The sequence below is a fragment of the Oryzias melastigma genome, linkage group LG13 (genome assembly GCF_002922805.2).
Source record: "Oryzias melastigma strain HK-1 linkage group LG13, ASM292280v2, whole genome shotgun sequence".
In the NCBI taxonomy this organism is placed as follows: Eukaryota; Metazoa; Chordata; class Actinopteri; order Beloniformes; family Adrianichthyidae; genus Oryzias; species Oryzias melastigma.
This window is the reverse complement of record NC_050524.1, coordinates 15,701,053-15,844,932: the sequence shown is the minus strand read 5'-3', so window position 1 is coordinate 15,844,932 and position 143,880 is coordinate 15,701,053. Positions and strand designations below refer to the sequence as shown.

The 143,880-nt window shown below is 38.4% G+C and overlaps 8 protein-coding genes across 12 annotated transcripts in view; 3 read left to right on the top strand and 5 right to left on the bottom strand.

Moving 5' to 3' along the window:
• The window catches only part of arhgap35a (Rho GTPase activating protein 35a), a 55,926-nt gene extending 49,093 nt beyond the window's left edge, over positions 1-6,833 (bottom strand). The window contains exon 1 of the mRNA XM_024276639.2: positions 6,168-6,833. The gene's annotated coding sequence lies outside the window, so the exon portion shown is untranslated. The remainder of the gene's footprint in view (positions 1-6,167) is intronic.
• A 6,010-nt stretch (positions 6,834-12,843) lies between these two features.
• On the top strand, positions 12,844-16,792 carry ap2s1 (adaptor related protein complex 2 subunit sigma 1). Its single transcript, XM_024277103.2, has 5 exons — positions 12,844-13,002; positions 13,440-13,589; positions 14,427-14,540; positions 15,218-15,277; positions 15,656-16,792. Exons 1-5 carry the CDS (start codon positions 13,000-13,002, stop codon positions 15,755-15,757), a joined length of 429 nt encoding a protein of 142 aa, XP_024132871.1. The 5' UTR covers positions 12,844-12,999; the 3' UTR covers positions 15,758-16,792.
• A 376-nt stretch (positions 16,793-17,168) lies between these two features.
• rab4b (RAB4B, member RAS oncogene family) lies at positions 17,169-24,858 on the bottom strand. Its single transcript, XM_024277102.2, has 8 exons — positions 24,649-24,858; positions 21,802-21,882; positions 21,505-21,619; positions 21,326-21,388; positions 20,258-20,412; positions 20,041-20,136; positions 18,927-19,102; positions 17,169-18,851 (listed from the first exon to the last, which is right to left on the bottom strand). The coding sequence occupies exons 1-7, from the start codon at positions 24,662-24,664 to the stop codon at positions 18,987-18,989; spliced, it is 642 nt and encodes a 213-aa protein (XP_024132870.1). The 5' UTR covers positions 24,665-24,858; the 3' UTR covers positions 17,169-18,851; positions 18,927-18,986.
• A 46,496-nt stretch (positions 24,859-71,354) lies between these two features.
• On the bottom strand, positions 71,355-76,818 carry rhoub (ras homolog family member Ub). Its single transcript, XM_024277771.2, has 3 exons — positions 76,410-76,818; positions 74,864-74,922; positions 71,355-73,040 (listed from the first exon to the last, which is right to left on the bottom strand). Exons 1-3 carry the CDS (start codon positions 76,624-76,626, stop codon positions 72,585-72,587), a joined length of 732 nt encoding a protein of 243 aa, XP_024133539.1. The 5' UTR covers positions 76,627-76,818; the 3' UTR covers positions 71,355-72,584.
• A 2,162-nt stretch (positions 76,819-78,980) lies between these two features.
• Positions 78,981-98,419, bottom strand: rtn2a (reticulon 2a). 4 transcript variants are annotated; one of them, XM_036215061.1, is made up of 11 exons: positions 98,280-98,419; positions 92,205-92,258; positions 91,522-92,055; positions 91,076-91,267; positions 85,855-86,062; positions 85,412-85,550; positions 83,408-83,477; positions 83,288-83,334; positions 83,158-83,216; positions 80,547-80,618; positions 78,981-80,469 (listed from the first exon to the last, which is right to left on the bottom strand). In XM_036215061.1, the coding sequence occupies exons 3-11, from the start codon at positions 92,033-92,035 to the stop codon at positions 80,421-80,423; spliced, it is 1,350 nt and encodes a 449-aa protein (XP_036070954.1). In that variant the 5' UTR covers positions 92,036-92,055; positions 92,205-92,258; positions 98,280-98,419; the 3' UTR covers positions 78,981-80,420. The 4 variants fall into 4 exon arrangements, with proteins under 4 accessions (XP_036070954.1, XP_036070953.1, XP_024132402.1 ...); XM_036215060.1 differs by lacking the exon at positions 98,280-98,419 and adding an exon at positions 92,763-93,105; XM_024276634.2 differs by lacking the exon at positions 98,280-98,419 and adding an exon at positions 92,763-93,105 and having other exon boundaries at positions 78,981-80,618.
• On the top strand, positions 98,399-102,486 carry ppm1na (protein phosphatase, Mg2+/Mn2+ dependent, 1Na (putative)). Its single transcript, XM_024276637.2, has 6 exons — positions 98,399-98,829; positions 98,948-99,519; positions 101,464-101,581; positions 101,674-101,788; positions 101,866-101,929; positions 102,269-102,486. The coding sequence occupies exons 1-6, from the start codon at positions 98,424-98,426 to the stop codon at positions 102,299-102,301; spliced, it is 1,308 nt and encodes a 435-aa protein (XP_024132405.1). The 5' UTR covers positions 98,399-98,423; the 3' UTR covers positions 102,302-102,486.
• Positions 102,487-106,029: 3,543 nt separating this feature from the next.
• LOC112149140 (4F2 cell-surface antigen heavy chain) lies at positions 106,030-112,495 on the top strand. The gene is made up of 9 exons (XM_024276633.2): positions 106,030-106,532; positions 108,002-108,148; positions 108,224-108,321; positions 108,749-108,826; positions 108,916-108,971; positions 109,062-109,257; positions 109,440-109,547; positions 111,833-111,892; positions 111,974-112,495. Exons 1-9 carry the CDS (start codon positions 106,163-106,165, stop codon positions 112,370-112,372), a joined length of 1,512 nt encoding a protein of 503 aa, XP_024132401.1. The 5' UTR covers positions 106,030-106,162; the 3' UTR covers positions 112,373-112,495.
• Positions 112,496-115,994: 3,499 nt separating this feature from the next.
• Positions 115,995-141,980, bottom strand: ptgir (prostaglandin I2 receptor). Of its 2 annotated transcripts, none has more exons than XM_024276638.2 (3): positions 141,819-141,980; positions 140,622-141,622; positions 115,995-117,264 (listed from the first exon to the last, which is right to left on the bottom strand). In XM_024276638.2, the coding sequence occupies exons 2-3, from the start codon at positions 141,438-141,440 to the stop codon at positions 117,019-117,021; spliced, it is 1,065 nt and encodes a 354-aa protein (XP_024132406.1). In that variant the 5' UTR covers positions 141,441-141,622; positions 141,819-141,980; the 3' UTR covers positions 115,995-117,018. The 2 variants fall into 2 exon arrangements, with proteins under 2 accessions (XP_024132406.1, XP_036070956.1); XM_036215063.1 differs by lacking the exon at positions 115,995-117,264 and adding an exon at positions 122,881-123,666.
• Positions 141,981-143,880: the final 1,900 nt, after the last annotated feature.

Genomic DNA, 143,880 nt, shown 5'->3' with positions numbered 1-143,880 from the left:
CTTGCTCATTTGGGAGACACCAAAGGCCATGTGAGTGGTGGCCAGATTCCCCTTAAGTGGCAGCTGAAGCAAACATCTAGTGACAAGGAGTTGTCCTTCCTTTGTCCTTAACTAGAACTAAAGCTAAAACTGCACCACTCAAGGCCAAACCCAGAAGAAGGATGGAGAGTGCCATGGGAAAATAAACGGATAAATGCTGTGTGACAATCAAAGGTTATGAAAGGGAAAGAAAGCATTGGAAGAGTTGTTGTGTTCCGTTTTGTGGGTTGATACAGTAAAACTGCATAGGAAGGGTTTAAAAAAAATGCCCAAATATAGAGTACTTTAAAAAATGTAAAGAATATGCTTCTAAGCAGTTACATATTAATTAACAAATGTCCAGAGGGTTCTTGACTGAGAACTCTGAAAGATAGAATCGGTAAGCATCGGGTTTTTCCCAATACTTTTTTTGTTGAAATAATGTGTACATTATTTTTTTTTCCTGTAACTTTATACAAATCAACGTATTCTTATTTTCATTATTGTGCTCAAGGATAAACATAGAAGATAAAATCACATCACAAAAGTTAGAGTGCGCTGGAGAAAAATCAGAAGTCAGATCACTTCTCTGGGGAGCCTCTGGTTGATTATCAATGATTTTTTTCTCCTTTCCTCTTTTCTGCTCTACTTCAGTCTCTCTTCCCTTTCCTCAGTTACATATCATTCTGTGATTAAAGTTGTCATCTTTAATTAGAACAGGTTTGAATCAGAACACATCTAAGACTCCCTTTCTCTGCACATCTCTTCAATGTATCTGAATAATGAAGGTGTATCAATAAAGTCACTTTCAATAAAGTTGTGATGGTCTTGGGTAGTAGTAGTGTGAAAAAGACACCACATAAATACACATAATGATAATGTAACAGAACATTATACACAAGCAATGCCAGCTTGTGTTTACACGAGTACTAACAGATACCTGCAGCATTTATAATGTGGAAGGACACAAATCTAAATTCAAACAGGGATCTTAACAGAAGGAGCCTATAGGCAACAGATCACATCATTTTCCCCACATGTTTTGCTTGCTGTAAAGTGTTTTGAACTCTGAAAAATGCCCTAATACCATTAAGAAAGTGTCCAGAGAAATTTCAAGGTTGATGGTTCTACAGTAATTAGTCTCAGTCCATTTCTGTCAACTCCAACACTTAAAGTTTTGAATAAAAATGGTCTAGTGTCTTTTTTACCAACATTTGTAAGGGCAAAACTTAAGACAATTGATACTGTCATCAATTGGTAAGTTCTAACAACAAGAAGTTTTTTACCCTCCTTTTAAAGGGCTCCATGTCAGATGTTTAGATTGATTACATTTGTTGAGATAGTGTCTGCAGTGTCATGTATTTACACCAAAAGGCCAGTAACCAAAGTCAAACATTATTTTCATTTGTTTAAGCCAATGAGAATAGCTTACACTCTAAAGGGCAATTAGATGGTTTCCCCTAAGGTTCACAAGTTTGTGTTGTCTTGCTTCTTCTGGCATCTGTAAGTTATGGTCTAAGCCTTAAGCATTGAACTTAAGCTTTTGAACTTTTGAAATAAACCTTTTCTGTCGTTTGTAAAATGGATGTCTGCAAATAAAAAAAGGTGTGCAACATTTTTATACATTAAGACACTTTAAAAAGAATCACAAATTACAGAATATAATGATTCAGAATTTCCATAGCTGGTCAAAAAAAAATCTCATGGATACATTAAAGCTGGTAACTTGAGATTCTTTTTTCTTGAATCGCACATTTAATGACACCACAGAGCAGCAACATTGCACTTATATGTTCATCCTTAAACATGTCTTAAAAATGTATTAGAAACAGTTTGCTACAGCAACAAAAAATATATTTTACAAGCTTGCATCAAAGTTCCCATTGTTTCAAGGTTTGCTCAAAAATTAGTACCAGGAATTCACCGTGAGGTAGAATACAAGAAATACTTGATAACACTTTGCTCTGCAGGGAAACCTTGATTTCCCACATTCTTGTGGATTTTACACCAGCAAACCAAATCCCACCTCCTGTCAAGCTGCCTCATCCAGCAGGTCATTAAGGCAGAACATGGCTGAGACCATGTTGTTGACTTTCAAACATCCCATATGGCTATTAGATTTGAGTATTTATGAGAAAGTTTGGATTAACACCATCTACAGAGCCTCAATCCAGAGAGAAACTACCAACACCCACCAACCCCTGAATAAAACACTGAAGAATACCACTAAAGTACAGATTCTATGACCTTAAGAATTAAACTTTTTCTGCCACAATATAGCCAAAAATAACATTTTACATATACGGTTAAGGTGACTCGTTAAAATTTGAAAGAAATGGGAGAGGTCCCATTTGGAATTCTGATATTTCATGTGGTACATTTGGACAGTAGTCACTTATGGTTATCAAAAGCTATCTACTCCTCAAAACTGGGCTACCAGAAGTCGATGCAATAAAATACTATGATTCATCTGGCACCAACACTTCCATTCACCTTTGACCCTGACCCTACCCTTCCCACTACTTGTGGCTCCAAATGTAACTATTGCAGAGGCGCTGTTTGAATGGGATAGGTGGACTTCCTTCCTGAAGGAAACGCAAGAGCACGATTAGGCAGAAGTTTCAGTAAAAAAATAACACACAGGAACTTCTCCTGTTTTGTCAAGCTGAAATAAGACAATGAAGCACAGGGACTGAAAACTGAAATAATGGGGAAAGTCGGTACGACATGTTAAGGCAAAAATGAAAACTCTCAGGTTAATGTGGGAAGGAGTGTGAATCTTTCTCCACAGATTAGAACCATTCTCAGGTTTATCCTTTAATATTTGTGTAGGCGGATTTTGTGGCAATCGCTCTTTGCTCCAGAGACTTGCGGCAGTTTTTTCATCATTTCAGTGTATTAAGTACCAGCAGCAGATACGACCACTTTTTCCAAAAACAATTAAGAGGCTATTACAGCCATAACACATAATGAAGCATGCCAAATCTGTTTTTTAGGGTTGCTCACTGCACAGCGAACAAGCTTTGGAGGAGATTTAAGGCTTTGCTGGAATCTAAGTGCATATTCGATTGAAACAAACTTTGTATTTGCAAATACAGCAGCAAAAATCCAACCTATTGAACTTTGAGCGGTGGCCTCGTTTCACTGGCAAAGACTCAATCATAACATCTTATCTACGGACATGCTGATTCATGGAATTCAGCTGTGGCCAATAGCCAGGCAGTGGGGTTACTTATGGCAGTCATTGATTGGTTGATCCCTGAGCACAGAGCTAAAAGGGCACATACCAGGAACACAGCCTGAAGCACAAACTGGCAGCAGTTTGCTCACGCTTTGCTTCACTCTCAGTCTACTAGCTGCTGTTTTCCCACTGACAATCGACTTTACTCAGTCTCCTCTGCTTCTTCTCCCCCCAGGATTTCAGTTTCTGTTCTCCTTCCACCAACACTAAATTCACTGGTCCTCGCTCTTCCGTTGCATAATTGTGTACTGAAAAGCAAAGCCAGGCTATGAGGTCCAAAGGTTACCATTCCACTGTGACTTACATCCTGGTTCTTCATCTCCATGGTCACTCAAATTCCAGTGTTTCAATCCATTTTTTTTTTTTTACACAGAAAAATGAAGTCCACTTTGCAGTCCCTCAGCAGAGCTTCTATGCTCATATTTGAGACATTAATCATACCCAAAGCACTCAATTTTCAGTAGAATGATCAATTAATAATGCATTTGTATTGAAAAAGCAATGCCATTATAAACGGGGTTGGAGTTACAGAGTGAAGGCAATCTTTGCTGCGTACTGATTGAATTCAGAATTATTTTCAAACCCTAAAGACAATTTGTTAGCTGAATGCAAAAGCCCAGAGCTTCACTCAAACTGTTTCTGTCTTGAACTTATCCTGGGTAAAAATATTGATGCTGATTTAGGGTCAGTTCACTCATACATAAAATTGGTCATCCAGCATTCAGGGTTGCACTGGCTCCAACAGAAAAGAGACACTACAGAGGCCTTTATGTCAGCCTGTACCCATCTGCGGTTCTATAATGAGCTAGGGAGCAGAACCACTACGGGAGTGAAGAGGACCTCAGTTCTGTTGAAGCAGACAAACGTTCTGATGGAAATTCAGATACAATCATCCCAGAATGCACTTTCACTGCTTAATAATCAGCCACTAGAACAAGGCGGCCATTGAGAGGAGAGCGACAGTAATCCGGTCCACCAAACTCAAAAGCCGCCCGCTATAATTAGCCCCTTTCTCAATCAAATACTGACTAACAAGCAAAATTCTGAAGTAACACGACAGAAGAGATTTAGTGACCGGCATAAATTCCCAAAATGGAAAATTTTGACATCCTTTTAATAGATATGACCATCACACTGACAGTCAAGTTTAAATTTAAAAAAGCAGGGGAGAGACACTTTCCTTGAAATAAAATGGCTAGTGACAATGATAACTTTACTCCACATTAAAGATGGATCAAGCCCATGGACTTACTAATAATAGGTCAGTGATCCTTATTTTCCACATAACATTAGCCAACTTAAAGAGAACCCCATATCTTGTGTTTTTACTCAATTTCTCGCACAGCATAATGCAAGAGATCCGTGTCTATTTGAGGCTTGCATCATTGTGAGTAAAGACAAACTCGTCTAATCTGATGAGCATGTACAAACTCAAGGCTTCACAATCCAATCAGCAACCCCAAGGCAAGCCAGAATTCAAGGAAAGAGGACTACGCTACCAGCTAGCATGTTGCCCGAGCAAATGGAAGAAAATGAGGCTTCCTGGAGAGGTGTGACTGCCTTGCAAAGGGCCCAATCAAGCACAGAGCAGAAGTGCTGACAGCTGTTCATACATTCATCTGAGAGCACCCAAGACCATCTTCACAGGAAGGTTTAGAGATTTGTTCACTTCCTTCCAAGCATCTTGCCCTTAAATAAAGTTATTACTATGCACAGAGAAGCTTCCCGAAAGCGTTCAGCCAGAACACAACCACCAATTCCACAGAACCAATACATACACATATCATGAAATGACAAAGTTCCTGTTTGGGGGACTTTTCCCTCGTATCTAGCAGTGACCAGTGACTATAAATAATGAGACAATGACACAGCATTAGCAGTGAACCACATTCCTGTCTTTACTGCAGTGTGATAAGGTGTTATCCCAGTCAACACATAACTCACACTGAAATCATTCAGACAGTATTAAAGCAGTATGTCAGAGTTATCTTTAAGGAGTGCACTAAGGTCCACTGGAAGGACACTGACAGAAAGGGAGTGGCTGCAAGAGAAATGTCCTATTCATATGAATTGGTGTCAAAGTGGTTCTGGCTTTAAAAACATAGGGGGTAGTGTTAATTGTCCTGTCACTCAGAGTTTTGCTTTTGGGGTATTAAATCGGTGCTGTTAACTTACAAGAATGCATCAATCTGCCAAGATCAAAAATATTATTTTTCATAGAAAAGGACTTCATGCAATGGCTTCAGACTGACAGAAAGAGTAGTTTGGTGAGAAGCACAAGTAAAACACAAAAATGAAAGAAAAAAACAACACTAACATAAGGGGAACACCAACTGACAAGCAAAAAAATGCTGGCGATCCAAATTTTTTCACTGAAAACGCACAGTCCATCTTTGGTCAAACCCCAACATGTTATTGCTTCAACAGTTTAGAGTGGTTGTCCCACCCCCTCACCCCACTTTTTTTTTTTCTTAAGCATGACATGGTGTGGAGTTTCCCCAGGCCTGACAAGACCAATGCATTCCAGGTGTTTGTTGTATAAACAATTTTAAGGTTTGGACAGAACCCGTTTTTTAAGGTTCTTTATTCTGTAAATGTAACATTGAAACGAGCTCAGGGTAACCCTGACATGCCCTACAAACGGCTTTCATTAAGTATAGACCCCAGCATCACGTTAAGTATTATAATTATTATCATTTTTAAAGGTACTTGGAGCCATAAAATCATGTCTGCCCTCAAGGGAAATGAGGTCGACTCCCAGTTTCTCGATTTTGCTTGGACTTTGGCGCAACTGGAGCAGCAGGGTAGACTTAAAAAATGTTCATGTTCTTCCTTTAAAAAAAAAGCGAATTTTCCCTTAAACTGTCTAAACGATAAATGAGAGTGAAAATGAGCAGTATCTACGTACCAAAATCATTCCGGTCTCGCGCTTCGGTTCTTCATCCGTGCTCCACAGCAGCCGGGAAAAGACTTCAAAAACAGACGAGGAAAAAAAAGCTTCCCAAAAACTCACATCGATTATTTTCAGTTGGTCTGGTAAACACGCTGTCTGCTCCCCACATGAAATGTGCCGGAAGTTTCTGGACAACTGAAGGATAGTCGTTTCTCTTCAACTATTAAGAGAGAAATAAACTAATATTTGCTAATTAGCAGCGAAGAAAAAAAATGCCCCGAAAACTCCTTTTTTAAACAACGACTGCAAACGTATTACGAAAAGGGGGAAAGGGGGAGGCGTAGCAGAGCGCTGTTTCGGTGTGTTTTCCCTTCTTGGCTCGCCACCACGTTGTTTTGACCGATTCTCATTCGCTTCTGTCGAGTCCCAAACAGTCGGCAGGAAAGTCGCTCCCAAACGTGTCCGTAATTCAGCGGAACGGTGCTTTCCGCGTGCGGAGGCTCGCGAGGAAGCCCCGAGATCTCCTTTCTGATGTCGAGCCGTTCGCAGGAGAAAATGTGTGACGCTGTGTCTATCCCTCTGCCCCTCACTCCCTTCGCTTTTTTTCCGGCTTCCCAATAATGGCGGACCTTGTGAATCCAGCATCTCCACTGCTGCTCACAGAAAGACTCTCGCCCAGTGGTTCATGGACACAATTACAACACGCACGCTGTCTCTGACAATACACAACAACACATGATGGAGGAAAATTGATTTTTCAATAAAAACATAGCACAGAGAGTGATGAAATTTGGTGTCTGGTATATAACTTTCTACTAAAGTGCATCTGTTGAAAGTGTTTGTATGATGGTCTTAACATTAGCCCTAAAAGGGCCTCTACACTTGCAAATGTAGCATAATTTAGAAGGGAAATAAAACAGTTTTGCTATTGTTACTGCTAAAAATTAATCCACCAAATCATTTTTCTTGGTCTTCACACATTTTTTTTCTTCAATTAAGGACAGATATATTCTTGGATTTTTTTAAAGTTCAAGAGAAAATGAACCTGTTGGAAATACCCATAGGCACAGGATGTGTACAATATTCATCTACTGTAGATGTCTATACAGGACATCTCTAACTCTTTTTTGTTACTCTATTACAGGGGTGTCAAACTCAACCACACAGGGGGCCAAATTCCAAAACACACTTAATGTCTTGGGTTGAACAGGGTAATTATTTTTTGAACACACTTAAACTCAAATTTTAAAACTTTAAAACGTGACTTTTTGACATAAATATGAATAAAAACAGGCAGGAATATTATTCCATAATAAACCAATTTACAACTTAAATAACTTTCAAAATTTTACCCTCCATAAAAATATACTTTGTTAAAATCATATAAGTTAGAAATAAGCACAAGATAACATTAAGCCATTAATAACAATAAAATAAAGTGATCTGGAGGTCCACCGCTGGGCCAGATCCGGCCCCCAGGTCTTGACTTTGACACATGTGCTCTATTAGACGTAGTGTTCTGAATCTGATACATCTACTTGAGAATCTAAAATTTGAATATTTTTTAACCCTCGTATGCACTGAGCGGTCTGGTACGGTACAGTTTGGTATTTTGAGCATTTCCATTGTCAAACTGACCCATTAAACAGTACTGATTGAAAGCGTTTCTTGTGTAATCCTGGCGACCAGTGTAATACTTGGTGAGCTAGCGGCACGCTAGCGGTCTACACCATGCAGGCGGCGTGAAAACAAACCGCTCAGTAGAAGTGAGGCTTAACTGCAGGAAAGCAGGAAAAAAATCCACACCTGTAGAGGGACACCATGCAAGCTGCATGCAGAAAGGTTCCAGCCGGGAATTTAACTAGAACTATGAACTACTACCAGTGGTTCAGGTGGTTGAGCAGGTCGGCCAATAATCGAAGGGTCGGCAATTCGATCCCTGCTGCCCCCATCTGACTGTCATTGTGTCTTTGGGCAAGACGCCTCACCCTCCTTGCCTCCAGTGTGGCCCCACTGGTGTGTGAATGCGTACGTCCCACAGAGGGGCAGTAGGCAGCCACGCCTCTGTCAGACTGCCCCAGTGCAGCTGTGGCTGCATCAGTAACTTACCGTCACCAAGTACAAATGAGGAGTGAATAAATAATGGACACATATTGTAAGCGCTTTGAGCGTCAGGAAAAGCACAGAAAAAATCCAATCCGTTAAAGGTCACAGAAACCTGCATCTAAACAACAATCCAAAATTTCTGTTCAGAAAATTTCTGACTTTTCATTTAACTGAAAAAAACGAAGGTAAAAGTTGCCAGAGTGGATTATTATTAAAATTACATTAAAACACATTTTATTTTCTTATGCAACACAACAGTAACTAGTTGCTGTTCAGATGCCAAGTTCTAAATCAGCGATGTCCAAAGGCAGTCCTTGAGGGCCGCCCTCCTGCTGGTTTTCCAGAAATCCTGTCTTATCTGCTGCTAATTACCTGGATCAGGTGTGTCTGGCCAGTAAGGAGCTTCAATGGCAGGTTGGTTGGAAAACATGCCGGACACCGGCCATTGAGGACTGCTTTTGAACACCCCTGTTCTAAATGTATAGCCTTGCATTCACATGCATAGTTTAGAAAAAAAGTGCATTCTACACCAGTGTTTAAAAAGTATAAGTATATGACCACAGTCAAACAAGGCACCATACATGAAAAGTTAAAAATTAAAATAAAAACATCAGGTAAAAGGTTAAAAAAGTAAAGATAAAAAGCATAAATAAGTGATATTAATAGGTAGAATCAAGGAGAAGAAGGATGACAGGACAGCAAAATCATCATGATAGAAACATGTTCGACTTGCCTTTTCTATTTTATATGTTGTAAATGTTTAAAAAAAGTACACCAATAGACACTGAAAAATATTAAAAATTCAGATGTCTGCAGGTAGATGTGCAGGAGACCTCTACATGCAGAACAGCATTGGTAGACATCTCATAGAGTAACAGAGTTGTCCTGTAGACATCTACAATAGATGTATTAGTTAAATAATAAATAAAATGGCATCTAATACATCTGTTGTAAATGTTAGATCAGTAATATACATACAGTACACAACTAATATGCATTTATTGCAGATACACATTAGATAACTATAGACATCATGTGTCCAATGGGAAGAAACAACCCAAATAGCTTGTTCACAATGAGCAAGGCATGGTGGGACCACGACGCAGTTAACTTTGGGAAAGAGATCTAAACCTCAATATTCAAAATACCTGTATGAATTTATGTCTTTCAGATGCAAAATGCATATCTATAGCTGTGAGCCATGAATGAAAATCACATTATTGGTGTTTTTCACATGTTCTTGTAGCATTTTTCTCAAGATGGAGGACATGTATAGAATAATTTAAGATTAAAACTGTTTCTGAGTATTTTTTTTTTCAAATTTTGTTGGATCAAGAGCAGATAAAAGCATTTTGATAGCTAATGTTGGCCAAAACATTAGCATTCACCTGAGTTTATGTCACTCTGTAACCACTAAGTACAAAATTACCATGGCTCTTAAAACCTTTTTTATTGAAAAAAATTTTAAAAAATCAATGGGCCTATGCCAAATCCTGTAAACAGATGCAGTAAATACACTTTATATTCAATTTTCATACATCTTAAATTTGAAAATATATCTAAAAACAATGTGTACAAATCATAAAATGTACAAAACATTAAAAAACAATAACATGAATGAATTCTTTCCAAATCAAAGCAAATACATTTTAAAACAAAAATTTTGAACTTGAAAGAAATAAACAGTAATGATTAAAAACTCATAAATATAAAGTTAAGCCCTGATAACTCATACAACTTCTCAGATTTACTGGGATATTAACCACAGTTGCAACAATATTATTTGTTCGATGCAAAAGGCTCCCATTTTCTGTTTGGACAAGAAGGGAAAAAAAAGCAAAATTAGATAAAGTAAAAATAAAACAAAGAGCAAAAAAAAACTCATGATGCTGCTTAACTGGCATAGCATCTCAAAGAGTTTAGGTTTAAGTTGAATTTTGAACTCCTCTCTTTGCTCCTATCTGAACTTCGAGGCTGTTGGAGGGTTGACTGACAGCTAGAAAAAGCCTTCTACCTCTGAGAATACGCGAATGACTGCTGGGGCTGGGATTTTATTATTATTTTTTTTTTTACAAATTTCTGAAAAGTAATTTGAAACTGCAAGGAAACAGAGAGCAGAGAGGAAAACGAAGCAGTCATAAATAACCGTAAATTATCCTTTAAGACACAAAGTGACTACATCAAGAAGCAAAGTGAAAGAGAATGGAAAAAACATGGTCACCAGAGAACGAAACACAAGCAAGGTTTGTAGCAGAAGCAAAGCTCATTTGGGGAAAAATGTAAAAAAAAATTACATTTTAATCATTTCAATAGGGTTTGAATGGTCATCTATGAGGTGAATCCTTTGCCATGAAGATGTTTGCATAGTGATTAGTTCAGCCAGTACACAATAAATAAGTTATTTCTCTAAGGAGGACAGTAGAACAACTAAGAATTGTCTACTTTGTTGTAAACACAACAAGCTGACTAAGAACTCAAACAGATGTTTAGTGTTTCTCAGTGGGACCTTGTTCGGAATTTATTCCCTTTGACTCTGTCCCTCCCCGAACTTCCTCGAACACCCCATTCCAGTCTTTTATTCAGAGTAAAAATGAAGGCATATATTTTAAAACCTAACAAATACTTAAAAATGCAATTAAAAGTGTAAGTCCAAAAGTATTAGTTAAAAATATTTGTAGGATTTTTGCAGCTTCTTAAAAATGTGTCATGTTTTTACCATTCTTTACCTGATTGAGTTTAAACAGACACTTCAATCTGTGACAACATTGTATTAAAGCTGAAGTTTTACCTTAAAATCACAGTAAATATTCAACTTTATTGCAGTTTTTAACCCCCCTGCAATGGAGAATAACAAGACAAACATAAAATTTAATGGCTGTTATCAGTGGGTAAGTTGGCTTGTTTTTTCATGGGATGAGAAGTTATAATAAAGTGGGTGTTTATATGTATTTTGAGAGAATTATGACACCAATAAATAGACGTTGAAGCTGGGTTAAAAGCTCACATTCGGTCTTGTGAACAAGTCTTTACACTCCTGTCCAATCACATCACTTAATGTTCTTGGCAATATTTGCATGACCCCAATCATGCAGAGAAAGATTAGCATGGGTCAAAGTTTTTGTTGAACAATCTGCTTCTGTTTCAAAACCATTTTCTATTATTTCAATGCAGACGAGGCACACTATAAACAATCTACTTTAACTATTACATTTCAATGCAGATATTTTATTCTTTAAAAAACATTAGCACAGAACTGATGTTTTTAAACCCTAAAGCACATAAAACATAGCTGGAAGAAATAATAAAAAAAATTCTGACAGTTGATGTTTGTTTTTTTTCCTTCTTTTTATTGAAGTTTACATGTAATAAACATGTTTTTTCTTATCTGACCTCAACCTCTTCAACATTTGCAGCTGAATTTTTCCTGAGTCCTTGGGGAAGCACATTCCTTCTGCTGCAGTTGTGCAATATCTGATAATCCCAGTCTCTGCAAGCTTTTAAATTAAATTAGGAAGTCCACATTTCTCCACTGCAGTTTTAGCAGAGAAAAACATGTTAAATCACACATTTAAAAGAAAAAAAAGCTAGGGTTTATTCTTCAGTTCTTCAGCTAACTCTTTATAAAACATTATTGGATACTATAACAAATAAAACATGTTATTTTTGTTTGTAATAATGTGTGCTGTAAGGACTGAAACAGTGGTGACATTCTCTCTTGGTCATACACATCACATAGCATTCCCCAAAAGATTTCTTCATTTTATCAGGGAAAACAAGATTTGCTGTTTTGATCTCTGTGTGAACAAACAGTGGTAAATTCAGACATTAAACACTGAAAATCAAAAAGTAAACCTAAAACGTTACAAAACGGAAAAAAAGATATTTAAATGTGTTTATTCCACACACTTGTGTTCAGGAGAAGTGACATTTGAAAGGTCTAGATTCACACCTTCTGATTCAGCCGACATTTGGGATTTTGAAGACACCTGCTGTGCGAAAGAGGAACTGGTTGGCTCATCCTCTTGGCTACTAACAGATACAGAGAGAGCTCCAAATGTTTTAGAAGTCCTCCTGATTGACATTGAATTTAGCATAATTATATACGCTATTCGATCTATCCATTTTTTGAAAAAGCCGAATTGCTTTCAGGAGGCTGCTGGAGCCTATCCCAGCTACTATTGGGCGAAGGCGGGGTCACAGTAGGGTGTAAATGAGATTCTCAGGGGGGAAAAAAGATTTGCTTATATTAATAAATGTACATGATTTCACACCATATTTAACATTATTTTTTATTTTACTTTTTGCATTACCCCTAATACAAAACATCTTGGGCGATTTCAGGCATAGTCCATGCCTGAAACCCATCAATGTATAGTGAAATAGTACAAAAAAGTGGCGAGCGCCAAACAAAAATTGAGCTTTTTGAAAATAACAACTGTAAAAATGCCTAAATAAATTATTCTTCTACAATTCATGTGATCTTTGGGGAACTGGACATGCCCTTGAATGGCGAACGCTGGTTTTTGTAGTTTGTTCAACATTCCTGGAGGTTCTTACTCATGTGAATAAAACACATTTCCCATGATGCACCGCAACTCACTGAAGCTTTCCTTTTCTTGTTAGCTAGTGCTGATAACCGACGAGCTCTCGCCAAAATACCCGCTTATTAATGAAAAACCACTAAACTGTTACTCAAGAACTCGATATTTTAGTCACCAAAGGTTCCGCTAAGGATACGAATATGGTAAAGTCGCCTTCATTATCCAATGTTTTGTATTTACGCCCATTACTAGTCTTTTAACATTGGTTTGCTAGCATCGAGTTGTACCGATTTAACGTTCAGTGAGTCACTGGACAGCATTTGGTTGATTTTGGAATAAGAAACACAAACACGAAATACTATTTATAAATGATTAATATTTTATGAATTCTGCAGAAATCGAATTGTTCTCGATTTGGGTCAAGTTACGGTTAAATGACGCTGTCAAACTAGATAAGCTAACATTAATGTCAGGCAGCCCTTGAAAACGCGTTGATGGTTCGTGGAATTGAATGAAACTGTACTATACTTTAAGGTTTTTGCTTTTTTGTCGTCTGTTAAATAATCTTTTTAACCTTTGTACTTGTTATAAATGTACGTTTATCTCATATATAAATTTTTTTCTTGTTTTAATTCCAAAGATCCGTTTCATCCTCATCCAGAACCGGGCAGGAAAAACCCGGTTGGCCAAATGGTACATGCAGTTTGATGATGACGAAAAGCAAAAGCTGATTGAGGAAGTGCATGCTGTGGTTACTGTCAGAGATGCCAAACACACCAACTTTGTGGAGGTAAGAAGTTTTCTATTCATATTTTTGACTGGCAATGCTTCATAACATTTGCATCAATTTTTGTTTAGCCCGATTTCTTTCATAAGTACTGCAATTGACTTTTTCATAGAAGAAAACGTGGCTTCAATTTGTCAACCTTCACTGATGCTTCAGTAGATTTGGTGCAAACTATTTTCCCACTGTATTTTACAATTTATGCATTCAAGCTAACAAATATTCAAACCCATAACAAATTTAAATAAACATTATTGAATCAGCAAGCTTCTAAAATTAAGAGTTTGAAAATATTTTTAAAATTCTATCAGGGGTTTGTATGGTTGTAGTTTTGTGGAGCATCTAGAGATAGATTTTAAGTCTAATTATTCAAAACGCTGATGTTATTTGCACGTATTTACATCTTACTAAGCATAAAAACCCATAGAAATTTATGTTGGCCACATGGTTAAGTGTTTCCAAGGCATTATGTTGTTGTCGTAGTAACCTAACCCTAACCCCTCCTCTGGGCTCGTGCCAGTAAGATTTCAGCACTGGCCACTCGTATTTAGAAAATAAAGTGTGAATTGTCACTTTCTATTCAAAAACAGCCTTCTTTGCCTTTTTTTTCCTCCACATAAAGTCACTTCATCTGCTTCAAAGCCTTTCTCACTTCAAATCCTCCAATTTCTTTCTTTCTTTTTTTTTGTTAATACAAGAATGTATTTCTTTATTGTAATAAACATAAAATTAACATGCTGTGTTTTGCCTTAAAGTCTGTCAGCCTATCCCCTAGTAAATCTTCTGTTGTCATAATATGAGAAACTCTATTATTAACAGACTTATTCCACTTTGTTCCCACAGTTCAGGAACTTCAAGATCATTTACCGGCGTTACGCTGGGCTGTATTTCTGCATTTGTGTGGACGTGACTGATAACAACCTGGCGTACCTGGAGGGAATTCACAACTTTGTAGAGGTAATTAAAACTCATGGTGCTCTGATTGTTTTGTTATTGAGTTCTAATATGTTTTATATGTCTGACTTTTTTTTTCTTTTCCTCCTGAAAAAAATCAGTTTATAGATGTAATTAATAAATTTATTGAAATAAGTTTGATTCAAAAAATTGTGTTTTATAACACAACCATACTCATAAAAGTCCATTTCTGTGGAGACAAATTTAGTTTTTGGGGGGGAAAGATACATTAATTAATAACATTTACTTGAGGCAAAGTTTTACCTATAATTTCAGGTTTAATCCAGCTATATAATTTGGTGTCCTCTTTTGACAACAGTGTTTTATTATTTAAAAAACAAGTGTGCAACATCTAGAATAAATAGCAATTATGTGTTTATCAGCAAACACATTAAGTAAACTCAAGGGAATTTCCAAACAAAGAGAATTAATGGTCAATAATTTGTTGGCTTTATTGTCACATTATAACAGTATTGTGCAAATTCCATTTATTTGGAAGCTTGAATAAAGAATCCCGTCACTTTAATGAGCTCACATTCAAAAGTCTCTTGTGATATTTTATTAATACTTTCAGCCATTGTAACAAAATGCTCTCGTCTCAACGAGCTGAAACCACCAATGAAGTGAGTCTTTCCTGATTCCTGAATTTAACTTTGGATTTTTCCTTTGTGTTCTGAAAGGTCCTGAATGAGTATTTTCACAATGTGTGCGAGTTGGACCTGGTGTTCAACTTCTACAAGGTAAGAAGATTTTCGTTTGTCCATTTGATTTTGTGTTATTTTATGAATGCCTTGTAGAGAAAAGAATGTTGAGGAGATTTTTTCTTTTTTGTCATATTTTTGAACTAAATTCAGTCTAGCTAACATTTCCAAACTCCCATTTTCCCCTTATCAGAATTCTGTCATGGTTAATTCACCTTTGAACATTTTAATGACAAAAAAGTAACGTTTTTAAGAAGAAATCTTTTATTTTGGAAATGAAACAATTTTTTTAAGACAAACAACTTTGCTCATGTTGTGTTTGTTATGAACAGTGTGCAGCCTGATTTACCATGACCCTCTTGGTTAGTATTTTGTTTTTTTTCTGACCTTCTCTGCTGTGTGTCTTTTCTCTCTAAGGTGTACACAGTAGTGGACGAGATGTTCCTGGCAGGAGAGATCAGGGAGACCAGTCAGACCAAGGTCCTTAAGCAGCTTCTCATGCTTCAGTCGCTGGAGTAAAAACAAAATCCTCGTTCCTTTCTGTCCACTTTTCTGCCCACCCAGCATCCGAAAAAATATATATAAATATATATATATATACTTTGTTGTGTAATGTCACTTAAAAGAAAAAATCCTTTAGTTTTTCAACATGCTGAGTTACAGCAGGCATGTGGAAGACGACTACACAACATTAACATTTAGACAACCTATTTTTTTTTTTTCCTCCTGCAGTTTTTATCTTAACCTCTGAATCATTTTTCACACTACATTTCAACATGTCAGCATTTCAAGTTTTAAAGAGGTTGGTTACCTTGAGATGGGTTATTCTTGATAGTTACCTTTTCGCTCGTGGCATTTATCTCCATGCTCAGTGGAAACAGTGACAACAACCTCTTCATTCCCACTTTAAACAAAGCCGTTCTTTAACAGCACTACGATTTCTAAAAAAGCACCATTAAAAACAGACCAGGCCCATATCTCATCAAAGTTCTTTAAATCTTCCAAAATAATGTCTTTGGGTGGCATTAATAGTTGTGTTAATGTGTAATGCCAACATGTGTAGATGTGTGTGAGTGATGACGGAGCCTGTAAGAGAATGAAGGATTACCAATCAAAACGGTGCTCTTTAGTTACTATTAACATTTAGAAATCGATAAAGATCCGGACATATAAAGGTGTGTTTATTGTCAAGCACTGCTTTGGAGTTTGCTTTGTGTGATCTGTATAAATATTGTGAAATGACTGGTCATGAAGATTACCTTCAAAAATATGTACTCGTTTGAGATCAATACATTCCTGCAGCATCGTATGATGTGCGTTTAAAATTCCAGAGTAACGTCTCTTTGGATTGCCATGTCTGGTGAAAATCCCATATTTTTGACCTTATTTAGTCCCGTGATATGTTAGACATTTTGTTTTTCACGAAGACAAGATTGAAACATGTACCCACCTCTCCTCGTCTGTGAGTTTAATGGAAGATGTTACTGTCTTAAATTCAGCTGCCTACATCAGCACGTCCCATTTTGTGTAAATAAACATTTATCATTCAGCTTTTCTCTGTTATTTCTTTGAAGTAACATTTACTGCTTTAAACTAAAAAAAAATGTCAGTACATGAAATATGTAAATTATTGGAGCACCATCTAGTGGTAAAACAGTAACAAATGTGGGGTCATCTGGAGTCTGTCTCAGGTCAATAAACCAGTCAATATATCCATTTCAGCTCCATTAAACCACTCTTACTCTTTCAACCTAAGAGCATAAATCTAATTAGAGACGGCCTGTATTTACTCTTCATTATATAAGCCTTCAGATATCCTAACAAACCTGGCAACCTTAAATAATGTCGAGCTAGAATCAGATTTCATGTCAAATTTGACATGTTCACACTGTAAATACTTCCTTTAAACACGGTCATCAAATAAACGGCATGAACTGAAAAACAAGCACTTTACTGGGAATTGCATAATCATTACAGTCAGCAACACTCCTAAATAGACAAATCTTATTTACAGGACGAAGTATCTGAGGTGTACAGTAGCATTTGAGTTTATTACATCACATCATTTACTGAGCGACTGAGTCAGATTCATCCAGGCTGGAACGAGTCAAAATAAATTATGAAAACATGGCGGCTTTAGTCCACAGACCTCCTTCCATACTCAACCGATGACCTGAAGTTCATGTAAAGGAATAGAAGTGATGAGAGTAGCTGCTGCCACTCCCCACAACTCAGTCTACACTAAATTACCCCAAACATTTCAACTGTAAGAATAAAAAAAACCCTCTACAATTAAAATCTTTATTACTTATACTCTTTAAAATAAAATGTACAATTCTTTAGATACAGTATATAAACAAAACAGACATTTTGAAAATAAAAGTGCACTTTCAGAGGAGAGAAACCCAAATTTTCTTTGACAGCAACACCTGCTAATTGACTACATTAGATTGTTCCATTCACCCTCCAGTGTGCTCACTCACTTTTCACATGCTGATGTTCACGCACGACGCTTCACTGGGTCATCATGACATGAAATCATTTTTTTAAGCTATTTTCCTCAAGGCCTGTTTAAAAAAAACAAACCTGAAGTGTGACGATGACTCAAGAGATAGAACGAGTCATCACTTCCTGTGCATGGCTTCCTATCAGCGATGTTTGGGCAACATCCGACCTTTATGGAGGCTGAACTACAAAAACAAACGACCATCCCTTGTGCTGCATGTGTTTACAACATTAGTCACAAGGGGAGATTGAAGAAAAAAAAAGTTCAACAGCAACAGCCAAAAGAAAAAACAGATTGAAACAGTTTTTAAATATAAATAAGTTAAATTTACAGACTTTGGGATCTTGAATGGAATAAAAATATTATTTTTGTGCTTCTTTAGCTACACAGTGGAGTGAGTAAACAAAATCCATTGAAAAGCTGGAATAATTTTAGGAATACTACACTATAAATTCACAAATTTTAAAACTCTGGATGGCCCAAATTTTAATTATATATATATATATATATATTCCTCCTATACTTTTACAGCTGACGCTCACCTTACATTCAATAGTTAGCAGGTTCAATGTTCAAGAAAACTTTGAAAAGGATAAAATGTGTAGTAGATTCTATATATTTTAAATTTCTTCAAGTATATATGTTTTAAAATACAAACTTTATCACAATCACATTTAGTTTTGGGCTTATCATCAATCATGTCAGGAGATGCTAAATAACAAGAGTGCTTTAACCAGTGACAGTAGGAAATTACAGAGAGAAATGTGCAAATGCAAAAAGCAAGGTTTCTAAAACCAGAATAAAAACAAAGAAACAAAAAAAGAAATCACAAAGTTGAACAACAGCAGCCCAGATGAACCACCATTGACTCGTCCTTGTCTGGTAAGCAAGTGATGGGGACATCGCTTCCTTATGGTCCCATCACGCTCACACTAAACGGGGATGCTTCATCCTAGATGCAGGGCTAAGATGGCACCCTCAGGTAAGGAGGCTTAGCGGGGGCTGTAGGGGTCTCCGTGACCTCACTCGTCAAGGTGATGTAAGGTGAGTGAGACTATAGGGTGAATGGTCACACACACCAAAAACACCTGGAGCTGAACTGAAGGACTGTACAAACAAAAACGAAAAGTCACATAAGGGATTTCTATGTTGGAAGAACTTCTGACAAGAACCATCACTGACCTGTAGGGGGCGTCCTGTCCACGTGGGCCTGCGGGCTCAGGTTAAGGCGTGGCCTGACCCCTAGCAGTTACACTGCTGCTTGTTCTGTGTTGTTGTGCCTCTGGGCTGTCGCAGCTGCCTTAGAGACGCATCTCCATACTGAATACCTGAACCCATCCTCTCCGGGTCCAGCTCTCCTGCAAATACCATGAGAGAGGAAGGGATAAAGAATGGGGAAAACATGCTACCAAAATGAAATGGGATAAAAAAAAATTAAAACAAAGAATTTTAAAGCGAAGAGCAACCTTTCTTCATGCTATCCTGAACAAGTTCAATTTTATTTCTTAAAAAAATCCTGCCATACTTTTATCCTGGAAACACACAATTTTACTAACTTTTAACTTTTGGAGCTCAATACCTATGAAAAAGTTTTTGTGAAAGTTTTTACAACTATAAAACCTAACTGAATTCTATAGCAATTTTTCTGAGAATTCTTATGAAATAGTGCTCTCCACGTGTTCTGGTGGCATTTTTCTGATTATGGAGACATATTTCAATGTAAATTAGGCTCAAAATGGAATTCCTGAGAATGTTTTACTCAAATTATTGCGATTTAGGAGCAGACAAAAAAAAAAAAAACGTATTTGTTGCATAGAAAAGATGGTGGTAGACGGCTAGAACCATGTAATCCATAACTCAAAGCTGCATGTCTGAATAGCTCAAATATTGCTCTCCATTTTTGTTGCACTGGTATTGTTAGGTCTGGAGTGTGAGAGGCTGTAAGCTAGAGGGAAAGTGCGTAAACTGAGAGCTCAGTTATGGGTGAGAGGAAGAGGGGGCGGGCTTACTAAGTAAGCAGCAACCCACAACTCAGAGACAAATTTCTTAAAGAAATACTGCCGCTCTGCAGAAACTACGTCCTAGAAAACGAACGGCATAATCATAATGAAAAGACAACCGGGAACACCTTTAAAATAATTCAAAATATGTTCCGAGTGGGACTTTAAGGTATTAAATCTTTTGTCAGAGAATACAGAAAATGTTTAAAATGTCAATTTGGTCATCTTAAAAATGTAAATTGATCAAATACTTGTGCCTATAAAGACAAGCCTCTTGAACAAAGACTAAAGTGTACCTGAGTCTATCTTGTTGAGGATAGTGCGGGCACACTTCAGGAAACCCTCCTCCACGTTTTCCCCTGTCAGTGCACTTGTTTCTAGAAACATCAGTTCTGTGTGGACAGAAAACAACCGCATGATGGTCAAAGGGGGAAATGAAGCATAAAATATGGTCAGCAAATAGACAAATATTTCTGGACTGATGTGATGCTAAATCTGTTCAAGATCAGTTACCATTTTCCTGAGCGAAGCGTGAGGCTTCCAGGAAGGTCACCTCTCTGTCTGCGTCCAGGTCTTTCTTGTTGCCACACAGAATGATGACGATGTTGGGGCTAGCGAGCGTCCGTGCATCAGTCAGCCAGTTGGACAAGGCGTTATATGTCTCTCGGCTGTAAAACAGAGACCAACACGACATGTGTTCACACTTCTGTGGTTGCAGAAGGAGTTCTCATGAGTTTTAAAGCCCAATGTGCTGACCAAACCCTGATTTCCATGGTAACATGAGGTCCGGAGAGTGGGACAGAAGGGTGGAGGCCTAGACTCTCGATGCTGAACAGCTGCTTTCAATAACTAGTAAATCTGACGCAATTCCGATGGCCCAACTCCAGCTCATGTTTCTCTCGCCTCTCTCCATTGTTTTCCTCCACTTCCTCTGCTGTCACTCTACCTGGGGGTTTTTGTTGATGGACTTCTGCCGTCCAACACAGAACGCTCCAGCATCGCTTTATAGCTGCCATCAAATCTGTGCTCCACCTCCGCCCTTTTGCAAAAGCTAATGCCTTCTTACAATTGCAAACTGTATTACATGTCTGTCGAGCTGCATTAGTGTATCTGCTCCATCTGGACTCCCCAACCCCCTCTATCATAACACAGTTTGAGAAATACAGGCCTGCTTCTGGCTTTTCCAACTGACTGCATGAATCTTCAGTAAATCCAAAGAGATAAATAAAGACGTACATGGATCTATTCGTCTGCAAGTGGATGCATCAGAATGGAGCAGGAATTCTGTGGCTCGCCCTAAAACCCAAATAGGCCCCTTTTCAAATTCAAGATTCACGGTTTGAATAAAGAAATACTCAGAAATGCATTTTAAATATACGTGTCCTTCATCATGAGAAAAATGTGATAAGGACATGCATCTGAGTGGGTCCAAAATGTGGCATTTTTGTGGTTTTGATGATATTTTGAAAACATTTCATCATCTACCGAAGCAGAAAGTTGGAGAATTTGTTGCAGGTTTCACCTGACTGCATAGCGTTTGTTCAAAGGTGTTGGGGTGAGTGGGAGCAGGGACAGCTGTACCTTGTAATATCGTAGACGAGAAGGGCTCCAGCTGCTCCTCTGTAGTAGCTGCGTGTCACTGAGCTGTGAAGAGAAAGCAGGCCCTCTGCTCAAAAGGGACGGCAACAGCACATCATGACAGGAAATGCAACTGAGGGGGTAAGGGGAAATAAAAAACAAAGAAAAGAAGAATGAAGTACCGAAATCGCTCTTGTCCAGCAGTATCCCAGATCTGCAGTTTGACCGTTTTCCCACCAACGTTGACGACCCTGGAACCAAACTCTACACCGATGGTGTGGTTGGAGTCCTGCTTGACTGAAGGAAAAAAACACGACAAATAAATACACAATTATGAGGACACAAGCAACACTTTCCAAGAACCACACAATTATACTTTTTGACCTACAACAAATGACATGCTTGTTTATAACCCACAAAGCTCTTATGAGCAAAGAGTTAATCATCTGGTAATTAAAAAATAAACAAATACTTCTTACATTTGTTCTCAATGAACTGGTGGAGAAGGCAGGATTTTCCCGTCCCAGCACTGCCGATCACCAGAAACTTGAACAGGAAATCTGAAAGTGGATGAAAGTCCAACACTGTCAGGAGATCTGGGAGCCTTTAAATCGAATCTTAGCCCTATAAAAAAAAAAAACACTACTCACATTAGAAATCACAATGTGATTTAGCAATGTGATCCTGTCTGCAGGCTTTCAGCAATGCTTCATTAACTCCAGTTAAAAATGCTCGTCTACAATCTGATAACTGAAAACGAGATGGATATTTATCCATCGTTTATCAGAGACTGAGCAGAAAGAGTGAGATGTTGTTGTTTTTAATAAAAAGAGGACCTTTGCTCATTAGACAACCACCCAACCCACACGTACGATGTGAAATGAGTCAGGCCAAAGACATTTGAAGCAATCCAAAGTGCAGACATTACTGTGTGTTTACAAAGGAACGGTGTAGTGCAGCAGCACACAGAAAAGTCCAACATTTTTTAAGCTTTTGAGTCACTGTCCACTAGAAAATGTATCTATTTTTACCTTTTAAATACTTTTTTTTTAATGAGTCTAACAAAAAAGGACCATGTGGAACTGAAAAAGATCCGTCTCTAATTCAGAGAGAACCGAGACTCCAAATAACACATTTCCTCCTTGAATGCAAAGACTGTGGTTTAGACTTTAATCTTAAACAAAGTGTGCAGAGAAGCAAGCAGGCAAATGATTAGTGACTTGTGTGAATGTTACATGTCATCATGGTAACAGCCCGAGAGTTTTCAGATGCTCACTAAGTCAACTAAAGCAGCAGCTTAAAAAAAAAGAGATTACATTGCTTTTCAGTTCCTGTGAGGTTTAAAGAGGTTTTTGGTGTTTCTAGAATCTCCTTCACACTCATGCAATTTAGTATTTAAACAGGCGTTTCCTTAAAGGCCAAGTCCAATGAAAACTGTTTTTTTAACATGATGGAGGACATATATAAAGGAAATTTTGAGATCAAAACTGTTAATTGTTTATTCAAATTGTGATGAATCAGGAGCAGATGAAAAATTGCTGCTGAAAAAGCTTTTAGTTGCTGGAAATCAGCAGGAGAGGCGCTTGCTTTCACACCAACAGTCCCGGAGTTTCTGATTAACTCCTGCCGCTCTGCACAAAATACATCCTAGAAAATGACACAGGTTTTTCTTGATTTTGGCTAAAAAAGACCACTGGGAACGCTTTTACAAAAGATCAAAATGCAATTGGAGTGGGACTTTAAGCAGCACAGGTAGAGGTCAAAACGATGACAGCAGGGAAGCGAAGTGACTTCCAGTTTCACTGCTTTACTGTGGTCACGCTTACAAATCAGCCACACATTCCCAGTGGCTGTGACAGCGGAACTGGCGGAATCAAAGGCGAACAGATTCCTTTCAAAAGCTTGCCTTGGCACTACACGCAGCCATCAAGCTGTCAAATATGTCAAAGCATTGGGGGAAAGCACTGCTTCTCCCCTAACAGCAGCCACTTGGGCAACTGTATTCTATTTGTTCAAATATTAAATAACCCCATGAGGTAAGAGAGTAACATGCACTCAAAGTGACACATGTATGATACTTCCGACATGTCTTCACATCTCCTGACAGACGACAGTTTGAATGTTAGTAGACTTTAAGCAAGAAAAATTTCAAACACAAAAAGAAACTTGAAAGCGAGCGGAATTGGTTGACTTTTCTAAGCTGCTTGAAATGATGGATACATTTAGAAAACATGCTAAGGAACCTCATATGCAACTGTTTAACCCTTAGGAGAAAATTGAGATTAATAAGCTATTACAGCAACTATTAGCCACTTTTTTTTTAATAAATGTTGCCTGTGTGGATAAAGTATCATGCAAGAAATATGAGGTAAAAACAGCATGGAAGAAGAAGCAGCAGCAGATGGCATATAAATGTGAGTGTAACATGAGACAACGAAGCCGGGCCTCTTTCAAAACCTTCCCATCTTTCTTATCTAATAGGCAGTGTCGATTTTATGGTTATACTGTAAACAAATATAATTATGATTTTTAGATATATATATATTTTTGTCAGAATTAACATATTTTCCGTTTAAACTTAATCCAAAAATCAACCCTTAGAGATTTTAGGATTAACTAAACACTTAAGCTGTGTAATAATGCATTTTCAACATTTACCTAAGCATTTTTTAATGCATATCACCAAGATAATAAAGTGCAAAATTGACTAAATAGATTAAAATTAAGTAAAGCTTCTACTATGTTGTATCCATTTAATATTTCGTTCCTTTTGTTTTAAATACACCACTTGTTTTGCAGTTTCCCTCTTGAGGTGAGATCAAAGCAGCTGTTTCTCCACAGGTAAACAACAAGCTCTGGCTTTCCTCACTTCCTCTAACAGAGGCCATGTTTTTATTTGCTCATCTGCAATTAAAACACACTAATCTAACATGTTTGCTCTCAAGATTATGATAGAGGCACAAGCTTCTGCAAACACCATATTCGTGTATCGACGTGTGATTTTTCTCATTAAGTGTAGTTAAGTCAACTTTTCCCTGCACCATCACCCCATCTCATCTGTGAGATTCCGTTACTAACCGGTTAGCGGAAGAAATCGAGCTCCCCCCTGTATAGTCAGGTAAACAGTAAATAAACTAAAATGAGATCATTTTAGTCTCAATTGAAGGTGATGAAACGGAAATAATGCTTCCCTGTTCATCATATAAGCTACAAACATGTTAGCAGCGTGCTAACGACTAGCAAGAATGCTAAAAAGCCAACTTGTTAAAACAGCAGTGAGGGCTAGCGAGCGTTCATTTAGACGCTACTTCCGCGCGAAGACGTACCGTATGTCTCAGACATGTCGACCCTCACTGTGGAAAGGAGGCCTTTAGGACTCTAATGCTATTGTGACGGTTGCGTGATGGCCGTGTAACACCTTTTCAGGGTGTTTATCTAACGATGCTAGAGATTTCCTTGATCCTTATCGAGCTTCGACCACAACCAAACACAGACGCTGCGTGCTACGTCACAGGCGTCCGTGCGGTGCTGCGTTCAGGTACTGTCGTTTATTTGAAATTTTCTGACAATAAAGCTCAAATTTAATATTAGAAAAAAAAGAATAATTGTTTAATTTTTCCCAGAATAAAATATGACCCACCCTAAAAAGGGGGAAAAGGATTAAAAGTTAAATGAAGTTGGCTATGGAGGTTTTTAGGTCATAATTCAAAGTATTATGAAATAATGTACTCAAAATAGACAGAATAATTTATTATTTTAAACAAATCGATTAAAATTGCAGCCAGCTTTTAGTATTATTCAATTAAACAGGAAAATGTATTTATGTTACAAAATAATAGATTAAAAAATTGAGCTTTTTCTAATTTTTCTAATATCTAAAAATACATTCATTTTTTTCCACAAACAGTATATTTGTTTGTCAGCATATTATTCTAAAATCTAAAAACACTTAAACAAAGTCAATACTTTTTTACAGAGTAAAAAGTAGTTTCTCATATCTTAAAAACCTAAAACAGATTTTTTTTCTTTCACAAAATATTAGATTAAAAATCGAGACAATTTTTAGTATTTGTCTATTATCGAACTCTAAAGCAAGAAAACTACCCCTTATATATATATATGGTTGGATAAGATTAAAAATACTCAAGTTGTAGTGTTATTATAACTCATAAAAAAATAGCAAAAAGCAAAAAATATTCATAAAAAATATCCCAACTTATTAGATTGAAGATAGAATCAGTTTCTAGTATTATTCAGACATAAAAAAGTACTAAAATAAGAAAAAAAAATATTTGCCCCCCAAAACTGTTGGATTAAGCTTCTACTTTGCTTTTAAAAGAAGAAAAAACACTTAAAATATGGAACAAAATAGTCTTTCATTTTCTGTTTCCTTTATATTGTGGTTTAAATCAGTCAGCACAAATTAGTTAAACTGTTTTCTAATTTAAAATAGAAAAAACATATGTAGGAGCTTCTGTAAGTCTGATTTAAGATGAAAATAATCTTTTGGAAATAGAATACCAATAGAAGTTGTTCAAAGTCTAGTACATTTAAACAACAGTTCTCTACCAAGCAGTAACTTAAAAAAATTCTGCTCAAGAATTAAATAAATATAACTAAATCCAATGGCTATAACATCCTGCTTACATTTTTGCTTTACCATAAAAGTTTCTGTTTTTTTTCCCTGTAGTTCATAAAAATGTAGTTTTTTAAACTTCTCACTTGTGACTACAACTCTTTTTTTCAAGTATAGATTTGTCATTTTGATCAAGAAATGGCAACTTTTCCTGCTCTGTAAAAAGTGCTGTAGCTCGCTATGTATCTATGGTAAAAAAAAAACAAAAAAAAAACACAAGTTTCTGCATTCTGAATTGATGTGCAAGGTTATGAAAAGTAGAGACAATTTCCATCAGCACATATGAATGGACTGTGGCTTTTATAGCTTTGAATTACTTTATTTATTACATTTCAAAGCATTTGAAGTAGAATGTTGTTCTGTCACGGATGTTTTTTCTAAAGATTTGTAAATATTGCTTTGTGGAAAATTGGACACATCCATTCTAGAAACCAGGGCAGGATCAGTTGCAGGGTTAACTGAATTGAAAATAATATTTGTAAAATTGTGGTCAGTATGTCCTAGATTAGGAAAATTAACATTTATATGCTGCTGTTTTACATGTATATGAAGCATTGACTGCATAATTTGTCTGACTCGTGAGCCCCCAGCTCAACTGCCAAGCGCTGGAGTTCACTCTGGTGGACGAGAGGGTCATGTCCCTCCACCTTCAGGTGAGGGACAGGTCTCTGACTGGTTTTGACTTATGGGCCGAACAGCAGTTTGGAGTACCCAGCCTTCTTGGTGTCTCGCGGAAGAGTCAGAGAAAGTGCCCTACATGGGTCTCAATTGTCCTCCAGGGGGACATCAGTGCGCACGTGAGCAACAACAGTGGCACCTGGAGTGGCGTGACTAGTCGGAAGAACTTCCCTGATCTGAACCCAAGTGGTGTTTTGTTATTAGACTTCTGTGATCATCATTGTTTGTCCATAGTGAACACCATGTTCGAGCACAAGGATGTCCATCGATACATGTGGCACCAGGACACCCTAGACAGGAGGTCGATTTTAAAGTCGTTTCATGTCACCTTCAGTCGTGTGTCTTGGACACTCAGGGAAAGAGAGGGGCAGAGCTGTCCACTGATCACTATGTGGTGGTACCTGGCCCGCCAGCGAATCCAAGTTGGATTCGTTGTCATCACAGTAAGAACGGAGTCCCAAACACAAAAACCCAATAGGAGCTTCCTCTGTAGGGTGACTGGGCGCTCCCTTAGAAATATGATGAGAAGCTCGACCACCCTGATGGAGGTCACAGTAGAGCTGCTGCTCCTCCCCTCGTTTGTGTTCCAACAAACAAGTGAACAAGCAATAATAACAAATAATTTCACATTTTAGTTTTATAAAATTCAGACCACTGTTGTTTTTAAGCAACAAAATAATACAAATGGATGATTATTAGAACATTACACTGCATTGTACGGTAACATATCTTTGCGAAATTCAAAGTGTTTCCACACATTGGACTCTAATGATGGATTGATCATTTTTGTTGCCATTACATGTGAGTTGTTATAGTAAAATAAACCTACCGTGTCTCAATCCAGATGTTTTTTTCCAATACTGATATAATCGATTTATTTAATTTTGAAATAATTTTAATCCATCTGGTTGAATTGTGGGAATTAAATCGATTAACTGATTAAGTTGATGGATCATTACACCCCTATCACATACAGTTTAGAATGATTAATTGTTTTTTGCAGTCATTGAGTAAATTGGTAGTTTCAGCATCTTTTTCAGTCTTTTAAAACTTTTCTTTCCTTTTCTTCATGTAGTATTTACAGAAAAAACAACATTTACACTCTATCACCATCAGTAATTCTTTTTAGATATTTTGAAGATGTATCCCCGCTTTTAGAGCAAACTGAATTTTACTTGAGAAAACAAACATAAGTGTGTGAACTTTGTATTTGCAGTGCCCCTTCAATCTGAATGCTTCAGTACAAAGAAAAGCCACAAGGTGGCAGAAAAGGAAAGCAAAAGGCAGACACCAGTGTGAGGACTTACTTATTTTGGACATTTTCAGCAAATCCTGCAATAGTATAACAATTTCTGTGGTGCATGATGAATTTTTTTACAACTTTTTTCAATTTCCAATACACCAATTGACCATTCATGCAATTTTGCTGAAAATGGATGTAGTGAGTAAGACTATGGTATTGCTCTTAAATCAATCTGATAGGCAGACATATGATTAAAGCAACAACATCACTTGTAGAAATAATTGTTCATAGATTATCTTTTAAGGATTTCTAGGAATGAGGAATATTTTTTCCCCCCTGATTCATTCATCACCTTATGCTGTCTTTATTTAGGTATACACACAAACTCACAAAGAGCCCAGAGCGGGAAACGCAGGGCTGCTCAAAGGCAACAGGTGATAAATTACAGAGTCTCCCTCCCTCCACTATCCCTCAGAGTTCCTCTCTGCCTTTGTTCCTCTTTGGCAGATCCACTCATCCTTCCCAGCCTTGTTAAAAGCTCTTTTCACTGAGATTAAAGGTAAAAGGAAACACAAGGCTCAGCATCGTGTGGGGGCACGGATGTTTTCCTAAGGTGGGCTTCAAAAAAAAAAAAATTCAGGAAGGCTTTTACTTCTGGTGTTTTCCTTTGTGTGAGCCTTCATGCACATTGTGTCTTTGTTTCCCCTTTGTCCTTGTCTTCCAGGTGTCGTCACCGGGGCAGGTATTTGTTTTGGCCACACCACAAACAGCGTGATTGTTTGTATGTTTAAGAGTCAAATGTTCTCTCCCAAGTATTTTAGAGGCCTACAGAGTTCAAAGACTGTCAGGGAGACTTGTCGAACATAAACACAAGAAAATTATTGCATTTAAGAAAAAAAAATCTTATGCTAAAGGTGGTTTCTGACCCAGGATCAAAGCTGAAGTCTTCCTGATGAACACATCTGGGAAGCCCCATGTAAACCCCTCATGATTTAAACTGTTTACACCAAACACTGAGTCATTTTCCGGAGTGAATCACCTCTTTGAGCAGGTAAACTCTGTGGTTTGCTGGTATCGCTGCAAACGCCAAAGGCTTTTGTCACATCACGAGAAACACCAGGAGATTCCCGATGACCTGCTGCTTTATGCACAGACCTGACTGCTTTGAAATAAGGGTCATTAAAACATGACACGTCGGGAACAGACGCAGCCTAATGGATTAATGAGCTGAAACATGACGAAGAACTTTAATAAGTCAGAAGCATGTATTTAGACTGAACCCTCGCTGCTTTTGCCAGATCTAAAACCCTCCAGTCAAACCTCCTCAGACAGACTGACGTGAGTCGACGTGGAAAACAAACCCCACCGGTCTGATTCTGTCAGGTGGGGGAGCCTACCCTGCACAGTAGTGTGTGTGGAACTCCTTGTTTGCACACCATGACATCCACTTCAGTTTCCACTCCACCTCCCATTGCTTAATTTTTGCACAAACATATAAGCAAAGCTCAGCAGGCTTTAAAGCATGGCAGGGAGAGCAACAGACAAGCAAATGGCATTTAACTAATGAAAAAATAACATAAGTACAAGCTTATGATAGCAGGTTATCAACTTTTGCACATGAAAAGCCAGAAAATAAGCAATTTTTATGACTTGCAAGAGAAATTCCAGCCAGGAAGGATAAATACAATGCACACCTTTGATATTTTAACACAGATTTGAACTGTACTGTGTGTACTTTATTTCTTTAATCCTCTCATTGTAGGTTCACACTAGGTGGTCATGAATGGGTGGGCTCTCAGAGTAGAAGAGAACACCAACAGTACTAGTGAGGTAAAACACTACAGATGAATTTTTACAAATTTTAATTCAGCCCTCTGGTAGGTTTGTGTGGTATAATAATAAAAAGATCATAAAAGGCTATGGAGGTGAGTGACACTGGATAGGGAGCCTTTAAAGATTTTTTTTTCACTTAATTTGCAAGGAAAAAAAAATCAAACCAAAAAAATCTAAAGTCATTGTAAATTTTGTAAAATTTAAAAAAGTGCCAAACAATCTTTTTCTATTTTTAAATTTCTGTCAAGTTAAAAGAAAGGTGTCATTGTGCTTTGTTGACTTGAGTTCATTTTCTTCTGAATATTGATTCCTTTTTATAACTTTTTGGTTGCTGATTTATTAATTGATGTCTCTTCTCATGGAAAGCTAACTCTCACATGAGTAGTATGATCTCTAACAAGACGAGATTTGTGTTATGAATCATGTGAGAAAGCTTCAATGTGCATTTCCAGCTGAAAAGTTGAAAGATAAAAGATTTTTATTTCTCTCAGCTGTTTCAACAGAGCAGTTTCACACCAAAATAGGAGACATGTGTGTTGGTCCACAATGCAGAAATTTCACAATAAAAGGTTTAAAGGGGCCATACCATGAAAATTCTACTTTTTGAGGTTTTTAGTGCATTATACTGTTTATTCCTCACTATAAGGAACCTCAAAGCGGTATTTTGATTCGATCATGCATTTAAGAGTAATCCTGTAGAAACCTGCGAGGTCTGCAGCAGTCCGTCGCTTACCCACGAAAACGAGTGGTTGGAAACGTGCTGATGTAAGCACGATGCCAACTGCTTCCTCCAGGAAGAGTCTGCTCTGACAGCTCCGCCCCCAGACTAACACAACCCTTGATTTCTCCACTGAGCTAACGGTGATCAGCAAAAAAAACGTTCAATTTAGAAGGAGTATAAGTATATCTTCCAGTTGTGTCTTGTCTTCAATAAATTCCAGCTCAGAGTTCTTCGTTACTTTAGATGCGGGCTCCTTTAAGACCCCCCCCAACCTGGTCCGGCACAGTCGTGCATAAGCTCGTGTATCTCTGTTATGAACCAGTTCAGCGATGGCCAGGGCTCCTAAAGGCAGATATATAGTACTACATCCATCTTTGGAGAATTTTGGATCATTTTCGTGGGAGAAATGCAGACGCACGGCTTTCTCTTGGATGACGTCATGAAACGGGCAGCAGCCACACGCAGCGCCAGGCGGAGCTTCAGGAATCGAATTGTTTTATTTCCGGGTTTGAATAAAATAACTAATATTTCATAATTATTTTTGTAGTGTTCCAAAGGTAATATATGATCATAAACATGGATATAGGCTGAAGAAAATTATAGTATGGCCCCTTTAAAGATTTTTTAAAACTCAAAAAATTAATATATATTTGTATCGTTTATGTAATTTATTTAGTTTTGTCAAGATGTTGGTGGATTTACTGTAGCTAAAAACCATTTGTTTTCTCATTTTCAGTTGTTTTTCACTTTATTTTTTTAAGAAACTGATTTGAGCCTAAAGCGTTTGTCCTAAAGCTGTTGAAAACTGATAATGCACAGTGACAAATGCTAAATATTTATTATGTCATAGGTTCCATGCTGTGTCAACCCACAGAACCAAAATTGGGATGTTGTTGAAGATATTAAATGCACATTAGGATTAAAAGAAGACACTTCACTCTAAAATACGATTCAGAGGGATTCTAAAGTCATTAACAACAACAGTAAATGTTGTGAGTCAGATTCTTGGTTGTTTGTGTGTTTCGTCACATTGATAATCCCTGTCCTTTAAACTTCCCCCGAGATCTCTGTGCTCCAGCGGGAAATTCAGAGCCGAACTGCCAGATATCAACTCCTTACATGTTCAGTAAGTGGAAAGAACACCAAATCTATTCCACATGAGCTGGATGGCTGAACTTAGGATTTATGATCCTTTTAAATGAGAATTAAGAAACGCTGCTGTAACTCAAAACATCAAGAGCATTATAAAAGCGTTCACAACTGTTATTGTGAAACACACTTCAGTCTGGCCGTGACTGAAAGTCTTGAGTTTTCAAGAGAGAGGTTTCCTGACAGCAAACAGCATGAGGTGTAGACGTGGACGTGAGAGATCAGAGGTCAGGATCTATTGTGGAAAAATCCAGCTGACCTCATCGATGGTAGATAATTATCCCGGCCCCAGCGGCATCCTCCATATATCTTCCACCAGCAGCAGGGCTCAAACGCAGTTCACTTCACCTCTGCATCACAAATTCTGCTCTCTTATCTCAATGTCAAACAGCAGCCCGGAGGGAGAGCAGGGGAGCCAAAGGTTGTTTGTCAGGTGTTTGCAGCAGGAAAAAAGAGTTGGATTCTGTTTGTTTTGGGGGTTGCAACATCTGCTGTTGTTTTTTTTCCCATGTTGGATTTGTTTTTTGAGCAACTGACAAAAATAATTAGATTATGGTTTCAACTTTTTTTTATGAAAAGGGATACAGATTAAAACAATAAAAACATACACATCAATAGATACAAAATTTGCCTGTCTTTTAGAGTGAAATAGACCATTTTCACACAACATCATGCAAAATGGCGAGTTTGCAAAGTGACTTCCTGTTTAAAGCTGTCAGGTGAACACTGTTTAAAGTCGTTTATGTAAATAATAGCTGAACTAACTGTACATTAAATTAGTTCATTTTATAAATGTCCTACCTGGTTGTATTTGTTTTTCCCCTCTTAGATCAAATGTCAGTAGTCCTGCCAGCAGAACGCTCCACAACTGCTTCCCCAAAATCATATTGATGATATTGAACGAGTGGTGGATTATTTCTGTCTGAGAACCTGATCATTGTTAGACGGTTACAGATACTGCATTGAAGGCTGCTTGTTTGATTATGAAGATAATTAAGATGTTCTTCGTCTAATTTATGCTAATGCTAACGCTAGCTTTCCATGATGGGGATGAGATGTAGAGCTGCAGTCAGAAGATCTATTCTGCCCAGTTAAAGTACATGTCTGTGCTCACAAAATCACTAAACAGAGCTAAAGTAAGACAATTTAAACATGTCTTACAATAACGAAAAACTAATAACTGTTGTGTCTTATCCCCGCGGGATAATAAAGGCAAACAAGGATAAAAAATAATTTTAAACCATCAAAAATATACATAAGGAAAGATTTATTCGGACGTCATTTTCAAAAAGCGTAGAGCTAAAATTTTTTCCTGGGCACTCTTATTTTGAAATCTGAAAATAGGTGGCTTCATAGTGGCACCTAACATAAAGAAAAGTAAAGATTCCTATTTCTTTACAATTTCCCCTAAAATACCCCCTAAAACAGCAAATACCTCTTATTACAACAACTAAATTCAGCCTTGGAAGCAGTTAAAACACGCACAGCCAACATGCAGAACTGTGCATCTTGGCTGCTCCTATTACATGTGGCCAACATGAATTTCCATCAGTTTTTTCCACTTAAAACATATGTGAATGACATCAAGCAAAATAGAACACTTTAGAATAATATCTGCTCAAATGAAAGGTCGGCATTTTTTAAATAGAACCTCAAATATTGTATGGTTATTCAAATTTGTATTTAGATTTGTGAACCATCTAAGACAGGAAATGAGATACAGTTCGACAGGACATTCATAAAATAAATATTGTACATTTTTCGGTTTAAATTGGTAAGCTTACCTTATGTTATGTGCATAAAATTGCTTTACACACCTGTCAGCCTTGTCGCTATTTTGTCTGATGTCACCGTTTTAGTCCTGTCTGTTCTTACATTTTTGCAAAAATGTCTCCACCAAAAAATATTGCTTTCCCACCTAACATTTGACAATTCTCTGGATTTGAAACAGTGGTCCTCCTTAAAACATGGTGTGTTGATTTGATCTCAAAAGTCAAATTTCTGCCTCAGGTGACCAGCACAGTTTCATCTTCTCTCAGAATTTTTAATTTTTTTTAGATTTTCTCCAGCAAACTCTTGAGCGGCCGGGATTTGTTGGGACCTTGCAGGTGCTGGAGGCGTTTTGCTTTGTGCTGTATTTTTTTGTTACCGTTTCATTTCTTGGCGACTTTGATTCCAGCTCCTTCAAAACGAACAAAAACCTTAACCTGATTCCTCTCTGTTTCTAATTAACCTGGTTTCTTAAATGTAAACCAGAACACTAGTAGATGAAGAGCTGTGTACATGCATCCAATAAAACTCCACAGAGTGACTTTATTTTTTTAAACCACACATTATATACAACATTAACATTTCATGTACATTTGTGGCTCATTTTTACTCACCTTTTTGACATGTTTCATTTGAATGGCCCTACTCTGTGCTGTAACTTCAACCTAACATTAAATTCATTAGCAAACCCTTACACTCCACCAGCTTAAATAAAATTGCAACACTTTTGTTTGGCAAGAAAAAGTCGACTGATGCAAGCTTTTGCTTTGAAAACATTCTTTTTCTCGGCTTATCTCAAATGTACCCTCACCAAGTTGTTATTTTCCCGTGTTTGATCTGTTAGTTGTGTCAAAGCTTGGAGTCAGATGCTGCAAAGTGTTGCTAAATCCCAAGAAGAAAGACATTTTCACATGATATTTCAATTAGTTGCATGCCCTGATGCTTCCCCTCCTTTTGGGGCCTGGTTGAGTCCATCAATCACAGTGTCAGAATGCACGCATACTGGATGTAACTTGCTGAAGAATCTAAGCATGATGTCATTTGCTGTATGTGGAATTCATAACGATCTGCTGTGAAGATGTTTTAGGTCCTCAGGGATTAAAAAAAAGTAAGAGGTAGTTCATCTAGCTTGACTGTTGCAGTTTTTTTTTAAAACATATTCATGTAGAGATTGTTCTGCTGATTTTGAATTTGTAAGCACAAAAATCAAAAGACTCCATCAGAAGACATTGTGGTTTACAAGAGCAGATGTTTGACGATTTGACGTCAGATCTTTGTCTCTCTTTAAAGCCTCAGTACCATCAACCTATCACTCCAAACAGCATTTATAGTACCTTTGGTGTAAGAGGGGATTGCATACTGATTATTATTTATACAGTCTTTCCATTTGATGTGTTTTTTTTTTCCTTTAACTGCTTTGTTTTCCACTTGCTCTCCGACATCAGAGCTCATCCGTGCAGTCTCCTTCACCTCCCGCAGGCACAAACATGAATCAAAATCCTCCTTTTTTCCCTTTTTGTTCTCACACCTGTGAAAAGGTTGAGAATGTATCATCTTCTCATAAATATGATCCTATCTAAGATATCTAAGCGAAGAAAAACTTCCATTACTGTACTTATGTTTTTCAGATAATTAAAATTACATTTTTGGCGAGAAATTATGATGGACATTATCTGACAATTAACAAATAATTGGATTTGTTGTAACAAAAAGCAACCAGAAATAGGTAAATATATATATATATATATATATATATATATATATATATATATATATACAGTGTATATATTATGCAGTCTTAGGCAGTTGTGTAAATCAATGTCACCTCCTGGTAATGAAGCTAAAAATATGATACATGAGCAAAAGATTTTCTTGCAAGTTCCTGCTGGTTTGTCCTGCAGCAAACGTTGGTGGGAGATAACAGTTGTCATGATGAAATGATGTCAGGGGTTGTGATAGATGACATCTCTGACCAAAACACCCAGAAACTCCAAAACAGAACCATGAGTGATCTGCTAAATTCTGTTATCAAAATAGCTTTAAAATATGTCATGATCTACTGTCCTAAACCGACAAAAAGGTCAAAAATAACAGACAAAACAGAGGAGGAAAAGTAAGCAGCTGCAGAAAAGTATTTTTAGTTCAAAGAACTTTGACGATAATAAGAACCTGCTAATGGGTTCTAATTCCACCCTCTCCTTATTTACAACAAGAGAGGGTCACTGACCTCTCAGGCAGGTTAATCTACGGCTTGTTGGGACTTCCAAAGGCCCAGGTGTGCAACACCTGTGTATTAGTAAGAGTGGCGGTGCAGGTGAGTGTGCGGATCACCTTCATCCAACCCCTCGGCTCTTCTTTAAGCCTCTGTCATTTTGTTCTCAGCTTACATGCACTTAAAAAGCTCCAAACGGTGCAACAGCGGCTCCTCTACTTCATCTAGTGGACTTTAGTGAGCATCTCTCTCTAATACTTTATTGGAGATGGAAAACTGTTCCGATCACGTGAATTAGTTCGGGATGAGTCGTTCTAAAATCTGTGTTTTTGCTGTTTGTAGTCACCTTCTTTTCCCTAACAGGATGTCACCAAAGCCTGGTGTTTTCAGAAAATGTCTTGGTTTATGCCTAACTCTGACATTTTTAGCCCTTTATGTCGATGCACAATAGTAGTTAAATGATTGTTGCCATAGAAATAGTTGAAATATTTCCACTGGTGTCAATCAAAGTTCTTCTGGATGTCACTTTTTGTCCAACCGCTCATTGAGAGGGTGTCTATCCCAGACACTTTGACTGTAAGACGGCCCTTGAGAATGACTTACCTTCATAGATCATCTTTACAGCTGTGGCAACAAAACACGTCATTGTGGGGACATGGTGGTGATGAGTTTGTCCTGTGAGTTTGAAGCACTCCAGCAGCTTCTTCCTTTCTTCATCCCTCTTGTCATTACTCCTAACCTCAAATCATGGGGTAGGTGCACACAAAAATGTGTCATTCCCAGCTGGAGTGTGCCTGTGTGCATACAGGGTGAAACGGTCTTTTCAACATCTCCTCATATCTGCGGGACTTGCCTTCTCTAAAGACCGGTCACCTTTGTTTAAACTGTCAGTACTCACAGTCACTTCATGATAGTCCATTCCCTTGAGAGGCCACATTGTAAATTAATAATCTCTGGTCTAGTGGACTTCCAGGAGCCAATGATTGGGTTAGAGGACTGTTCTGTTGAGTGGTACGCCTCCTGGATCTCGGATGGTGGCAGAACACAACACAGATAAAATATATCATAAAAACCAGACATGAGGCAGAAGATTACCTCACTTTTTACTGTACTTACAGATCATTCACAGTGTTATAAAACTGTATGTGGTCAAATAAATGTTCTTAAAGTCCGACTCTCATCTTTTGATCTATTGTGAAAGTGTTCCCAGTGGTCTTTTAATTATCATTATGTCATCTTAAGCCAAAAAAACCCCAAAAAAACCAAAGACGTAGATGGATCTATTAGTCTGCAATGGGACGCAGCAGAATGGAGTGTAACAGTGAGCTTGTGGTCTGTTGATTGTAGATTTTACATAAAAATGAAAAGATTTTACAAACATCATTTTGTTGTCTGCTCCACAATGATTTCAGTAAAAAAAAATCCTCAGAAATGCAGTTCTAATCTTAATTTTTTTACAGACACTATGTCCTCCATCATGAGAAAATTACTACTAGAATATGTTAAAAAATCACAAAAAACACAATTTTCATTAAAGTGGATATTTAACTCGAACTACATTCAATCAAACACTGAAAGACTTGCAACGACTTTAACTTATCAAAGTAATGTTGATGTAATGTAAAAACCAGATTTATCTAATCATTTTAAAAATTCAAAATCAGCCAAACTATCAAATAAAGGGCATGTGGAGCTCAATACAATTCCAAATAAAAGAGTTAAATTGAATTCTTAGATCTGAAAACAGAAGCTGGAAGATGTGAGAAGTCTTACAGTCTTCATGAATTGATGCAGACAGAGGAGGAAGTCCCCCTCATTACTGACTCAGAGCTACAGGTAGCTGCCGGCCACGATGAGCCGCCATAGTAACTCCACTTCTTTCATCTTCTTAACACGTCTGTATATGTCAGTCATATACAGTCACCCTCCACCTATAGACTCATGCACACCACAGCTTAGCTGGAAGATTGCATGAGCACCTGGGTATGTATGGGCGTGCTCGTGTGTGTTTGAAGCTCTTTCATTTCCTCTGTAATCTCTTAATCTTGAAGCCCACCTGAGGGCGGCTGCTTTTGTTTGCACAGCAGTCACTTTCCATGATGTCACTTTCCTGTCTCACAATCCCCAAGAAGAACACAACTCACACTAAATCTGTAAAATAATAAACAAATGTTTAAATTGAAGTGCTTTTTGTTGTCACACAACTGAGTCTGTAATTTGTCTTTTGCATTTGCATTCAGAGCAAACCGTTTGATGGTTCAACTCCCCCCCAATCTAACCCTTTTGCTGAGTGTCAATCAGGGAGCCATTGCTTCAAATCAAGCCCCCTCCTTTTGTTCGCATACAAATCAGAAAATATGAAATGTAGCAGTTCCTCAAAACAGCCACTAGGCTAGTACAATGATTGTATACAGAGAACTGGACTGAGTGACCTCTTCCCCCTTGTATTCCAAATAGGAAGTACCTGTTGGCTCCAAGAGGCCAAAATCACCATAGACTTCTATAGATTAATAAACAGTTATTACTCCATCATCATGATTGTCAGAATAACCATTCGTGCTTTAAGATAGTTTTCCTTTTTTTCTTGCTTCTTTTCTTCTAAGTTGTTTTTTTATTATATTTTTTCTTTATCACAAGTTATTGAAGTTACAAAATGACCAATTTGATGCTTCGGAAAAAGTGCATGCTGGCCCCCACCTTGAACGTTTGATTGACAGATTTTCACAAGTGGCATCAGAAGAAGGGGTGTGGATTTCAAATGAGTTTACTCCTGATTGATGTCAGTAGTTGTCTCAGACCGATCGGACCAATCAGTGTCATCTGGTTCCAAGATGGCGACATCTGTATCTTGAAAAAATGGCTACTGAATTTACTTTATTTCGCCAATTTAAAAAAAAAAAACTGCGTGAGTTATTATTGCAAGAAGTCAGTCATTCTACGCATCGTATGCAGGGAAAAAAGGGACTAGCAAGAAGTTTTCACCATGAAGCTGATACCGTTGGAAAAATGGCTACTGAATTGGTTTCATTTCACAGGAGCCAGAGGTACAAATACAGTCAATAGGCTGGTCAGATGGGTGTCATTTATGGTTAACTCTTAAAACAAAAAAAATCTAATTGAACACTAAAAATAAACACATGTATAATCTGGTGGGTTTTTTATGTTTATTGTTTTATCTTTCCATAATGTGTAAAGGAAAGGAGAGATGGAGGACAAAAGCAGACTTTGCTCACAAGACACATCCAAGGCAAAGACATGACACTGGAAGAAAGATGGAGGAAGATAGAAAGACATAATCAACATCAGATTTAATTACCATGATTGGCTGCATGGAACCTTAAACTCCTCCAGAAGATTGACTCTGTGTATGCATTTCTCTCAATTGTTTTGGCTTTGGGCCATACAAAATTATTTAGAACAAAATAAAAAAAAACTTCCATCTCTATTCCCTGTTGTAGACTTGCAGCCATATGTGCTTAAAGATCCACCCAAATAAAAACCATGTTTCTGGGGTTTTTGACATTTTCTTGTTTCTCATAATGGAGGACATTTACAAAATAATTTAAGATTAAGGCCGAATTTGAATTGTTCCCTACCCCTACAGCTTCTCCCTACCCAAAAGCTTATCCCTCCATGGAAAAATAATGTATTCAAAATCGGATGTCACTCCTACTTGATGACATCATCATTTTTTGCCGGTCAGCTACATTAGCGCGTAGCTTCCAGCGCTTGGAAAATACACAATAATAGTTTTATAACTTTAAAAAGTTGTGCAAAAATAAAAAGTCATTACTTACATGTAAACTTCTGTGCTTTAGAGCATACCCTCATGGAGGAATATGTTTCTCCTCCGTGGTACAGTGCAATGTGCAGCGGAGGACTCTGCAGCTTTAAGTCCCTACCCTTTCCCCTGAAAAACAATTTTAGACCCCACTAAAGTTCCAAATGACCCAACAATTGGGGAGAAGCTATGGGGGTAGATTAAGAATTCAGATTGGGCCTAAAACTGTGTTTCTACTGTTATGGGTGGGTCAAAGTCTCCTTTCTCTGCTACAATTCTGATGCATCCACTGGCAGACAAATAGATCCATTAATCTCTTCTTTTTCGTTGTCTGGTCTGGAATCTGGCTCAAAATTGTAGCTAACTCACTGTTTTTATTTATTTATTTTTTTTGGTTATGCTAACGTTAGCTTTGGCTTATGAGCTGCTCTAAGCTAGCGGGAGAGAGTGTAAACAAAGTGCGGATAGGAAATTAGCGGAGGCTAGCTTCCGCGTCACTCTCGCCCACAACTCAGAAGTGAATTTCTAATGAGCTCCTCCCGCTCTGGAGAAAATACGTCATAAAAAACACATGCTTTTTAAATGTAGCTAAAAATGTCATAATCTTTAAAAGACCACTTGTAATAATTTTACAATAGATATAAATATTGTTGGAGTTGGACTTTACGGTTTTGCTAGTTCTTCTAAAAATACATTTTCAAACAAAATGCGTTTGCAAAGAATCAGGAAAAACTTCCTAATGTCCTAGTAATTGCAAAACTTCTGCAGTATTATTATCCATGACTCACAACGGAAAATGTAGTATTCTGATCTTTTGGTAATCAGTCCCGCACTTACTTACAGAAAGATGATATTATTTATGAATGTTCCATTAGTATGCCCAGTCATGCAGAAAAAGAGTTTTGGTGCATTCGGTTCCTTCACGAGAAGCAAAACTTTCCAAGCACATGGTGCAGCTTTTATGTGAGCAGCGAACAGTTCGTGCACACTTGCACACACTTGTGTAGAGACACAATGTTCTGATGTTTCGTTTACTGCTGGAGGGGACTATTCTCACATACAAACACTACAGTGTGCTTGGATTTACAACAGCCACAGATCACGTTTTTATGGCGCAATTATTGACAAAAACATGCACAATGATGCTTGTTTGTCAGTGCAACATCAGTACTGCATTACTGCCGCCCTCCTAACCTATTATTACTGACGAGAACCTGCATTTTCTCACCTGTGCATGACAAAACATCTGCTTAATAATGTACAGTTCTTTTTATAGGGTTTACATAGGGAAGGACATGGCGGTTTTTTGAGGAAATGATGCCAGAGGCAGTGAACTGCACTTTGTTTTATATGATTTTAATTACTGTACTTTGGAAACTTGAGAGACTTTATAGATGAAAAACAGGCCAGTTCCAAGTGACCTTTGAAACAGAATACAGAATGTACCAAAGTAACTACAAAGTATTTTACCCCCCAAAACAGATTAAATCTGAAACAAACAAACAAAACTGTTAAGTTCTTTAATAGTTCTGCAGAAAACAATGACCCTAAAATATAACCCAATATAATTATTACATTAAGGAAATATTGAATGACAGTTCATTTGTTGTGGGCAGACAAATTTTACTATAAAATTTAGGAAAGTTGATTTTTGGGAAATCTTCTTAGGGGTTACATGAACATTCACTACGTTAAAAGAGAATCCTTCAGCTGCTTCCCTTTTTTTTCTACATTTTGAAACCCAAAGCTGATCTTTTCCTATATACGAGAAAGCTGACTTACCTTGCAGAAATCTTCGAAGGATTTTTTTTTTTTGGTCCCTCTTCTGTTTACAGAAAATAACCGTACAAAATGAACTGTGGGTCCATTAGAAGGTCACACTCCCTTTTATGCACAATCATAGCCAAAACAACAAAAAAAAAGATACACATTCTAAGGAACTACAGCCAGTACAGCTTTTATGGTTTTAAATTTAAAGAGTGTTGTGGAACCAGACTGCAAGTGTGTTTATTCCTTTTGTGAGCTCAGGGTGTTTCACACTGGAGTGAATAATGACTTTCCTGAATGTGCAACAAGTCCCTAGACTGTGAACTGATCTAGCTATGCCATGGTTGTATGAAGCCAGTACATGGTGGTGTGGTTGTCCGTACCATCACCTCAGGGCCAAACTGCTCTTGTTTTGGTAGGGTCCTTTCTGTGTTGTAATTGATGTCTTTAAGGCGGGACTTAGATCTTCTATTTGCAGCAAAACACGTCACAGCTTGAGTAAGTCATCAAAAAGCAGCTACAACATTTTATGGTCTTCTCTTTGAGGTTTAACTTGTTTACCTTCAATTTATATAAAAACAGTGCAATATTTCTTGCAATGGTTGATATGGATTACCATCATGTTAGAAGAGTGACCTTTGTTTGTCTTTATTTGAAAAACAAATGCAGACGTCATCAGGGTTGTCGCCTTGTCTGGGTTCACCAGATAAACCAGCTACGCTCTACGTAACTACCCAAGTCCTGATTGGTCAAAGTTCAAGCTTTTGGTGGTACCACAACATTCAATGGCAATGTGTTTTGTCCATAGTACATGAAAACTGTGGTAAAAACTTCCATAGCTACACATGAATGCAAGAGTTTTGAACATGGAAGCCCAAAACATGTGTTTACACACGTTTGTGTAAACTATTCATTGAAGTGACCACTTGAACAACGACCACTGAGGGCAGAGTGTACATATGTTTTACCTAACTCGGATATAGACCCAACCAAGCAAACCCTGGTCCTCTCAAAATCAGAACCTTGGCGCACTCATAAGTAAAGCCTGGTGGGGTCAAGCGTTGGGGCACAAATCATGTAGAGCTTAGGAAACACTTTCTTGGTGAGGAAGTGCAGGGCCTTATGAGTGTCCAATTGACTCTAGACAAGCCTATGCATTCTAACTCACAATTTGTCATATATGGGCGTAAGGTTCTGGCCACCTCTGCTCCACTTTTTGACATTTTGGATGTCCCCAACTTGTCGTTTTTTGTTCCCATAAAATCACGGGTCCCCGACCTTCGGGATGCAGTGACGGACACAGAACTGGTGCCGGATTAGGGTAGCGGTCCCATAACCGGTCCATGTTGCAAGGGTAGGAGACGGTTGATTAGTGTACGATTCTTTTTTCCTATCTATATCCCGGTACCAAGCGGCCCTGGGATCAGCCTGGAGGTTGGGAACCCCAGATTTAACAGGAACAGCCAACATATCAAAAAATGACGAGTTGGGGACACCCAAAGCATAAAAAAATGACACGGAGGGGGCCTGAACCATACGTCCATATATGACTAGTTAGGAGTGAGAATGTGTTGGACAAGAGGGTCCTGACAGTTTTCTTCTTGATGTATATTTTGTTTTTTGGTGAGAACCTTTTTTGTGCCAAAATGATCCGTTGCTGGCAGCTGCACTCACTGCAAGAGGTTTTCAGGCCGTTTGGTCAACACAAATGTGAAGCAAACCGCCCCAAATGAAGGTGTGAAATGTGTCGACATGCCCTGACCATTTGAACAGCTGGACTGAAAAAGTGTGAAAACAGCCTTAAACTCCCTAAGTGTGTGAAAACACACACACAATGACTCCCCAAGCTGTTCTTAGAGACCAGCGTCACAGGATCACAACAGGATCACACGTTCTTTATTTACTTTTGACAGTGGATGACTATCTTATTGCTCTCCATGTCACCAGCGTGGATTCTTACACTGTTCCACGTGGCGGATAACTATAATTATCAAATCATGTGATTATAGTGTCCCTCTCTCCCCCCAAAAATAAAAAAAATAGCCCTTTCAAATGTTTTATGCTTTTTGAGCCCAGTCCTGTCACTTCTTGCCCGACAGACCTGTTATCCTCCACTGGACCAGACCAAGACCATCATCTCCAAAATACACAGCAATTTGCCTGTAAAATAACCACTTTCTTCTAGTTCTTTAATCAATCAATTTAAGCTCCTTTGACACTCCACTGGCTAGACGATCCCTAATAAATGCTTAAGTTAACACACAGTCAGTAAGAGATCTCGGCTGCTGCACACATATACAGACATCAGCCCCATTTCTGCACATAAGCACATGTACAGACCTCTTCATCATCCTGTACGGCGTCTCTCTTGATCCCTTCTGCCTGTGGACGTCTGCTCTGCCTCCCTCCCAACCCAAACAAACGCATGTTTGGGAAAGAAATTGACCCAATAAATCACAACTGTAACTGACACCAGCACCATGCCAGTGTTTCTTTGTCCTTCTGACCCCGGATCCCCATTAACAAGGTCTATCTGGGTCCGGGACAGAAGCGGGGCCGCCTGAAATCCTTCCTCCTCCTTCTGCTGCCTCTGGCCCAGCACAGCACATGGCACGACATGTTTCCCACACACTGTCGGGGCTCACCCCTGACTTCTGACCCTAAAAAAAGGAGGTGGATTGGAATGAGGAGGGGTGGGGGTGGGGGTGAATGACGACCACCCAGTCAGGTTCTTAGCTTCTCCCCCCCTCCGGGGATGGGAAGGCTAAGGGGTGTGGGGCTAAAACTTTGGGGGAATAGTATTATCCCAGGTCACGGAAGGGGAAGAAGATCAGAGACAAATGTGTTGGTGGTGCAGAGGTTTGAGTGGAGCGGAGGATGGAGGAGAACTGTGGAGGACGTGTGACAGCAGCTTTAGGATTTTGATCTCTACAGGCTGCAGTAGGTGACCAATCGGGGAGAAAAATAACCTTCTCATCTACCTTAGGTTTAGTTCAAGTTTGTTCCTCACGTTGAGTTGATAAGGTGGGGGTCATTTTTTCGAGAAAAAAAGACATTTTATTTGTAAAAAAAAAATGTGTCTTGTATGCAGGAAGATGCAGTAATGAAAGATTGCACAGATTTATCTTCCATTAGTAAAGCTTACCACTTTTCCTTAAAGGATTACTATATTACATTACATTAAACCTCATAAAGAAGTAAACAAATTTGTAACCTTCTGTCATTTATTCTTGCTTTGCATCTTGAAGGACAAACAGTAAAATACGGCTAAGAGCCAATCAGGTAACTGATTGAAGAGTAAAACGAAAAAGAGAGAAAGAGTTGAATTTATGATTTTTGTAAAATGTTTGATGGAGATGAAAAGGGAATATAAATAGTGGATTGTGCAAAACACAATTAAAATAAAAATCCTGGCAGCAACAAACTTTAGTTACAAATCTACTAATGACTGAGTCACATTTATTCTCAATCAAGGTTGGGATAGTTAGCCGGGTGTGTTATAATACAAACAGAAAAGACCAGAAGTCCTTCAGCATCATGGATCGATGCAGAAAGAGGCCTTGGGTGTCTGATTTCACAGTGAAACTGCATACTTATCCATCATTATCTAAGTGACTGGATCAATGTTTGGAAAATGTGTTGGTCCACAACACTTCCTTATCATTTCCTTGAGCACTTTTAGTTTCTAAATCCAAACCAAAAAAAAAAAAAAATTCACCCTCCCTTACCCTTTTAACAACTTTTTCCTTTTTCATTGGGTAATTTTGCAGAATAACCACTGGCTTCAAAATCTTTTAAAAATGTATGTCTCAACTTTATTGCTTTTAGAAAGACATTAGTGAACTTTGGGAATTATTCTACCACGATTGCAGGGGGGAGGAGCCATCATCTTGAGTTTTTTAATGTTCTCTGATGGATTGTTGACATATTTCAAATCAAATTAGTGATTTCTTCATTTAACTTGACACTAAACTTCTATGTAAAAGTAAAAAATATAGAATATGCAAATATATTGTCTGTTTCTTGGCAAACTGGATAAGTGGGTTTGATGTTGAGTCATAATTAATAGAGGTCGTGTTTGTGTCAATAAAGAAGTATGGAGAGGAATGAGTCCCACATAGCAGTAGTGTCCCAGATACATTTATTTACCACCAAACATGAGGTTTATTGAGTTTTGGCTTCACCAAATCCAAGTTCTTTTGTGTGTATTATTTCAAACCGATGGAGGATTTAAATGAACCATAAATCATTGCAGCCGGTGTAAGAAGTAGCTGTCGAATGAACGATAAAAGACTGAGGCGACGTGCAGCTTCTTTCTTCTTGTGCTGACGGCGTGTCGTGTTTTGTTTGGCGGAGTGAGCCAGGTCAGCCATGGACAGGGCATAACAGATAACACAAGGAGGGAGGACCAGACAAACAAGGTAATAAAGACAGAGTGACAGAGGAAGTAAAGGAACAAAGTGGGTGAGCACAAAAAGCTTTGACAGGGATAACGCAGGAATGTGATGGCAGGTAGAGCTGGGGCCCAGGAAGCAGGATCACATGGGAAAACTTGGAATCTGCGTGTGTGTGTGCGGTCAGGTTTGGTGAGGCGGTGGGACTCAGGAGTGGATCAGTTTACCCACCATCACTTACCTGTTCACACTGAGAGCAGGCCTCAGAGGGAGAGGCATCAATAGCAGCTATTCATCTCAGCACAGGAATGTTTGCATGTACGCGTGCACGTCTGCTAAAGACATGAGCTGTTGACTAATTGATGTAAAGATAGGGAGGAAATCTTTCAGACTTTAGACACATGCTAAAATAAACTAATATTTGAGATGTCTATAAGGATTAAGCTTCTAAAATGTTGTGATTTTTTTCTCTTTTAAAGGATTACATCTGAGTACAGAGTATGCCTCCCTGCATTGCATACATTGTGGAGTTGTTCATCACGTCACACCGTCTCATTTAGACACGCAGGTGATAATGAAGATTAGACTTAATAGCTCATTTTAAAGGAATGTGGTCTCCTTAATTAAAGGAGGCAGTTGTGTTCTCCACCTTCCATTCCCAAACTTGACCCAAACCAGGAAGTGTCAAATGCCACAGAAAGGAGCCATTTCCCATTGACTTCTATGTTGAAAGGTCAGATTTTATATCAAAATGAATGTATGTCCAGCCTTTTGTCTAAAATGTTTTTATTATTATTATTATTATTCCTTAAACTTTATTCATGACATCTATATTTCATTTTTCAGAACATTACTAAGTTGGGTAGACTGAACTCTATTCAGCTTCAGTTTGTTTCACCACTCAAATTTAATGAGTAACAATTATCCAATTTTTACGCCAAAGGTCTAAATCATGTGGTATGATGGAGGTTTTCCCAAAGTTACATATTCCAAGTTTCACAGTTCCGTATTTTTATTGTGTTTTCTTTTGTGGTGATTGAATGTAATACAACTAAAAACAATCTTAGAAGTTCTTTAAATATGCATAAAATCAGTTTCTATCAAGCAGCTCCTCAATGGTCTTTTTTAATCCTATAACACCGGAGCTTTGGTTCCGGTATTTATATTCTTTCAAATACTGCAACTTTTCAACCTTTTTCGCAATTAACATGATTCCAAGCAGATTCTGAAATGGAGAAAAGCAGGCTTACTCTGATATGGAACACATTACAGTAGAAATCAGCTAATTCTGTCACAGAGAAAGGCGGCTTTGGTCGACATGATACACTTTTATCCACGTCAGAATCAATTACTTGTGTAAATGGTTGAAGAGCTCCGGTGCATCAAAGAGCATTTTTGTTATTTAGGCGTCACCAGCAACAATGGTTAGGAAAGATTGCAAGGCTATGTAATTCCTTCACTACTCACTACTATTGCACTATATAGTCCATTCTCAGGGTGTAAGAAAATATTGTTTTAGTAAAATATCGATATACTTCATTTGGCAATTCTTGTATTGATTTAAAATGCTGCCAAAGTGATATTTAAATATTTATAGGCAAACATAGTTCAGCATCTTACTTTTGTTTTCCACTAAAACTACCGAACGGGATGTAAGGATTCAGTCAAGCCACGATTTGATTAATAGTTTTAAAGTCACAATTTTGATTAATTTAGATTTTTTTTCTGACTCTTTTTTTAACATAATAAATTAAAGGAATTTTAAGGTCAAATATGTTTTCTTTTTGCCCCTTACATTAAAATCTCTGTTTTCCTATTATTATAAAAGGATTCAATTCAAAAAAACAATTATACATAATACTGAAATGATCACAAATCGATTCATACTCGCTTCATGTTATACTCCTTGTGTGACGGACCCCTCCACACCCGCTCAGTGCAACCCCCCCGCCACTGAGCGCCCACTTAATGTTCAACCCAGTTCAACATTTTCATACATAATTGCAACAGTGCAATGACCAATCAGGGACCTGGATTTGGGAGTTGTGCGTGCTGTCTACTTCAAAACATGGAAGTGCCAAACATGATCACGAAAGAGAAATAAATAGATGCCGTAAAATACTCGTATTGATTGATTAGATTTTTACTTTGAAAAATCTGTGACATCATACTTGCCATTAAAAAAAAAAAAAAAGTAGTGAGCATGATGCCTGAATTGCTTTTAAAATCCAGACCAATTGTTAGTAGTTAGGGATTCTGACGTAGCCCGTGTTTCTTTTTTAAAGTTTTTACAGTCTTGTAGTATTTAGTCTAATGCTAATAGACAGGATTGGAGCTTTGTTTGCATTTTCTCCCATTCCAGAACAGGCAGCAACTTGGTTGATGAATCTAGTTTACTGTTTGCCTTTCAGACAGCTTCTGGGTTTGCTCTCCCTTCTAACCCTTATATGCTGTTCACAGTTTCATCCTGCTGCTTCTCACTCATTGATAATACAGAAGTGTGAATTTTTTCTTTATTTTTATTTTTTTTCTTTAGTAGGAATGTGAACATGATTAAATGGGAGTTTCCTTTCAGTGGACTTACACTGTTAAAAAAAGATAACTTTAGTATATATTTTATTAGAAGATTCATTGCATTGATTAAACTGAATTCATGTATTTTTATGGTTTTAATGATGTTCACAGTAAAAAAAATAAAGAGTTAAAACAAGTTATTGAGAGTCTGTTTCCTTTGAGTCAATTAGAATGCTTATTGAAGTCTGCTCCGTGAAAGAGAGAATCAAATTTAGAAGAACTTTACTGGTATGCATGGAAGGCTGACCCAAACCTCAGGACACACCTTAAAGATAGACTGTAAATCAGACATCATTGGTCTGAGTCTGTGGTGAACCACAGTATGTTCCTTGAGGGAGAACATCCCGACAGTCAGATTGCAGATATCCAGAAATGATCATCTTGAATATCCGCATATTTTGAGAAATTGCTTTAAAATATGACTGAAATGTGGCGTCCCTACTTTGACACAACTTGGTGAAATACAATTTTGCTTGGGCGGACTGATAGGCAAATATGTGCTGGAGAAGAAAAAATGCAAAATGACAGTCAAATGTGGCAGATGTTTGAGAGTAACCTGAGAGGAGCGTTGGTTTGCTCGTCTGCAAGAGACATACTATTGGTCACATGATAATCCAGAACCAGTGGGTCACAGCAGCAAGAATACCATGCATGTACTTTTGCCACATTTACACTTACATGTGTTGCTTGAATATTTTCAGGAACATATCTGGTAAACTGTTGTGTCATGTATAATCACACATTTGCAAAACAGATAAGTAGTTAATAAAAAATAGATGACAGTCATCAGTGATAAGCAGAAGAATAATTCCATCTCTGTCTTGATACGGACATATGGAGTAGGAGTGAAGGGGAAAATCGATTTAATTATCTATGAGCGTCCTTCAGCGTCTTACTTTTTCTACTATGATAGAATATATATGATAAATGATTTGAATATATTTCTATTATTCTGATACAGTTCACAAACTGTAAAATGTATTAATGAAAAAAGAGATTGTTAATAGCACATAGTGTTACATGGTTTATCAAAAGGAAAAGTTTTAACAAAAATGTTCAGATTATTAACATTAAAACAGTGTTTTCTTCTCCTGGAGGGCGTTTCAGTTTGGCCACTAGGTGGCAATCATGCTTTAGCATTACACCTTATTCCAGAAGAAGAAGACAGCATGAGGAAAAAAAAAACTGTGTTTTAGACCACGAATGGTTACTTTAAAAAATATTTCCTTAAGAGAGTCTGGAAGATTCATACCTGTGAGTATTTAAAGATGTTCATTTAGACACCAATGTAAGTTTAGGTCGACCAAGCGCTAAAAACGTTGCTAAAAATGTTAGCTTCAAGCTAGTGGACTTTAGCTTTATGTGCTAGATCGATTGATATTTTTTCGAATCAATTTTTAATCTGTTAAGATTAAATGGATTTAAATCGATTTTATTAATCCAGCCCTACATATAAAACCACCGATTGTGTTGCTTCATTTTGGGCTAAGATAAGAATGAATGAAGCAATCCAGCTGTGTAGGGGGTTATGCATGGAGCTTCAGCTTAAAAAAATAGTGAAAAATTGTTCTAGTATAGTTTCGGGATATATCGCAATATAGCGATACATGTCGTATTGGAAGACTCTTGTCAGTGCATACCCTCAATATCAATCTATGTAGACTTGCAGATTCTAACCTCCAGCTGTTGTCTTGTTCCACTCTGTCACAGGTTTTCTGCCAATTTTTTAAAGCTGAAAGAGTCTGTCATTTATTAGAACCATAAATTCTTTTACAATCTCTGAATCTCTGCAAGAAACTCGACAGCTCCACAGGCCAAAAGACAAGTTTTTTGTTTTGATGCTCAGTGCTGTTATATAATCATGAACGTGTGAAAAAAAAAATAAAAAAACTGCAGTTCCTAATAATGACAGTGGATAGAAGCACACACTGATAGTTATCAGGGGCAAAAATGCAGGCACGTTGCACAACATAAGTCACGGTCAACAATCACAAACATAAGGGTTAGGATTTGCTTTCCTCTGCACGTTTAGCAGCCTCAGATTTTGAATGATGGGTTTTTTTGTGTGTGTCTGCTCCAGCGATAAGTGTGTGTCCTGTAAGGCGAGGTCACATTGCAAACAACGTCCTGGTGAAAACTTCAGTTTCCAATTAGAGCAAATAATCTGCCTGTTGAAATGTGAGCTTTGAGGGTTTAATGCAGGCAGGCTAGTGGATGAGGTAGAAAAAAACGGCGCAATTATGGCAAACTTGACCCTTTTTTGGTATACAGTATGGGGATCTTTAGTGAATGGTCACTGTGTTTAATTAGAAAAGGGTTCATATAAGGTGCATGTCTGAATTTATGCCAGATTTGGTCGCAAGCGAAAGAAAATGTAGAGTGTGTTAGGTATACTGTTGTCACTTAAATGTACAGAGGAACATGTGCAAAAAGATCATTTTACTCAGTCTTTCTCTTTAGGTTTTAAGGATATAAAACACTGAATAATAATAAAAAAAGCATAAATGTCCTTAGGAATATGCAAACCCAATCCAGCCTTAAATCAAATATTCGGCATGGTTAAAAAGAGGTTAAAAGCCCTAGGCTTAAGATAAACCCCTGAGACTGGGCTTAAAGTGATCCCGCTCTGCTCTGGTACAGATCACATGTTTGTCATCATTGCTCAGCAGAGATGGGCTGTTCGTGATTTGTGTTCAGAGCAAGCAAACTAAAGATAAAGCGTTTCTTTTAACTATTGGGTTGTTTCTGCAAAAGAATATGATCCAGTGTGAGAGTAAATGTAACCCATTTTTTTTTCTCCTTCATTTGTACTTAGAGGTAGATTTGATTTTTTTCTAACTTTTGTCTCTCCTCCTCATTGACGTTTATTTAGGGTTCTAAGGATCAGGTTTTGTTGGTGCCATTTAAAGCAAATCTTTGTTTCTCAGTTGGAGGTCTCATTTTTACTTAGTCTCTGATTACTTAATGGCTATCATGAAATGCTAAAATCACAATATCCACACAGGCTCCAACATCTGGATTGTATGATATGATGTCATCCCTATGTCACATGTCAGCTCTGTGAAGCTTCATGGTTGGTCCTTCATTATGTTTCTTTAATCTTGCACACTTTCAGAGGCCTGCAGGGTTTTATGCGTGTTTGTGAGCTAACACTGAAAAGTGTTGTTCATGTGACAGACTCGTTGCTAATCGTTGCCAGCTTTTTTCTGTGTTTGTATGTTATGAATTAACATTTTGCACATGTAGTCAGTCACTGCTCACCTAACATTTGAGAAGCAATCACTGCACAATTAGTCATTTTGATGAATCACTGCACAGCTGTCCTGCAGCTGGTTCTTCTAGTGTTTGGAGAGTTCTTTAAAGTGAAAAGAGACACACAATACAGCATAAAAGCCCTTCTACGGCTTACAATAGACCGACAGAACTGTGGTGTGGGCATTTTGAAAGGAAGGCAGGTCTTCTTGTAGCTTGAAAACTGAATTATTATCTGTGATTGCACATAATGACAGTTTAGCTAAAATAGCTTTTCACAAAGGAACATATTCTGCACACTTGAAAGAGTCTGTTTTTCATGTGCTCATGTGGCCGATTCAACTCTAGAAGAAAAACAACAAACATCGGTGTGAAATCCTGGATGCAACTGCATTGTCCTGCTATGATTTTTGTGATATTTTCAACTGATTACTGCAAAACTACAAGGCTGCAGACAATACAGGGGGAGCTGTTTCAAAAAATGATGATTTGGAAACATTAATTCTTTTTTTCTATACCAGCTACAGCAATCAAGAAACATAATTCATGCAACCCTTCCCTAAATTTATCTGTGGCCTTTGTTAAAATAATTGCTCTCTAATATTAAATCAAGTGTTTTAAAATGAGAAAAAGTGGAATTAAGTAAAGAATTATGAAAATTTTACAACAAAAACAAACAAAAAGCAGATTTTTTGTCAATAAATACCCCTAAAAATGCTTGAAAATAAAACAGATTCTTAAATTTGTTGAATTAATCTCAGCAAAAAAAACACATTTGAGCTGATGTATAGATTATTTTTTAAACCTAGCCATATAGTTTTTGTGGTGTCAAGTTGACTTCCACTTTGTGTGCAAAATCTGCTTTTTTTCTCAGATTCTTAAGACGCGACCTTTATATCCACAAACTAAAAGAAAGCTTTAAAAGCATTTTGTTCCCAAAGAAGTGTTGGATCAATTAACAAAAGTTCTGCAATTTTTTACATTTGAAATGATTAGTTTTCATTAAATTATAATTTTAAGTTTACTCAACTCAAATTTCTAATTTGATAAACACTAACATTTTTAAATGCTACAAATTACAGAGTTTTTGATAATTAATTCAATGTTTCACTTTTTACAGTGTAGCTTCATCAGCCAATCAATAAATGTGTTGGGGTTTCTATCAGTAGCAGATCTCAGCCAGATAATCTTTTCCTTAGCTAAAGTTGGACTTAGACTACCAATCAAAAGAGGACCACATCAACAATCCACATCTGTGACCTCCAAGGTCACAGATGGGATCAAACTGTAGATTAAAGTTTAGGGATCACTTCTGAAAAATACTCTCGCTTTCTGAATATTCGATCTCATATTATAACTGCAGATGTTTTGTATTTTTTTTCTTTTTTTGCATCAACAACATTTTTTTGGAGTTTGAAACAGGTTTATTTTCTCAATATTTTCACATATAAAACAATAAGTAACTGCAGGGTTAGTGCTGCAACCAAACTTCTTAGTCAGTCTGATAAGAACTGAATTAAATCACAAGGACACCCTCACATATCCTTGGCCTCATTTTTCCCCCACATGTACTATGTTAGACAGACATAGTTTCAACAGTCACGGTCCACTAACCAGGTCACATTGAATGTTTCTATATCTGCGACGGCTCAGGTGTGTTATATAAGTGGACTTAATAAACACACGTGTTCCCCAGCTGTCTTTAACATACAACGATCATGATCTGGCTCAAATAAACTCCTGTTTGGTCCTATCAACAGGGGTGGAAGTGTCTCTCTTTGTTCCGTGAAGGATCAAAGTCTACAAGGTTTCCCATAATAATTCATCAAAGAGACTGTTTCAGAGCTCGCCTTCCAGTAAATGGCCATTTTGCAGCAGGAGTTTTCATAAACCGGCGTCCTTTGTTGAGTCTAATCCTCACAAACCTTTTACAAAGCTGCCCTGATATTTGCTGTTCTCCCTCTGACGTCAAAGCTGCAGTGATACTAACAAGGCTGAAGGCTGGATTTCCCATCAGCCCATGCTGAGGCCAGCTTTAACGACCGTTGACTTTTCTCTACAAAAAAAAAAAAAAAGTTTTCTCTTTTTCTTTCCATAGCTGTTCTACCCAAGTTTCCACTGTTTTATCTTTTTTCGGCCTTTATACCTTCCACTGTCTTATCTAAACCCTCCTTTGCTTGTCCGCCCCCCTCCCTCCCTCCTTTGCATCCTGCTGTCTCCTTTCAGAACACCCTCTGTTTCCACCCCCATGGTCAGGGTGTCTCGCCTTCAGTTGATTGGGCCCATCATTTTACTTTTCCAACATCGTCCCGTTACATCATCCTCCATGTCTGTAGCCTGCAGGCTCTTTTCAATCAACAGATTTCAAAGCAGCGCTCACCTCACACTTTTCTTTAGCTCAGAGGAACACACTGAGACATTTTTTACAGATAGGCTATATCGCTGCAAAGCAGGCACCCCACTCAGCTTCTATTCATTATCTGCACACACTTTGGCGTTTTGTCAAGGCTGTTTTTGTCTCGCCACCTCTACAACTTAGTAAGTTGAAAGCTGCTGAGGATGCATACTGTATCTAATTTGGGGTGATGAGACGAGACAGCATTTGCATCAGGCTCCCAAATAGGCCACCAGCTTTATATAACATAACGCTTCATCCAGCAGCTTGTCAAGTCTGTTTATCTTTCTATATTTATGTTACTGGGTGTTTCTACAGTCTGATTCACTCCCCAGTTACTGGGGGTCTGCGACAGCTGCAAGCAAGTGCTGTCATTGGATTGGGAGATCGTGGTGAACTTTAATGCCAAATGTTTACAGTGAGCTTTATGGGTGGCTGTCAGTCAGTGCATTGTTTGTTGGGGAGTGTGAGTGGCAGAGCTGTACATTGCATTGAAGTTTGGGGTGAGTTATGTAACGCGGTGGGCGTGATGGAAAGGACGGAGTAATGCAGGAGGCGCACAGTAAGCTGTCTCACCATGTTGCTACATGCTCGGTGGGGAGAATGCTGCCTCCTGTTTATCTGCAGCTTCTCTCACACGACTCATCAATAAGCCTCTTTGACAGAGACACAGATACACTCTATGCCATTCATCAACAAGCTCCTCACTCCTACAAGATGACCCCTGGAACGCTCCCACACGCCTCCCACCAACATGTAATAAAACAAAACACCTATTCAAAAAGAAAACAGCAAACTGAAGTCAACATTTATGGAAAAAAAAATGAGGCCGTTTTGTCCTGAATAAACTGTAGAGGACGGTCAAACTTTAGATGTTATGGAAAAGAGAACGTGCAATGATGGGTTTGGTTTCTGTGATAAAGACACATTGTTATTCATGCGTGTCCAGATGGAAAAGCAGACAGACGGTGCGATGACAACACTGTTTAAACAGATATCCAGCATCACTCCTGCTCAGATTTTCCATGAAAAACAGAGCTTGAGCCTAACTTTAACTCACGCACTAGAAACATGACACTGACGACGATCGGCGAGGCTGTAAAATGCGATATACATTTATCACTGAACGTTAAAATAAGAAATAAAAAAAAGTTTCTTGGATAGAAATCTCTGCTGCTGCAAAGTTTCAGATGCTGACGGAGTGACCTCCCAGCTGAGAGGGACTCTGTCTCCTGAGACATCAGCAGCAGCTGGTAAGTGCAGTCATTGGGCACACATTTATTTTCTGCCACAGATACACAGACTTGCTGGATGCCATAATGAAAGAGAAGGAGTACACAGGATAGGTGTGTTCTCAGTAAATGACAGACGGGATATATGAAGAAGTAAAACCTACTGTTGAAACAAACTGGGGAACGAGTGTGTAATGAAAGTTGCAACACTACATAATTAGGTCAGCAAAGAGATGGTCCACAGACACGGGGGTTCACTGCACCTTGTAGAGTTCTTAGATTTCAGTGAAATGACAAAAATATCTTAAAACCAGGGAGATAAAAACAACGAAATAGACAGATAGTGACTATTACCTCCAAAATTGTTGCAAATGTTCTTATTTTTTTAATGTGAACATGCAGCTTGCAGCAGAACCTCACTTTCCACAAAGAAGGTCCAACTTGCAGAGGATCAGCAACGGGTCTGTAGTTTTCTACTCAGTAAAAGTGGGTCATGCTAATCAGAAAACATGGAGCCTGTACAATGCAATTCCAGAATCACTGCAGTTGCTCCCTCTAATCCCGGGAGGCTACTTCATGCAATATTTACAGTGATCCACTGTCATTTAACGTCTAGACTGAGCTGCTTTTTAAATGTAATTTGGTCTTTGTCGGTCTGTGTGCCACACTTGAGCAGGAACAATGACAGAGCACAGCAGTGATACAGTACTGACACAAACGGATCCTAAGATCATGTTTCAGAACCAGGAACAGTAACTCAAATGTCGGCATACTCCTAAGAAGTAAAGTTAACAGTTTGCAGACTTCATTCTCAATCCACAAGACAATAAGTTGCCCTTCATCACCGGTTCTGTTCAGTTCTTTATGAACAGAATCTTTAGGCAGGGGCCAATGGCAATCTGGTTTTGGGTTTCACTTTTTGCAGATGGTGTTGTCCTGTTGGCTTTTTTGCGCCAGGACCTCCAGGATGCATTGGGGTTGTTTGTGGCCGAGTTTGAGGAGGCTGGGATGAGGGTCAGCACCGGTAGGTCTGAGGCCATAAGGTAGTTTGCCCTCTCTGGGTGGGTGGAGTGCTCTTGTCCCAGGTGGAGGTCTTGCGGTCACAAGTGAGGGAACAAGACTTGAGATTGATAGGTGGGTTGGTGCTGCATCTTATGTGGCTGCTGCACTAGTCCGTTGTGATGAAGAAGGAACTAAAACTAATAAATGCTAAGAACTGCTCTTTTTATTAATAATCATGAACACACATAATTATAGAAAGTCACCAAAGCTTTACCAAGGGGGGACTGCAATAATAATTTTATAATATTAATATTAGTCTATACTTACTTGGGTTTATTAAATAAAAACATAATGTAAAATGTAAATGTGGTCCACTAAATTAGACATTTATATATTTTATTTACTATCTAAGTAGCAAAGTAGCCAAAACTAGCAAGACCATCAAGCTAAAATTGCAGCCACCCTCATAAATGAGTGTGGGAAACTGACACAAACTGTCGCTCCCGGCTGTCTAATCCAAGGCTCAGACTCATTGAGCCCCACTTATATTCAGAACCTGACTGGATGTGAAAATAAATTATGTCAGTGCACCAGATTTACTGTGGAGGGGTCACTCGTTCACACATGAGCTCATGTCTTTCTTTCAAACACAGTGACAAACACACCTATTGACAGAGGGGATGACTTTTTAATAACCACATTGTCCTTTAGCTTGAAGTGCTCTGGAACCCACAGGTCTTCATGTCAAAGGCCGAGATCAGACCAGTCACCACAAACAAGGAAGTTTCCTAATAATGAGGCCACTCAGGACAGGAGGTTACTGGATGGAGGTTTTTAAGCTTTCTCTCTGTCCAGTTCTCTCTAAAGTTCCACTTTGCCTTCAAAGTGTTCACATTTTCACAAAAACTTTCACAAAGGGGCATGGCCTTTGACAGAGTTTGGTACTTGGGTACAGTGCCATGATTTCCTCACAGCTGAGAAAAGTGGCTGCACTCTTCGTTCATCCTTTCATTTTCCACTCCCACATCACTCCATCGGCTGTTCTCTGAGTCTCCTTCATGTGCTGCTTTCTCAGGCGCTCTGTGACTCATCCAGGCTTTCCTTCACTCCCTAACTTTCCTCCCTCTTTTCCCTATTAGCCAATAAACAATATGAAATGTCACTTGTGCATGTAAGAATGCAGTCAAACAAGGTGCTCAAATTATTTTCATCAATCAACTTTTCCACAACTACTGGAATCTGAAAGTAAAGTAACCAATGCCACCTTTACCATTTAAACATGGTCCGAATGGTATGAAATAATATAGTAAAAAAGGCAATTATCTTACGAGAACTGTCAACTCAGACACTGGTGGTGTTTGACGTTTGGAAGACGCAGAGCAAAGAGAACCTGATGCAGACCATAAATGGGGGCGTGGTTACTCCCATTTACCTTTTTTGACAATCAAGCTAAGAGCAAAATCAAATATTATGATCAAATGCTGTGTTTTCAAAAGTAAAAGGAAGCAAGAACTAATACAGAATAGGATTTTTTTTCTTTTTTACACTAGCAAGCTACATGGGCCGCGTGTGTTGCTTGTTTTTTCATCATTACAGGTTCTTCAGGCACTGGTGTTCCTCATTAACAAGTCGGTCCAGGAGCCAACGATGTGCATCCAGGTAAACTGAATAGAATTTGAGTTTCTACAAAGTGCATAAACCAAGTATGTGGTCAAAAATCAGGTATCTTATTTATATTAAAATTTTTAGAAGAACCTTTTTTTAGTAGACAAAAAAATGCCAGCAGCTTTTTTTTTTTTAAAAATGATGAGCTAACCCAACCCAAGAGTACACTAAGACTTCTGCTACTTTCTCAAAGGCTAAAATAGCTTATAAAAAGTTGATTTGAATCAGTCATTTGGAATCACACAGCTTTGTTTTTGGATGAACGTCACGTATAACTGAAATTTGTTGAGCTTTTAGGAACTTCATGCTATAGAGATAGAAAATGAAATTAAACAGATACTGCAAAAAGAAAAAAAAATAGTGAAGAATAGTACTTAAGTTTGGCTTTTGGTCATAGTTCAGGTCATGTTCTCTTTGCTACTTTCCCTGTCTGTCCCACCAGGTTTAGGATGCAAATTATCCACTGCTCTCTTGATTTGTTTTAATTATCCCCAGTGAATTTACGTCTGGTTTCCAGTTTGTCACTGTCAGGTCATCTACTTTGTTGTGTCCTCGGTTGGTTTCTCCTTGGTTTTGGTCATGTTTAAGTTTCTTTCTTAAATGTTGATATTTCTGCCACTAAGACCAGTCCTACACCACCAGTTCCTGACAAAAATCCAGCAGTAAAAATAATCTGCTAAAAACCGATCAACGATATGCATTTCCTGAAAGGCAAACTAGCAGGAATTTCAGTGGTGCAGCTTTTTTGAGAATCTTTTCTGTAAAAATTTGAATTATAAGTTTTACCAGATCTTCTCAGATTTGTTTTGGAACTTGTAAGCTAAACTAACAGGGCTGTAAGGGTGAAATTGTTTAATTTATCGGAACAACACTGTATTGAACTGTAATCTGTAAGTGCTTAGAGATAAACCCCGCTGCAGGTTTTTGTTCTCATTCTTACAGCGGTGAAAGCAGCTTTACTGCTGACACACACCAGACGTCATGACCCTGTTCCAAACGTGTCCAAACTCTCTCCCTGCTCCTACCAACTCAACTCCTCCTGATGTTTTGTTAGCTGACGCTTTGCAGTCCAACAAAGAAAAGAACTGGCTTTGCCTACAATGAATGGGAACCAGACAAAAACGGCTCCGTTCAAAGCATCAAAGCAACTTTCTAAAAGTCAAAGGAGAAACTTGGCTTGATTACTTTCCAGTATGACATTTGGAGAAAATCTTAGTTAAACAAGAGCAAATGGATGATGTGGATGGCATCACAAAAGGAGTTTGCTCTTATAAAGTTTACTGGGAGTGACTGAAGACTTTCATAATGTCAAGGGAGGGGTTGGCACGGGTGAGCAGTGGGTGGAAGAGGACGTTGAATAGAAAGAAAACGTTGATGTGAGGGTGTGAGTCGGTCTTTAATCCACACAAGGTTACAGGCGTAATCGTTCTATCAGTAAATGACAGAACTGCAACAAGGTTTCATGGCAAGACTGGATGTAGACATGAGCAAGAGGGGGGAATATCTCCCAAAATGTGATGACCCACAAAAATCCACAATTAACTAAAGTGGTAAACACACCCCACAAAAAAAAAATACACAAAAAAAAGCTAAATTATAAATAAATGGTCATTTATAATGATACTAATATGTCTGGATTTCCTATGTTGCAATCCATATGTTTGTTTTTAAGTACTTTAATTCAAAGTGACCATGTATTTAGACTTATTTACTCTTTGCATTGATTGGCTTTGCAACAATTTATAACTTTATAACTAATTTTTTTTCTTTTGATTTACATTGAATAGAGTCATGATTATTATTGCAGCTATTTCATAGTGAAATATCAATCATCTTACACCAATGCCAAAATTGTAGATAACCTTATAACAAGGGTGGGTACATTTTTCGACTTATGAGATTAAACCTGGGTTGGACAACTATGACCCGGGGACCACATGCAGCCTGTTAAAGTATTTATTCTGGTCAAAAAAACTCTAATAAATTATTTTCTTTACCCGCATTGTTTTATTCCCTGTAATTCAGATGTCTCCCCACAAATACATCGACCTTTGTTCAGGTGCAGAAAGTTAATCTGCATTTATGTAGTGTTTGAAGATTTTTTTTGTTTTTCCAATATTCAAGTTGGACAGTCATTTTTCTGATTATTCCAGCACTACATGAATGCAGCGTTTCCCTGAGTTTGAGTTTTTCCCTTAATGGACAGCAACCTATTGGTGTTATTGGCTCTAAAATGAGAACAAAAACCACAGTTTTGAAAAAAAAACTCAAAAATGTTCTGTTTAAAAGTAATTTTCAATCAAAATTAAGGCATGTTTTCATCCAAATCCCGTGTTATTTATTTTCTTATTTGGTAAATTACCAAAATACGCCACAAATCCTCCCCTGATCTGGCCCTTCTGTAAATTTTAGAACCATTTGTGGTCCACGATGAAGAAAGTTTGCCCATCACTGGATTAAATCCAAAACATAATTTGACTGACATCACCTTTTTCCTTATTCAAAATAAAAGGGAATTGAAATGACACTTAACTGAACTCTTGACTTCACATAACTTTAAATAAAGAAAGTATATTTTGTTATCTTTGTACGTGAAATCTATGAACCTAAAACTCTTTTGTTTGTGTCAAATAGAAAACTAGATAAAAGAATGAACATTCTGAAGTTTGTGGCTCTTGCTGTTTGCTTGTAAAATCCTAACATACCTGTGTTACTGTAATAAAAAAAAAATCCTTTAAACACATAGAGTTAGACTTTATTTACATTTTTTTTAATAATTTACTTTCCTTAAACTGGAGAAATGCAGAAATGTCTCAAGTCATGTGGGGAAGCTTTTATTAGCCTCGTGAAAGTAAAGGTACTTCCGTCATCTGCAGTTAAAAAAGAGCGACTGAGCTCAGAGAACAATTTCTGCTTTGACCTCTGCTCCTATTGCAATAGACCTGTTGACTTTTCTCACTCAATAAGTTTGATTTCACACAATGTGTCCGAGCTGAGACTAAAAACAAAAGGGCTGTATGGTGAAACATCTTTTTGGAACAGTTTTCTCAACAGTTTAATCCGATCTTTCTGTCTTCTGCTCCATATCTGCTGGATCTAGACACTTAGTCTGGACAGTGTCTCAGGTCAAGACCCTCCTGCAGAGCTTCTCTTGTGGGTCACATCCTGTCCAAAGGGGGAGCAAAAGGGGGGGTCTTTTTTTTCTTTTTCCAGAAAGGTGGGGAGGCTTAAGGTCAGAGATCAGGGATCTTTTCTCAAGTTTCAAAGACTGAGGGGAGGGGGGCAAGGCCTCACAATTATGGTGGGGAGATCAGCTCTAGTTAGAGCCACAGTGTCTTTTGGATCACAGCAATGGCCTCCACAATTAGGCACTAAAAAGAGGAAGCATTTATATCCCCCTGTTGAAAGAGGGTGATCATGGGGCTTAATGCTGGCTCTGGGGTGCCCCTGCCCTGCTGGGCGCTGCCGCTCGAGCTCAAACATTGATTTTGTTTGGTGTTGGTTCTGTGGGATTACTGAGCAATCAATCAATGAAAGTCTGCCGTCACCAGCGCCTGTGGTGGCAGTGACGAAAGAATAATGGATTAATTACTCAAGGTTTATAACAGATTACTGTTTCTAGCAAGTGGTGATGAAAAGTAAAATTGCAATTTATATATTTAAATTATTTTACAAAAGTGAGTGGGTGGGAGTAAAAAAAGAAAAAAAAAATAATTAAAGGAAGAGGAAGAAAAAGGTAAAGGTCATCCTGGTTAAAGACTGATGAATGGGTCATTGAATGCAGATTCTCAGAGTAAAGACAAAGTGTGAAAAGTACAAAGTGGAAAAACACTAAAAAGAGGGAGGGAGTGAAATTAAATAACTTTATCTAAAAAAAACAAAAAATACTAAAAGATGAAAGATATGACCTTTTGTTTCTTTCTCATTGAGCTGTAAATTTACTGCAATGTTTGGGGACAGAGAAGTGGAGCACTTCTGCAGGTGTTATCTCTGTTTCTGATAAAAAAAGAAAAAAAGGCTTGAGGCACAGCATGCAACGAGCCTAAAAAGAGCCTGGCTGTGCAGGGAGAGGGGGACAAGCTTACATAACTGGCCCTGTAACGGCCAGCAGCTGCCTGCTCTGGGCTCGCAGCAGCGCTAAAGCCTCCACGGGTCCAGATTTCATATCAGAAAGTGCACTAGACGAGAAGCTTGGACAAAATGTCCCTGTTCGTGACGGGTTTGATATTCCACCAAGATGCAGGCTGAGCAGGACAGTGTTGATCAGGCGCCAGAAGCAGTCAAACAAATGATGTTGCAACGCTTTAGCTCACAGCCTCAAATCCTGAGGGAAAGGTTTCAACATCAGATAATCTGTGTATCTTTGATGGTTCGCTGCAAGGTGAAGAAACCTGCATGGAATAAACCACTTTCATATACAAGGAGGAAAAGTTAACACACTGTCAGAGGAAATAATCACACTATTACACAATCATTTTCAGCAAACAAGCCTTAGTTTTATAAAATATTCCAGAAAATGTTGGTAAATAAAACGTTATTTTGCTTAAATTAATGACGTGACTTTTTTAGGATTTGTTGTGGCACAAATTTGATCATTTTCTGTACATTTCTCTAATAGTTAAAGAACTCAGTCAGATCTAACCACATTTGGCTGACATGCTCCAGAGCAAGAAATTCAATTCTTCTCCTGAGAAAAATCGAAGATCAGTTTGTACTTAAAAAGTTAACTTGTAAAAGCACTTTTCCATGTCGCATTTAAACATCTGTAATTTGTTTGACTGAATTTTTTGGCCAAAGACCACATTACAAGATTATTTCTAATTTATGTTCTTCTAAAATGGCCTTTTTGGCACAAAATTTGGGTTTCCTCTTTCTGCAGGATGTTCATGCTGCTTTTCCCCCCTCAGGAGATATTAGGTTGATCAAAGCCAAAACACAAGACAGTTTTTTTTTAATTCCATTAGGTTTGTGTAAGTAATTAATGTTTGTGGTAGTGCCAAAAAACCCCCCAAAAACTGAAGTTTGGTTGTAATTTCTGACATTGTTGGGATTTTCAATTAAAGAAAGGTGTTGTACACAGAAAAAAATAATTTTCTACTTTAAAAAATTAAAACTAATGCATTTTTTATGTGTTGTATTTCCTCTGCTGATTTTTACTTTCATACCCTCAAAAACGTGTATAAGTTTGTGTTCGTTAGCCTTGTTCTTGGAGCCAATATTGTTGGTCTGACTCCATAAAACGTTAGTCAGTCGATGCTGCATGTGCTAAACATCACTATCTGTGTTTGCTCTGCAACAAGGAAACCTTTGGTCCAATGATCCTCACGGTCTGGTCACTGCACTCTAATGAGTCACTGGGGCAGGTAAATAATCAAGCAGCCCTGACCAGCTTTATTCTTCAGGTCCTTGGCGAAAGCCGCACTTTTGTTACGCTGCAGATGTTCGGAAACACCCAGTCGATGCACTGATGTGTAATCTGAGATAATTCTGTCAACCTGAAGGCTATTGGATTCTCAAACTAAACAGTGAAGGGGTGATACGACATCAAGGCCGGGGAAAACATGCTAGAAACACAACAGAACCCTTTATTTGTTCCAAATGAGTGATCAAAGCACCTCAGGCTGTTAGCAATCAAGTCAAGAAAAACAGAACGCCACTAAAGTAAACTGATAAGCAAGTGATGGAAGAAGGGGAAAGAAAGAGGGAGCGTGGGATGAAGTGACGGGAAGATGTGGAGAGAAGGGAAGAAAGCAGATACATGTGTCCTGAAGTAAATCAGGTCAGTGCACCCGCGGGCCGTTTCTGCAGATAACAGTGTGTGTTTGGACTCTTATCAGATAACATCAGCTGAGCTGCTGCTGCTGCTGAGAGCCAATCACAACCACTGACAGTGACATCAGCTGCTCACTGGATTCAAGCAGGGAATTTGATTGACTGGGAAAGAAAGAAAGAAAAGTCTGTTTGAGGTGTGAAATCCAAACTGTACTGAACAAAGTCGACATACCTGTGCTCCAGTTTCAGTGAAACGGCACCTTACTTTGTTCAACAAGGACAATTCCCAGATAAAATTTAGCTCTAAGCAATGAAACCGATGCAGACAACTCTATCCACAGAGATGTTTCTGCTCAGTCTATGAACTAAATTAATATAAACTGCTGGATCTGAGTGACAACTTTTAGATTTTGGAAAGTTTACTCAAACTATATTTCTTGTAGCATTCTTGTGCATCCATTTCACAATGAACATATTGTTAAGGCAAAAATGTCGTAAAAAACAGCCTGTAAATCTGCTTTTCCACACTTGTGACATTCAAATACGCCAAATGTTTCCAATAAAATGAAAAGAATGTGAGTAAATTATTTGGATGTTTATATATATATATTTTGGGAATCCACAACCACCCCAAAGGCTGTCATCAAGTTCAAGCAAAATCCTTTTGGGAATATGATTATTTTAATGCAATTAGAGAAACAGTCATTTATCATTTAGGCAAAACCGGTTCCTCCCCTATGTGGGATACAATTGTAGCAGGGGGTCAAAAGTTGGTAGATTAAAGTCTCTGTGAAAATCTGCTTGGAATGTAATTAGTTCAGCTCACAATAGCTCTCACCAGAACAGCCAGTTGATGCCAGTACATGAAGAAAAATCTACTTTAATGTGAGGGGGCATGAAAAGCTCTACCAAAAGAAGCAATAGTGACGTCTTAGTAGAGGGTGGGTCGAGTATTAATTCAGTTACTCAATAGACTAAAAGCAAAAAAGTAACTAGTTTAAGTCCCACTCCCACTTCTTTTTGATTTATTGTAAAATTGTTGCCAGTAATCTTTTAATTAGAATTATGTCCCACATTGATATCCCTGCATTCCTTTGTGTACTTTCTTCTCTCTAGCAAACAACCCCTCACAAATCCAAGCTAACATCAGTGTGGGGGAGAAAAATAGTGAATCCAGATTCTCCCCCTCCCCCTGCGTCTTCTCCCTACCCCTACATTTAGCCCCCCAAACGGAGAGTCCTGAAGAAATAGTGGCTACGTCCAAAATCCCTCCCTGATCCTTACACAAAAATTTCACATCTATTTATTACTTCACTGTGTTCTGATGATAAAAATGTGGATAATTTATTAAAAATTTACATTTAAACAAAAATTGTTCGACTACAATGCATTGTGGTCTATATTAGCTAGTGTAGTGAGCATCGATACACGCTAGTTTTTTGCAAAGACTTCAGGGAAATTTCTAGTGCACTCGATTTTGGATTTGTAGATTCAGCCAGTACTACAGAATGGTGAACCAACTATATAGTGCACTATATTAAGCTTTTTAAAAGAGAAATTTTAGCCCTTCACAAGTCAAAGCTACATTCATTAATGTTTATTTAGCATGCTAACATTAATTTTTTTTTCGTTTTCTTTACTTTTTAGTGTTGATTGAGAAGTGTGTATGTGTGTTTAAATAAAATTTATTCTATATATTTATTGTTTGGAAACCGATATGACGTAATTCTAGTGTTATTTTACTATATAGTGAGTAGGGAAGGAATTCAGACATAGCCAGTGTCTTTTAATGTGGACGTTACTCCCACTCAATGACATAATTAATAATCGCCGGTCAGTTATATTTTTGCCAAGCTGCTAGTGCTCAGAAAATACATAACGACATCAGCTTTATAACTTTAAAAAATCAAAAATGAAATGCAAACTTCTATCCATAACAGCACCCTAACCCCTCCAAAGGCCCCTACAATTGCAGGAGTAGGGGGGAGTCGTAGGGTAGGGAAAGAATTTGGATTCGGCAATATCTGAACTATCCAGCTGCACGGTTTTGTGCCACATAGTAGCATTATTTGATTAAAGAAATACTCAGAAAAAGGAATTTTTCATCTTAAATTCTTTAAAAAATGCCCTCCATCATGAAAAAAATGCTTTAGGAACATGCTTAAAAAAAGCAAACACTTCCTCCATAAAACTTCAATTCAAACTTGAAGTTGTCTCACAGAACCACATTGGATAACACATCAAAAAGCACAATAAAAATAGTTGGATTTACTCTAAAAACCTTCAAGATTGTAAATGTTTCCTCAGTGAATTGAACCACAAACCCCATAAACAAATTGATATTCAGTTTCTAGATTTTAAAATATTAAAATAAAGCTTTGTGTAAACAATTTTAACCATATTGATGCTCTATGAAACACGGGACAAACTGCAGGCCTGTGTAGGGTTTTTCTTTCTCTAAACTGCTAATTTCTAATTTCAATGATCTTACTAAACCTGTATGTGCAAGTGTAGAAACGTTCTCATCCAAAGAGTTTGGCTGACAGTCTCATGCTCTTCGCGCCACAAGCAGGGATGGGCCTCTTTTTACAAAACACAGAGTGCTTCAAAGAGGCACCGCTGACTTCAGGACACAAGCAAATCAATTAGCTTCCCATAATGAGACGGCTCTGTGGGGGGTGTTTATGTAAGCTTATTAAAACATAATCCTGCAAGCAGTGCTGCACCGAAACATGCCAGACAATCCTCCAACCTCTGTGTTAGCAAACAGCAGGCTGGTGGCTTCAGGCCATGGAAACTAAAGCCCCCGATTTATGTAAAAGTCTGCGCAAGATCATTCCAGCCAGATAAAAAGAGATTAGCAACTCAATCTCTTCTTGGCAATCAGTTTTCTGCTGCATGTATTTGTTTTTTTTATAAATAAGTCTTTTGCTACTGTTTAATTTAGTAGTGGTAGCTTCTCCTCTGTCATGCTCTTATGCAGCTTTAAAAAAACATGGAAAAGAATCATAAAAATCACCTTTACAAATTATATTCGGGTTATAAATAAAAAGAGAAAAAATCACATTTTTTAAATCATGATTATGGCTTTTACAGCACTAGTCAATAATCTACCTTTCCAAGTGTGGATACAGACACATACAGAAAATTCTAGTTTCAGAAACCGGTGGAGGCAATCTAGAAAGTTTCAGACTTTTACAGGTTCTAACCTCCTTTTTCTAAACCCAAAGGCAATTTGCATGACTTTTATGAGCCGAGCGCCCTGTTTTTATGTGACTGCAGGGTCATAGGTTATATATGACCCAAATGATTCAGCTTTAAAAGCAGGTTTTTGCTGAATATATTTCAGAGACTCATATTTGCAGCATTGAAGTTATAAAACTAAAATCCGAATTTGTTTCAGGATTATCATCAAATGTAATGTCTTGTAAAGTCTGCATTATGTAATAATGAGTCATTGCTAAAAAGAGAAATCGTATTTAAATGTAAGGAAGAGGGTGAGTCACATGTGTTTCTCAATGAGAGGATGTAGGAGACAGACTGATGTCTTGCTGTTAGATTTTTGTCAAGAATAATGAGTTTTACTTAGTCTTTAGATGGATGTCTTTTAATCGGGGCCTCAGACATATTACAGCGGCTTGAGAAACATCTAATCCTTAAGACAAAGTATACCACGGTCCACTGGGTGGATCCAAACCCGTTCACAGCAGCTATTAGCATGGCTAATGTTCATCAGTAATCCCATCCCTACCTCTGAGCTCGGGTTATTAGGCTGTAATTGCCTGATAGGAAGAAGAAAAATCCTTGAAGACATCAAAACTGATTACAGAGCTCCTCTTCATGTGGAGTCAGAGTTCACTGGTTATGATTTCTCAGCTGTTGTGTAAGTGAGCATTTACAGCTCTATAAGAGCAAGGACCTGATAACTTTTACACCTCAAGATGGTTACAGCTGATCTGGACACTGTAAAACCATCCAACATCCATTTAAGAGACATTAAAGGTAGTTTCCACTCTGGATGTCATCCTGATGGTTTATCTTTTTAGAACTAATGAGGATCTTTTCCAAGAAAGTGGATCAATAAAATGGATAGTACATGATATCTTTAAACGGCATGTTTATGCAACATTATTTGACAAAGTTCCTTGTTTGGTTTGTGCTTTTTTACACTAAAATACATCAACTCTGACCTCTAAGAATGTAATAGGATATCTTAAAACTATTTGTAATATCTTTGAAGTTATCCAAACCACTATATCCTTTATCTCCTCTATAAAAGTGTAAAAAAAAAAAAGTGACTGAATTATCATCTAAGGAGTGAACAAATAATTTAAATACCTCATGGTGAGATGAATTATACTTTGGAAGCAAAATTATCCAATGAAAATTGGGTTTTTGGTGTTAATAATGTGTTCTAATGGCATTTTTCTCATGAGTTGCTTCCTTCAAATAGTTGTAAACCAGGAGTAAATAAAAAATCCAATTGGAAAAAGCCTTTTGGAATGACGTAGGTGCGGCAGTTGGTGGGGCACAAGTTCTCATCTCCGCTCCATTCCAATTAGTGCTGCCACAAACAACTATTGTAATAGTCGACTGATCACAGATTATTTTTCCAATTAGTCGACTAATCTAGTCATGCAAAACTGGATGTAAAGTATACATCTTAACCATCATTAGCTTTAAATGAACTAAAAACTAGATATATGCAATTATGTTAGTGGGAATGCTGGAAGCTGATTATGGCCACTGAAGATGCTGAACCTGTTAGCTGAAAATTCTGAAGCTGATAGCCAGCTAACATATTAGTCAAAGGCCAAAATAGCCCAAAAAAACTAAATAAATCCTAAATTAGCCAAAACAGCTAGAATGCAGGTGAAATATTAGCTAAACTCAAAAATGGCCTAAAAATGGAAAAAATCCTAAATAAGCCAAAATAGCTAGTAGCTCAAATATTAGCTACACTAGAAAATAGAAAGAAAAAAAAACCTTGATAAATGCCAAAATAGTCTAAAAAACGAAATAAAGCCTAAATTAGCCAAAACAGCTAGCATGCAGGTGAAATATTAGGTAAACTCAAAAATAGCCTAAAAAACTGAAAAAATCCTAAATTAGCCAAAATAGCTAGTAGCTCAAATATTAGCTACACTAGAAAATAGAAAAAAACTTTAATAAATGCAAACATAGTCCAAAAATCAAGCCTAATGCCGATATAACTTTCAACTATACTACACTCTGAATATAATATAAAGTAACGACTAATCGAATATTGAATTAGTCGACTATTTTAATAGTCGATGATTTGTCGTTTAGTTGATTAATCATGGAAGAACAAATTCCAATGCATTCACATGGAAGGATTCACTGAAGGATTTTCATACTCTGGTGGTAAAAGTGGGGCAACCTGTCCCACTGATAAAACTCCATCATTGTGTATCACTAACCATGCACCCAAATCTGAGAGCTGACCCAAACATGTTGACATATTTCTCACTTCCTGTCTGCCTTTTGTAAATTGTTACCATATAAACACCTACACTTGCAGTTCAAAGGTAGGTATTACAGTCAATCACAGAAGCCACAGTCCCAAATCACAGGATATTTCTTAAGATGGCTGGCCTGCTAAGACAAAACATTGAGGTCTGGGGTTGTTAAAATATCGTCGGAAAGAGGAGCCGACCTGGATATCATAATTACACCACTTGGAAGCGCTTCCAGCTAAGTTTAATCCACTCTAAGTCATCATACTCATACTCATGTACAGCCTGCCAGACGACACAAAGTCGTTTGAACAGTTTAACCTATCATTAGCGCCGCTAAACAAGTACAAGAGCGAGCTGTCACCGTTTGCCCGTTGTTGCACGCTGCGGTGTAGACACACGGTTATAAATGGAACATATTGTCTGTTTTAGACTTCTAGAATCAACTGATCCTCCATAGACATTTTGGTGCCTCCGAGGCGAAGCCCTCCAAAAAACTCTCTTTCAACATTGTAAACAAAATTTAAGTCTATGCTTAATATATTTATTTTTTTAGAAATCCTATTAATTAGTTCAAATGGGAGATTAATGAAAATGAATTATGTGTTGACATGTTTTTTTGAGATAATTTCCATCCTTTAAGTTTTAATACTCGCTAATTCCCATGGAGCAGGTCCGTGCAACCTGTGGCTCTTTAACCCCTCCTCTCTGGTGAAAGAAAAAGGAAATCATTTTTTATTTGAAAAAGTAACATCTTATGGATTTATTAAGCAAAAAGTCCTAAAAATCGAATGTTTTTCCACTCCTTCACAAACAGTTGAAGGACTGTTTGCATTGCTTCACCAGGATCTTGACTACATTACCCATAATGCTCTAAAAATCCATCCAAGCAGTTTGGCTTCATGGTTTATCAAAACTGAAACATTTTGACAGATGTTTGAGTGCTGTTTACCACAGAAAATCAATCTGAAGTCAATACACACAACCAGAATTCACGCACCAGAATGTAAGGTGCACTTTCTATTTTTTATTTTAAAAAATTAAGGATATCAATTATAAAAAACATTATAAGGGTCGCTTCATTAGCTCTGGTTTATTTATTTTTTATTTAGATTTATGAATTTCTGGTTGAGGTGCAGCACAAATAGTGGTTTTGTGTGTATTTATTTTATTTATTTATTCCACTACCTGCTACCACATTCCCTGCATTGAGATGGTTTTATGTACTAAAGGATGTCTTTTATTTTGAAAGAAAGTCATGTAGACGTCTTAGAAACTAATTCATATTTTGAAAAAAGGCTCTTTTCTCTTTATGTTTCTGCTTTATTTATGCTTAAAATACAAATGTTCTTGTATTTATCATAATAATACCATAAATACAAATCTGTGTCATCTTTTTCTAAAGAGTGAAGTAAGGCTTTGTGGCTCCTACAGGGATGTTGTCTGCAAGAATCCTCCAGAATGGCTCTTCAGTTGTTAAAGGTTGCAGACTCCTGTCATGGAGGGTCATGGGGTTGCTAGAGCCTATATTGCTTGTTCTTCTGTGTGGAAACAACGAACTGGACACAAAGCACGTTCATGAGATAGCGTTAGCTTACAATGGTACATTCCAGTGGGAAAACTGTTTTCTGGTGGGACAAATTCTGTCGTATTTTTGGTAGAAACACTAATTCAACATAGAAATCCAGATGTTTCTCTGAATTTAGGAGCCTAAACTCTCAAGGAACATGCTGTAAACTGAAAGTACATTAAAACTAAGGAGAGAATGGAAATGTGGTTTATTCTACTTGCACAAGATTCCTGTTTTCCCTTTTTGTGATTTTTCTTAGGTTGTAGACACGTATTTGAAAATCAAGATTTATTGGGTTCTGAGTGACAGCTGATCAGGTTAAAGCTGAATTACCTCTTTCGAAGAATCTCCTCTCTTTTTTTCATCAAGTGCTTAAATAATATTTATTGTCAAATCCTCCATATTATAAAAACCTTAACAAACTTCTATAGGTACATTATTGGCGAAGACTAGTTGATAAAAAGGCATTTTACAAAACAATCACCAGTTTCTTCTTTGTAAAGTGCCACAAGGAGGTTACCTTCAACGCATTTTCACTCCCAACTCGTGATGTATGGACATGTGGTTCAGGACCCCTCTGAGTCACTTTTTGATGCCCCCAACTCGTCGTTTTTTGACGTGCTGGCTGTTCCCATTGAATCAGGTGTTCCCAACCTCCACGCCGCAAACCGGTACCAGTACTCGGACACCCAAAACATCAAATAGTGAGGCGGGAGAGCCCTTGAAAAACGAACAGCCAGCTCGCAAAAACCATATGTCCATACATGACGAGTTAGGAGTGAGAATGTGTAGTTACCTTTTTAACAAAGCACTGCAGGGATGAACTTCCTGTAATAGAATAGATTTATACAATAACCACTCACAATACTTAGCAAAACAGTTCTATAACAGAGGCAACAGAGAAGAAAATGTTAAATATTTCACATTTTATTTTGTTCTGCTCATTCAAGCTCAACACATTCCTCTCCAGACAATCGGACACTCAAACACACAATTAAGTACCATTTAGAGTTGTAAAGCACAGAGAATGACTGGGTCATTTCAATTTGCAAACAGATTTATCCCCATGACATTACAGACATCTTACGCGATTACTATGTAACGTATATAAGGACGTGATTATTCCAACTCTGTTGTGTTCAGATAGGTGTTGGCCTCGAGTAGCAGATAAAAGATCGAGAGAGGGGAAAAAAGCTTCTGAAAAATAAGAAGCATACAAGCAATCAGTGTCTTTACACACAATCGGATCATACTTTGACTGATCAAAATCCACTTAAGGCCCTCTATGAGAATGAGTCGTTTCTGTGGTGCAGTTAGTGTCAAAAAACATCTTCTGTGTGGTTTGGCATCCAGTTTGAAATGGAGAGTCCTGAACCGGCCCCAAAGGTCACCGAACGGCCACACCTCAGTCACGTATTTGAACTGTGCATTGTAAGTGCAATTTACAGTGGCACCACCTACTGTATGCTTTGCTGTAACAGTAATAAATAAATGTATAAAAAAACTAGCTGGCTGTAAGTGGTCGGATGAGGCCTCCAGTCGAGGTAAACCTACAGCAGATGTGTTAGAAAACCAGAACAAAGTAGCTGGATAATCCACATCAGAAAGAACTCCGTCTAAAAGCAAAATTTGATGCTTATATTGACACTAGCTGATAGCAAAAAATCCTCGAAACATCACCACATTTTGGAAAATTATAATCATATACATTTGATTTTGCCCCAAAGTAGTAGTTTCTATAAATCTGACTGTTTCTCCCAGTAAGAAAAATTTGGTTTATGTAGCAATGGTAAAGAATAATAGCATCTGATTTGGTGGTAAAGATCTCCAGACATGAATAATACATGTTTCATGTATTAAAACCAAATTTGATAATTTTTTAAAGCACTATTGTTTTACTGGTTTGTTTTAGCTGAATGTTCAATAGAGTTACATTTAGAAGCAGCCAGTGGTTGAAACCTATTTACTCTTTTTAGTGTCAACATGCGGCCGTCTCTGGTCAAACGGAAACTGTGCCAAACCACAAACTCCACATGGAAGCACCGCACTTCCCAGCTGACCCTAAAGTTCATCTTGGGTCCATTTCCGAAGTCCTTACATCCAAGCTCTGTCCATCAGTCCCAGGACGTTCCGCTCTCCCTACTGGACGCACACGTACTTCTTCCACCAGGATTTGGACAGCATCTTCATCTTATCGGCGGTGCTGCGGACCTTTCTCTCCCGCCGCGCTCTGTGGTCAGAGTGCCGTAGCCCCACGGAGATGGCGGCGTCAAACACCTCCTTCAGGTTCTTTTGCGTGAGCGCCGAGCACTCCACGTACATGACGGCGCCGATTTTTTCCGCGAGCGCCCGGGCGTCCTCCTCCGCCACGGGCCTCTCCCGCCGCCTGGAGAGCTCGATGAGCACCTTGACGTCCTGCCGAAGGTCGCACTGCGTCCCTACCAGGAGCATGGGTGTGAGCGGGCAGCGGCGGCGGATTTCGGGGACCCACTTCTCCCAAACGTTTTGAAAGGAGGCGGGGCTGACCACGCTGAAGCAGAGCAGCAGGGCGTCGGTGCGGCTGTAGCAGAAGTGGCGGAGTTTGTCGAACTCGTCCTGATGGAGAGACAGAGAAATGCACTGATCAGTTTTTAGATACATTGAATTTCACTAAGTTTTTATTTTTATTAGAAGTAAACTTTTCTGATGAAAATCTGAGCTTTTGGCTAAAAGCGTCTTTCGTCATCTACAGGGATTAACGTTGGCCAAAACGTGACCCAAACCTCTCCCTCTTTGGTATAAATCCTCTCCTGTCTGGCATCTTTTACCTCCTTTTTTGCAGTAAAGCCTCAAACTCTCAAACAGATCTGAAGCCTTCAACCCGGTAATCTGTTGATGTGAAGCTCAACATTTCGACGCGGCAAACACTTTACCGCACACAGGCTCTGCAGCCCGATGACGCGGCTCCATCTCCGGTTTACACAGACGTATCAACATCTTCTAGTTTGGAGGGAGTGTGTTTATGGGCTTCAGCGGCAGCTGTTTTCATCCCTTTGGCTCCAGTCTCTGATCTCGTCTGTTTTGGCACACCTCCTCTTGTGAAATCGCATCAGTGCAGCAAGTCTTTAGCGCCTTTAATCAAACTGAATTTGTCCGATCTTGTCTGTGAGCGTGGATTTTAGCACCCCGTACAGCCTGCAGCGCCGTGCGGCGAGCTTTTTCAGTTATGAGGCCTTAAAAGCCTCATTTCAAATGCCAAACTTGTATATCAGTTCTTTGTAAAAGTGGAAGCGCCCTTCTGGCTTTTGTGAATGTCAAACATGCTGCTCCCAGGGCAGGGTGCTGCAGAACACCGACATGTGGAATGAAAGAACAGTCCACGCCCCAAGAGGAACAGAAACTGTTCAAAACTGTTGCAGTACCTTGCAGACTCCTCAGTTTGTCTGCGATAAGCAACGGCAGCTGGTTACATCTATCGGACGCCATAAAACCGTGAACAGGAGGGAAGGGTCAAAGAGTACACACCGCGCTGCAGGCAGATACCTACTTTTTATCGAAGCTACAAGGACATTGGGGCAGGTTTGAGGAGAATTATGATCACGGAAGTGGAGCGGGAATAAGCGCTCAGATGTGTGAGGGTGGACCAGGTGTTTCATGTCTACCCTTCACTCCTTCAAGGACAATACATGATGTCACTGTTAAGCTCATGCTGATCATAAAAGGTCATAAACTGTAGATTGTATCCCAGGGATAAATATATTCACACATGCATTTATTCCGTAAGGCACAATGTCGAGTCCTGGAGGGCCAGATCTGGCCCTCCGGGTAATTCTATTATATTTTTAGTAATGGACCAATGTTATCTTGTGCTTATTTCTAACTTGTATAATTTTGACAAAATACATTTTTATGGAGAGTAAAATATTGGAAGTTATTTAAGGTTTAAGTTGATGGAATAATATTTCTGAGTTTTTAAAGTTTTAAACATTTTAGCGTGTTCAATAAATGTTTATCCTGTTTGACCAAAGGTGTGTTTTGGCGATTGAGTTTGACACCCCTTCCTTAAGTCATACTATCAAATTTTCCAAAGTATAAGTCACAGTTTTTTTCCTAATTTAGATAAGAATGTGACTTATACTCACAAGTAACTTATTTTGTTTGTTTTTTAGCTTTTTTAGACACCAAAAGGCTCATATATTTGTTATTTGGTTGTCCTTTAGCGGTTCCTCTCTCTATTAACCGCTAGAGGGCGCTGCATCCGAAGTATAAGTATTTGCTACTGACAGCGGCAGAAGAAGTGTCGTCCAAAACAAACATGGAAGAAAATCTGATTGTTTTTCTCTTAAACTTTGATATAAAATACGGTAGTAGTTGTATATTTTTGATTACGTTTGATGAATTGCAGCATTTGTTTTAGTGGTCGTGTGAAGAGTTCTCACCTGTCCTGCAGTGTCACACAGCTGTAGCCTCACTGGGCTCCCGTCCACCTGAACCACAGCTGTAAAAGCAGAAACACACGGACACGTTAAGTACGTTTCAGCTGCCAAATTGACTGGAAGCCTGTGCACAACCTGGATTTTTCTCCTCCTACAGAATACTGTCTGAGGTAAACAACAGTTTTCCAGTTGAAATCACAAAGCCCCCCTCCTTTCCTCTGTCTTGCCCACCCACTTTGCCGGTTACCGCTCAGACCATAATGTTTTACTGCAGCTTGGGCCGCTCAGTGAGCTTTGTACTTTTGAGCAGAGGCCTCTCTGGGGTTGTCTTAAGAGGAGCTGGGGGGGTTAAAGACGAAGCAGCAGACTTTGTTTATTCAGAAACTCTCTTTCAATCGGTCTCACTTCCACTTTGGAAAAAAAGCGGATGAGTCATCTTCGGGCGAGTTTCATTATCGGACCATTTATTCTCCTCAGGAGGCTGAGCCCAGCGCGGGACGGCGGGCACATGGAAACATTTTCCACACGGCTGGAGTGTGTGGTTGGTCATGTCACCTGATCAAAGCGCTCCCTGGAACAGTCCGTGCGGCAGGACAGCCTGCGTTCTGACAAAAGCGAGGTCAAAAGCTTCAAGGAAGAAAAATGGGAGCACGGGCTGCTATTTGGTAATTATTCTCTAATACCTGACATGCGATACTCCTTTGATTTTCCTGTCCTCCCCTTTCGACGCTTCTCTGCCACCTGTGGCATTGCATAACTGCTCAGAAGTCTGCTTTCAAGGCAGCGCTCTGATTCTGGCCTCTGAGAAATGACATCACTTTTAAGGGCCCCAACTGCACAATCAGTCTCTGTCAGAGCAGGGAGAAAGACAATCTCTGCCTCAGAGCTATTGCAACAGATGTGCCTATTCCAGTATAGAGGAGTGGGCCCACGGGTCAAGGCTGACAACAATAGGCCGAGTTGTGCAACCCCCTGAACCAGAGAGGCTTTCTGCACTGCAGGGATGGGTTGAGCCTGCACTCCAGAGAGCCTGGTACCAGTCCCTAATCCTGAATGTTTTCCTTAATTTGATAAAATGCTTAAGGAATGCTCAGGTGAGGTGAAACACCATGTCTGAAGGGCAGATGATGGAAAGTCATGAATTATGTCATAAGTTTGAAACCAAAGCTGCCTTGCATAAACGCAGCTTGCAGGGACTAGTCAGTTTGGAAAGTGGAATTGTGCCAAATGGAACAGCACTAAATCAGGGAGGGAAGACCTGTCCATTACCTCAGATAGAGGACAGATAACAGGAAACACAAACACATCTATCACACAATGGAAGAATGGGTGGAAATGGGAGCAGATGTATCTCAAATAAGTGAAGCAGAACAAGAGTTCTATAGGTGGCACCATACAGGTAGAAATTGATTTCCACTCTTTAAAGTAGAAACAACCCCCTGAAGTTTAGGAAAACTATGCAAAATAGACAGAATGTTCTTAATTCATCCCAATTCAGGAAGTTTTATGATCATTTGCGTTATTCCAACATCCTGCTGAACTCTCTTACCGGAAAAGTCGTCAAAGGCAGTCGGGATGTATTTGGTTGGATATCCGTTTGTTGTGTAGCTCACAACCAAGCTGGTTTTCCCCACCGCTCCATCCCCCAGCAGGACGCACTTCAGCAGCCGCTCCTGGCCCTGTCCCGGCCGGGCGGGTTTGGGTTTGTGCGGCGGGACCGGCGGCGCCATGCTCCCCGTGTAATCCATTGCGAGTGGGGGTGACATTCAATGGACCGCCGAGAACTCCTCCGGAGACCGAGCCACCATGAGAACACGATCCGGTCTCCACGGAGACACCGAACCTCCCCTACGAGCGCGAGCCGAACCCGTGCGTAAAAGCCGTCATCCAGCGCGCGGTCATATCCAGACGCGTCATCCACACAGACAGCGGCGCGCGCACTGCAGCTCTGAGCCAGGGCGGCTTACACTCTTTATGTTCCCATCATTTGACTAATCCCACCCACCACAGTGGAGGAGGACTGGTCAGGACGTCTGAAGCTTTAAATGCTCCGAAACATCTAGAATAGTAGTGCTGTGGACGGAATTAAAATGATTTCTAAACTTTATTATTATATTTTTTTTAAATTTCATTCCCACTTTCCCCGTCCTGTTTGAGCTGTGAAGGGTGTCTGACCTGTTACAGACAAGTCAAGACATGCCCTCACCGGGTCATTTTTAAGTGACCTATAAAGAAGCACTGAAATGTTATCCAAGCCTACTTTAAGCTGCAGAGCTGAGCTCAGGAGAAACCAGCTCAAACTGTGTGAAGAGTGGAGGTCCAGGGAGGAACACACATTTATGTCATCAGAAATTAATATTATAAGTTATGGACCAAGTTAAAATACTTCTACTAAAACACTTCAGTTAGTTTAATCTGTTGCACATCTCGAGATATGATGACTTTGATTTTGGCGCCATCTTGTGGTTGTAATTGTTTAAGCAGTTTTTGATATACTGTACATGCGTTAAAAAAATTAATTTATACACTTCCGTACTTCATCTTCTCAGCTTTTATTTATTTATTTGTTGATTGATTGATTCAAAATGTAAAATATTTTTTTTTCTTTTGTGGGAAAGCTAAAAAAAGCAGAGCATTTCTGTGGTCAAATCTACCTTTGATGTCCTAGAATCTCAAAAGTTCTAAAAAGTTGATGTAGATTTGGTCATAATAATTGATCTCACGGTTTTCTTTGAACTTGTTGACTGGGCATCAGTGTGTTTTTTCATCATGTATACACAAAATCTAATTTTCTGGTTAAACTGAAAAAAAAATAAAGCCCAATACATATGATCTGATAATAAAAGCGTGTTTTAAAGAGGTATTATTTGCAATCCATCAGGAAATGCAGCGATATTAATTTGTTAGCAGTTTTACATGTTTATATTTTAATCCTTTTGTCTCTGTTTTAAAAAATAAACCCAAAACTCACATAACAGCTACAGAAAAAAAACATTTTATGCCTCCTCAGGAAGCCAAACTGTCATTTATGTAAATCTTTAGTCTTTTATTCAGATGCAAAAAAAAAAAAATTATCGTTTTATTTGAACTATTATTATTATTTTTTTTACTCTAAGGTACTTTTTAAAATTTGTTTTTCTGCTTTTTAAAACATTTTTTCCTCTCATTTGAAGTGACTTGAAGACTCTGTTAAGATTGATTTATTAAACAATCTGAGGCTTTTAATTAACCTTAGCTAAAGCTTGCATATCACTAGTAATCCACTTACACATAGTTGTAAAACTGTAAGCAATATTTCAGTCTATTTCATAAAATAATTTTCTTTCCATAAAACTTTAGAAGACATTACAGGGATCCTTTTCAGTTGAATCTTGAATATGCCAGCATGTTAATGTCCTGGTACTCACTTCATCTTATTAAAGTTGGATTTAAAAAAAAAAAAAGAAAAGAAAAAAAAGATGCTTAAAATTCATTTAAAGCCCATTTATCACCTTGACAGTCATCTTGTATGACTTTGTCCATTTTGCATTTGTAAATAATACAGATTTGTTCTAAATTATAAACGGCTGTTAAAAGTGTACATAATACAACTATACCATACAAACCAAACCTATGTACTGTAACAGCATTTAAATGGGGCCAGGATATTAACAAAGACTAGTTCAGGGGTCTGCGACCAGCGGCTGCAGAGGCTCTCCACTGTGGATTTAAAAAAAAATAAAATAATGACATTTTTTTCAAATAATTGATACTAAATTAGCATTTATTTCATTTAGATTAATTAAGTGTATACATTTATGACTGACGTGCACAGGGAAGATAAAAGATACAAAGGTTTTTACATCCCTGCTGTATTAAAGAGGTCTTGTTTGCTCTATGCTTCCTCCAGAATACACTGATTTCAAATGCTAAGCAAAACTTTGGTAAAAAGTTTGATCTTTTCATATAATCTTATGCTGTCCAGGGCTGCACTGGGATGATCCGGTCTGCCACAAGGCATTTTATTAAACAATAATTTCACATGTTGAGAAAATAAAAGTTTCTTTTATATTTTATTCATGCCTCAAAAGAAGCATAATTCATATTTATTATTTAAAAAAAAGAAGTCACAAAACTAGCATTTTTGATTTTCTCGTCATTTTTATTTGCTTTGCACAGATAAAAGTCTGTTTTGTAAAATAACAATAATCGGTGAAACACATTTGAATGAATATCAGAGCTGATTTCAAATAAACCAGAAGTCACTTGAGTGTTTGGATGCTGAACCCTGTTTCTAAGAATTGGAATCGTGTAGTTCGCAATAGAATGCAAAGATATGCAAACCAGCTGGAACTAAAGCAAATGAATGCAAATGAAGAAACTGAAAACCCAGACAACACCCTTTCTATTGGTGATGAATTTAAAACATATTTCAAATCAAACATCCAGCTCTTCATTAAATACGACATAAATGTGTTTTAGTACTATATGCTACAAATTAGACAGTGTTTTGTGGAGGTGTTTGATCACATTTTTTCAGCTGCGTTCAGCTGAACAACAGATGTACAGATCTCTGTTGTACCAACAAATTAAAAATAACCACATTTTAAAAAACCTCTCATGTTAATTTCTGCTATGTTTAGGTTTAAAATCTTTAGCTGATATTTTATAGCATTTAAATTCTACCGAGATGTGAAAATATCCAAACAGTTGGTGATGGAAACATCTTTGTGAAGCCGATCCACTCAAACAGAAAATGGATTTGATGATGTTTCATAGAAGATTTGGGGGTTTAGACAGTCATGATGTCTCGTATTTGTTTGTTTGTTTGGTGGGTCTGGTAAAGCTTTTCTGCAAAGTGCATGAGTTGCACAAAGTAAGGCTTATAGGAGCAAATTCCTTGTACAAGATTTTAAAGCACTACATGTGCCAAAAAGAAATGCAGAATGTTTATAAATGAATACAAATTAAAAGTATCCTGAATTGTCTTGTCATCCCTAACATTTATGGATGATTTGTTTTCTTATATGTCACGGTTTTGTACCACTAAACTGTTTTGTTGGTCAGGTAGGGAGAAGGACTGGGAACATAAATCACGCTCTCTTTAATCTGCAGTTATAAAAGGCACCTGCTTTAGTGAACAAGTTTCCTCTCTGTGAATCCATTTACCCTCTCAATGTTCAACAAGGAAACAAGTGCAAGAGTGAAAGCAATGTCGTAAAAAAATGAGGAAAAAAGTGATTTTAATTGTGGGGAAAAAGTTCACTCACACTTCCTTGCATACCAAAAACAAAGTCATATTCAGACACGTCTACAAACATGCATCCTTAATTGCCGGTTTAATGCTGCCATGGTTAGGAACGACATATTTAGTCGTCTTGGACAAACCCACTACGACCCCCTCCTGTTTTAGAGTGTTGCTGCTTATACCTCATTTGGACTACAGCTCCATCCGAGACACTTCCTGAGTCTTCCTTTTTATACACTTTAAAAGCAACATTTCCAATGACAATGTTCCTCCTTGACAGCAGCAGCACGAATATTACTGAGGATTCCTACAATTTCAGATACTTGGATACAGTTAGTGTTGCGCCTCCGTTCCAGCTTCTGGAGACTCTTCCTTCGGAGCTCTGAGAACACGAGTAAGACTTCAGAGTGACAGCCTGGATCTGTGACGTCTGCTAACGGTGGTGTTCACAATGTTTACTGGGGTTTAGGTTTGGCGCCGCCGGGGGTTGGATCCGGAGGGGGGCCACCACCCTGCGCGAGTCTTTGCAAACTGCAAGAGAAGGAAGTGAAGAGGTTAACACCCATGTAGAAAGAGTAGAATTGTCAGAAAGCTGGTTTGTATTCTATTAATAAAGTTTGACTGACTTATCTGACTTTTTTGTTGACATTCCTTTCAGCACAGCTCCACCTAGTGGATGCATAACGCAACCCCAGCCACCACTGAAGCTTCTATTCTAAGCGTCTTATAATGGGGTGTGGCTTATATATGAAAAAAGTTTTTAAACAGGCCATTCATTAAAGGTGCGCCTTATAGTGCGGAAAATACATACGTAAAAGGTGAATTTAAAAATTTTTTTTCTAGGTCGCAGTTTAAAAAAAAAGAAGGAAAATATTGTCCCTGCTGCTGTGTTGGGATTTATTGCGATAAATATCAAATCGTGACACATGTATCGTGATATGTATCATATCGCCAAACTATACACAAAGTAATGAGAGAGATTCCTTCTATCAATACAATAAGTGTTTTGTTTTTTGTTTTTTTCCTGGATGATGCCAGTCACTGTTTTCTGCACCTTCAATAATCAGATTACAAATAAATCATTTGGAATCCCACTTGACCCAGATTCTTATGTCTGATTCTCCATGTCCTGACTCTTGCCTGCCTCCTCGCCTTCCTGCCCCGCCCCTACGTTTTTACCTCAGCCTGTTTTTTGACTGCGTCTTACCTTATCCTGTCTTATGGCGTTCACCTTTAAACTACGTTTGCACAAAGATCCACACAGCTCTGCCTCTTTGACACAACTGTGATCGTTTTTGGATTAAAAGAAAATCGCTTTCTGCAAAAAAAACTTGTAATCATACATAGAGATGCCACAATTCTTATTGTAAAACCTAAGTGTATGTTACACCACTGAACTGATTCGTGACGTAAGTGTATCGTTGGATTGCTACTGTATACCATTAGGATTACATTTAAAGTGTCAAATGCATACTGAGCTAAATTTAAGGATTTATAGTTGTTTTATTAGATTATACCAGGCTTAGCATATGACACTGAAAGCTTTTCCTTCATTGTCGCTTGTCAATTAGCAAATTTAAAAAATAGATTTTATTTTTCTTAATTTTTTCGTCTTTCTTTGTTATGTAATACACAAATAATACATGGAAGTGAAACAAAACCGTGACCCAAAATTCAAAGTTTGAACCAAATTGCAGGTAAAGATGTTGTTACATCACTATTAAGTGATAACACATGGAAAACAGCTAATATTAGAAATGGTAAAATTCCTTTCCTTTTCACTATATAGTATGTTTTACCATTTTGTAGTGCTGTCTGAATCTATTATTCCAAAATATCCCAGAAGTCTTTGCGAAAAACTAGTGTGCATCAATGCTCACTGCTTTAGCGAATATAGATCACAATGCATTGCGGTAAAACAATGTTTGTGCAATTTTGTTAACAAACAATCCACATTTTCTTCATCAGAACACAATGGAGTCACCAGTAGGCGTGGTGAAATGTTTGTATTGATTCGATTTTCACTTTGTTTAATCAGTGACGTCATATCCCGTGTTTTTAGCAAAACAAAGGGAAAGTAGTGATCATCGTGTCCAAATTGCTATTAAAATCCAGTGCACTATATAGTCCTGCAGCATATAGTTTTTTAGTAGTTATAGATTAACCCTCTTGTTCTCTTGTGGGGTCCAGACGACCCCAATTTTAATGCAAATGTGCGAAGGATAGCACAAGGGTTACGGTGGGAATTTGGAGTCTTAAATTCTAAACCAACAAATGCATAAGAAATGATAGATTTTTATCCTTAATTTACCAACATCTAGAAATCAGCTTTGAATTCTTACAATAAAACTACAGTGATTTCTGTTGACCACAATTACAGGAGTTCTGCATCAGTAATAACATGCTAAAAAATATTTTGTTCTTCTGTACTAACTCTACAGATTGTTTGTGTACAGGGTAATAATCAGGCTGTACAATTTGCAATTGGTCAATACTGTGACTCATTTTACCCTCTAAATGTAACTGTTTTATCACAGACAGTCTAAGTAGTTATAGAAGAAACATGTTCTGTAAAAAGTGTAGTTCAGAGTAAACAGAGATATAACTTATAACACAAGTGTGTATGTAGCCTTATGGTCACAAAAGCGTAAAACAAACGGTTCGTATCTGCATTTTGCAGTGCAGGAATTGTTGTAATTAAGCCCACATGCTGTGTGTTGGAGACTCTCACATTATGAAGAGATCCACAAAATGTCAACAATTCATTCTACAGCAAAACTGTTACTCAGCTGGTTTTATTTTAACTGTTCTTGATGAAAGTCTGTGTCCTACAGGCACAAGTCCATGCAGACATTTTGAAAGTCATGTACTCTTTAGAATGAACAGTCACATAGGTTTCAGAATATGAGTGAGATTCTCATTTAAATATTTTAAAATAAAAAGGACAAAGCTTCATTGCAAAACTGTCATCACATTTCTTTAACATTTCTCCTGCATCCCTCAGACGGAGCTTACAAATAGAATGTCAATGATGGAGCAGTGTTTAGCCACAAGATGGCGCCATACTCACGTGTCCTTGATGCTGTCTAACTGGGCCTGGATTTTTGCAACAAACCTGTCCACCTCCTCCTGTTGGGACAGATAAAGTGAGCAGTTGCACAAACAAAGTGTTCATTTTTTTCTACATCGACCCATCTTACCTGATGCCGTTTGTAGAAAAGTGGCAGAGAGAAAACAGCAATCACACCTGCAGAGAGAAATGATGCGTGGATGCAAGCCTTTCCAAGTGTATAAAGAAGTTGATGATATTAAGGTCTTACTGATGATAAGCAGGGTCAGGCCGTTGCACAGATCTCCCAGGTAGGTCACCAGGTACAACAGAAACAGAAACTAAGACAGAAATAAAACATCAAATTGTCACTAAAATGTGTTAAAAATACATATATATTACATATATTATAGTCCACAGTTATTGCTCTAATGATATTCTTATTACGCAGTGTGTTTTTGAACATTTCTAAAAGGGTTTTGCTCCTGAGGTGGGATCCGGTTGCTCAGATACGGGACACCCCCGGCTCCAGCTTCACCGGCGGGTTTCTGCCTACAGACTTCTGTGTCATTCTACATACCAGCCAGGTCGAAGTTAAAACCGGGAGGTCCTGGGATTAAGGAGCTCAGGCTCTCCCTTTCACTGTAAGTGTGCTGGCCTCATGTACTAAAATGATATTATATGAAGGGTGAGCTGCAAGGACAGGATGATGCTGATGCTGGTTTATTTTTGTGTCTCTGTCATGGGGCTTCCAGTGGGATTTGAGATTTCTTTTGGACGTTGTCTATAAATATAAAAAAATAAATAAATAATAATAAAAGAAGTAGTGTTAAAGTTCTGCAGTAGTTCTTTTGACAGCATTTTTTCAGAAATTCAGGTTGTATTTAGTTTTGTTTCAGGGTGCTAAAGCATCACATCTAAATTATTCTGTAAGTTATAACTCTATTATTTAATTATCTGAATTATAAAAGAGAAAAAAAAACTCAAGGTTTCCTCTCAAACTCTTTTGGGGGACGCAACAATTTACTTTCCCCACATTCTGGTTCTAACCTCAATTTTTTGGTCACAGTTGTGTTACAGTTCAATATATAATGTGTTTATTTCAAAACAAAAAAATCTACATTAAAAAAACTGCTTCTTATTTGTTAAAAAGTGAGTAACAATGAAGAAAGATTTTTTATTAGGCTCATAATGAGCATGGTGTAATTTAATAAAAAGATAACTAATAAATATTTTCTTAAAATACAAGCTGGAAAGACAAAAATGATGAAATATACAATTATTTATTTTGAAATGTATATTGTGGAAAAAGATAAAATATAATTATGTTGAATATTATGGATTTATATGAGAAAACTAGCTGGAGGGATAGGCTTAAATAAGCACTGGCTTCTGCCAATCCAATTTTTGTAAAGATGTATTTTTTCAGTTCTATCTATCATTTTATTTCATGTTTAATTTTAATTATTTTGCAGTGCTCTACATGTTTTGTTTTACATGTTTGAAATAAATCTAATCCTTTTTCAATTTAGCACAATATATGTCTGACTCCTTCAACATAGTCATACTGGTTTGCAGAAGGGACGCAATATTCTTTTTAAACTGAGCAAAATAATGTTTTTTTTATGTGTTAACACTGCGTGTACCTTATGAAGACATTATGACAGATCTGCAGGGAGAAAGTAATTTTACGGAGGTCAAAAGTTCATATTACAGTTAGAACTAAATTTAGCAACCATTTTTATTTCGTTAATATTTAAAAAAACACAGAGATCCATAAATATAAGCGAGTGTTTATCCATAAAAGGCCCTGAGTGAACTGTCCTGCATTCCCTTAAAGAGTCTTCATAACCCAAAAATCTAGAAAGAAAATTTGACCATAGCTATTAGAAGGTAAACCTTTGAAAACAGTTCTTATAAAAATAACTTTACCTAAGGAGAGACAATTGTTTCCCCAAACATTCTATAAATAGCAAATGAAAATGCTGTCCTCTCTAGAGCTGGAAGGAGCAACAATGATGAGGAGAAAGGGATGACAGGAGGAGACTGAAGGAAAAAAGATTATCTGAAAGTTCAATTTAATGAAGAGTTTCTGGATGAGAGGAACCGTTTTTATGATATGATTACTGAGAGGCTGATGCACAAAAACACACACGTGCGCATGTTTTATCCATCTATCCTTCATTAGATGCAGAGCTGAGATCAACCCAGACAGGCTGCCCCTCCATCACCACAAATCCAGTCAAACTGGACTTCATTTGCAGCCTCGGCTTACCTTCAGGGAGTCGAAAAGGTTTCCAACAAAAAAGAGCTTCTTCAGGCCGTCGACTGCAGACAGAGTCGACACGATGACTTTCTGCATGTAGAGGTCAGCCTGCTCGCCACTGAAACTGATATCCAGGTTCAGGTATGACCTGAAGGCAAAAAGAAAACAGCATATTTATTAACAATTAATATTTGTTTTCTTATTTTTAATTTTATAGATCTTGCAATACTCATTTATTTGAAATAATCGAATAAAAGAGTAATTATCTTTCTTTTTAAAGAGCTTTTTTGCAAGGGCAAGTCTCCAGTATCATTATTATTATTTTTAATATTTAGTGTAAACATTTTACCTTATTAATTAATAGGAAAAAAATGAGTCAAATGTTTATTCTGGCATTTGAAATTAAGAGCAAAAATATTGAATCTCTTAAATCTTCTAAACCCAAGTCTTACTTGAAGGGGTGCTCTCCATCTCCCCAGCTGAGGACGTAGAGGAGCTGGTAGTAGATGCGCACAGAGATGGTGAAGCACATGACAGCCAGGGAGACAGTGGAGACCACAGTGATGATGCTGAGCTGGAACAGGGACAGCAAGCCCACCACCAACCCCGTGAGCACCATGCCGCTTCGCTCCATGTCCTTCCAGTAGATCAGGTCCACCACTAAGCCATGAGACGAGCAGGTGAGAGGAGGAGGAGTAAAAGAGAGGTTTAAAAAGCGTGACTGTGGTGCTTTCTGACATGACAAAGCAGATGGAGCAGCATCACAACCTCTTATTTTGGAAAAGGGGGAGTGGCAGCTGAAGAAGAGATCTTTTCAGCCTTCAGCATCACACACAGCTCCGGCCTCGGCTAAATTTAGCCCTTTACATGACAGGGAGCAGCCAGCAGTTGAGGGGAACCTTTCACAACACCTGCTGCCGGTCGTCAGGCTGTCAGCAACCATTTCTCCACGCGCTGTTGGCCTCCCTCTCTGTCACCAGGCAACAGCTGCCGTGGAGATCCAAGCATCCATTTAGCCATCCTTTACTAGACTTGACAGCTGCAGTATTTACACGACTTGCTGTGTGAAATAAAAGCTTCGCGATTTACTGCACTGAGAATTGAAGTGCATTGCAAAGAGTGATCGATAAGAAGTGAAGCCTCCTCACACGAGTGCGGTTCACGCCGCGTGTGACAGCATAATGCACCGTCAGGGGAACGCTGAGCCTCGGCATTAGAGAGGAGGGAAGCCTCTTTGAACCGAGTACTCTGAAGGCAGGTGGGTTATTTATGGAAATCATTGCACTCAATTAACACCAGACTTGTGCCGCTCTCGTTCTAAGACTGACAATAACACAACGGCATTAGACAACTACAAAAAATAAAAAATCTAAGAGTGAAAAAATAACTACAACAAGAAAATAATAACACGAGAGAAGAGATGTTTTTCTTTTTTGTTGATACGTAGCTTTTAACTAAACCACTAATTGACAATCAAAACTTCAGTTGAAAGCATGTAAATGTCTATTTTTTGTGTTTACAGTTAGTATGCATTCAGATCAATACCTGTAGTAGGGGTGCGTATTGACAATACGATACAAATTGCAATACACATCTTACAATACGATATATATCGCGATGTATTCCAAGACTTAACGGAACAATTTTCCACAATTTTTTTCGAGCTGAAGCTCCGTCCATGACCAGCTGCGTAACTGGATTGCTTCACTCGTTCTTACTTGAACCCACTACAAAGCATCGCAATCTGCCGTTTTATATGATACTGGCAACAACATGGTCCAGAGTTTCAGTTTGGTACCCATCCCAAGTAAAAACTAAGTAGTACATGTCTCACAACAACAAAAACCACAAAGCTGACTGAACTTATAATACAAGCTGGTTCTCGCGAGATCTTGTTGTTGTTTTGGTCGTGATGTGGACCTCCTCAAAGGAGGGGCCTCTGGTCACATGCAAGATGGCGCCCGAAACAATATATAGTCGGAAGCAGACATTTTGTAACTTCAGTCGGTCGTGTAAGCAGAAATTTCCTAAACTTTAGGAAACCCTTTCAAAAATGATGTTTTAAATACTTCAGCTTTTAAGCTTTGAAAAGGGAATAAACTGTAACTGTCTAACAGTTTAGTTTTCAAGACGAGCTTCAAATGGGACAGAGAATCGTTTTAATTCTTTCAAGTCAGTATTAACAAGTTTTCAAATTTGTATAAATACACCTGTTTACCTCCGGAGAAAAGCCGGCAAAATGACGCTTTTTCTCTGTGAATCAGCTGATCACGTAATCAGTTACGGTTATCGAAGGGAAAAAAGGTTAAAAGCTTCAAACGGGGGTTCCAGTCGAGGACTTCCAGCCAATAATTTCAGGCGCTAAGTATGCTTTTCTGTGGCCGAGGGGGAGGGACTTTGGGTTACTAATTTTCAAGCGCCATATTTTTTTCTCTGTGGCCAGATTCTCTTGGCTCAAAGAGACTCAGTGTGTTGTGATGCCAACTAACGGTTGGGGTTTTAGGTGTAAAACAAAAGTAAGATGCTGAAGAACACTCATTTATAATGAATTAAATGTCATCTTGTTTGCATTTTAAGTTGATATAAGTATCGGCAAAAGAATTATCGTGATATATCGCCAAGTCGATTTTTCCCTACACCACTAATCTGTAGTGTCTCATTCATTCATTCATTTTGTACAGGTTAAGAAGACTACAATAAATAATGTTCCTTCTTTATTTATGGATTATATATATTTTGTCTTTACAAAAGCAAGGCAGGGTTTTTTCCCCTTTATATACAACCTTGCATATTTATACTATAGTTGTTTTAAAGCTGTTGTTCTGTTCTACAGCCAAGAACAAGGAAAAGCAATTTTTAATCAATCTGTCTTTAAATCACTGCAGACTATGACTTTTGGCAGCATTATATTTTGTTAATTTAATTCTTTATTCTTTATTAAAAAACATAAAATAAAAAAATCGTTTTGTTCCTTTATAAAAAATGAAGTCTAAGGTAGATCAAGTTTGACATCCAAACACTATAATTGGTCACTTCTTGTGTCTTTTTTCTTTTTAAACAGATCCTTAAGGCACATGAATAACAAAATTAACAAATTCTTTTTTACTTGGAGGACCAGCGAGTGCAGCCGGATTCAAGATTTTTGATGGAGCAAGAACGGTTAGCAGCAACTGGGTGATGTCTGAGCCATAATTGTCCATAATTATCACTTTGGACACATTTGCAGTTTGGAGTGCTTTTAGTGGGATCCTCTACACAAACAAGCAAAAATGTTAAGGCGATTATCCTTTTTCTACAAAGAAAATCAACAATCTTTTACCTGAAAGTATTACAACATAAAAAAATTGCTGTAATCACAATTGTGTCAATCCTAGCAGCACAATTTAAGCTAAACATCAATTTCTCTCTGCTCTGGTCGTGTCAGATCAATCCCACATCCAAAAACATCAGACACTGAAATCTCTCTTTGTGTTTGAGCTCAACAGCTGAAGGCAGAAAGACTAAAATAAAACAGAACCCAGCTGGCAAGGTTATCTGAGAGGCAGAATACTATTTGAATTAAAGCTACCGATAAAAGAATAACTGATCCCACTCGAGTCAAACAAACCCGCGTTTGATGGAAGCTTGCAATCGACAAGACAGAGCAAGTTTGCTTCATAATTTCACAGCCACTAAGCTCAGAATTGATGTGTAAAGATGATAAATAAAGAAGCAAATGCATAAAATAAATTCAATTTGCTTCGCCTGCACGATTGAAAAATAAAGAATTGTTCTGCAGGAGCTATTTGTCACCACAACTAAATACATAACAACCTAATAACCTTTGAGAAATATAATTCAAAACTCACTTTAAACTTAAATGTCTCACCTTTACTGGCCATTTTAGTATTTGCTCCTCTGTCCACCTGTCCCTCACTGTGTCCCCACTGTGCTCCCCTCACTTGTCTGAGCTGTTTTTGGCCACCCGCTGCTCAGTCAGCAGTCCAAAGGCCTCCCAGCCCAAAATAATCACAACCACGGCCCCGCCCACCTCTCCAAAGACTGCCAAAGTTTAACACAAATGTCAGTCTTCCCCTTCTAAAGAGAAGGCCGACGTTTGTCTCCGTTTTCAAACCTTGTGCATTTTAAGAGTTAAAAATCCCATCATTCAGTTAGTGCCTCAAGCTGTGGAACAAAGATATAATTTTCAATTAAAGGGGCAAAATCTACTTTGTGAGGTTTTAAGTGTATTATACTGTTCATTCCTCACTATAAACAACCCCAAAGTGGTTACTGACTAATCCTCTAAAAACTTGCGCTCTGAGCACCAGCCCCTCTCAACCCACCAAAATGAGCAAGTTCTCACAACTGATGTCACAAATTGGGAACACTTTCTTTCAGGAAGAGTCTACACTGCCAGAACCGCCCCCAGGCTAACACAAACACAAAATTTATCTGCTCAGCCAGCAGTGATCAGTCGGTAACTTTGCCGTTTAGCTGCTAACTATGCTGCTAACTTCACCGCTAGCCTCACTGCTCAGCTAGCTCTTCATTATAACAAGTGTTTGATGGCCGGGGATACTAAAGGCAGATGTGTGGAATGCACATTCATCTTTGCAAAAGATCAGATGTTATTTGTTTTCGTGGGCGAAACGCAGACACGCTGCCGAGGCTGGCTCTAGGATGACATCACGAAATGGGCGGCACCCACAGGCAGCGAAAGACGGTGCCTCAGAGATCAAGGGGTCTTAGTTTTTTGTGGGCAAAAAAACCTCACGAAAATAACTCATATTCCATAACTTGTTCTTTAGTGAGTCAAAGGTAATATATGAACATATATATATGAATATTCTGAAATACTTAAGAAAAGCGTGGCATAGGCCCTAATACATTTAAACATTTTCTTCTTGACATTAAGCATTGAAATTTGAAAAGTTGCAAAGTTCTGCCTTCATTCTGTGTAAAACAAAACTAAAACTATTTTAATGCATTCCGAACTAAACAAAAGAAATATCCAATTGATCAGTTTCATTCATTCAATATCAGGTTTCCAATATAATGAAGTGTTGTGATCAGTTTACGAGTGAGTCATTTATTTCAGAAACTCTTAACTCTGTCATCATTCTGACCACACATTAATCAACTGTCTGACGGACTGCAGCCCCCCCCCCAAAGGATCTACTAAAATAGGATCCATTGAGACCACTGCAGCGGCCCACTTAAAGAGCCGTCCATCTAAAAGACGGACTCTTACCTCTAATGCTCCCATTATCTGTCTGCTTTAGACTGACATAGGCAGCGATAACCCATAAGTATATTTAAAAATGCACAGTGATGACATGCACACAGTCATCTGTGTGTGAGTTAAGCACTGCCAAGCTTTAAAGAGGCACGCGCCCAGAACAGCAGCCAAAGCTGGAAAAGCTTTCCTCCCGGTTACCCATCATTCCTGAACTCTAGAGAGACAGACACAGGGAGGCAGAGCACGGGCCCACAGGATCTGCAACGGCTTCCAGTGGAGAGTCTTGAAAGTACATGCACAAACTGAAACCTGATATTTTCTCTGATCAAAGTATTGATTTGTGAGCTAAGTGAAAAGCTCTTTCTAAGTGGAGAGCCAGAGAGGAGAAGTGAGGGAGAGAGATAATACTCTCAAAGTAAATAAATAAATAAAAGTAGGTGATAAATGTGTACCTGCAATGTGGGTGCAAACTGCCAGCTCATCTTTAAGGCTAACCGCTGAAAACCAGTGACCGCCGACCAGCTGTTCCTGAGAGTTGAAGCCCGTGTCCGCTGGCGCCGAGCCTGCTGGGTCTTTGGGTCGCGCAGAAGTGAGCAGCTCGACCGAAATGGCCTCCACGGTGATGGGGGGCTCCGGTTCGAGGGCTGCCGGATAACAGAAGATATTGTCACTATGGTGATCACGTATGAAAGCTTTTACCCTTGAGAGAATCTGACTTTGAGGTATTAGTTTCATTGACTCCATATTGTGTTCCTCGTGGCAGCTCAGCTATCAGGAAAATAAATCCTCATATTCCAATTTGGAGGACCAGTTTATACTAATTAAAGAGCATAGCTAACAAATAAATCAAACAGAAAACCCGTCACTCTGTCACCTCTACCTTTCTGCTTTTCCTCACCCTCGGTTATCTGTGAAGGGGGCTGTTGTTGTGATGAGTGAGTATCCGGCTGGGCATCCTGGCTCATGACCTCTGCTCTTTGAAGTTCTGAGTCCGACTCTTGACTTTCTGGCTCCAGGTTCTGGGACATAAATGGAAGAGTCTCAGTCTGCTGGTTTTCATCCGTCCCGGCTTCAAGCCTCTCCGGCTCTCTCCTCTCAACGTCGTCATCATGGCTGATAAAGCCTTGTGGGTCCCAGTCTACGTCTGGAGAGTCCAGCAGGGTCTCCAGGGTGTCGGCGCGCATCAGAGACGTGCGGCTTCCCCGAAAGCCTCCCCTCCGCCGTTCCCGATGAAGCCGGGAGACTCCGACTGCCTCTGCCTCGGCGATGGCGATGTAAGAGAAAGTCAGCTCGAAGGAGTTCTGGCGAGGGGTGCCCCAGATTGACGGGGATGAAGTCAGCCCTTCATCATCGTCTGCCTCTCCTGGGTCCTCATCATCAGACCATTCTCTGGCTGTTTGGAGCTCGTACATCTCGGACTCATCATTCCCGCCTGGATGAACAACAGAATCAATTGAATTGTTTGCTGCAGAAGTATTTATGACTTACTTGACTCTCTTACAGAGAGGCTAATTTCTACAAAGTGTGTCTGTAAGTAAAAATAAAAACGAAGCAATTCTAAGCTTCAAAAACACGTCTCACCATCGGTGCAGGGGGGTGTTGAGTCAGGAGTGGACGCCACAGAGCCATATTCCTCTAAAACGAAAAAGTTGGATAAAATCTTCATGTATGGCATTACAACCCTTTTATTGCTTCAGCAGAGGTGTCTGCTATGTACTAACACTCTAGTGTAGATTCCTCCACAGTATGTTTTGGAATAGAAGAAGAAAGTATTTTCACCTTCTTTCAGATTCTGTGGAATGGATGCAGCAAATTCACAAATGTTGCAACATGCAAAGACAGATGTTGATTTGTAGATCAAAATAGTCTCAAACATAATCGAAAAGTAGCTTTCAAGTCTAAGCAAATTGCAGTGGAAAAATGCAAACTTTACCCGGCAGCCAAACAAACACCAATGATGATAACAAAATAGGCTTCCTGCTGCGCTGCAGCTATCCGTCCACACGTGTGTTTTTCTTGGATGGATGGAGGAAAGGTGGCTGAGCTAACGCTCACAGATGTGGAGCTGGAGCGTAAACAGCACTCCCCTGTGCCAACCAGCCTTCAGGATGCTAACAGAACCAACTAAAGCAGACTTACGGCAGTGAGAGAATCCTAAAACCTGGCCCATGCTCCATCAAGGCATCGCTGGGGCCTATCCAGTCTGGAAGCGGCGCCCCCCCCTTCACCTCCACTGCTGCTAGCTCACTCTCTTCCTCCTCCTCCTCCCTCCTTGCTCGTCTGCTAAGCAGCTTCCTCTCTCTGTCTCTGTTCCTCAGCAACCCCGCCCTGCCTCACTCCACCATCCTCGCCTGAGCACCCTCCTCCTCCTCCTCCTCCTCCTCTCCTCCTGCATCACTGTGACTGCAGAGGCAGCAGTGAACGCTACAGTAGAAGCACAAGCATCTGTGTGAGCTCATCAGTGCATCCTCTGGTCATAGCCAGTCTTACTCATTGTGTGATTCTTGTTTTTTTTAGTTCTGCGTGTTAAAGGAGCAGGACTCAAGACAGGAAGTGATGAGTCAGTGATGTAACAAAACACACAGGAAACGCTGGCTTATATTGAAGATGAAAATATAAGGAAATCTTCTCACATGTTTCTATAGGATTTCATTGATTTTGTTTTATTTCCAAATATATTCAAAAAGCTCATATCATTAATGAGCAAAGGTTGGAACATCTTGTTGGAGCAGCAACGACATGTAGAGGGCAGTAGTATTCTATAAATCAAATCGCCTCTACTTCAAATTATTACTACAGAATGAAAAGCTTGGTTAAATCCTAATTAAAACAATATAAATGTTCAAATAATCTTCAAGCTATTTCCTTTTTAATTCTTATGGATCATTTCTTACATAAAAACCCACAAGTTTGTATTCTGTTATGGAAATTTACTTAGGTGGTAAAACTTGATTTTCAGAGAGCCGAAAATTTTTGTAATTAAAAAGATTTTTATTATTTGCTTTGTTGTATATTAAAAATAAAATAACAAAAAAATAGTAAAAATTGAATACAAATTTTAAATTTTAACATTAATTTTTTTCAAACATTTGGGGGAAAAAAAGGTAAGAAGAAGTTAAAGCATATTTAAACTTCCCCCTCTACAGCTTTAGGGCATTTAGGTTTAGAAAGCACAAGGATCTGCTTCCCACGGCTAAAAAAGGTTTAGTTGTATTTATAGCCAGAAAAGAACAGAGCCACATATTTAGACCTCAAACTCATTAAACCAGGTCACTAACTGTATATTACACAAAAGGTAATAAGATTAGGAGCTATGGATGCAAATCTATGACCACGTGGAGTCAGAAAGTCAAAAAATTGGAGCAGAAATAACAAAATGCAAAGTGTTCTGTTTATGAATGAAGGCAGAACATTTATTTATCCAGATATAAAAAAGTATGTTGCTTTGTTTTACAATTGTTTATACATAAAGAAATGAATACATTAAAATACATTAATATTTTTAAACAATTTAAATAAAGAATACATTTAAAAATCAGGCTAAATATACATTACATTTCTCTGAATAAAACACTAGATTGTGAGCTAAATTTTAAACATTTTTAATTTTTGAAATGTTGCACTTCGCTTTCTGTTCATTATCTAGAACCCAAATTCTAGCAACATTATTTATTTTTGATCCATCCAACTTATAACCAAGATTTTCATGGTAAAACAGTAACATCCTTAAACCACGTAATTTAAGAATCTTTCTTTGTCTTTGGACAGAACTTTGGCCAAATTCATTATTTTCAAACTGCTTTATGACCAACAATGATGATCAGTGTTTGCTTAACAAATAAATTCACAATTCAAGCATTTAGATACTTAAAAACGTATTTCATGATGGAAGAAGTTAAGGAACAAGTTCTTTCTACCCATTTAAAAAGTAAAACTTCACATTTAACAAAGCGTGCCATATTGGAAACAGCACTTGTGTTCATGCCTCATTCAAAAACCAGAAGTAAAGCATTTTATTTTTCACATGACTCATTTCTGCAGCTCCACTTAGCCTGCATTTGTCCTTGATCAGGGAGGTTTACTCAGGAAAAGAGTTTAGAATCAGAACCCCTACAGATCGTTCAATTTAGATACATTTGCATACATTACGGCATAAAAGCATTTGGTAGTCTTAAATTCTGTAAGTTGACCCACATAAAAAGACAAGACAAATCTGCAATGTTCATCATTTCAACTACAAGAGAAAGAATTAAAAAAAATAATCCAGGAAACAAAAATGGTCAATTTTTGAAAAGCTTATTTGTACATAAAATGTAGCAGCTAAAAACAAGCAAGAATTATGTCCTTCACAGACCTGTTACTTCTTCAAGAAGCTGTTCTGTCTTCCACTTGTTACCTGTATTAATGACACCTGTTTGAACTAGTTATTTGTATAAAAGACACCTGTCCACACCCTTAAGCAGTAATCCTGGATTCACACCAGCGTTTGTGGCATGTTCAAGAACACAGTCTACGCAGTTTAATACACACACCGAACCAGTGCCTGATGAGCAGGGAGAAGATTCTTCTTCTTTTGTTTTTCTACTGTTTACTTTCATTTGTCCACCACCTACAATAGATAGCGGTTTGGTGCGCAGCCAAAGCGGTGCTCCAGGTTTTTTGCTTTCACAGGTCTCTTTTTATAAATGTTTGTCTTGGTGTCATATTAATCCAATTGGGAACAAACACCAACTATCAATTTCTCCTTCACGGTCCTATTTGCAACGATCGATATGCTACCTCTGTGTTTTGAAGCAGATGCTACCCACACGTCACTACCAAATCGGAGTCGTTGATTGGTAACAGTGCTGCAATAACTGGGATTGAGGGTAAAAACTTAAATCTGGTTGTACCTTCAACGCGCGATCAATGAACGCCTGATTTGTTAGTAGAGCCCGCAACCGGACTTAAAAACTTAAGTAGAGACGCGCAATCACAGGCGTTCTGAATACAGAAACCTGAAATTCTGGTCTATACGTGTTTGCATAGACTTCTCCTTTAAAGTGGCCCCTAAAACACGAGTCGACACAGCCTGTTGTCTGTATGCACCTCAAGACTCCAATGACCAAGACCAAAGAGCTGTCGAAGGACACCAGGGGTGAGATTTTTCGCCTGGAACAAGACTGATATGAACCAATATACAATAAACTAGCATCTTAGTTAAAAAAAAAAAAAACTATTGGAGCAATTATGAGAAAATGGAAGAAACACAAGATCACTGACAGTCTCTCTCCACCTGGGGCTCTACGCGAGATCTCATCAGGTGAGGTACAAATTATATTGAGAACTGTAAATAAACAGCTCAGAACTGCTTGAGGGAAAGAGATCAATGACCTGAAGAGATCAGGGACCACAACAACAAAGGTTACTATTACTAAAGCACTACATCCTCATGGATTTTAATCCTGCAGTGCTCCAAAGGTCTTCCTGCTTAAACCATTTACAAGCCCATCTAAAGTTTGCCTCAACTGTCTGGATGATCCATACGAAGACTGAGAGAAGGTCATGTGGTCGGATGAGATGAAAATAGAAATACCACTTGCTGTGTTTGGAGGGGGAATAAGGCTTAGTTGTCTCAGTGTTATTCAGAATCCCCACTGTGAAGCATGAGGGTGAAAACATCATGGTTTGGGTCTGCTCATCAGCAGAAAGTACAGGACAATTGATCTGTATTGAGAAAAAGGATGACTGGAGCCATGAATGGTGATTTTGGGCAAAAACTTCCTTCAACCAACAAGAGAATTGTGCTGCATTCACACCAAGCACAATTTTTGTGGCAGAGGTGGCCAGTTTCAAAGTTAAGTCAATGGTACAGACACAATCTAAGGTCCAGGGGCGCAATATTGGAGGTGTGGCAGCAGTGCAATATCAGCTGCATGTGACGTTTTCAGTGACTTGATCAGAAGGTAGAATACTAATTCAATCATGCACGGATGCCGGAGCCCGTTTTGGCTACTATTGGGCGAAGGCGTGATACACCCGGGACAGGTTGCCAGTCTGTTGCACGGCGGCTCTCTGGCTGCCGGACAGTCAACCTCCCGGGGCCAGGAGTGGCTCGCTCACTTGCTACACCGGCAGACAGAGCCGCAGCGGCATGGGAAGGCAGCCTGATCAGGCCTCCTGAACTTCAAAAAAAATTATTTTCACTAAGACAATACCAAAAAAGTTAATCTAATTAAATTCGTGCTTTTATTCTTTTTGATCTCAGGATAATGTGGAACAGTGAGCCTTTAAACTCGGTCACAGATACACAGAAACATTGCCAAAGTGGCTGTCACAGAGATGCAGCTCTCGAAGTGGGAGTGAAGCTCCCCGGTACTGGGAGAATCACAGAATGATCTCATGAACCCAAACATGGAGACGTCTTTACTAATGTCTTTGTAGAACTTTTCACAATAAATAGACCTGATCTCTCAACATCCTCCAGGTCTTCCATACATTGGAAGTGAGATATACATAGACATCGCACCATGTAGCAATCAGGCTAAAAATATTAGCTGGTAGCTCCTCCCACATAAACCATGTCTAAAACTTCCAGTATGACAAGAATGGACAATGAAGAAAAGGCTACATATACAGCATTTCAAGGTTCTAGAGTGTTCTAAAAGCCCCAGAACATTACAGCTATAAAGATCTGCATAGACAATAGGCCTCATCAGACCTCATCACTACATATACATTAACTCTACAATCAGTGAAGACACCATTAAATCCTGTCAATGATATTTGGACCAGATCTTCCTCTTACAATCACTGTCATTACCCAAGTTCAGTTCAGTTCATGACCTTTAAACCATGTTTGGTTCACATAGCATCAGCTGCTGCTGCAAGTGAGCCATCCAAGCCTAAAGTATCTCAGATTATTGCCAAACATGCTTGTTACCTGAGTAAGTGATAATTTGTTCCAGAAGAGCTTTATCTCTGTCACTTTCTAAAGTGTCATAGTGTGACATTTATTTATTTCCTCCTAATTTATAACCAAATTTAAACTATTTGTATAATCAAAAGAGGTTCATGTTTAAAACTACTAAAATACTTTTTTTTTTAGATGTATTCATTTTGAATAAAAACCCATCAAAAGGAAAGTTAATGAACAAACTCAATGGTTATTTTAAAATGTTTTTAAATTATTCCAAGATTCTTAGATGTAGAATACAATTGAGCTGCTCTCTAACAGAGGGAATGAGAACGCATGGCAAAGAGATCAATGTGTTTGATCATTCCTTATGTATCACTCAAGTTTTCACGTCATAGGATCCTCAGTCACATGACTCTCATTATGCATTGCGCAAAATGTCCCGCTTTATAATCCATGCATGACTGGAGACTCAAGTTGTCTGTACCGGCTCGCTGGCGAGGTGATTATCCCAAAGAGCCACAGAGGGAGGGGAAGAAGGACGCATTGGGAGGAGCGGCGTTAAAGGGATAAATCATCACAAGCAGAGAGGACGACAGACTAAAGAACAAGATCAGCAGAACAGAGAGGAACAACTTGAAGAAGAAGTGAGGATGGTGGTTTTTCTACAAGTCAGATTAAGGATAAACAAGTAGCCAGGATACTTCTTTCAACACAAACCACTTCGGTTTACCGTTTAGCAGGATTTTTATCTAACTTACTTGTTGTTTAGCTGCTTAAACTGGCACAGCCTAACTGTTGCCCTGGACCTGTTGAGGAAAACCCACAGGCGGAGGAGAGGCACGAGGAGGAAACGGGCCTCTGGCAGGTCGAGCAAGAAGCTTGAGCTCAGGCTCCGCGGGGTGATGAGGACTGCCAGACGCGCCAGCAATGTGGAGGTGCCCTCCTTCCTCCGCCAGCTGGTCAAAGAGACGGAGAAGATGGTGACATTCTTCTTCAAAGGTGGATCTAGAGAAACGGGGTCTTCCGAGGAGGATAATTTGGATGAGGAAGACGCCTTGCCGAGTCCCTATCTGGAGCGCCCCATCCTGGAGAAGCACATGTCGGAAGGGGGCAATGATTTGGGACTGAACTATGCGGTGGCGAGCATGCAGGGCTGGAGGGCTCAGATGGAGGACGCACATACCTGCATGTCTCAGCTGAGAGGAGATCTGGAGGATTGGGCCTACTTTGCGGTTTTTGATGGACATGCAGGCATCACTGTCGCACAGTACTGCTCCAAAAACCTACTGGATCACATCCTGGCCACAGGTACAGCAAAATTAATGATTTATTACAAAAATGTCACACTTTATGATTATCCTTATATCCATGTGTCTAAAACATGGGGTGAACTTTTGTTAGACATCAAAACACTTCTTTCCTGCAGGTGGGATCAAAGCAGATGAAGAACCCGAACAGGTGAAGGAAGGGATCCGTGAAGGTTTTCTCAAAATTGACAGCCACATGCACAAACTGTCTCGCGAGGACAGCTGGGACCGGAGCGGCACCACAGCAGCAGGCGTCTTGATTTCCCCCCGTCACATTTACTTCATAAACTGCGGGGACTCGCGCACCCTGCTGTGCCACAACGGGCAGGTGGTCTTCTACACGGAAGACCACAAACCGTTCAACCCCAGAGAAAAGGAGAGGATCCAGAACGCTGGGGGCTCCGTGACCCTGCAGAGAATAAACGGCTCGCTGGCCGTTTCCAGAGCTCTTGGGGACTTTGACTTCAAGGAGGCGGACTGGAGGCCACAGACGGAGCAGCTGGTGTCGCCTGAGCCAGAGGTGTACGAGCTGGAGAGGACGCCAGAGGACGAGTTCCTGATCCTGGCCTGCGATGGTGTGTGGGATGCCATCGGGAATGAGGAGCTCTGCGCCTTCGTGCGTAACCGCATGCAGGTGTGCGACGACCTGAGAGACATTTGTGCACAGGTCATTGACCTTTGCCTCTATAAGGTGAGAAGTCACAACTCACAAAGACAAAGTATGCTGACATCACTTTTTAGAAAGATGTATTTAACCTTTATTTAACCAGATAAGCTATTAAGAACATGTTCTTATTCACAATGACGATCTGAGAGTGGATCACAATATACACAACAATTTAAATCAAGAAAACTATTCCAAAGATACACAGAGATAAAAACATTTTTAGTTCAATCTTGCAGGATTCAGTCAGTACATTAATTAAAAGATAGATACAAAGGTGCTTAATTCTAGTACTTTTTGAAGGTCAGTCCAGACTTTTACTGCTGCATTTTGGAAAGATAGTTCTCCATATTTTGATTTTATTGTAAAACTATTAAGCATCTCAAGCTCTGATCACTGATCTTATTTAAGAAAATAATCATGGCAGTGTGCAAAAAATGCAACGATCTAATGAGAAAAATTATGACAGTGTTTTAAACCAGCAAAATTTTAAAAAGTTATGTTCAGATTTTGAGGAAAACTATGTTAAGTCTAAGAACTTTATAAATAATGCATATATAATTAAAAAGATTACCTTTAGAGGGCAAAAGTTCTTTGTTTTTAAGGAAAACCTAAGTGTATTATTGCAAGGTCAACGTTTATTCTGCAATCTTAATGAAAGAAATCGACTTAAATTATCATTTTTGTTTGTTTGTGCCTCATATTTTTCTATAGCTTTTAGAAAAATAGAAATTTTGGATTTAGCACATAATAGACAAACAAGACTTTAGTACCGACTGAATAATGAAATCTGATTGAGGAGCATTATTACACATCAATGCAACAAAAACATTTATCATTTTATCATCAAGATTTGTCCAAACATAACGTTGCGTCTAAGGAAAACCAATTAAGATTTAGCATACTAGAATAAAAACAGAATGTAGTTAGTTTTTCAAAAAACCTGCTCAAACCATCCCGAAAGCGTTAATTTTAAATGCTATCTGTAACTGTTGTTGTCAAATGTCTTGTTAAGTTTGAATACTCCAGTTGTGCGTCAGATCTCCCTGACAAACATTGACTGTAAGCGGTGATTACAGCACAGCAGAACGTCAGTGGAAAGTTTCAGCTGAGCTCCTTAAAGTCCTGCAGTGTTACCTTGTAGCTTCACCGCAGCAGTCCTTCAGCCAATTACCTCAAACACAATGAGTGGATTTCTGAATGAGCCGCTCCACATCACAAAGGAGCAACGGTGAGCAAAGTGTGCGTCACAGAGCCTTACGCTCGTATTGTTACGTAAGTGGATTTCTTCTGCGGGTCTTCGTGACACTTTCAGTAAATAACAATCTCAGGCTCTGCTCTATAAATAAGGTGTATTAGGGCATCCTGGGACATGAGATTGGATGGGAGAAAATCTGCACATGGCTGGGCTTAACTCTAAATGTGGGTGTGTTGATGAGAGCTCAGCATCGTGGCTCAATGGCTCACCAGCTCAGAGGCTTTATTCTGTCCAGCATGATCCGGTATTTATTTCACCTGTATCTGCTTAAAGGCGACATGTTCCAGTACACCATGACACTCGCTACTTTGAGTTTTTGGTTCTTGTGATAAAATTTCAACCAAGAATAAAACAGTATAAAACAAAAGTCTTGTCAGAACACTTTGACTGCTAATGTGATTGTCTGACCAATCACAACAGTGTGGATTATTGCAGAAACATAGAGAAAAATAACATTTTCATTGAGTTCAAGATATGCTTTTGTCGCATCATAAAATCAAATATAAAACCAATCTATTTGAAAAAGCTCATCTTTATTGAACAAGAATAAAACAGGCACAACGGGAGCCAATAGTGTGTATAAAAACAGCTTCTGCTATGCAACTAAACATATATACTCAACTAATCTACTAAAAACTACTACTGGAATGCAGAAATCTAATTGGCAGCTGTCACTACTTGCACTAAATTTGTGTTTTTGTCTCCCTCTGCAGGGCAGTTTGGATAACATCAGCATCATCATTGTGTGCTTCCCTGGCGCCCCCCAGGTGTCACAGGAGGCACTGCAGCAGGAGGCCGAGCTGGAGCACCAGATTGATGTGAAAGTGGAAGGTGATTATTATTTTATGCACAAAATCTGATTTTAACCGTGCCGGTAAACACACCAAACCTCAGTTTTAGAACTATGACTGTTTTCTTACCAGAAATAATCCAGATGATGAGGTCCAGAGAAGAGGACCCCGACCTCCTGTATGTGATCAAATTCCTGGCAGCAGAAGAGATGCCGGGACTCCCACCTGGAGGCGGAATCACCAGCAAGTGAGTAAACTAGCAAGGTGTGCTCAGTTTGAGGAGGGAGGGGAAAAGTATAAAAATAAAATGATTTATTTTTGCAGACGAGACTGTATCATCTCCTCATATCAGAAACATGTCATGGGCCTAAGGACTCAAGAGCCTATGGTAATGCATGCGCACACTCACACAAAATAAACAACTCAACACCATATTAAAGAAAGCTTTGCTGTTTTTAATGAAATCTAGTCTATATCCAGTCAAACTTTGTAAAATATGACAGTTAAAGTGCCTACAGTAGTAGGATAAAAGAAAATATAGCAAACTTCTAAAGTGTTATACCCTTTTAAACCACTTTTTCTTTGTTTGTATTTTGACTGTTTGGCTGCAAAGATGTTCAGCAATTGAATATATCCTATTTAAATGTGGTTACCAAAGTAATAAGTTTTATGCTTTGAAATAATTTCAAAGAAACATTGAGAAACTGTTTGCTGTGTGACGTTTCAGGACATTGGCGGATCAGAGGAAGACTCCAGCTAAAACATCAACCATGGAAACAGCTTCATCGTCGCCATGAAGACTAAGACGCTTAAAGAAGAACTATAACTGTACATTAGAAACAATTTCAGAGGGAAATAATGTGTTATATCTGAGCATGGTGTAAGATATGTGCTTGTTCAATAATTAAGATGTGGTTTGCATTAAACAGTCGGTGTGTTGTTGTGTCTTTGTAAAACTAAATGTTTGTCTGATCAGCATGTAAAGCATTAGTGTGTCCAAAAAACCTCAAGAGTTTGAATCCATGCAGCTGAGTCATTTATGACAATTCTGGTGCAAGTTCAACTTTATGCTGGAAAGAGTTGAGCAAACTTATACTTATGGGTGCCAGAAGCTTTGTCTTTTATGTTGAAGCTTGTAATAGTGTTGTTTTTCACTGGTAGTGAATGTATTTTCTTATCAGAAATATAATAACTCTCCTTAATATTACTGTTGTCCAACCTAGCCAGGCTTTTAAAATGCTTAAGTTTAGTATCATATCTGCCAAAATTATCCGACTTGAGCACTGACAGAAGTCCTGCTCTGCTTCTGATCCCTCTTAAGGCAGAACAGAAGTGTATCACACAGTAAAACAAATGAGCAACCAGTAAATTACAACAAAATTCTTAAAAGACAGTACACAGAACAGAAATAAAAAAAACCCATCTCGATTATGTACAAAGATGAAGTTATTTTCCATTTTGTTAGTACCAAAAATTTTAATATTCAGGATCTTTAAGTAATATTTTAGCTTTGAAAATAAATGGAATTGGCAGGAGATGATTAAATTTGATCAAAAATTATGACTGTTTTGATCAAAACATATTCCTCTTTAAAAAAAAACAACATAAATTTAGAGACTTTGCAGAGATTTCCCAGTCAGCGTGCTGGACATGTCCATGGATAATGACTGTACATACTGAGAAAAAAAGACAGTACAGGTAACAAGGACTTGTTAAAATCATAAACTTGGAGGGTGAAGAGAGCCAAGGAGGGGAGATGCAAAAACAACAACGTGACATAAAACCTTCACTAAGAGAGAATCTTTTAGGCTCTTTGGGACATTTCTTGCACCTAAACTGTATAAATGTGCTCTACAAAACACTTTAGAGGGCTGCAAAATAAATTTGTAATACAAAATAAGCAAATATGATTTTGAACCCTTTGGAGAAGCTTTAACACTAGCTTAACTTACTGTCACAAAGCTGAGATCTGCTGTTCAAAACTGAACTTGATGCCATTTGTCGAGCTTTCTGGTTCTTGTTAGGTATTTCTGTCAATCATCTCAACACAAACACATACTCGCATGCCAACAGAGGGTCGCTAAGGGGAGTTTTCTTGCCTACTTTAGCAGTCATGGGTTCTTCAGAATGTGTTACAGTTGTGTGTTGAGGCACATCACCTCTGCATTAATGAATTAAGCTGGGCTTTGACTGGACAGCGCCACCTTCTCACCTCCTCACTCCTGACACGTCCAATCACTCAAAGATGTTGAACTTGGTGTAGCATGGAAGAACTGAGGACATTTGTGGACAAGAACGTGAAAGAAGAAGTGGAGAAGGAGACGAGGAGCTCAGAAAAGTGGAAAATGTGAGTAATAGCTGAGTTGGTGCCTTGATGGGAAAAGGAACAGTTTTAAGAACAAATGTTTTATCGTGAGTGTGTGCTTAAGTCATTGTCATAAATCTAAAGCTTTAAGATTAACCAAGAGACTGTTTTATGATTATATGAAGTACTAGACATGTTTGTATTTGTATAAATGATAAAAAAAAAAACTTTTACTTGTTTGTAAAAAGTTTTTTTAAACTGTTAACTTGTATCTGTATGCGATTTAACATTTGTCAAAAATAAAGCAACGGTTAATAAACTAAAAGAAAACTTAATGTAATAAGGTTCTGTGATCCATTTAAAAACAGAAAGGTGGATCAAGAAAGAAGTACACTGATACTTTATCCATTTTTTTAAATCAAGAAATCCTATTTTCTGAAAAATATGAGCATGTAAAATTAGATTTCATGCATAAGTGTGAAATTTGAGAAAAGGGCAACATTAACCAGAACAGATTAGTAGGAGTTACAAACATAGAATCACAGTTTAAAGAAGCCTTTCATGAAAACAAATGCAAAACCGCAAATTCAACATGTGTAATATATACTGACTGTATTCTCATCACACTTAAAGGCTAAAATAAGCATAATTTAGTTAGAATTTCAACACAACCCAGATTAAAAATGACATCCAGATGATATGATAATAAGTATGACCCATCAGAAAAGTGTGTAAGTAAATTTGGACGACGAATATTAAAGGTCTGTATGGTTAAATTGACTTGCTTTCCAATTGTCTACGAATATTATTAAAAGAAGAAAAAACTGTAAAGAAACTTCTTAATTTTAGAAAATATTTTTAATTAAAGACTAACAATATTCATTTTCTTATTCATGTGTGCACCTTTATAAAAAGTAAAAAAAAAAATGTCATTAAAATGTTGGTCCCAAACCTGAATTTTGACACAAACTTTAGCAGATGTTCTAAAGGAAAATATGTACCTATATGCAAAGTCTTTTTTTTAAACCAATTGTATATTAGCTCCAAGTCGAACTCCAACTATTTTTCTTAATCTGTTTTAAAAGCGCTCCCATCATCTGCACACCCAAAATCGTGATTTTGCCCTTTTAGACATATTTTCTGAAGCACAACAAAAACTAGCTTTTTTTAACCTGAAGGTTTTTGCCTTTCCCCATGGCAGGATGAATAATGGGTTATCTTATCTCATCTTATCCTATTCCTATATTTTCTTATCTTATCTTCTCTTATCTTATCTTATTTTATTCCTATATTTTCTTATCTTATCTTCTCTTATCTTATCTTATGGCTCTGTAAGCTAGCGGGAGAGTGTGTAAAGAAATGGATGATGGGAAATCAGGGCAGGCTTACTCCGTGATAACGATTCCACCCAAAACTCAGAGACAAATTTCTGAAAAACTCTTGCCATTCTGCAGAAACTGTGTTAAAAAAATATGCTTTTTTTGGACCAAAAAGTCATAATCATAATAAAAAACATTAGGAACCATTTTAAAATAGATCTAAACACTCTAAATTAGAGTTGGACTTTAAGGTGGAACCATCTAAAATTGTTTTGAAGAAACAGAAACAATAATGTTGACTTTATTTTAGTCATGCACCACATTTATGTAAATATTTACTTGACAAACTGCTAAAAACAACGCTTGCATACAACTGTCAGAATAAAACAGATTTATAGTCCCAAACTTATGGAGCCATGGTAAAGAACAAGATCAAAGCTACTGGGATCACCAGACATTGGAAGGATAAAATGATTGAATAAATTGGAATTTTTTATAATGTTTTTGGCAACAAATGTTTCAGGTACATGATAAGGGTCACCTCTGTGTAATTTTAAAAGCATTGCAGACTGGTAATTCTTCCATCAAACCTGAACAGATTAATTTTTTTTTACTTGGTGATGCCAATTTTTAATTTTTAACTAAATGTTTGTTGATTTGATATCTTGGTGGATCTTTAAAGTCAATGGTACAGAGTCCAAATTAGTTCTTGTAAATGTGTGAGACTTCTAGTTTAACCATATAAGTATATAAGAAAAAATATATTTCCATTAATTTCTCTATTACTTACCTAAAATATCCGACTAAAGTTTCTACAAACTGTCTTGAAATGTGACAGAAACGTGTGACATGCTCCCGACGCCACTTTCCCGCCCAACCTCATGAGCAACTTTGAAAACAAGGCGGCTTAATTTACCTGCAGCGAGCACGTGCGCGGGAGCACGCGGAGAACACCGCGAGCCTCTGCTTCACCGTGACTGTGCGACCCTCCTTACAGATGCCCGTGAACGCAGCAGACGCCGGCTACGGCAGCGTCCCGGGCAGCGGGCTGTTTGGTGGCGCTGGCTCCACGGAGACGTCCCCGCTGCTCGAACCGGACCCCGAGCCCGTCCAGCACTGGCAGCCCCTGAACAAGCAGCAGCTGGAGGCCGCCGCCGGGGGCCCCGGCTGGAGGAAGGCGCGCCATTACCTGGTGCTACTGTTCTGGCTCGCATGTATCATCATCTTCTCCGTCGCCATTGGGACCATCGTGATGAGCCCGCGGCCTTCTGCCACATGTCTGCGGTGGTGGCAGAAGTCTTTGTTCTACCAGCTGCAGGCCGACCTGTACATGGAGGCGCAGGCCCGGGGGCCACAGGGGGCCGGGGGTGAGCCACCACTCCACTCATCTGACTGCAGCATCTGAATTCTTGAGTTATCAGAGCTCAGGCAGTGATTTAACTATATTTCCTTTATTAGATGATGATGGCAACATATCTATTAATCCAATTAATTTCCAAATTTAGATTAAACAAATTATAGCCATAAAACTGCAGCACAAGACTAACGTAAGTTTGGTAAACAAAGAAAAGTAACAAAAAATAAAAATCTAAAAATGTATTAATATCAACTATAAATGTAATATATTATAAAAAAAATATAATTTCATTTAAAAAACATTAGATTTTCTCAAATCAATGCAAGTTATATCATAAATTGTCAATAAACCTCAAAATACATTTAAAACAGGAAATTAAAAGATTAATACATCTTTTCATTATCAGACACAAACATAGCCTATTTCAAAAATTATATTTAAAAATGTTATGGGTTTCTGACCAAAGCTTTCTTTCATTTAATATAAACAAATTGTATGAGAAAAAGACATCAATTATTTATATAATGGCACACACAGCTTATCTACCATCCCATTTTTATTAACAGTGGTTTAGTCCAACTTCTTGAGAACCCAGGAATTGACATCTAATCTTTCTTACTTTTGTTTCTTTTGTCAAATTGATACCACAAAGTTCAGCCTTTCAACTCTGTTACATGCAGAAATAATATTGACTATTGCTTAGGGAAAGTGAACAATTTTTATGGAAAAATATATGTGCGGTACTTAAATCTTCAACCCTGAAAAAAATGGGGCTGAATCATTGATTAAGGGGCTAAAGGTTGGAACTGAATCAATATCAGTTAAGATTAAAGACAATGTGCTTACAATAACTTGTATTGCACAAGGGACAAGTGAACTTAAATATTGTGTTTCAGTAATTTTATGAATTCTAATCATGCAGAAGTAAGATTGTCCTGTTGCAGGATTAAATATAAATCAATTGAATTTTTGGGATTTCATGTCTAAGTTTGTGGGTAAACATTTTTGAGAGGTTCAAATACATCTGATCCAATCATTAAGGGCTTACATTTTTAATCAATGTATTTTTTTAGGAACCAGATAACTCAAAGGACACCTATTTCAGAGAATGTCTATAAAGTATTTTTAATCTCTAAAAGCACACAAACGAGAAAGAGAAATGACCTGAAACATGAGGATTTTATCAGATTTTTAAAATGTACACTTTTCCTGTAATCTGATTACTCTGTTATCAGATTTATCTGGTCATGTAAACAGCTTTAGGAGAGGATAATCCTTTTCTATTTATTGTTGAACTTCTGTTTTTCTTAGGCACAGTCTGTATCTGTTTAGTTGCACCAAAAATTATCTTTGCTTAAGTTTTGCGGTTAAATTGTGTCACAGGGTTTCTCTTTATAAACTGGGTCGAGGTGTTCTCTAAATGTAAGCAGAGAAATGTTTTCTGGTTTATAAACGTATTAATCTTTTTTTTTTTTGAAGAGGTGAGTGAGCAGCTGGCTCACCTCAGATCTTTGGGCATAGGAGCTCTCATCCTGGAAGGTGTGATTCACAAAGGGATGTCTATTTCTAACCTCACGGATGAACCCACTCAGATTCAACATCTGCTCACGGAGAGTAACAAAGCAAGTGAGTTTAAGCAGGAATTCTGTCATAGTTTAAATGTGTTTGTGGATTCATGCAAGTTGCTTTTTTGTCCTGCAGATCTCAAAGTAGTAATGGATCTTTGTGAAGCAGATCTGGAGCTTCATGAAGGAGCGGGACACTTGGACGTACCGTCGAACCATTCAACTCCTGTACAGGTGTCTTTGAGTTATGATTATAACATTTTAGGCAAAATCGAAAGTCCTGTGTTGTTTTCTTGGACGTAGATTCTGCAGAGCAGTTCATTAGACATTCATTCTCTGCGTTGTGGGACGAAGTAAGCCTGCCCTCATTTCCCAACATCCCTTTTTTTTTACACTCACTGCTCCTCAATATCTTAACCTGCTCGGACAAGGAAAACAAAGATGTGCATGGATCTATTTGTCTGCAAACACATGTAGCACCTACACACAGGCCACAAGCTGAAGCACATTGATTTAAATAAAGAAATGCTTCTAAAAGCTATTTTAATCTTAATCTTCATACATGTCCTCTCTAATGAGAAAAATGCCACAAGAACATCTTAAAAACACAATTTTCATTGGAGTGGGTCTTTAAAAAGCTTTTTTTTCTCTCAATCTTCAGGATGCATTGCGTTTCTGGTTGGGCCAAGGAGTAGCAGGTTTTCTTATATGTGACACAGATGTGGCATATTCAGAGGAGGTATATACATCTATCCAGCAAATGTGTTTTAATTTTACGAATGTTGGTTTTTCTAACCTTTTCTCTGATTGAATTTCTGAACGTCGTAGGCTTTGCTTGAGTGGAGAGGCGTGCTTCAGGAATTCAGCACTCTGGGGGAGGAGAGGTACTCTGGGTGGTAAACATAGATGGATGTTTCATGCTTAATCATTCTAAGATTATTGGGGAAATGGTTTGTGTTTCTACATTCATTCAGGATTGTGATGGTAAAGCAGACGTCAGATGTTCCTCGCCCGCTGAACGTCTCCAGCCAGAGCAACGTTACTCTGGTGAACGTGGTTCTGCGCTCCATTTTGCCGAACTCGCGCAGCCCTCCGTCCTTTCAGGAAGTGGCTGAAGCCATAGAGAAACGGCTACAGAGAAAAGAGGAAGACGCATGGCCCGGCTGGACTGTAAGAGAGAAGTGTGCATGCGGTCAAAGGGAAATCTTGTGTGTGGATATGTGTCAGCATTTTCCAAAACTGACGTTACTTCTGTTTTTAGAAAGTATTCGAAAGCACCATTTACTCTGAAAGGGTTTCACTTTTAAAAAGAAGCAAAACAATACTTGAAATACTTGTAATGTTCTCTGCAGGTTGGAGGAGAAGCATCTCATGAGTTAAAGAGGTTACTGTTTGTGTTGCTGATAACCATGCCGGGCTCACCAGCAATCCAACATGATGAAGACTTTGAAAGATTTCAGGTAAAACCCGGGTGATGTCTGAATTCCCCCCTACACACTATACAGCGCACTATATGGCATGTTCGCCATTTTCTAGTGTGGTCCGAATCTACCAATTCTAAAATCGAGTGCACTAAAAATTACCCAGAAGTCTTTGAGAAAAACTACTGTGCATCAATGCTCAATAGATTAGTGAATTTAGACCACAATGCATTTTGGTCGAAAAATTTGTAATATTTGAATAAACCATCCAGATTTTCACCATCAGAACACAATGCAGTCATAAATAAATGTTGTGAAATGTTAGCATTGATTCGATTTTCACTTCGAGAAAACGGTGACGTCATATCCGGTGTTTCAAAAAATGAAAGAAACGTAGTGATCATTGTGTCCGAATTGTCTTTAAAATCCAGAGCACTAGTATATAGTCCCACACCCTATAGTTTTTTAGAAGTTGGGGATTAGGGTGGGAATTCGGACATAGCCTCTGTTTTAAAGTTACACAGACAACAAAGATGTGATGTGTTCAAGAACTCTCGTTCAGTTAGTTCTTGAATGTGCTTTTAGCACACAGTGTTCACACTGGACTGTCGGCTTGAATCCGATTCTAGCTGGAATCTTGCTCCAGGAGGTTTTTTTCACAGCTCTATTCCAATATATGAAAGACTTGGTGTCGTATAATTCTGTCCGGACACAAACCACAAATCTTAATTTCTCCTCCATGATCAATTTTCAAATTTACAATGGAGTATTAGGGCCAGTATGGAAACAAAAAAAATGTTTTAAATTATGACTTTAAATCTTGCAAATTTACAAGAAAAAAGTTGTACCTGTCAGATTATGAGAGTAAAGTTGTACATTTATGACTTAAAAAGTCATAGGCTACATTTATTAATTATTTTTTTGATACATTTACCTCAGTAAATTTATGACTTTAAATCTCGTCAATTTATGAGAAAAAAGTAATAAATTGCGAAAAGAAAAGTGGTAAATGTATGAGGAAAAAAATAATAAATTACTTGGAAAAAAGTCATAAATTAACAAAAGATCCAAATCTGTTTGTTTATCAGAGCCATGCTTGAAGATGAAAAATGTGGAGCATCTTGTGAAGTTTTATTTCCAGATCAGTGTAAAAAAACCAAACATCTTTAACCCTTTAGCGACTCAGAATCAAATTATTATAATTGAGGCTGACTTTTTGGGGTTCTGTGACGGTAATGCAGAGTTTCATATGTAAAATTAAGAGAAACGTTTGTAGGATCACCACTTTATTCTGCCCTTTCTGGGGCTGCCAGTGCAGCAGTAGGGCAGTCGACCTCTGATCAGAAGATTGCGGGTTCGATTCCTGCCATCTGTCGAGGTGTCCTTAGACAAGACACTAAACCCGACATTGCCTCTGGTGGAAGGTCTGCACCAGTGTTCGGAGCGACCACCAGTGTGTGAATGTATGTTTGAATGGGTCTGTGACTGTAAAGCGCTTTGGTCCTTCAAGGAAGGTAGAAAAGCGCTATGCAAGTAAACGCCATTTACTTTCAATTCACATACCCAGAAGCCCATTCGTCACCTGACATCATGTCTCTGTCATGAGTGAAAGACTAGCAAAGGAGAATGGAAATGGTGTTGCAAACGCCCCTTTCTCCAAATAAAAAGTTCTGTGTGAACACAAAAAACAGAGGAATGAAAAAAGTCTGTTACGTTAGAACACTGAAAATGCCAAAAACTGAGCCTCTTCAGACGGAAACACCACACAGAGTTGGAGATTTCTTCTTCTGTGGAGCAAGAAATCCCTGGAAGTGGACAGCTGCAGAGATCCTGCAAGCCACTCATCAATGAATAAAACTTTAATGAATCGTAAATCAAACAAAGAAGCTTCCAAACATTTGTAAGGTTTTCAACATTCAGTTACCTGTTGAAATGAAAGACACTCTTTACGTTTTTGCCTGTGCTGCTGCACTCGGCATTCATTTACTGGATCGTGGAATCACTTTGACTTTAATCTAGTAAATTCACGAGACTAAAAGTAGTGAATTTCCGACTTTTAGCCTTGTAACTAAAGCTGAGTCTCTGATTGGTCAAAGTTTAACTGTCAATGCACTGTAATGGTGTTGTCAACGTTTTGTATGTAGAGCCCACTAATTGGCTTGCGTTGTGACACGTGAATGCACGATGAAGCCTTGGACTTGTGTTTATGTGCGCGCTTACATAGATTTTTCTTTGGAAGTGGTCTCTTGAACAGTTGTTGCCGAGGCCGGTGGGAACGCCTTTCAGACATTAATTATGCTTCTTAATACCTTTTCTTCACACAGAGAGAGTTGATGAAGAAAAACTCATCAAACAAAGGAATTATTAGGTCATATACATACAAGGTAAGTCAGGATTCCAGTTTTTTCCTCAAAGAGCAGTACATTTATTTTCTTATGTTTCCTCTTAATTCCCACACATTTAAGGACATGGACAAGACCAAGCGGGCAAATGTCGCTCTTTTCAGCATCCTCAGCCACTCCAAAGCCATAGAGGAAGCTCTCATGTACGGCAGCTTCACTTTCCTTCCCTTCGACGCCTCCTCAAACTCTTCTTCTAACTCCACCGTGTCCCCTCCTGCCTCATCTCCTCCTCTTCTGGCCTTTTTGCGCTCTTGGGGTTGCGTACACTTCCTTGTCCTGCTCAACGTTGGAGCTGAGCCTCACTTTCTGAACCCCGCATGGGCTCCGAACCTGCCCGAGTCCGGCGTGTTTGTGGCCAGCTCACGGATGAACCGCTTTGGGACCACGTCTCTGCACTCGGTGGAGGTTCATCCTCATGAAGCGGTTGTTCTGAAACTCTTTAAAGCAGGGAGGTACTCATAAATGTTAGCTGTTGGGTTTGGTAAGAGTTGAGGCCTGTGGTGTTTTTTTTTTTTGGAAGTTGAGGCTGAGTTTGTGGAAATAAAATACTGATCATGCATGTATTGCATGATTGTGTGTGCGCAATTTGTGCTTCTTTGTAATTTTGGGAGGTTTTCTATTATATAAATTGCTTAAATTTAAAAAAGGAACTTAACAGCTGGTGAATAGTCTATTCTGCTCTTTAGTACACATATAGATTTTTTACATAGTTTTTCTACTATTTTTGAGTCATCAATAGAGATTGAACCATTTTAAGTTGTAACAAGCTTGTGTTGAAACGACAGAAGTTTATTTTATTGCAGCCGTACCTGGTGGGGCGTTGGCTCGCTGCAGTTGTGATTTGAATCGGCTTTTTCGCCTGCTTACAAAAACATGGCAAGTCTTGAACTGATAGCATCTGATTCAAAAAGCTTTCAGGTAGAATCCCTTTGGTGATAATTGAACCCTTAAAAAAGTGACACGTGGTTCTGATTTGCAGCAAACCAATTTCTTTGGTTTTGTTTTTTTTATGTACTATTTAAAACAGAAAGCTGGTTTTGCATCAGTTAACCAGATGGAGGCGCTGTAACACAACCCAGTTACTCCATCCTAAAGAAATGACCAGTCCAGCGTTTTATTAGTAAGTTTAGGATGTGCTCCTACTTAAGAAGTGAACAGTTTTTGTGAAATAAAATAATTTCATGACTGCAATACTGAAGGGAATTATTGAGCTCACAGTCTAAAAGTTTACGTCTTTTTTTTAGTTTAGATGTGTTTTTTCTAACCAGGGTCGAACTAGGACCTTCTTCGTGTGAGATGACGGTCCCACCTCCCCACACCAGTGTCTTTATGACATCTAGTACAATTGCCTTAGTTTTATAAGATTGTAGCAAAGAAGTAGTATCTTGATGTGGAAGTACTCTAAAACAGCTTCATCCGACTGTTTGAACAATAGATCAACAAGTGGAATGAGGCATCTCAGCAGATCTGATGTTTTTGTTCACAACATTTTATTTCACAGGAATAAAAACAGAGACATAATTTTGAATAAAAAGTTTGATATATTTACAGTTAATGATGACCCAAGGATGTTTATAGGAAAGTCACGATTGAACAAACTTCAGCAAATAGGTAACCAGGCAAAATAGGAAACAAAATAATAGTCACTCTTTTTACATTTTTACAAGAAAAAAAGGGGGGGGGGTCACATTTGCAGTGATGTGAAGCGAAAGGTTTTGAAAACATTCACAAACATCTTCAATAGCTTTATAAATCAGTGAGAACGAGGTGAAGAAGTAGAATCTTATATTCATGCAGTGCAAATGAGCAGTAGAGTCGGGTTACATTTTCTGAGAATGAGTAAAAGTGCCACATCAGGTTCTTTCAAAATAAAAGCTTCAAATTTGACATTTGTTTTTAATTTATTTTTCTTTCCTCTTAATGGCATAGAATAAACAAATGTGTTTTAATGATTCCCTACAGTAAGGAAGCATTCACAATGAAAACCTTTATATTCCACATTTTTGCTCATTTTCAAAACAATTTTGTTTTTACCACAGGGTTAAACCATAGCAACAATAAAACAAGTATAAGAAACTCATGACTCACTTCACAGTTATTTTAGTCTGTTGTCAGTCTGTGCTGCAGGTGCAATGACGGGCAAATTTAAAAGATGTTGGCCTGTCGAAAGGGCAGCCAGGATGCTGAAACATCAGATTTGTTTCAAAATAAAACTAATTCAAGCACAAAAACTAAGGCAGCAAAACGGCCAAGTCAAAAGAATCCACCAGGAATACTTTTTCAGAAAAAGAAAAATCATTCTAAACCGTGAGACGAGTGGCGAGTGTGTTTTCAATCACACGATGTCATGACCAACTCATCACATGCTCGTTAAAGCCAGAACTGCAAAAGAAAACTGTTTTGTCTGAGGAGTAAATCACTGAAAGATTGAGGAGAAAGAAACAAAGTGGTCATCTAGCTTGATTACTTCTGAGAATATTTTACAAAAATTTGACTCAGAGTCCAAAAAGAACTAAAGCTAATTCTGTGATGTCATATAAACTTGAGCCTCTTTCACACAGAATGTATTCAAACAGTTCTTAAGTGTCTAAGCTACCCATCCCTGTTGTGTTTGTAGGACACAGACAGAACAAGATTCTTTACCTTTGAGTCACCGACCGAGTAAAACTGGCCTGCAGGTGCTGAGTGGAGAGCTGTTAAGTGGAGTGACCCGTGTGAAAAAGGCTCTATACAAAGAATTTTTGACTTGCATAATTAAAGAGAAAGTTTCAACTTCATCGGCTGATATAACTGGTTTTCTCCCCATAAATACACTGCTTCTTAACTTGGTGGGTCGTTTAGCCTTTTATTGGTCGTCCATCTTAAAATACTTTCACACTGGGCTTTGGACTCTATGCACAGAGCTGTGTGACGTATTTCCGGTTTAAAAAAAGACTGCTGAATTATATCCGGTTGTGGCTAACTTTAGATATCGACTGCAAATTTCCGTGTACTATTCCTGGTATTGTCTAAATTGTGTTACTTCTTACATTGTATGTTAGTTTGTCATATGTATACACGTAGCACATTAGATGCTAGTTAGCATTAGCCCAAATGAACGTGACAATAGTACTATTTGTACATAATTTTTCAAAATTATGTGCACCAAGTGCTAAGCTTTGTTTCCTGGCTGCAAGAAAACGGTTAAGTTTAGGTTTATAGTTACGGTTAGGGTTAATATACCAAATGGTTCCCCAGCGCAGCTAACGGGACTTTAAATGTGTAGCAACATTTAGCCTTGGATGCACTTCAAATGCATGTGGCAATGCAGCAAACTGCATTTTGACAGCACATATTACGTGTCGCCAACATGAATTCCCATCAGTTTTTGAGCTACGTAAATACATACAAACAGCATCCGCCTTAGCAAATTATCTTCGAAGTTTGATATGTAGGACGACACATACAATTTAAATACTTTTTCCATTTTATTTTAGAATGTTTTGCTAGAAAGACGAACAATATGACTAACATCATATAGTGACTCTTTGTAGCTTCAAAATACATCTTGTAAACTCCAAAAAGTTCACTATTTTCATGTAAACAACAACACTGCCACAACCGGAAATGACTGAGCAGCCAAGTACCGAACACGGACATAGCCCATTTAGTTCAAACTAAAGTTTTTTCAGACAATCTACTTTGTTTGGTGCAGGCCAAACAGGCAACTCTGGTTCACCTAAAATAAAAAGGCATTTGGTATTTTGGATATTGAGCTGGGGTGGGTCACGCAAAGACAATTCAGATGATCAAAGAGCAGCAATGGACAGAAAAGATGGAATGGACAAAGGCTTCTGCGTTTCCATCAGACAAAAGCAGTCCTTAACATGAATCGCAAAAACTTAAAAAAAATCACATAAAGTTGGAAAATGCCTGATGGGTAATTATGGTTTAGTGTGGCACCTGTTAATTCAAGGTGGTGCTCATTTTTGATAGAACTGACTCCCAAACAAGATACTGCTGTAGTTTGTATACTTAAACAAAATCATTTTAAAGAATTACATCTCAGAATACAATTTACCATTGAAAAAAGTTTCTGTCTGGATTATTTTCAGCTCTTATTTTTTTTATTCCAAAATAGTGAGATGCAAAATAATGCAAGTTATTAGACAGAGTAAGTAGACAATTATTATACTTAACTTGCACTTACCAGTAAATTTGAAACTTTGCAAACTTTTTAAATCACAAACTAAACAGAATACTGTATTGAAAGGAAACATTTCAAAAGTTTTATCTTTTGAAAGTTGAATATTAGGGCTTTCACACATTATTTAGTGATGAATTATGCTGTCTAGATACAGATGAAAATGTACAAATCCTAAGTGTGTATTAGGTCAGAAGGCATATGTATTTTATGAAATGTCGTGGATTGTTAGCACACATTCTGCTGAGCTTCATTGACTTGCTGACAATGGCACTTCACTTGAAGCAAAGCTGTGCCAAAGTCGAGCCTTACATGGACCACTCGCATCACCGCAGTCATGCTTTTGGATTAAGGCCTGCTTTAGTTTGGGATTGTTTACACGAGGCTGAGGTGACCGGTGGAGGAGATGCATTAGATGAAGCTCCTTCTCCGTCTTTGAATGTAGTCATTTTTCACAGAGAAGTGAAATGGATCTTTGCATTGAGAGGAACAGACGGCTAACACTTGAAAGCTGCACAGAAAAGAAACAGTTTGCTGTGTCCTTAAGAAATGCTCACTGACTGAGAGAGAAAAACACAATATACATTCATGCATGTCCATATAGCTTTACCCAATGTCTTCAGACTATATTTCTATTGGCTCTATATGGTTGAATATGCTGTATTTATAAAGTATCTGGGCTTTGTTTGACGACACAATTATCCTTTCAACACCAAAAAAGGTCCCATGGATCAGTGGAAAAGCAACACAGAGTGGAGTCATTTCTTCCAGGGGTGTCGCAAATAAATGTTTGTCCTTTGTTCCCTCAACGTGTAAGTGGAGTATATTTCAATGCTGCAATGCCTCAGATGTAGACAAGGGAGACCTGCTTCCTCAAATCCTTCGTCTTTCACAGCCAAGGGTTTCCGTGACTTAGTAGTCCGTGTCACGCCGAGGGGCTGCATGTTATGGTGTTATCGAGCGGTAGAGACAAAGCGCAGTGGGCTGTTGCCTTCACGGCTCCTTTGCTGAAGTGGCAGCTCAGGATGGAGCACAGGTGGCGAAACACAGACTTGCGGCAGATGATAAACACCCATGGGTCCATGATGGGGTTAAAGGCGTAGAATCGGAAGGCGGTCAGATACTGCTCGTCGTCTTTGAACGGATTAAAGGCGTTGATGAAGCCAGCAATCTGAAATCAGAGAAAAAGAAGAGATTAGAAAGTTGTTTGGAAGTCCAAAAGAAAAGACACTTTTGATAAGTCAAGAGCTCACTTATTAAATTCCCTCTCCGACCATATTTTGATCTTCTGTCATTTCCCATCAACCACTTGTTTACACTCTCTCCCGCTACCTCAACGCTCCTCGCAACCACAAGCTAACATTAGTGGTGCAACGAGATCTGTGAGAGATAATGGAGCTATCCAGCTGTACAGTTTGGAACCAGTTGTCAGCTAGGATGAAGAAAACGAAGATGTTCATGGATCTAATAGTCTGCAGGTGGATGCATCAGAATGGAGCAGAGCAGGAAGCTTGTGGATCTTATAGTTTGTATGTAATCCAAGCTTTTTTAAACAGCAATTTCTTTTTTGCTCCTAATTCACAATGATCTGAAAAAAAAAACCAAATACTCAGAAATGCAATTTTAAGCTAAATGTCCTTAATATATGTCCTCCACCATGAGAAAAATGCCACAAGAACATACTAAGAGCACTAAAAACACCAGTTTCATTGAAGTTGGTCTCTAACTAAATCACTAAAGAATCTAAATAATTCCCATATAGGTAACTATACTAACTATGCCTGGTGGAGGATCTTACTCATTTTTCTTGAACCTAAATTTGACTTAAGAGTTAGTGCCTGATGGTAAATATCTTAGTGTCTGAAAGGGTAACTCCATGAAATGCTCTAATTAAAGCTCTTTAGTAGCACGTCCAATAGCTCTTTGGGTGTTAAATCTTTATGACAGCAAAGCTGCATGTTCACCATCAGTGTCAGCTGAGAGTGTGGTTTATCTTCTTTATATGGAGCTGAACATCATTACATTAAAGCATCCGCCTCCAACAAAACACGCATCTGCTTTTTTTTTTACACTTCATAACCACAGGATGTGATAAAGACCTGCACAACGGAACTATGTTTTCTTGCATTGACCTTTAAAGTCTGACAGAATGCAGACAGGCAGTTCAGACAGAATCAGCTGTTGTTCGTTTTTTTTAATCCTAGGCAGAGGAAGAAGCAGCAGCTGTCCCAGGACGCTCTTTTGTTGCCTCATTCCACTTCTCTATCAACAATTCCCCATTTCCTGCACAAAATATCCAACAAACAGCGGCCTAATTAATGGGCTCTGCTGATTGAAGAGAGTTTAATGTTTTCCTGTTGCTAGGGCTCGGGCAGAAAGCTAGTAAGACAGTGACAATATCATAGGGGCCACAAGAAATAACCGCAGAAGCAGAATGTGTGAAAGCACTGGGAGGAGGAGCCTCACATGTCAATTTGAGCTGAAGTCTGCACATGCATACAGATGTAAAAACAAAAAGTAGGAAAACATTTTTGTGCCAGATTACTTTGGTGTAATTGCTTATTTTACTGTTTTTAAGAAGTGCCAGAAAAGTTTCAAAAAACAAATTTCTCTATCACTGCCAAATAGTTTTATTTTATTTGTTATATTAGTATTAGAAGTTTAGTTTTTATTCATGCATTGACACTTTTGCTCCATGTGTTTTGACAGCTCTGATTTTTGCCTCAGATTTAAAACAGTTAAATTGGTGGATCAAAATGTGGAGAAAACCCAGATATCTTTGAGTCGATTCCTGCACTGATAACATTTTCAGATGGCAGCAGTGTGATGGTGTGGACTGGCGTTTTTCCTGCTTCCTCTTGGGCGCGTCGTTTGTGTAGCAGCGACCATGTTGCCTCACTGACAAACTGATAAAACCCTAACAGCACAAGGGATACCAAACGTTCTGCTTATTAAACAATAAACTGCCAATTAGTCTTGTTTTTTCCAAATTTTGACCTACAGTTCATCAAACGTGAGCTGCATGAATGGGCCAAATGCTGAGAACTATATTTCACACACCTACAGGTGCATGACAGCTAATAGGGACTTAAGCACAAATGTATGTCATGCGTGTGGAAGGGGTGGGGCTAAAGCATACAGGCTCCAAACCACATGGCATAACACAGAAGATTTTATCTTAAAAATGTTAAACAAGCATGTTAAAAATGTTGTAGTGTTTTCACACCGTTTGGTTTCCTGTTCATTTGCTGAATTAGTCGAAAACAATGAAATATGTTAGCAGTGGAAAGGCATGGTAAAGGCGTGTGGCATTCTGAACCCTATAATTGTTCCAATTCCTAATTCTTAATGCATGCCTTGCAGTTGTTAAATATTACAACTTAAAAATGAGAAAGTTCTGTAGCCGTTTCCTGAACACATACCGTCACAGAGGCAGCAATAGAACTTTTTGTCATATTTTACCTGATGCACTTTTTTCCCTTATGTAGACTCATCCCATTCTGAGAAATGGAATGATATAATCAACTGATTTGTCTGCTTATTGTATACAGCCCAGACTGTCTTATAATTGTATCTTTGAGTGTTTTTTGTCTTCTCTAAACTTTAAATCAGCTTTTAACATCAAAAAGCAGAACTAATCTTTTAAAAAAGCTACTATGAAACAAGCACTCTGATAAAAATCTGTGAGTTCTCAACTATCTTCACAAATGTACAAATGCTGTAAAGCTAATTTTGAAAGATTACAACAGAACAAAAGAGAAATTGAAGTTTTATCCAACTGTGATCCCTAAAATGTTTTTGTTCCTGACCAAGAAACCTGCCTCATAACAGCACAAATTTGTTATTTCATTGCAGTTATCTTTCATTTAATTTATCACACGGAGTCGTTAGAAACATAACAAACAGACGCAGATTCTGCGCCGTCCTCGTCACCAGCCACCCTCCTGCTCCTGCTTCTGCATGCCACCCTGCCTCTTATGGTACTCTGAGCAGACGTTAAACCCAACAGAAAGGGAAACAAATCATAAACCGTCGTCTGTAAGCACCCTGGCCTGAGAGGCGAAACTTATGACTTGTCAGCGTCTGCTTAAACAGGAGCATATTAATGTATCAGTGAGTGGCTAAGGAGCATGACGGAGCGAGTTTACAATAGAGGAGGATTCTGGTTAAGAGAATGGGGTCGTGCGCAGGTGCTAAATGCAAGTAGTACAGGCCTCCCAGCACACAGACACATAAATTTTGTGAAATCCCATTGTTCACATGCAGTCTGTGAGTTTAAAACAGCTGCAAACACACACCATGCAACCATTTATTACCATTGAAAACATTACATGTAATGAAAACAAAAAAAAGCTTAATCAGATAATTTTCTGAGCCTTTAAATGATCTCTTGGTGTCTAAGACATTAAGAAACCATAGGAAAGACTGCTGACATGTCCAGAAGACAGTCATCATCACCCTTCACTTCTAAACAAGCTGGTTGTTTATAGAAGGCTGTATACAAGTGTATAAACTGAAAAAATAAGTCAAAGGAAAAACTATGGCGGGAAGGAATACAACAGGAAGAAGAACAGCCTTAGGAGGACAGTCAAGCGAATTTTGACTAGTAGCCTCACAAGAAGTGGACTGACTGGAGTCAGTGCATTAGTATTGGATTGAACAAAATAACTGGATTTGTGCTAAAAGTCCTCTCTCCAGATCAAAGTAATTTCAGATTCTGAAGTAAAAATCTAGATTCTGGAGTTTAGAGGAAGAGTGTAGAAGCACGGAATCCTGATGTCCAACATGCCATCGTTTGAGGTCGAGTCATTGTTTTCTGAGGCCAGAAAACAACATTATTATAGAGAGTCTTAGCACCTGTCCAGACTGCCAGAAGTACCAAAGCTGGTTCAATGACCATGGAGTCAAGGTGTGCTTGACCGACCAACAAACTCACCTGATTTGAACCTGATAGAAAATCCACAAACTATTGCCAAGAAGAAGACAACAGACCTCAGACCCAGCCATGCAGATGACCTGGAGGACATAGAGTAGTCTGGGCTTCCATCACACCTACGCAGTGTCACAATGCTTTGGCACATTATGCAGTAAAGGGGAACTAATCAAGCTTGGAGTGCATAGAAATTTGCATATCCTGAAAACATCGTTTTTTTATGTTATGATATTCAAATTCTGCCTGACATTGAACTAAAGGTTTTAATTATTTATTGGGAATAGTCATCAAAATTACAGAAAGATTCCACATAAAATAAAATTTCCACTTTTTAATTGGATGAATCTACTTTATATTCTGGCAAGTAAAGAGAAAACTCGATGGATTGAACTCAAGCGTGATATTGACATGGGCATATCTGTTGAATAAAGATGAATCAATGACGGTTCTTCCCCGAGCCATCACTCCAATGAACTCTTGACTAGTCACACACTGTAAAAACTCAAACAAGAGAATTTTCAAACTGACTAAATTTATCTTTGCTTTTTACATAAGAGCATAAGCCAAATTCCTTGTATGTGCACTCATACTTGTCAATAAAGCTGGTTCTGTTTCTGAATTAACTTAAAACGGGCAATAGCAACTGTAATGATAAATGTTATTAATAAGTGCATCTTTATTTTTTTTTAATTAAGATAAATTATTCAAAAGAAGTGTTTGATTATCAGTAAAATACTCTTATGGTTAGGTTTCAGCGTGTTCCAGCGACCTCGTCTCTTTTACCTTCAGATGATTAAGAAAGCGTCGATACCTGGACGAGTATTTCTGCTACTGCATCCTGTCTGCGACACGTAAGAAGCTGCTCAAAACAGATGGCTGCTGCATGCTTCAGGAAACAGACCGCGTAATGGATGTCTCCACTCAGCATCCCATTATTTTCCATCTCATAGTCCTGGTGTACTCTTCCTGATCCTGTTTCAGAGCTCCCATCATTACGCAGGAATAAGTGATTACTGGCCTTTCAGAGCAGAATGCTTACACCACCGAGTCGGGAGAGCATTGCTGGGGTGCCAAGACGCTCTAAAGGAGTTTCAGCATTTATGGAGTTTAATACCATTTGTTTCGAGTATAAGAGATCAGAATCAATCTCATGTGAGTTTGTTTAACCAGGAATGAATGTGTTTACTCTGTTTTTTATCCGCAGAGGAAACTAAGTATTATCACCGTAAAACATCAGCTTTAAGCTAATGCAGTTTACTGACTTGCTGATAATATTTACATTTCCAGTATGCGAGGATGTCATATTAAATGATAAATAGTCATATTTTTATATATATATATATAAAAACTCTATGATTCTCAGAGTTTATAATCTTAATTTTCAAAAGAAATAAACACACCAGGTTTAGGGAGCCATGAATAAAGTGATTAAATTTATCATCAATAATGGCTTATGGGCATCAAAAAGATCAGCCTGAACATCCTAAATTGTGTACTTCTTAAAATTGGAAATAATTTGAAATATAGCAGCACAATAACTTAACAAATGTTGAAAAAAAAGAAGTGTAAAAAAAAAACTATTTTATGAGGCAAATCTCGACAAAATAAATATATTAATGTGCAGTTCAAACATAATGTTTTTACTTTAACCACTTGAAAAGCACCACTGAAAGCTTTTTTATCAATAAAAAAATAACTTGTGAGCAATTTGTGATTAATCTGGAATCAGGACCAATTTAAGCCAAAATCCAGAAATAGAAGAAGCTAAATATTTAACTAGTTGCTCAGTGTTGCTTCTGTCAGAACCAGAAGTTTACAATCAATTCAATAAATACTCATTGCTTCAGACAGAGCTCTTTGGTCACTTTTATTCTTATGAGCACCTTTACATGAGAACTGGAAAAACCGGAAAAAAAGCAGACACTTATCCGCATTTGGAGAACAAACAACAAAAAACAAAAAGTTCCACAGGCGGGAAGAATGTCGAGGTGCTGACCTAAAAAAACACTTTTTTTGTTGACAAAGAAACAACAGACTATAACAAAGGAATGTAAATGTTTTAAGTCAGCTATTATGTCTCTGAAAAAATGCTTTTTAATGGTTGTACATCACTCAAAAGTTAATTACTAAACATCTAATCTTTTACACTGCATACACTACTTTAACGAAATTTTTAACCCAATTTTTTTTTTTCATTTTCGTTAGTCGCTGATCAAACAGCCGCTGAGATTTTCTATGTTTTTCAGATTTTATCGTTACATCAGGGGTTATGTAATCTGTAAACACACAAATCTGAACAAAGAATGTTTCTGGATTTCATTTTTTGAAATTAATATTCAGCTATTAGATCTCTGGACAAACTGCTTTGGAAAAGGATTTTTTTTTGGATTCTCACAACACTTAAAGAAAACATACTCATAACCTTCCCCTTTTTATGTCTGAACAATCAGGTCAAAGAAAAAGAACTCTCCAGTGAGTCAACCGTCTTACATGTGGGTTGACAAACTGCGGGAGGAGTTTTTACTTATCAAGCACAAGCGAAACTGTCAAGAAGTAGAAAACACAAGGAGGAAGTTGAACTGTTAAAAAAAAGGAGAGACTTTCACAGTGGGGGATGACAAAAGCGAAGCAGGATAACACCTAGAGTTGACAAAAAAAGAGAAAAGAGGTCATGTGGTTGTGTTGAAAGAGCTCTTGCAACAGCAGAGTTCCGCTTTATGAAGTAGTCATGTCTTTATTTAACACTGGTGTTAGACGATACTTTATGCACTTAAAAACAAGTGCAGTTACACACCGCTTCGCCTCTTTTGATAATTGTGGAGCAGCACATGTATACTTGTATTGAGGCTCAGAGCCTGGGTAAAGGATTGTAGTTCCTTTTAAGCTAATTGCTAGTAGATAAAACAAAAAATTGTCACCGATTATGATATAATTGTAATACTTTAAAATCAAGGGGTGTAAGAAAATATCAATCTAGTGAAATATCATAAAACTTCCCTTGGCTATACTTGTATCGACTGAAAATGCTCAGAAGGTGATATTTAATTAATTGTTTATAAGCAGAAATGTAGTTCAGTGTCTTACTTTCTGTTTTCCCCTTAAACCTCGTCACATTACTTTATCACACTGAAATGTCTCAGGAAAACACCTGTTCAAGCAGACAACTGAACCGTTTAAAAACCACTGGTTTAACCACATTTAGCAGTGCTGGAAATATTTTTACTTTCTAAACCATAGATATTACTGATTAAAATACATTTTTTAAGGGCTTCTTTTTTCCTATGTTGACAAATATTTTGTTGTGAAAATCAGACAATGTTGAGTGTTGGAAAAAATATTTCCAAAAATACCAAAAGAAAAGCATCAAATATTTGCTTGGTTAAACGCAACTCATATATGAGATACAGTTGCAGAGCTCATTCGGTTTATTGTATTTTAACATAATATCTGTGACACAGTAAGTCACAGTAAAAAAAGTAAAATATTGTCTTAGGATAAATCGCGATGCGTATTGCATTGTGACACGTGTATCACGATACACCAGACTCTTACCAATACACATCCTTGGTATAACCATAACTGAAGCAAAACTGTCCCAATTCTGAAAATTCTGAAGTATTGCAATACTTCTGAAGTCAGAGCTTTGAGAAAGGATTAATCAGATGCAAGATTGGAGTAAGAATGGAAAGAATCAGTTTGAACTTGTACATAAATAATTGAGGAAGATCTGACTTCATCAGGAAGCAGTTCCATGTGTGCAGAATAGCAGCTAAACGCAACTCCACCCTGTTTCCTCTGACTCTGGGTTCTGTCAGCTCCTGCTGGATTTATGCATCCCAACTAAACCAGATCCCGAACCACAAGCTAGTTTACTAACTTTTGGCAGCAGCTCAATTCTATAGTCAGCGTAAAACCCAGAGAACAGCAGTGATGTGATCGGATTCCCCAGTTTTGCTTAAAGACTAACTCCAATGAAAATTGTGTGTTTTTAACATGTTCTTTTAGCATTTTCCTCATGATGGAGAACATATGCCAAATATTTTAAGGTTAAAACTATTTCTTAAAACACCAAATTGTGTTGAACAGGGACCAACTGAAATGTGCGAGCTGTAGTCTCCTTGCTCTGCTTCATTCTGATGCATCCCCTTGCAGACAAATAGATCCATTAACATCTTTATTTTCCTCGTTTGGTCTGGCATCTGGCTCAGAACTGTATGGCGGGATAGCTCTGATATTACTTGCCAGTTTTGTTGTACCGCTAATGTTCGATTGGGGTTGTGAGGGGTTTGAAGGTAGCGTGATGGGATATCTGTAGAAGCTCACTTCTGTGCCAACAGTCCTGCCAACAACTCAGAGGTGAATCCTAAACAAACTTTGTCCTAGAAAACAACAGCTCTCTGACAAAAGTTTTCTCAATGAGCTGCAGCTTTCTGTCTTTTTTTGCCAGACTGTTACAGTTGTCCAGCCTGCAATAGATGAAGATATGAATCAACTTCTCTAATTCTTGTCTGGACACGAGATCTGTGAGTCTCACTGGTTGAGATGGAAAAAACCTGATTTATCCTTCATGCGAGACTGAAACTCAAGTCTCAGCCAAAATTTCAAACGTGACTTTTGGTCACGTTTTTGGTCTTTATTCCTCCAGAAATCAGCTTTTCTCCAACCAGCAGCAGAAAGAGTCAGATGGTCCACGGTGATTAGGTGACACTGATATGAAACATTGTGGGCATGAGCTGACTCAGACTGAGCATGTAAAGGTTAAACACCAAAGGTCCAAAAAACCAACCCCCAAAAACAACACAATCCCTCCCTTCAAGATAAACTTCATAAAACTGTACTTCACAATCCCTCCCACTTCCCACCCATTTTTTTATTCAGATGAGACATATTTAATGGTCAAGTAATTAAACCATTACTATTTACCATGAAAAGAAAAGTAGCCTGTAACTGTTAAACATTGAAGGATCCCGAATGGTTTAATTGAGTGAAACAACTGGAGCTTCAAAGTCATTCAAAAACTTTTCAGGCAGTTGAAAACATTCAAAGAAACATGTTGTCTTTTAACACTAACTCTGGTAAACACTGAACATCTCATCGCGTAGCTGAATTCTTGTTACCCGGTCTAAAAGGATGATTAAAAGGATGTCACAACTCCTCAATCTTCAAAATGCAGCCACAGATGCTCAATGGAACAACCCCAAAAACTCATAAACACCCCGTACGGGTGCATGTGACTAAAGTTTCATACTGATGTGTTATATTTTCTGTAGAAGAATGCAAACTCATCCACTTACAGTACTTTTAGGAATGACATCAGGAGCTAACAAAGTTATGCATTAGTTTGCCTTTTAATGGTTTTTAATGAGTTATCGATGTTGGTGTGGATAACATCTGGACAAAAGGCTCGTCTAGCCATATTTACAACACAATTAGACCAGCTAAGCCCTTTTATATACATTTCAACAAGAAATGGTAACATGAGACCTTTAAAGGAGTCATACAATTAAACCACTCAAACTAAAATTATTGCAGCATTTTATTAAACATGTTTATTAGTAAAATTTTAAAACAAAACATGATACGAAGGCATCAGAGTTTCACTTGTTGTGAAGACTCAATTTGCATGTCAGAATTTCTGCTTGTGCTCTTTATGCAAATTCAAATCAGCCACAAAGTGCTACAAGATTTCTGCAATGAAGATATGTGAAAGAAAAACTGTGTTTTAAAAACGTTACATCAGTAATTGTTTTTTTTTCCTTTCAGAGCCCCTTTTGACCATTTTTTAAGGCTTTATTTGACTGAATTTGTGCTGCTGCCCTGCTGGGATCCCAGACGTGTGTGCCAGTGCTGCGTGGGTGGGCATCAGCTGTGGGCTCAGCACCAAAAAACATTGGAGACAAACAACAAGTCATAACCAGGATGGATGACTGCATAAGGGCATGCATCAGGGCAGGCAGCAACCCCCAAGCATTTGAACTCTTTGGACAGTCACAGCATCAAAAGTAATCACCTAGAAAGCCATTAAATATAACTTTTTTTGTTTCTTAGTTGATAAAGATTCACTTTAGATCATTATTTAAGGGCTGTACTCTCTTAATGTTCCCTCATCTATTTTAGGATGTCACTGGGGCCAGCGAAGACAAGAAAAACATTTCTTCCCATAATAAACACTAAACACTGTTGAGTGTTTTGATAGTCACTAAAATTCCAAACTCTGCCCGGCAGTCTGCTGGCAGTTATCCCGGTAATGTTCCCCATTGTTTCAGTCTTTGAAGGAAGAAGCCTCGTTCATCGGATGAATTCGTTTTTGTCTCATAGGTGAACATTCCAATGAAACCAAGCTCATCTAACATGCTGAATGGTACGTATCATAAATAAACTGATGCCAGCTCAACTGCATGGAAGAAAAAGGGAAATATTTAGGAATACAACGTCCACATTAGGGCTGCCACGATTATTTGATTAGTCACGACTATGTTGACTATAAAAATAGTCAACGACTAATTTAATATTCGATTAGTCTTTTTTGTTTGTTTGTTTTATGTTTTTTCATCTATAAGCTATGGTAAATGGCTTTCTAATGTCGTGTCTGCCCATCGTCTTTGACACACATGCGCAGTAGTGCTAATCCGGATCAGTATTGATGTCACAGAAAGTCATCGGAAGACTCGGGTCTTCCTAGAACAACAACAACGGAGTGTGAAAGTCAACACATTCTCATCGTTACATATTGACATTAGGTTTAGACCCCTTCCACGTCACTTTTTGACACTTTGGGTGTCCCCAAATTGGCATCTTTTGACGTGCTCAAGGGTCCGCATCCAGATGTGGAAATTTCTCAGATGCGGTACCGGATGAGCACTGGTCCTCGGGACACGTCCAGTACCAGTACCCTAACCTTTACCCGATACTGGTTCGCGTCCGGTACCACGCCCAGTACCGCGTCTGGTACCGGTTTCTGGTTAGGATATTGAGTTTAGGTACCATGCTCTACTTGCGCGGTACTGGTACTGGTTTCTGGTTTCGCAGCCCGGATGTTGGGAACCCGTGATTTAATGGGGACAGCCAGCAGGTCGAAAAACGACAACTTAAAGACGTCCAAAATGTCAAAAAGTGGAAAGGTCCTTACCTAAACGTCAATATGTGACGACTTGGGAGAGAGAATATGTTGTGAAAGTTGGAAAAACAGACGAAAGTGTCCAATGCAATATCTGCAATGCAGAACTTGTGTTTCATGGCAGCACTATGGTGATGCATGAACACCTGAAGAGGAAGCACCTTGTGACTGAGTTTGATAACGCTGTAGAAGGATCTTCATCGAGGTAAGCTAAGCTAATATTAATGCAAACAGAGAGCAAACGTATTACTTTTCCGTCCATCCCTGCAACCTCTATCCCAGAGTGAAATTTCTGTGCTGAAGGAACATCTGCTCTCAAAAGAGATCAGGTCTTTCTGCAAGATATGTAGAAATCCTAACTTTCCTGGCTACAAGCAAGAGCATCAGTTTGGAATCATATAGAGTCAGAGTGTGGTGAAGTTGAAAATAGTTGTGAGCGCTCAGCACCACAACATGCACTTTTAGCGTCATGATTTATAAAAGGTTTAATAAAGTATTATCCTAAATGTCTTTATTTTTAGTTAGCATATAGCTTAAACAATTCAAGTTTGAAGCTAATGATGGTTTAGATGTGTGTTTTTCTTCCACATTATGCATGATCCGATTAGCCAATTAACTGAGAAAAATAATTGTCGACTATTGAAATAATCGTTTGTGCCAGCCTTACACCATAAATGTAAACCTGTGCGCAATGTGGGGAAAGAAATCTGAGTGAGTGATTACACAAGAACTGTTTTTCTTTTGAATATCCATGAGTAATATTACAACGGTTCTGAGCATCCTGCAGCACTGCAGCGCTGCTGCTCCCCTATTCTCCTGCGTCCACCAGCACTTCCAAGGACTAATCACCATCTTCTGAGCCGTTTGATGTGAGGGTGTTGTTTTACATAGTTTTGTCTTCACCTTGCTTGAGTATCTCCAGAGACGGTGGAGAAACAAACACCTCATTGTTCTTTCATGTTCTTTCCCTCCACATGTGACTAAAGTGTTAACACAAAGGACCGGTTGGGAAAGCTGTTCAGATCCGTCTCAAAGTTGGCACAGTGGCTGGTTTTATTGGGCTCTGATGTTGAGGAATCACTTGAAAAGCAAAGATACGCATTTTTATACCCTTTAGCTCTTACATCACAGTAAGAACTGCCAGATGGCAGATGTTCAACAACTCTAAAAGATGTTGTAAGTCATTAAAACCTTAACCTCTGAGTTTTGTTTGACTAGCTCCGAAAACCAACATTACAGTGTTTAATTAAACCTCTCCTGTAACTCTGGGTTTCCGTGTGTCATTCGCTTGTTTGGCCAGACAGAAACACCAGAGTGAGGTGCTTTTGTGGAGATAATGGGGGGAAACTTGAACCCCTGGTCAACACTCACGACAACAAACATAAACAAAAGCCAGGAGAAGGCACGCATGCCTTTGGAAACACAATCAAATTAAAGAGGAAACCCAACGTACATGCAAATGCAAACACAGCAAGGCCTGCAGCTTCTAACTCACTGCCAAGCAAAACAGCAAAGAAGAAGAAGAAGTGCCCTTGAGGGGATTCTGATTGAATGTGGACCTAAATGGAAATGCATACAAGTTTAAAAAAGAGCAACAATGAAATGGACATGGCTCATTTGTTAATGTGTTGGTTTATAATAAATTATAGTTCCCAACTGTCTTTGCTGGAATGCTCTTTGAAAGAACAAATACTCCCATCCAATCACTTTTATTCAAAAACCTCCTTTGCAGCCACATATTCGTGACAATTCAAAGTGAGTCCCAGCCCAAAGACTGACAAACCCCAAAGATGGGAGTGGAGTGTTTGAGCTTTAAAGTCGTTGAGAAAATGAAAAGGTGGTTGTGGACACTTCTAGAGACTCCTAGGAAAACACTAAAAATAGCAAACTAGGAATGGTTTCCCAAGCGCTGCAGTTGTTTGAACGGTGTCCTGATTAAAAAGCCTACAAACCCACATCTTTCACAAATGACACTGCCGTTATGAATGTTTTCAAAGAATGCAAAGATAGGTGTTAAAGTCTGCCACTACAAGTCTTAACTTGTAAAATCTTTCCCGCTTGCTCCTTGGCAAAATCTTTAAAGATTTAACAATATGACTGTGTGAAAACAGCCGTTAACCCTGCAGCGAATTTGACAAATGAACTTTGGTTTAGACCCTCTTCTGACAGCCGTGCTTTCGTTTTTATGGCAACTGACATAGAACTGAGAAAGATTTTTGATATATTAGAAAAAAATGTTGTGATACAGTTTAATGCCTGAGTGTTGCTTAAGAAAACAAAGGAAATTTCCACGACTCGCCTTTTGCATCATGCCGTGCCAGGTTCCCAGCATGCAGCTTTACATTTACATGCAGCAGACTCATTTTGTTTCAGAGCTACCTACGCCTTTCTTTCAATTTAGGCCAATGTGAGGTTAAATGTCTCAAGAAGTATTGAGCCTCGACCAAAAAACAGTGGTCTAAATTTTATTCTACAGATTACAGCCAAACTTTGATCATATTTTAAACTATTTTAAACTCATAAGAATTATTATTAAATAAAATTATGTGGAATATTCAAAAAACAAAGTGGACCAAAGAACAAATCTCTGATATTTTTTAATTAATCGTGAACATGGAAAATATTAATCGCGATAAATTATTTACATTTTTAGTTACAGTATTTATCAGTCACTTATCTGCAAATAATCACAATATGAAATCACACACAAAATTGTACATTTAGAACGTTTATTTTTAACCCTTTGGAATCTCAGCTACCAGAAATAAGAATTTCTCTCCTGAGAACACTGCTGTCCATTTGACATTTTTCCAAGAATTCTTTTTTTCCCGTTTTTCTTTTTTCCAGCTTTTATTTTCTTATAAATTTTCCTCATCGTGTTTGTGAAAAATAAGAAAAACGTTTTTTTTGAGAAGTTTGATCCAGCTAGAGTTCAGGTTGACTGGAATCTGCTCACCTCTTGTAATAGAGGTGGGCGGGACTTTCGTGGTGAACCGCGGAATTTCTGCAATTTTTATATAATGCAGATGATTGTTATTATAGAAAAAATCATGTTGGTCCCCATCCCAAAATAAAATAATGATTGATTTCCTCTTTGTTGGATTTCTAATGACAGACAGCTCAGTTTTCACCAGAGTGGATCTTTTGCTCTTTGCTGCAGCCGTCAGATCAGAGTTCATCTTTCGCTTATTTATTAAAATAAAAGGTTGGTTCTGTCTAAAAACTACAAAATAAATGCCATATTATTTCTTAAATTTGATAAAATCTCAAATCACAGAATATTAAAAAAAATACATATTATAGCATTAACTCTGTTTTGATTAATTGGATGGATTAACACGTCAACTTTTACAGCCCTAATAATTTTCTGTTAAGCTCATATTAAAAGTGTTCCCAGAGGTCTTCCATTTATGAATACATAGTTTTTAGCCAAAATAAAGAAAAACTTATGCACTAAAAATAGCAAGCAATTTTAGATCTATCAAGTCGGACAAGGAAAACAAACACATATATGGATCTAGTCATCGACAAGTGGATTCATCGGAATGGAGTGGACGTGGTGTAATAGCTTTAAGGTCAAAACTGTAAGCTATTTTAATTAAGAAATACTCAGAAATGCTGTTTTAATCTTAATTTTCTGCATATATGTCCTCTATCATGAGGAAAAATGCCACAAGAACATGTTAAAAACACCAAAAACACAATTTTCCTCGGAGTAGGTCTTTAAGAACAGCAGCTGCAGGTCAGTCATCTTCAGTTACTGGTAACAAATACAGCCAACTACTCAAAAAGAAATAAATTCTCAGCAAACAGAATATATCTTTATGAGTTCCTCCAATTCTCTCTCCATTTTCTCATCTATCCAGTCTTTATGGGTTTACTATGCTGTACTACATTCTTTTTTTTTTGCCACACAGAAATGTAAATTCACTCTAACGACAACCATCTGTTCTGCTAAATGTTACAACAGCCATAAATTATACTTCTATTTAACTAACATCATTTGAAGAAATTACTGCACAGTTAAGAGTCCAGTAATTCAAAGGTTTACTTTGAATGCAAGAGAACTGCTACACTGCCTGATTTATGCTTTTTTCCTCCCATTCTGGTTGGTTTTAAAACATCCATGGTCTCTTCATTGCAGAGGGAATGTGTAAGCAGTCTGACTGAGAGGAGACATTGATCAATCAAAGGACACATTGAAAAAACATAAAAACATTAAATAATGAGCGTTACAGTCACTTTAGGATAAAAGTTGAAGTTAAATAAAAGGAGCTGCTCACACAAACACACTTAAAAAATAAGATTCATTCATTCATCGATGGGGAAACTGGATTAAAGTAAAGTTTACTGCATTTTTTTCTACTCTTTCCTTTGTTATCTGATTCATAAAAGTGGATCTGCTTGTTTTCTGCCCCTGCACTCTCTTCCAAAGTCATCTTTTACCCTCTCTTGTTGTCATTTTGTTACGTAACCATTAAAAATGATGTTCCAGCTTATCCCCCAATCACCATGTTTCCCAGCACCTGCTGTCACTGCTTTCTGCCATTTTCTCTGCACACACGGTTGGCTGTTTAGCTTCATTTGTATGGACTAAAACAAGGAAATGGGAGAATAAAATCAAATAACGAGAAATGAACAATGTTATAGAACAGGCAGTGAGCGGGTGAAAACAACCTGAGGCAGAGAGCATGGAGTCAGGCTTATGTTTTTGGCTGACTTTTCTGGCTTTGTAAAAATCGAATTAAAATGTAAAAGAACAAAAAGATGCGGAAGATGATAATAGAAAAGAATGTATGAGGGTTTAAAAGAAGGAACGCAGCAGTGAAAATGAAAATGTTCTCACACCCTGAGAAGAAGCAAAATGAATTCCCAGAAAGGTGAGCTGCAAAAACTGAAACTTAAAGAAAATTTGTGTTTTTTTCTGTTTAACAACTGTCTAACAGTTTTTAAAAGCAAAATAATGCTAGTTTGAGAAAACATTTCTTGAGAAGTAGAACATTTTTCTTAAAATATGAGTTCTTGGTAAGACAAAAATGTGTTTTGGAAAGAGTCTAGCCATATGTACAAAAAGGTGTGTCAAAATCAAGGCCCGGGGGCCGGATCTGGCCCAGTGGGTAATTATATCCGGCCCTCCAGATCATCTTATTGTTATTAATGTCCCGATGTTATCTTGCGCTTCTTTCTAACTTGTATAATTTTGACAAAATAGATTTTTATGGAGAGTAAAATATGGAAAGTTATTTAAGGTTTAAGGAGTTGATTTATTCTGGAATAATATTCCTGCATGTTTTTATTCATATTTGTGTAAAAAATACTTTTTGAAAGTTTTAGTGTGTTCAATAAATGTTTGGCCTGTGCCCTTAAGTGTGTTCTGGATTTAGGTCCCTTGTGCGATTGAGTTTTTTCTTTGTTTTAAAATAAAACTCTACTTGAGAATTAATACACCTTTCATTATAATCTTATCTGAGCCTACAAAGCACTGCATCCCACGTTTTTCTATGATACTGGGAGCAATGTGGCCTCTGAGTTTCGATTTGGTACCAATCACAGGCTGACTGAACATTTACCACAAGCTGGTTCTCGCGAGATCTTGTTGTTGTTCTGGTCGCGGTGTAGAGCTGCTCATAGAGGTTCAGTGTACTGTGCTGCCAGCTAGTGGTCGGGGGTTTAGGTAGAAAACGACGCTGAAGGACACTTATAAATTTGTAATTAAAATCGCCTTACCAGCATTTTAAATCGATATGCCAAACAAACTACATCGCCAAATAGATTTTTCCTTACACCCCAGGGAAGACATATCTTCTTACCCCATTGGCTTCTTTTTTTCTTCTTCTTCTTTTGCTTATTTAAAGAAAATCTGCCAATGTGATAAGAATGTTTGATTGATTTCTACAGGGTCTGTTATCAGTCAATACAAACAAAATTGGCATGCTCAGAAAGGCCAAACATCAACCATGACTGTATGTTGTCATAAAGATGTTTTCAGTGCAAAAGCACATAAGTACGACTAAACATGCGAACCTGAAAGCGTGCAAATGCGCTTGAGGTCTGGGCATCCGTCCAGAGAGAAAACCCCCATTGTCCCTCCAACAAAGCGAGCTGTTGATTACAAAGCATCATCTTTCCTTACGAGCCTGGAAGGGGAGGGGGTCAAATTCCAGCATCAGGAAAAAAGGCTGCTCGCGGGGACAAAGCTGTCACAACATGAGTGTTTTTCCATTTCTAACTGTACCACTCCCATCGTGTGGATTCACCTGATACCTCCAACGCAAAGAGCTCATTGAAGTGCACTGATGTGACAACAGGTGACTTTTATTGTGCTCATCCTCTCATTCTGGCTTCATTATGTGGGGCTTCTGGTCTGCTAGGGTTAAACATATTAAGGAAGGAGGTGAGGACAGAAGAGGCTGTGGCTTTTAATGAGCAGCATCACCTGATCTGAGGGTAGGAGAGTGAAATCGAAACCGTTTATCTTAAGCGATTGCTCCAGACGTGTCTTAACAATTTCCTTCTTTTGACAAAAAGGGGAGATTTGTTTCATGCTTTCTCTGTTTCACTGAAAAAGCATCCATCAATTTTCATATTCTTTTCAGGGTCATGGGAGCCTAACCTGGCTACTGTTGGGTGAAGGTGGGGTTCATCCTGGAGAGGTTGCAGGCCACGGGCAATTTAGAGAAATTAATCAACCTATGAATCATGCTTTTGGACTGTGAGAGGAAGCCTGGAGAAAACCCAGGCCCAGGGAGAACATGCAAACTCCACACAGAAGAACCCAGCAGGGATTTGAACACTCTCACTTAAGGCGAGAGTGCTAACCACTGCACCACTGCGCTTCTCTCTAGGAACGCTGCAGCACATAAATGATTATGGCTTGGTGTCAGAGCAAATACTGCTCAAGGACCTTTTATTCATTTATTTTTCTTGACTTGAGCTTTGCACGAGGTCTCTATTGTTGGGCACATTTTGTTTACAAAAAAATGCTTTTCAGTAAAAAATAAATAAAATAAAATCTCTGCTTGGTCTGAGAAAATACACAACTGTATTCAAGGAGGCTGACCTCACCAGCAGGCTGTCAGGAAATGTTTAGTGTTCCATCACTTTACTATGAAAGTCGTGTGGTGATCATTAAGAATATTAAATAACTACTGAACAATCATTCTATTGACCTGATGTTGGCAGTCAACCTTTTCTTTGGAGTTTGTTGCTTTATTTTTTGTCAGATGGTTAACAAAGAAACACAAAAATCTTCTGTATCTGCCCTAGAAAACCAAAAATAGAAGTATTTGATTTTGGTTTGATGATCTTTTTAACCACCAGTGTGGTTTTCTAAAACTTATGCATATGCAGATTTGTTGAAAAAATAGCTAAATCAACTTAACAGTGGTTTGATTCTTAGTTTTGGCAACCTCTGTTTCTACACTTGAACTGGGTGAGTCAGCTCTTTGAATTGTAACATTAGCAAGAGGCTTTTTGAAAAAGATTATTTTATTTTAAGTTTTTGTTTTTTTAATCCACAGTTGCTGAGTTTGATAAAAAGGCTCCTACTCATTTGCTTAGTGAAATCCACGGTGACCTACTTTGTGTTAAGGGAGTGTGCAGATATCAGGAAGAAGCATTGGTCTAGAAGTTTCTTTTTTTTCCAACTTGTCCTGATTTTCAAGTAAAGTTAGCACAGTAAAATATATCTGGACAGATTTTACTGCTTCAATAAGGGGTTATGAATCTTCTGACACATGAGGAGTTTATTTGTATAAACCCTTTTTGTATTTGAAGCTAAACTTTATTTACATTGATTATGTTTGCTTAGTTATTCATTTTTTTTTTCGACCGGATGGAAAAGAAGAGGAAAGAGGAAGAGAGTGGGATGTTAGAGATGGGGGATGAAGGAACTAAAGAAATTGGATAAAAAAAAGTTTCTAGCTAATGACTGTCACAACTAACGTCTTTTTATGACGTCCCTCATGGTGGCCACATGGAAAAGATTTTCTTCTATCGCTCCTTATCGAGCACATTGTTTATTTTATTTATTTATACATTACAAAAATTTTAATTGACATTCATTTGAAAAAATATGTTCAAACTTTAAATTGAAGTAAAAAAAATGTGTGTTTTGTAAAAGCCCAATGGATTAAAATGTTATATAGTATTATATGTTTCTGTTACAACAGAAGGGCTATGTTGGGTGAATACTGAATAAAAAAATAATATTTTTTTCCAAAGCTTATTTGCCAGTTTCTATAGAGTCAAGTCTGAACTTGACCAGAGACGTACATATGTTTTCATGAGTCCTGGTCTCAAAAATTACCAGCTGCCATAAAAGACACTGAAAAGAAAAGAAGGTAAGAAATTACAGCTAACATTTTCAGCCTGTAATTTCTCTTTCTTTGTTCTCTCAGCAGAATGATATCTCTGAACCTCCAAAACTGCAGCCCTCTTAATGGCTGAAGCTCAAATGTAAAGAGAAAATATTTTAAAAACAACAAAATTAAGATAATGCATTAGAAACAAGGTGAATTTGACTGTGTTTTATTTCTGCACATGAGCTTTGTGAACATCGACCAATTTAGCTGACTAAGATTTGAATGCAGTTTCTATACTGATGGAAACCTTTTATGCCCAAACCACAACATTACTCCTTCTCAGCACTAAAGCAGGTGGGTCTCATGGGACTTTCAAATCCCATAAAGGAACATTTATTAAATATGAAACTGCAACAGAAGAAGCCCACGCACCGTTTTCCCAACAATCGCATCAGTAATGTCTTTAATGGAAGACAGTCGGAGCCTCCTTTGCTGATTTTTGCCAACAAGCAGGGAAATAGGTGCAGGCCTGCATAGATCAAGAGATTGACCGGCAACGCAGGAGTCCAGGAGGGTTTTTTGTGGTTTCCATGGTAACTTTAAAGGAGAGGGCAAAGTGTCCAGGAAGAAAAGCAGATTGTTGGTCTTAAGATGTAACTTGTGCAGCTTTTCATACAAATAAAATGAGAATCATTTAATTGAGTCTATAATAAAAGTATAAAATAAATAAACGTATTTTATTTAGTCGGCTGTTTCAGATTTTCTTTTCTTTACTAATCTCTGTGGTGTCGTCTTACTACATATCATTGCTTCATTTGTTTCCCCATTTAAGAGGAAACGCTACAACTAGAGGTTATTATTGCTCAATTTTAAAATATTTACTGAGCAATGGAAGTAAATTCCATCTGGTAGGAAATTCCTCGAGACGTACCAACAACCCAACCACAAGAGACAAGATTTCAAGCTGCTCGGAGAAATCGCATGAATCTGAGATGCAGTCAAAACACTCGTGAAGCTCACTTCAGATGCCAAGCGACTCAAACGGTTCCGATTTCAGATGTTTCAAACTGTGATTTGAGCATGACTGAACAGAAAAAAAAATGTCACTGGAACAACCCGAGCACAAAAACAACCGTCCCCCACAAACAACCTCAAATACAGACATTACTTTCCCTGAGAAATTCCACTTTTGGCTAGTCTTCACCACATCCTCCACTGCACCACCACAACACCCAAACTTTGTCGTTTGAACAAGAAAAATCTTGTTTGACTGGTTGAAACAACAACTTCAGTAATCTATCGCCTGTTCAAAGGCAGGAAACAGAGGACTGTGAAACCTTATCTATAAATACAGACCTACAAGCATTATTGATAACTGTAATTAACAGGACACTAAATACGGTTTTACAAATATTGATCTGCCAAATAGATTAAAGGGATTTTTTTTTTTCAGGAGTCTCTTTACTTTGTGTCATTGCACAACCCCTGTGGCGCCTCTGAATGTTAAAAAAAAAAAGTGGAGACAGTTTTGAAACAAAACGTTGCTCCCGGCTCATTCGGTGAGAAGCACGCGTTTAGTAAATGAAGCCAAACCGGAAATACATAGTTGCAGCATCCACTATACAAGTATGTACATGACAATGTCATTAAGAATGGATCCGTTTGTGGCAGAGCGCCGAAATGAGGTTGTTCAATGCAACAAGACATAGTGGAGGTCTAATCTGCTGTGAAGCAAACCTGCTGGCGTTAATCCCGAGCCCAGGTATGTGTGGAAAGATCTCAGGTCTGCTTAGACGCATTTCATCGTGACCGTCTCGGTCCTTTGGGTTGCAACCACAAAGAAGTACAAACAAATGTCTACGAGATGACACAATGATCTCTTGGGGCACTTACATAACTCTAAAGGAAATGCAGCACAGACTAGAAAAAGACACTGTTTTATTTGTCACATCCAATCAGAAGGCTTCTACAAAACTACTATCAAGTATTCCCAACTCATCTTGACTTAATTAATACAACTTTTTGGGGGTTTCACTCGTGCACAGGTCAGTTTGCTGTAACTCAAACCAGTTTGTTCAGTAACCAAAGTGTTCTCTAGGAACTTCACAAAGACCATAAAAATACATAAAACCAAATATAATTATTTATTTAATCATTCCAATGAAACCAAAGAAATCTTAAGTTGACAATCCCAAATGTTGGGTTTTTTGTTTTTACATTCATTTGAAAAGAAAACTACAACGGAGTATTAGGGCCACTTTATAAAGAAAAAAATATTTTGAAAATTACGACTTTAAATCTCGGAAATTTACGAGAAAAAAGTTGTAACTGCTAAATTACGAGAATAAAGTCGTATATTTATGACTTTAAAAGTCATAGGCTAAATTTACGACTTTTAATCTTGTAAATCTACGAGATTAAAAGTCGTAAATTTACGAGAAAAAAGTCGTAATCTTACTTTTTTTTTTTTTTTTGGTGGCCCTAATACTCTGTCGTAAGATTTAAAGTCGTAATTTTACAAATATTTTTTTCTTTATAAAGTGGCCCTAATACTCCGTCGTATTTTTGACTCTTTGGCTGAGGCATCAATACACTGCAGTGTCCCAGAACAAACACTCTCCATTTTAAGTACTGCTTTGTTGCTTGGATGGAAGCAGCATCTCCAAAATACTCAGTGATGGGACACTTCTTAAATCACCATACCTCCACCTCCATGCTTCATAGTGGATATGGAGATTTTCTGGTGAAACAATATTTTTTTTTTCCCTCCAAGTGTGGAATCAGGCAAAAAAGACTAAACAACTCTTATGAATCTATGAAACATTGTACCAGAAGTCAAATGTTTTGATGGTGATTGCATGTTTGATTTAAAACCAAGAATTTCTCTACTGGCAACTTAAAAAATGAAGTCTCTAAGTTCATCTTGTAGGTGTAACACTCACTCCTTTTCAATAAATTATATATATATATTACTTTTTATATTGGTAATTGTTGCTTTGATAAACCAATTCCCGTCTTGCCCTCTCAGATCATGGTGTATCTGCAGGGGATCATTTTGTATCTGCCTGAGCATGAGTGGCAGCCTTTTTGAATGCTTCCTTCCATGTGTGAACAATCTTTGTAATGAATCATAAAACTGCTGTCTCTCTCCTATATCATTATCCGTGTTTCTCCCTTGAGGCGCTGCATTGACACCACTTGTTTCAGTGCTGCAGACTGCCCAAACAGCTTTTATGGAGGTCCGCCTAATTTAAGTAACAATCAAATGATTTTTTTAAACAAATCAATGGTCTAAAAGAGCGTGAAAACTTCCAGGAATACATGAGTTCACAAGTGCAAAAAAAAAAAAAAAGAGGGGTTTGAAGTCTAACTCAGAACATGACGTCATTTCTTAAATTCCCTTCAGTTGCTCTCAGCTGCTGCTCCGCCAAAATACCACCACCACGTGTAGCAGATGTTACTCACACTTTCTGGCTTCATTTTTGCCACAAAATATCCGGGCAGAGACGATGAGTAAAAAGGGAGAAGACAAAATGTGTCACGAAAATTATAGTTTCCTGTAGGATTGTCAGAACTAGTTTAAATCATTGTGCACATCCTCCAAAAAGAGCTTTTTCCCCAAACATCTCCAAACTGGAACACAGATGGAGGATTGACTCCAAACTCTTTCCAGAAAACCTGCATTACTGGAGCATGGCAGGGACAGACCAGTCAACCTGGGCTGTCAGGTTCAACTCACGGCGCCGAAAATAAAAAAATAAAAAAACCTACACACACAAAGTGAGGCAAAGTACACAAATGCTCAACCCACACACAGTGGCTGCATGCTGTGTGGTAAGGGCTGCTCTCTCAGACACACCTTGGAGTGAAACTTGCAGAGCCCTGCTGTTAAAAAGCCTCCGAGCAGGACGCACAAAAACATCAACGGTCGCTGTACTCACTAAGCTTCTTGTTTACATGTAGGGATCACAGAATGAGGGCAAGGAATTAATTTCATATACTCATAGGGCAGCACACCCAAGTTATAAAAATAGACCTGCTCCAGATAATCTTTAAAAACTGCTCCAAAAGATCCAATACCCACCCCTCAAGTTTGTGTTTCAGCATCCAAGTTAGCAACTGACATACTGAGGAAGAGAGAAATGTGCAAATAGAAAGGTCAAATGTCAACTCACAGTCAGCGGCACGGAGCACACCACAAAGATGACAGTGATGACGGCCAGCAGAACCAGGTGGTCGATCTCCTCTTCTCCCTGTTTGAACCAGGCCATGCTCATCCTCCTCTTCCTCCCTGTCGATGCCACTGAGCCACGTCGGATCAGCTGGCTGCGGCGCATCTGGCACAGGCTAAAAATCACCGACCCGTTGCAAACAAACACCACGAGGATCAGCAGTGCCATGATGGAGGAGTAGGACAAGGAAAAGACCAGCAGGGACTTGTCCTCCTCTTCAGCATCCATATCAATGAAGCACCATGTCCCGGGGCAGTACTGTCGGAACTTGCCGTAGCCACTGTACGGCAGGAGGCAAAACCCCAAAGAAAAGAGGTAAATGAAGAAGAGTGTGAACTTGGCAAAGCTGCGGCGGATGTGGACCGAGTAGAAGTAGGGGTGGCTGATGGCCAGGCAGCGCTCCACCGCCATGGCACACAGGATCAGCATGGGGGCCAGGCCGAAGAAACTCATGACGAAGCCAAAGAGGTTGCACAGACTCTCACCTCCCAGATCTTTCAGGGCCGTGTTTTGGGCGTAGCAGATGAACACAGGTGGGCTGAGGAGGCAGGTGCCCAGCAGGTCCGTGAGGGCCAGACCAGTAACCAGGATGCAGAACAGCGAGGACCTGGATCTGTGCTCCTTCTGGTGAACTCCAAGGATGAAGAGGGCCCCAAGGTTTCCCACCACCCCTCCTAAGAACATGAGGATGCTCACTGTGGGGTTGCCATCATGACCCACGCTGCAGTTGCTGCTGTTGCTGCTGTTGCTGCTGTTGCTCATATTTATGGCACTAAAAGAGTGATCAATGTGGAAATAATAAATAGCCCCAGAACATCAAAAGAAACTCCTCTTTCTCCAGGGACCAGCGGGGTTATTAAGGATGTTTGGGACCCATAAAGCTGCTTTAAGTTCAAGTTCAGCTCCCCCCTTCCTTGTTCCTTGCAGATAATTGTCATGTGTTTCTGTAAAACAAAAACAGGAACTTTCAGCTGCTTACTTACTCTCAAGAGAACATTCATTTCACCATTTAAATGTATTTTTCTGCCAAAAATAAAACAAAGTAAAACAACTTTTCATCCATAAATCTCAAGATTTAGTTAGTGACTCACCTCCTCCTGCTGGATATGGCAACAAACGTGATTTAAAAATAATTCTTACCTTTCTTAGGTTTTTATTGGGTGTTTCCCCAAACAAAATATGAGGAAGTATTTCTACTCTGATGTTTGGAGAGTGGCAGAGCAGGCAGCGCGTCTGCTGTGCGCGCTGCGTAAATCCACGGTCAGAGCGCGACTGCTGGAGCGCAGCTCCACTCACTACCTCCGTGTTTCTGGCCACGCCCCTCCCAGTTTGTGTCCGCGATTGATTCATGGCCCCGCCCACTGCAACGCCAACACAAGACCCATCTATTAAGAAAGACTCCTGTTTGCTCGCATCAAGATCCTTCACGTCTGTGTTTCTTTTGCAGGAGTATTTGCTTTGGCTGCGCCTGTAAATCTCAAAAGTTTGTTTTTCACAGCTTTAATTTGAACTTAAGAAATTATTCTTTTAAATCAGATATTTTTATTCAGGAAATAAAATCATGTCTGAGCTGAAACTGTTCTGATTGTTCTTTATGAGACACTTTTTAAAAAAGATATTTTTCTCTGAATGGTTTGACCATCTGCAAATTCAGCCTGGCTTCTCCTTCTACTTGTGCAAATAAACCTTTTTGATAAATGATTGGATGGAAAAACAAGGAAAGATACCCATTGATCAGCCTCCATGTTTAAACCACTGGCAGATGAAGAGAATTGAGCTAATGAAGCTTGACAGCTCTTGTCAACACAGGAGATTTTGGGCTGAAACTGGAAGCTAAATGACAAAAAACAGCGCTGAACTGGTTTGTAGAAACACACATTTCTGTTTCATTACTTATTCAGTCAGTAGGAAGGTCCAAAAGTGGTCTAAGGAAGAGGGGAGTTTCATTTTGGTAGATAAAAAAGGAAGTTTTGTTCATCTTTAGCAGCAAAACTTAACAAGAGAATCATTTTCTATTCTTTTTTTATGCTTTTACACTCATGACAGTTTTTTTTAGACCAAGACCATATTTGTTGAACAAAAATGATGATAAAATCTAAAGTGAGGGATTTTTCGTGTGGGTCATTTAAATAGCAAAGGGGAAAAACTGCATATGTAGTCTGCCATGACAGCAAAAGCGATGGAGGATGTGGTTAAATTACCCATTTTTGTTGATTTTTCTTTTGGTTTTTTGCTCCGTGATCATAACCGAAGGCCACAGAAGCAACACTTCAGAGCTCAAGATTAGTTTGGCGGTCAAATAAAGTATGCAAAAGAGGTAAATTAAAGTTCACTCTTTGTGGAGTTGACATAAATTAATATTTAATAAAAATGTGATTGGAATTTAAGAGTGCAGGCAAGTGCACTATGACTCCATTGTTGTTTTCTAGGTGCAGTTGTTTGGCTTTCGTGCCCATGCAGCACCAAAAACCTAAAGACAACATTTCACCAGACACTTTTCTTGTCATCTGTCAAAGAGTCTTGGAGGAGTTAGTCTGGGCTTGTTTCACAGCCACAAGACCTGGACTTATTGTACTTATTGAGTCAACCGTCTCATTCAAGGGTATTCTAGAAAAACGCACAAGGACTCTAGTGACCGTTCAACTTTTCAGTCTTTAAAGCAAAAGAGAAAGAAAATTGTTCTAAGGACAGCCTTACAATAGGGATATTTTTCTTTGTCGCCCCTTTATTCCTGGTAATCGGTGCTTTCTTTGAACCAACAAACCGTTCATGAGACTGTGTGAAGTAGGAGATGGTCACAATGAGAGCAAAGGAGTGAACGTTTTTGAGCATCATTCACCTGATTTTAATTGAATATGCTGGAGCATCCTGGTCTGAAAAAGCTCAGAACAGTTTCTGCTCTAGAAGAGAGCCATCCAGATGCAAACACCTTCATGATGTAAAACCACCAGGGCTGAGTATCATTTCTAGAATCGATTCGATTGGATTCACCAGAGCCTGGATACATTCAATTTTTTCAATTCTTTCGATCCTCTCTAATCCAATTTTGAATTTACACATTTAGACACATTTGTTTAGAAATCCATTAATAATCTATATATATATATGTATTGAAGATTTTCATATTAATCTGATACAGGTCAGATTCTGTAAAATGTATTAGTGAAATTATAATGAGATTATTAATAACATACAATGTTAT

Excerpts from the sequence above, each read along its gene's own strand:
- LOC112149140 (XM_024276633.2), top strand. The coding sequence starts at position 106,163 with ATGCCCGTGAACGCAGCAGACGCCGGCTACGGCAGCGTCCCGGGCAGC. Across the intron at positions 108,827-108,915 it reads ATGTGGCATATTCAGAGGAG|GCTTTGCTTGAGTGGAGAGG; the intron begins GTATATACATCT and ends TGAACGTCGTAG. Across the intron at positions 111,893-111,973 it reads TTAGGTCATATACATACAAG|GACATGGACAAGACCAAGCG; the intron begins GTAAGTCAGGAT and ends CACACATTTAAG.
- ap2s1 (XM_024277103.2), top strand. Across the intron at positions 13,590-14,426 it reads AACACACCAACTTTGTGGAG|TTCAGGAACTTCAAGATCAT; the intron begins GTAAGAAGTTTT and ends TTGTTCCCACAG. Across the intron at positions 14,541-15,217 it reads GAATTCACAACTTTGTAGAG|GTCCTGAATGAGTATTTTCA; the intron begins GTAATTAAAACT and ends GTGTTCTGAAAG.
- rtn2a (XM_036215060.1), bottom strand. The coding sequence starts at position 92,793 with ATGGGCCAGGTTTTAGGATTCTCTCACTGCC. Across the intron at positions 92,056-92,204 it reads AACACCCCCCTGCACCGATG|GCGGGAATGATGAGTCCGAG; the intron begins GTGAGACGTGTT and ends TTGTTCATCCAG. Across the intron at positions 83,478-85,411 it reads ACCTTTTCGACTCCCTGAAG|TTTCTGTTTCTGTTGTACCT; the intron begins GTAAGCCGAGGC and ends TTTCTGTCTTAG.
- ppm1na (XM_024276637.2), top strand. The coding sequence starts at position 98,424 with ATGAGGACTGCCAGACGCGCCAGCAATGTGGAGGTGCCCTCCTTCCTC. Across the intron at positions 98,830-98,947 it reads GGATCACATCCTGGCCACAG|GTGGGATCAAAGCAGATGAA; the intron begins GTACAGCAAAAT and ends TCTTTCCTGCAG. Across the intron at positions 101,789-101,865 it reads GGAGGCGGAATCACCAGCAA|ACGAGACTGTATCATCTCCT; the intron begins GTGAGTAAACTA and ends TTATTTTTGCAG.
- rab4b (XM_024277102.2), bottom strand. Across the intron at positions 20,137-20,257 it reads ACGCTTCGCTCAGGAAAATG|AACTGATGTTTCTAGAAACA; the intron begins GTAACTGATCTT and ends CTGTCCACACAG. Across the intron at positions 19,103-20,040 it reads CCTCAACAAGATAGACTCAG|GAGAGCTGGACCCGGAGAGG; the intron begins GTACACTTTAGT and ends TGGTATTTGCAG.
- rhoub (XM_024277771.2), bottom strand. The coding sequence starts at position 76,626 with ATGTCACCCCCACTCGCAATGGATTACACGGGGAGCATGGCGCCGCCG. Across the intron at positions 74,923-76,409 it reads TGCCTTTGACGACTTTTCCG|CTGTGGTTCAGGTGGACGGG; the intron begins GTAAGAGAGTTC and ends CTGCTTTTACAG. Across the intron at positions 73,041-74,863 it reads TGTGTGACACTGCAGGACAG|GACGAGTTCGACAAACTCCG; the intron begins GTGAGAACTCTT and ends TCTCTCCATCAG.
- ptgir (XM_024276638.2), bottom strand. The coding sequence starts at position 141,440 with ATGAGCAACAGCAGCAACAGCAGCAACAGCAGCAACTGCAGCGTGGGT. Across the intron at positions 117,265-140,621 it reads TGTGCTCCGTGCCGCTGACT|ATTGCTGGCTTCATCAACGC; the intron begins GTGAGTTGACAT and ends CTCTGATTTCAG.